Source organism: Phoxinus phoxinus, assembly GCF_949152265.1.
Source record: "Phoxinus phoxinus genome assembly, chromosome: 14".
In the NCBI taxonomy this organism is placed as follows: domain Eukaryota; kingdom Metazoa; phylum Chordata; class Actinopteri; order Cypriniformes; family Leuciscidae; genus Phoxinus; species Phoxinus phoxinus.
Window position 1 is genome coordinate 11,056,466 of NC_136889.1, and position 103,292 is coordinate 11,159,757.

A 103,292-nucleotide genomic window follows, 5' to 3' on the forward strand; every position below is an offset into this window, starting at 1 on the left:
TAAACCACCTGGGTCCTGAAACTGCAGCCGCAGCTATATCATCCAGCTCTGCAGGTGACGCTGTCACAAAAAAACTAAGGTCCTGAAACTGCAGCCCTGAAACTGCAGCCCTGAAACTGCAGTCCTGAAACTGCAGCCTCCGTTTGTGCAGGAACAGCCTACTGCATAAATGACGGAAAATTCCGTCAATGGCAGGGAAAGAGTTAACAATAACTTATAAACCTTGACAGCCTTACTGTGAGTGAGGTTGTTAATCGATAGCATTGCGTTATTTCAACTTAGTTTTAAAATAATCGTGTTTAACAGCGGAATTCGTGGAATATACTAATTTATATATATATATATATATATATATATTATAATATTTTCTGTACATAAAATTCCACCAATCAGAGAACAAGCAAAATGCACCAAAATATCTCTTTAGCTCCGCCCACTCCCGTGAAGCACTGTGAATGACGTAATCGAGTCTCCCTACTCTCTCAAACTATTTTAAATGTTTCAATATTTTCGTTTCATCATTTATATATAATTTATATTGGCTGAGAGTCTTTTCCAGCCGTGCGATATTCCCCCAGTATCAGCAGTGCTTCACCGTTTGTATCAAGTATCCGCTTATTGCGACGACTGTCATAGACATTTTATAAAAAAATAAAAAAAATCTTCATTAGTTTTAATTTGATTATGCTGTTCTCAATGCTTCATGAGATTGTAGTTATTTCCCTCACTAAAGCTGTTAAAGTACAGTTTTGTACCTTTATATTTTTGTCCGATTTTTAAATACTAGTTTGCTTCCAATCACAGTTTGTAACGTTATGATCCACCTCATAGCTGATTGGTTTGGTTCATGGCTTATAACGCTTTAACAAAAACTTTTTTGAAATTCCTATTGGAGAAATAAATGGAAAAAATACTTCCGGAACCAACGCCTCTGAAAAAGTGGGCGCTGTTGCACTCTATTTGCTTGGCACAACTCTCTGATTGGTGGAGAGTTCTCTCCAGAATTATGGGTATGCTAATGTATTTTTTCGCAAGGAATTCTGCTGTTGGAATGCGATTCTTTAAAAAAATTATGCGGTCATATATTTCAGCAAAAGCATTTATCATAGATTAACAACCTCTTAGCTCGAAAGTAGGTCTATCTTTAAAGGTTTATAAGTAAGTTATTGTTAAAAATTTTTTTTAAATATATATTTTTATTTACAGAACCCGGTTGTTGCACTCTACGAACTTGGAGCAGTTTTCATGAGTTTGGAGCATGCAAAATGTGCTACATGGGAAGACAGAGGGGGCATGAAGAGGCCAAAAGAAGACGAGTGTGGATATCGGTAAAGCTTTTTCGCGCCGGAGGAATCAAAGCAGTTGAAAACAGATGTCCAGCTTCTGATTGACAGATAAAATACCATGGTTACGCCAAGGCAGTTGAGCTGTAGAAAGAGGGGGGGTGTTTTAATCAATTGTTAAATCTGGTGCAAGTCTCTAGAACGGCTTGCATCTTTTACAGTCCCTTTAAAGGGAATGTTTACATTGCCTACCAAAAGTTTCACTTTAGTCCTTTAGGATCTTCAGCGAACTCTTCTGGTTGAGTGCTGGGACCTGCACACTCAACCATATCAGACCTCTCTAAACAAACAATTCACTGCATATCAAAGAAACGCAGCAATCTTCCGCATACATATTGTCCCTTGCATTTCGAGTCTCAAACTTTGCCTCAAGACACTGATCAGACTTGCATGAGGTGGCTGTTCATTATTGGACGTTTATGGATGCTGCCATGTTAAAGATAGCTGTTCTCCCCTGCCAATGTGTGTGAGGACCCCACATGCCTGAGGCTCCGGAGCCTGGCCCCTGACACCACACAGCATGAGCCAATATAAGCCAAGCTGCCAGTTCTCTCCATGCTAATGTAATAGTATTATTCCATATATACATATTACAGCCCATAAACTGAGCACACAAAAATTATTTGTATATGATCTAATTTGTGCATGTCTGTGAGGAGCCACATTTGTTGATTAGTTGGAAGTTTCAAGAGCTTAATTTTCATATCATCAGTAAATCTAAATAACAGTGGAGAAACAGTGGAGAATCGGCAAGTTAGGAGCTACTTTTAGCCTTAAGATGTTTTGTGGATATGACCCCTGATCTTTTGCATGTGCTTTGTTAAATATAGAGACGTTTTACTCAAGAGGCCTTCAAAGGAGCGAACAAAGATGAGCATAACCAATGTCCATCACATATTGATATTTGACATATTGATATACTCACAAAATGAGAGTTTTTTTCTTCTTCTTCACACTAACATTCGGTCATTACAACTTAATAACATGCCAAGCATAAAAATCATTTGTTATAGGGTAGCTGATCACCTTAAAAGTCCACAGATATTGCTGTTAGTTCGTAGTTCGTACAGCTGGTAACACTTTCTCTGACACGCAGATGCAATGAGACCTCTTTATTTGTTCATTTATGTGACGTTCGATATAAAGCCTATTAAATGCACCTTTAAATTTGACCCAAAAATGTAATTTAATTTGACTGCTTTTTCATTTCCTGTATTTTCCTGTATTTTTTTTCCCCTTTCCTTGAGACATGCTAATGGACGTTTAAAGAGGTCATTTGTAATGTGGACTCCGCAAACCAGTGCATTTTCTCCAGTCTCAAGGTAATTATTTGTTTGTATGCGTTAAGAAGTGTTAATTTTGTAATATTTATAGTATTTATTAATATTTTCATTTATTTTTTATTTTTATATGTTCAGTTTTCAGTTTAATTTCAGTTTGAGTTTTAATAGTTTTGTTATGTGCTTTTGTCATTTTTATTAGGTATTTTATATGACATACTGTATAGCTTTAACTTATTTTGATTCCAGTTTTTGTTTTAGTAATGTTAGTACTTTAACTTATTTAATTAGTTGCTTTCCAATGCAAGATTTATTTTATTTTATTTTTTAAAGATTTTCAATAGTAATTAGTAATGTTAGTTAACAATAACAACACTTGTTTTCAGAGGTTTGCACCTGTACTTGTTTGTTTGTAAGTAAAAAAATAAGTAAAAAAAGAAAAATGCAGGTTAACAAATTAGGGAAGTTAAGTTCAACACAATAATGATTTTTTTGAGAGTACAAAAAAAGTAAACCAAAAAAAGTGGGAATACGTTAAAACTCAAGGCTATTGTGTCAACTTTACTCAAGCTCATCATTAAACTGTACCAAAATATGAAACTATAATCCAAGTCTGGTAGACATGCTCTTATTTGGTCAATATTAAAATGCCAGCACAGAGTTCACTGTCAAGATGTTTATTCACTTCTCATGACATTACAATGATATTGCAGCACAGCTGCGTACTATATCTGCTCTTCTTTGGTATAGAAGGTTACTTGCTGCTTTTCTTCCACTTGTGCAGACCCAGCAATGGTGAATTTCAGATTGTGCCAGTTAATGTAATCACCAAGTTTGTATTTGGTCTTTGCCCCTATGTAGGTCTTAATCTGACGTGTGGTAAGGACTTGTTTGTGCACGTGCACATCTGATATAAAACCTGTGAAGACATTGGATTGCTGGAACCCTCCATCATATTGGGTCTGATACTGGCCGAGTGTTATGACAGGCGCTCCTTTAAAAGCTTCCTTAGGGCCCGCCAGCTTCCTAATGCTGGCTACTTCATTCACAAACACCTGTGCAAGACCACTGATGGCATCCCAGGTCGCACACACCGAGTTCCACTGATTTAAATTGAATGTCAACCCTTTGAATTGAACAGGGGTGTTATGAATAAACATCTGGTATTGTTTGAGGTCAGCTGACCAAGATAAAGTAAAGTCTTGAGGGAGGGATGGCGTGGCCAGAGAAAACAGAGATGGGATGCCGGTCGTTTGGTCAGAGTAGAATCTCAAACACACGGTGACTGCAGACATATCCATGGATTCATTCGGGTGGAGCTTCGCCCAGCTGCTGTTGGTCAGCTGTGGGAATGTGATGACCTTTTCCCTCAAACATTTTTGGTCTGTTTTCGGCTCTGTTGTTCATGTAATAAAATGTTTTGAAAACTTAATGCATTAAAAACTTTCAAACATCGTGAACCCACACTGGTTGACCCATGATACTACAGTAGTTGATTAAAGAGCAGATGTGCAAAGGCAAAAATGAGATGAAATAATGAAAGCAGTCTAAATTAATTCTCTTTCCCCAGAGGTATTCATTAGATGACCTCTGCATTTTAAAAACCGTATTGTTAGTATTACATTGCTAGTACTTACGGGATAACGCCAGACCACAACAGACAATAAAGAAAACGTATGAAGCGAGCCTCTGCATTGTCCTCTTGGGTCGAGTCAAGCACGAGAGAGGCAGCCTACCTGAGCTCTTCACTCGGCTCTTTTTATACTACACTACCGTAGAGAGGAGGACACAGCATGTTAGTGCTGATTCGGCAGTTTGGTCACAAGTGCAGATAAGGAGAGGGGCTGCACGATTTGGCCAAACAAACAACTACCTTGTGCAACACAGACTCACAATGCTCCTTACATAATTATGTTATTACCTCAAAACACCATGTTTTTCTTAGTTTTTTTTACCATAGTGCATGATTTGTAAGCATACTTTGGAGTTTCTTATCATGAAACCAACCAGTTCCATATACAGTATCTCACAAAAGTGAGTACACCCCTCACATTTTAGTAAATCTACTCAAGGGACAATACTATAGAAATGAAACTTGGATATATTTTAGAGTAGTCAGTGTGGTGGTAGCATCATGATCTGGGGCTGCATGAGTGCTGCTGGTACTGGGGAGCTGAGCTTCATTGAGGGAAACATGGATTCCAACATGTACTGTGACATTCTGAAGCAGAACATGAGCCGAACGGCATGATTACGACCCCAAACACACCGCCAAGATGACAACTGCCTTGCTGGGGAAGCTGAAGGTGATGGAGTGGCCAAGTATGTCTCTAGACCTGAAACTTATTGAGCACCTGTGGGGCGTCCTCAAGCGGAAGGTGGAGAAGCGCCATGTGTCTAACAGCCAGCAGCTCCATGATGTCATTATGGAGGAGTGGAAGAGGATCCCAGCAACAACCAGCTCTAGTGAATTCCATGCGCAGGAGGATTGAGGCAGTGCTAGAGAACAATAGTAATCACACAAAATATTGACACTTTGAACACAGTTTTGACATGTTCACTTAGGGTGTGTACTCACTTTTGTTGCTAGCTATTTTGACAATAACAGCTGTATGTTGAGTTATGTGAGGACAGTAAATATATAGGCTACTGCTATACAAGCAGCACATTACTCTAAAATATATCCAAGTTTAATTTCTATAGTATTGTCCCTTGAGAAGATATACTAAAATGTTTGCTGAAATGTGAGGGGTGTACTCACTTTTGTGAGATACTGTATGTTCGGTTTTAGCGAACTAAGCTTGCTTGATAGCTCAGCTGGTGCAGAATTGAAAAGAGCTCAAAGACAAGCGTTCAAACACTATCGGGTAGGTTTAGGGTTTAGTGTAGGTGTGTGTTATATTAAAATGGAGCATGCATTAAGCTTTTAGCGCCACTCACCGGACATTTCAATTCAGAACTGCGGTGATACCAAGGGAGTAATCCATCAGCCGGAAACTGAAGCTTCCCCGGGAGCCGCCATTGTAGCAGACCATCATCTGCTGTTAGCATTCCATTGACTCCCATTCATTTTGGCGTCACTTTGACAGCGAATAACTTTACATCTGAGGCGTTTAAAGACTTCATTTGTCCATTATTTATTTCTAAAGAAACATGACAATGTATAAAAGGCTCCATTACATTGTATCTTACATTATGGCCCCGTAGAAGCAGTTTTTGTAAAAATAGGCTAACGATTGCGTCATAACCACTCGACTCTCTGTCGCACAGTTGAGAAATTACCGTATAGACCGGCGGAGAAGCTCGCAAGCAATCGGGGGGACGTGGAGGCATAAAGTCCGATAAAGTCAAGGGAGAAGCCCATAGAGAGTGATAAAGTTGATCCTGCTGCTAGCTCATGGACAGCTAATACTCACGCTCTCCGTCTCTGCGAGATTCGGAAGGGAATGATTCAGATTTCTCTCGGCACAGCAACTAGAAGACTTACAACTGTCAGAAAGGTTGCTCACGTCACATCTACGCCGTCAAGCTCAGTTTGAGCCTGCAGTTCGCCCAGCCGTCAGCTTCTAATTTACTTCACTTTTCTCCGTTGAAACCTATGGGGTCGCTGTGTCCAGTTTATATACAGTCTATGGGTGATACCTATCAACTCCAACGTAATAAAACGGTGCCATATTCAAGTTCTTCTGTTCCGCAAAAACAAACAAACACGCTTTTAGTGCCACTCACTGGACATTTCACTTTGAAACTGTCGTGAAACGTGCACGACTCAGCGTATTTTCCATTTTGCCAAAAAAAAAAAAATGTTGCCACTTACGTTTTTTCTTATGAGCCTGGGCTGCAATTACGGTCTGGGATATGAACTAAAAATGGAGCCAATGGAGTTGCTTTTTAAGAGTGAAAACACTTGTATTCAGTCTTTATAAGAACCAACTAAGACCTCTTTCAGTAATCAAATTGAATAGAGTAAAAAAAGTAATAAATAAATTGTCTTTGTATTGTAATTATAAAAATGAGGATACATGTAGGCTAATACATGTAATAGCCAAACACAGTTGTTCTGTAAAATACAAACATGTATATTTTATCATTATACTAGTAACTTTATTTTACACTACAACAGTAAAGTTACAATACAAATATATGTATGTTTCAATGTCTGAAATTGTAAACCCTTGAGCTCTAGGGAGACCTTGCAGTCTTTGTGTGTATTTGACAACAGGTTTACAAAACTTTCTTGTCCCAAATCTGGTAAAATGCTGAATATTTCTGTCCACAAAACAAAACTGAAAATGATGCAAATGTAAAAATATAGTGACCTTGGAACATTGCGTTCTCAAATGTACATTATAAGTTTGCAGCATTCACTGTGAACCGAGTCACTCTGAAACCGCAACATAAGCTGAACGCATGTAAATGAACACAGTGCCGCGGTTCACTCAGAAACACAGCGCAACAGACTATTCATTGAATTAATTCAATCTCTGCGTTTTATCATATGGTTATTGCACAAAGCCACAATGGCTTTTTATTTTGATTTATTATGTAGCCCTCAAAGCAGCTTTCACTGACATATTGTTGTCTCCTTTTGTGAACAAAACTATTGCCTTGGCTATATTTAGGCTAAATTATTCGTTTACATCCTGCACATAAAAAACAAAACAAAAATGAAACACTCATCACAAGAAGAGACAACAACAAAGGTGAATGTGTCAACATTTTTAATCGTTTTCATAGAATACTTTTTACATTTTCACAAGCTAAGAAGAAATGTGACAGATTGTGGAGGAGTCTTGAATTTGCATTTTAAATGCTGTGGAGCAGTAAGATGTGAATATAGAGAAATATAGATTTTACAATGTGGGATTCTCACTTTCCTGCTCCCATCTGAAGCATACAGCAACTTTGTGTTGCGTTCAAAGCCAGAAACACCAGCCCACCGCAGAATGCCTGCGTAGAATCCATAATACCAATAGCCTTTATTGCATTTCCATCTCTCATGCTTGGTTTTTTAATGTTCATACTTTTAAAGTTCCTGTACTGCTTACCAGCAGAAAAGACAACATTACAATAAATAAACCCATAATGCAAAAAGATACAAAAATAAGAGTTTCTTTCCCTTTTTCTTTTTGGCTTACCATAAAACAATAGCATAGTGTTACAGTATAGTAAATAAATGCCTGTTTTACATTTCCTTCATTTGAGATACTACTGGACAGCAATAATAATAGATGTAAGTCTTCAATTTGTACCGTTATCTCTAAACAAAAATATATAGTGTATATATAGTTACTGAGAAAAACAATAAATCCTCATCCAATATGATAATACATTGTACAACCAGATCCCAATTCAAATATAGCAGGCTTTATAAACATAGTTCATGTTGAAGTATATATATGTTTGTGTGTTTATTTTAATGTAGCACTTAAAATGTTCTGTAAATAACATGAAGTACAACAATACATTATATATTTTTTTGTTCAAAATGCCACATGAACCAAAGCAGCATGTCATAGACTCTTTTAGCGTGTACCGCTGAGGTGGTTTAACTGCACATGCCTCATACTGACATAAAATTCTCACTGATTTGAAGAAATTATGGTGCAGGATCACTGATACTGACTCTTTCAGTAACTTTTGTATAGACATACAGTACAAAAAACTGGCTACAGTATATAATACATACATGACTAGTTTGCATGTTTAGTTTGGGCCGAAGTATGAAAATCCCTGTCAAAGCAACATCAGAAAGGCAATATACACTTGATAGATACGCGGATGGCGGTTGGTTTAGCCTGGTGAGTGGTCATGTGCAATTTACAGATACTTGTATATGCAATTCAAATAGAACCTTAGAAATAGAAGTAATCAATAGCTTTCTAGCCTAACTCCATGTTTTCGCTGTAAACTGTGGCATACAGTAGGAGTTATCAAACCCCAGTTCTATTGACATATCCATCCAGTCAACCTGTGACCTCATCCTCATGTTCAAACAAAGACAAACAAACAGCGTTACGCATTCACACGTGCAGCCACACACACAAATAGGCTCCTTCATGTCTTATCAGACAAGCTACTGTCCTTTTGGTCATTCAGTTAAGCTTGGGCTGGAAATTCTTGATATTTAAACTCCCCTCTAAACCCACCTTTCACTTTCTGTGACTAGATGTTTTGCAAATGTTTTTTTGTTGTTGATATGTTTGACCTACAGACGGGCCAATGATGCTATAGAAAAACTACAGAGGACAAGCACAATTTGTGAGAATCTAATTTTCAGCAAAACATCAACCAAAATAAAAGATAGACAGAAGACAATTTCTGTAATAAACAGTGACCACATCGCTATAGTGTCTTGTTCTCACTTTTGCTGTTTTTGTGTGTACCAGTGAGCAATGGATGGTGCACACTGCATCTTTAAGTACACATACGCACAGATAAGATTAATCTCTACTGCTGTGACAGGAGTCCTTGTGATTTCTGGCCCTCGAAACACCAGCGGTTGCGTAGACGGCACAACATCACATGGGAATGCTGCAATGAATCCGAGGCCCTCTTGCATTTCTTTCACGTTTCATCTTCCAACGCAAAATCAGGAGGGAAGAGACAGAAACTCGAGTACACCAAGACCACTTAGTTTCATTGCATCAACAACATCAACAAAAGCTCTTAAAAAACAGAACAGCGAGAGAAAGAGAGGATGGGATGGCCTAAGAGAGAGAAAGAGAGAGAGAACTGAGTACAACAGATTGACCAGGAACAGCGATCGACTTTGTACAAACTGTGACTGTCCGTGTTTTATGTTCTTGGGTGGCTACAACATCGCCGCGATGAAGATGCAGTGCAAAGAGGTAGCCAATAGGAGCAGCAGAGAGCTAAGGGCTGATAAAGACACCTGCCGAGTGGACGAATTCCTGGAGATGGCATTGGAGGAGCTGGGGTCATCGATCTGTGGGTCCTTGGAGGAACATAACAGTAAACATGTGAGAAAGCGGATAAGCAGTTATTCTTAACAGCCAAGAGGTAGTTAGATAAGTCACAAATGCAAATGCATTTTTCCATTATGATGTTTTACCTTGAACTCTTCTATCAGAAATTGTACGCATATGTGCTTGGCTTTTCAAGGCTTTTAATACACCGTAATGCGCCTGTCTTGAAACACTATACAAGCGTCCAACATAACAGCAAAAATAAAAAAATAGTGATCAAAAAACACTTCAAATTCTTTCAAAAATAAAAATGCCATTCTGTCTGAGTTATACCTAACATGGGTTCAGATGTCTAAGAGATTAAAAAGCTCTTTGATTCTGCAATGAAATTATTCGCTGAAAAGAGGTCCTCATTTTTAGGGGCTGGTTGGACCTGCCGTTGCAACACTAAATGTCATTCTAGCATATAATGTTGCTTTTATTATGTACAGTGACATTTAGTGAACTTTAAAAGGCAGAAGATAAGCAACGTTCACATTTTGCCATCGCCCACCGCAAAGATCATGTGCATACCGGGCGGGAAGGGCCCTCTAGTGCCGGGTCAAAGTTCAGCAGAACTGGGCTAATGTGACAGGAGATAATTACTGCTTTATCTTTGTTTTCATTCATTATTATTCACCCTTTCAATAGCACTTGACATATATCAGATGTATGTCTGGTTTGAGATGTGCATAAAAAGAAGCATAGGCTACTTACCACACATAACACATCTATTGTGTTGTTTGTCTTCTGCTTCTGAGCCTAGAAAGGAAAAATAAAGCTCTATTAAATACATCTGATCGAAATAAAATACCGGTAATAACATCTTGGACCAAGAAAATCCTTGCCAAACAACATTCCATGTTGTCTTATAATGCTCCAGAATGATCCACACCAGAAAATCATTAACAAAAAACTTATAGCTGCAATTTTATAGCTGTTAATTGCATTGTATTAGTATAGTAATGTGCTTTATTATGCTATTGTGATTCTGTCCTCAGATACAGTGTCAATAACCATAGACAAGTAAATGCGCATGCAAGTTGATATAAATACTAATCATAGCCGGTAGGTACTGCAAGGTTCTCATTTGAGGGCATTTCTCACAAACAATAATCCAATTTGAGCATTTTAAATGTAACCCCTCCAACAGCATACAATTAAGTATGGATTTCACATCCTTATGTGTGTGTTCTTGTTGAGCATAGGTATGTGTGTCTAAGGAAGTGAGAAGCGGTGGTGATATAGGAGAGCTGGTGACAGTATAATGAATGGATTCGTGTGTGTTGGCGGTTCGGTATCCTCCTGAAAGAAGCCGACTTGAATCTAAGCCAGAACCCAGCATGATAAAGCAATGCCTCGACCAGCATGAAACATTATAAACAACCGCGTTTACGGACCAGCAAAAAGAGGACTTGAGGTTTAATATTAATGATTAATTTCTCCCAGAGCGGTCCTAGCACCCTTAAAACATTTTCAAAATTGAAGAAATAAACCAACAAAAAACAAGTATAATTCTCAGGCAGAAAAAAAAGTTGGATAATTGTTCTCTGAACACATCAAGTGCTGTTTTAATTACACTGAAGCAAAAACGCTCCCGAAGTGCAAGATATGTCACTCTAATAGTCCAAAAAAGGAAGAAAATGAAAAATAGAACAAAACTCATGAAATTGGCCCTTAATCTCACTGAATCACTTGACAGCATACTAAGCAGAGAGTTTCTCACTTTAATTGTATATTTAGAACATGAGTTCACACTGAACCAAGAGATCTGTTTTGTACGGCTAAAGCAGAGCATTTAGTAACTTAGCAAATGTGTTCAATACTTGCATTTTGACACTTTTACACAAGACGAGGTGTTACCATATGTCTCTTTGTTTTGAGGGAGGTAATGCACATCTGGCTCTGTCATTTTACCCACACGAAAACACGCAAAGGCAAAAACCCTTTCTACCATATAACTAAAGGGGGACGCAAGCAGTACAGCTGGCTGTAAACATCTCAGTCCTGAACGAGAGTGAGAGAGACGCAGTTTGATTATGCAGCAAAGGCCACGTTAACATGGCATTTGCATGCTGGAGTCGTCTCGCTAGTTTTCCTGGAGGTCAGCTGAGTGTGCTGCGATCATTTGTAACTGACGAAGAAAGACTGACAGACATATCCCATGAGTCTGCACTCCCGGTATCTGTTCTTCTCCTCATTTTCACATTGACAGCTGCTCCCCCTCAGAGGACTACGTTTAGCAGCGAGGCTAATACAGAAACATGTAAACTCATTAACTTCACTTTCTCCTGCTGCTGTGCTGCTCTCTGTTGGAGTGTATGGGTGTGAGTGTGTGTTCGCCCTAATGTCTGTGATTATATATTTGCATTGTCTCTAATTAAAAGACAAATGCCGTATATGGCCAGCTCTGACAGTCATTGTAAATTGTATGTGTCCCATCTAAGCATTTTGCAGACCCTTTAACAGCGACTTGCATTGCATTTAATATATACATTTTAATCAGTTCATGCATTCCCTGGGAATCGTTCCTATGACCTTGGTGTTGTTAACATCAAGCTCTACTGTTTGAGCTACAGAAATGCTGAACTTATAAGATTATCAGTCAAAAGTCCAATTACGCAAATGTTGCTGACTTCAAACATCTAGTTCAAAACCCTCTTAAATTAGATTTTTTTTGTGAAAGTTATGTGGACTGTGAATATCATAACATTTCGTTTATAGCTGGCAAAGAGTCAACCATATGTTTTGTCATGTTTTAAACTTTAATTGAACCTATGTTGTCGACAATTTCTGCAATTAACCTTACATTTTTGCTGTTTAATGAATAATTTTGTGTTTCATTCATAGTTGTTTTACTCTTTACATTTTGCCGAGACATTTAGTTATATTGAATCATCCAAAATTGAGTTTTATCCAAATCGACTTACAAATGAGAATAGAATAATTTAAACCAACAAATGGCGTAAGTGCTGTGACAAGTCCTAGTTAGGCTAGCAAGGTATTTTTGTTAATAAATAGAAAAAATAGAATAGAAATGGAATGGAATAGAAAGTATTAATGGGCGATGTTTTATCGAAGAAGAGACATGATATAGCATCTAACTAACAATTAAAATGGGAAACTTTTTATGCATTTTGGCTGTTCATTTACACAGCGTTGTTTTTTGGGGCCTGAAAATGGAAACTTTTAAAAACGGTTTCAAAGTGCAATTGACTCCATGTAAATTATGAATTTGTGAAAACGATGATATAGTACGAGTTTAGTAAAGTTTAGTCAAGGCGCAGTGTTTCTTTATAAAGTGACATTGCCATCTATTTGCCCAGCATGCATAATACAGCGGTTTTAGTCGTTTTTGACAACATGCCCATTCATTGATAATAGCTTTTTTTGTAAGGAAGACTTTAAGGTTTTTACTTGAAAATTTACTTTAAAAAATAAACCTACCCCCAAATATTCAGTGGAGTAAGAAGTGACAAATCTGTCTCCCCTATAACGTAGTATAGCTCTCTCAAATCAAGCATACACAACTGAAATATTCCCTTCATAAAAGCATAATTTTCAAGATCACCAGAGGTATTTATTATCTGCTAGTCTTTTTTACAACCCTGCATTCCCTGGGGCACATACACCAAACCCCACAATACATACATGAAACTTGAAGATCTATGTCTGCAATAGTTGCACTGACCTGCAGGCTACCACAGAACTGGTAGAGGGAGTTATCAGCCGGGTTGAGATGGTTGATGTGTGTCGCCGGCTCTATGGCATTAGGTGATCTTTCTCGATCCCTGGCCCTCTGGGATGGTGTTGTTATAGAGGTGGTGGTTTGTACTGGGGGCATCGGCTGCCACACACTCACGTCTGTCCCATTTCCAAACGCCTGGATCGCATTGCCTACATACAAAGAGCAGAGTATTTACCTCAGATTAAAAGAGAGATATGAAATCTTCAATTATTAATTGGAGGGCCAAAAAAGAGATACACAGTATAAACACTGTGCATACTGTAGGTTATCCTCCTGTTTGCTGTCAAAGGCCCAACGTGATATTTTAGGAGATGTTTAATATAAAATCAGAGTGCCATGAGAGATGACTGTTTATTAGTGTTCAACTGTAAATCAAGGCCTAAATAAATACTGGAATTCATAAACATATTTATGTGCATGCTGTATATGCATGTAGCACAGGTTTCTCAAAATAAATACAAATAAATAAATACATATATATATATACATAGGCATAGATAATGAGAGTGATGGCATGAAAAATTACACTGTATACTGTATGTGACAGATGATGTTTCTATGTTTCTGATTTCATACATGAACGGCATCTGCATAATGACCATCAGCTTAATCTCTCTTTCTCTGAGATTTATAATCATTGACCTAACAGAAGGACCAGCAGTGTGTACCATTCAATATATGACAGACTGAGTGACTGGAAGGACAGTCTAATAGCCAACTACACTACTAAACCTGAGCTATTAGCATAGATATAATGTGTTGTTTGCCTTGACTGCCTGTGTCATAGACTGGAAATGACTTGTATTTGCTTAAACTCATGGCCAAATGGTTAAAGAGTCAGACTGGTAACCCGAAGGTTGCAGGTTCAATTCTCAATACTAGAAAGGCAAGGCACCTAACCCAGTCGCTCCCAGGTTGCCACAGCAGAAATGTCTGTACACTATTCCGGGTGTGTGTGTCCACGGTTTGCAGTGTCTGTGTTCACTACTCACTAATGTGTGTGCACTAACTTGGATGGGTTAAAGGCAGAGGACAAATTTACTTTTACTTCATTTTACCATGAAGTATGGTTACCATACTTCACGTCACTTTCAACCTTAAAGGATAACTCTCGCCAAAATTGAACCTAGGCTATTTTTTGTTAATCTACCCGAGTCAAACATTCATGTAAAAGCATACGGTAATTAGAATGTAAACTCTATTTTCGTTTTCTGTCAAAATGCCTTTTTTGAGTTGTTCTTTATCAGAAATGTCCGCCCTCTCTCATAGTGCTAAGTTTTTTCTGTCGCTACGCTACCTCTTAACGTTTCTTTTTCATCTCCTCCTCTAATTTTATCGTACTCAAATGTAAATAGTTTGAACAAACACATGATGAATTTGTTGTTTCTATTTTTAGATGCTTTTTTCTCCATCTCTCTAGGAAATACTGGAAAAGACCCACAAGGCTCCGAGCGCTTTGATCATTGTTTTGAGTCTATGAGCCCTGACACATTTTCTTCAGCAGATGAATCGTGTAGTTTCCTCTCATGTGTATGTCTCTCAATGAGTCATGTTCTTTGAATCCACTCTACACTCCACCAGCTGATGTCTGGAGACCTTTATATCCACAAGGTTTTATGTTTCAAAGAAAGGAAAATGTACAGCAATATCGGGCTACTGTTTTTTTTTCTGATTAAATAAAGACCAGCTTAAAATAAGCACATTTTTCACATTAACAATGTGAAAGTGTTTGTGTAAAATAGATAAATAATAATAATATATAGATATAGATATATATAACTTGTAATAATTATAAAGGTCCCTAAACATCAAAGCTGCATATTAGAATGTTTTCTGAAGGATCATGTGACGATGAAGACTGGAGTAATGGCTGCTGGATATTCAGTGTTTCCAATATAGGAATAAATTAAATTTTTTAAATATATGAATTTATTTAATTTCAAAATAGAACTGTACTTTTATATAAATGCACCCTTGGTAAATATAAGCTTATAAACTCATTTCATTAATTAAATTTTTTTTTTTAAATGTACTGACACCAAACTATATATACTGTACTGTTTATATACATTTATTTCTTACTTATTTTCATTAATTTATATAATAATAATTCTTTGTTTTAGTGTTTTTAAAACACTTAAATTAGATCTTTAATCTGAGATTTTCGGACCCCATGTGTCTTTTAGATTGGGCCAGTATGTTTTTGGGAAGGTCCAATGATGTACAACAGTTTGACTATTGCCAGTAAACTCAAAAAGCAATGGTATAAAGGTGAAGGTGAATATTAGAGGGAAAATAAACATTCCCAACTTAATCTTTTTTTAAATATTTGAACTATTGAATAATCTCAGTTTTACTCGAGCTATCTGTTCTGCTGAAGCTCAGCTGTGCTCCATCCTGTGCTGAGGACAGCGTGTTCCAAGGGCAGACAGACGCATAACGCTCAGGGGCGAGTGCAGGGTGTGAGGCCAAAGCGCTTCGTCATAGCTTCCTAAACACCCAGATACTGACGGCGCTGGGAACAAACCCCCAGAACTGTCAGGATGCCTTAACACTGAAATCCGGTAATGAGACACGAGAGAATGAGGTAATGAGAAGAAGAAGAAGAAGAGAGAGAGAGAGGGAAAGAAAGATAGAAAAATAAAGATGCAGTTTAACCCAGTTTAACCTCCTGAAGAGTCTCCTTCAACATCCCCTCAAAGCCCTCAGCACTAAAAGAAACAAACCAAATTAAGCTCAGACTGTTCACAGATACACTCTTCCTACAGTGAATCCACCCTGCCCTATGGGGGTACATGCCAAACAGTCTGATTTGAAGATCTGAACTATTTGCTGTTTTAATTGAAATGGTTTAGAGAAAGTTTTCCAATTCCTACATTTATCATTATTTTTAATCACTTTTTTGCCTTCACTGCTTCATTCAATGTAAATGGTCCTGATGTGAAACAGTTTGTTGTGCGCATTATTAAAAAGTTCAATACTCCTTGGAAATACACTTTTTTTGCCCACCATCCACAGTGGCTAAATGGTGAATTTTACTAGCTACAAACAGCCCTTTTTTAAATCAAATATATAAAATATATACTGTAAGTAAAAAACTACAACTTAAACAGCACAATTACTTTGCGATTATCAAATCACAAGGGCTGTGATTTTACCAAGTGAAGCTACGAAGAGCTATACAAGTGTGAGAACGCAGCTCTGTAATTTTAGTCAAATAATACAACAGTAATATTTCTTCTTTTTGTTTTTATTTTGTAATTTTATAATTTTTCATTTAGTAGTAGTTATAATAATAATAATTATTATTAATATGGTAACACTTTAGTTTAGGGTCCAATTCTCACTATTAACTAGTTGCTTATTAGCATGCATATTACAAGGATATTGGCTGTTTATTAGTACTTATAAAGCACATATTCTACATTGCTTAATCCTACCAAATACCTAAACTTAACTACCTTACTAACTATTAATAAGCAGTAATTAGGAGTTTAATTAAGGCAAAAGTCGTAGTTATTAGTTAGTTATTAGACTAACAAGAAACTTAGTTCAAGTGCTTTCTAAACTGATCCCTTCATGGATCTTTCAGTACTACAAGCCCTCCCTTAAAGCTTGCTCTTTGCTGTTTCCACTTTGTCTTTCACTCCATACTAAGAGTTTACGGGAACAAAAGGAAACACTTGGTGCAGTTAAGGAAGTGTAGCGAGCGAGAGACGTACAGGAGAAAGGGTAAAGAAAGAAGTGCATAAAAGGAAGATGGAAGGGCCTTTTTAGAGGCAGAAAACGGCCTGACAGCCTGACAGCTAAAAGCATTGAAAAACAACTACCTGGAGTCTGAAGAGATGGACAGAGCAAAGGGAGAATGAGACAAATGGATAGTTAGGAGAGAGATGGCATGGATGGACACACATAGTATAATGGAGAGAAAACAAGACAGAAAAACAACTAACAGAAGATATGAGGAGTGTTGTTTGAAGCTCAGATTGGCGTGCCTATTTTTCCCTATTAAATGCACAAAGTAGTTCCACGCAGGTCTTGACCGCATTACAGTTCCTTGTCACTTCACCAAATGATTTCAGTTATTTCAAAGGTCCTTACAGCCTACAACAGCAAATTAACCAAAAAACCATACAAAGACATTGACCAAGCAAATAAATATAGTAAAAAAATAGGATAAAAAGGAAAAACAATTTCCATGTTTTCCTCATGAAATTGCATTCCATTATCTATGAAAACCTTGCACTCTTCCACTCTCTCTCTCATAAATGCACACACATACAGTACAGACACACAGACGGAGACATTCACACACAGAAACTTCTTGTCAGCGCTGCCCTGCAATTTTATCAATAATATAGTTTTGCATCTGCAAAACTACATGACATTTCTCAGTATCGAGAAGTAACAAAGAACTTTGTTGAGACCAATCAAGCAATCTATCAATCTCTATCTGTCTGCATGTCAAGCCTCTGTTATCAGCTCTTAAATTATGTTTTGGAATTAGAAATGGAAGCTTGGGATGCGATGCTTAAGAAATTAGTCCTACACACAAGAGTTTTAAGGACAAAAACCTGACAAATGTCTTGAAATAAAACATCTGAAAAATGTCTTGAGTTGTGGTAAACGTTGTATAAGCGAATAGCCTAATTGCCTTCGGGACGTTAAACTATTATATATATATACGGTATACGGTATATATATATAATAACGCACACCCAAGGTGTTTTCACAGTATTTGCTTGCTCAAAGTCTAACATACTAGAGCTTACATATAAATGAAGCAGTCACTTTTTATTTGGCCTTACTCTCCTAAAGAGCCTGTCATTCAACTACAGTACTTTCACAGCTCAAGTATGAGACCATTAAATAAGCAATATTTTAATACTGTCTCTTATTTAAACTTCAGTTGGAAAAATGCAATTAGAGTGGGTAAGTTGCTCATTTACAGGTTCATTATTTTGTTTATGGGGTCTACTAGAATACGTTTACAAAATTTGATGTTCAACAAACTCAATATTTATAATTTAATTGTTGCAGCAACTGTTTTCACCCTCTGTCTGAACATTCTGTTTTAGTTTTGGTTTCTTTAAAACCTGCCTACCAAAAAATCCAGTCTGTGCTGATTGGTCAGCCGGCCCCAGTCTGTTGTGATTGGTCTAGCACTTAGAGAATGTGTTGGAAATGTAATAGCTCTTAATAACCGCCGAAGGTCCAGCTCCAGAGGCTTCCTGGGGCGCTGCAAACACTACTTTAACTATGCTATGGCGTCGGTTTTGCTGTCTCCAAAGTCCGATCAAGAAGAACAAGCTGATCAACATGAACCACCTTTGTAAGCAAGACTTGTGCAGGACATTTCACAGTGATAATTCTTTATTTTTATAACCTCTGACCTGCATGGTTCAGAGAGCACTCGTTAGAAAAATGGTGAGAACACAACAAAAAGTTGTGGTTGTATACTGCTGAGAAATAGTGTTAAAAATACATTTTAACTACCGGTACTGGGAAGAGCGAACAAAGGAAACACACTACTAATGCAACTGGCCTCCAGGCCTCCTCCCCTTTTTTGTGTATGCATTAGGCGGGAATTATTTAAATGAGGAATATTGTGACGTGTTATTGTGTTATTGTCACTTAAGACTACAATTGAGGCATTTTAGGTTGCTCAGAAACAGTGCTTACTGATATAGTTACTAATAAAGAGAATAACTTTTACTGTTTTCATTTAATTGGGCCCTAAACATTTTGAGCAAAACAAATTCAAAATGTTTAGATCTCATCAAAAGACTGAAAATGTAAAAAAGAGAGATCTACAAACTCATGTAAATCAGCGAGTGTGCCTCAGATTGTACTTTAGACAGAAGCAGGGAGAGTCTGGGCCAGAGCAGTAACTCACGCAGGCAAGTGTTGTCAGTGAAGAACTCTGTGAATCTGTCGCATTCCTCTTTGCTGTTGCCGCTGTTGCTGCAGTCGCAGAATGGAGACACGCTGATCTTGGGTGAACGCAGATAATTTGGGGTCATCACCGTACCTGGATAACAAAAGAATACATGTTCCAACGTTCTTTAGGAATATTGTATTTTAAAAATTAAAGCATCAGTTTCGAATTTTAAAGCTAAATATATGCTTGAAGTGTGCCTTGTCGTCTTAGATTAGCCGATATCTTGCTCTCACTGAGCTTTCTTAAAAAATAATAATTTTGGTGCAGTGTGCCTCATAAAAACTATACTGTGGGGATGTGACACTGTTAGCCCACAAAGTGAAACAGTCTCCCACTGGTAGAACAACAACATGAGCTAATCACAGATTAATAGCTGCACTGCTGTATTCCCGTGTGTCCAGCTGCTGTTTCTGTGGAGCGCTGCACACACGACATTGGGAAGACTTCCAGCACAAGCAAAACATAAAGAACTAGAGAACAAACACGCTTTCACATTGGCTTTCTCTATCTCAGTGGATTGTATGAAGAGAACTAGCAGTCACCCAGTATTAGTTAATGATCATATATCACGGTCTGTCTGAATACTCGATTCTGATTGGCTGGAAGGTGTGCAATAAAACGGTTTACTGCACAGGTAGTTCCAAGTCAGTTTAATCACTGTTCTATATTAATGCGCTACTTTCATTGAAGCACACACGTCACTCACACACACACACACAGAAACAGGAGAACAGAAATATGTTGTCAATGCTGCCCTCGAGACTTTTATTAATAAATTAACTTACTAAATCATTAATGAATCACTACATTATATTACTCAGCAAGGAGGAAGTAACATTGCTGTTTTTGAAGTAATTAAATCAAACATCAATGAAAGCTTTAGCTTGTCAAAGCGTGCAAATAACCATGGTATAAGCGGGATAATTCATGTCTAGTCATGTCTATTAAACGATTTGAATGCACTCCGCATGCAGGCTCCGCTTCACGTTGAGCGGTTATTTGCCTCCACGTTATGCATTAAAACGGTTTATAACATGGCTTGGTTAAATTCTAATGTAGAATGCGGTCTGTTATTTCTTGATAACAGACCTCTGCTATGTATAACACACCGTTGCCATGAAAAACAGAGCGTTGCCATGGACACGGTGTTCTTTAACGGAAGCAATACAATCGTTTTTAAATCAAGAAACTCCTTTTTAAATCAATATTTTGTGTCAAATTATTGATTTATTTGGTAGGTAGCCATGTAATAAGAGGGATATTGTATAGCGAGGCGGTTGTTATAGCAAATACAACCCATTCAGGCTGATTCAAGCTACCCATGGATTATCTCTTAAAAACATACCTCAAATAAAGTTATATACAGTATATATATATATATTTGCTATTTCATTAAAAATATATCTTTTTACGCTGTACAGCATGAAAGATACATTTATAAATGCATTGTTTCTCAGATGTTTTGTATGAACTTTTTTATCCAAGTTACAAGACAGACTCACCAATGAGACCAGAGTACGACAGCAAGCAGTCAGCGTAGTTCTCCTTCAGACAACCAGAGAGAGAGCGGGGCTCAGACTGACAGTTAGTGAAGAAATCAGCCAGACGAGACCTGAAACACCAAATACACACATATAGTAATGGTTACTTATCACCTTTTCTTGACATCTATTCTGGTACAATGAGTAGCCTACTAGCAACATTACTTTATAATTAAATACTGTTCATTATAAGTGAAATAAAACATATGTTGCCAAATCTGTTTGTAGAGCAAACAACACACACAGTTCTTGGCTGTTAAATGTGTTGGAAGACTCGCAGCAGCAGTCTGTCGTAGTGTTAAGGACGGAGAAGGAATGTGTAAATGAATGTGCTGTGCTGTGTGTCCTAAGGCACATGGTGTTGGAATAGTGTGGGATCTTTGCACAGCTACACAGAAGCTCTTGGTACAGCTAGGGGCTACACCTACTGTAGCATCAAAATGATCATGGGTACATAAACAGGATGGATATAAAGAGAAAGACAAATAATGAGAAAAAAAGCGAGCATGAGAATGGAGAATGTGAACTGTACAGACCCGGAGCACAAGTGCAAATATATTCCATTTATTTGTATAAGTGTCTGAGTGTGCCCCCAGAATGCCAAGCGGTGGCTCTTCTGATTGAGCAGGGTCATTAGCTGTCGCTCTCTCTGTGCCTAAAGACGTTTGCTTGGCAAAACTACATCCACGTTGTGCCAATGAATCCTTAACAAGCCACTTAGAGGACTCTGGGGTTGCTTCTTTCCTGCACAAACCAGATTTAAGGCTGCAGTTTTTATTGCTAGACTTCAATAATCACCTCGATTGTCCTCGCAATGTGCTCTCCTGCCTTACCTTAATAAACGCTTTATTTCCCAATAGATGCAGCTTAGCTGCTCATGGCCATTTCTGTCCCTAGTGGTGAATATGTGTTATTATAGATGGCATGTTGTGATCTTGCCTCTCAGATTCAGTGAGGCATTTCTTAGCACCTCTAAATAGCTCATTTTGCACTGCCATGTGTTAATGCACACAAGATAAGTGTTGTCGTGAAGTGTGGATGTATGGACTTTACTACTATACATGTAATGAAATGCTTATCTTTTCTGCAGTTTTGTAATGTAATAATATAATTAAGAAATATTATATACTATTATAACAATTTAAGTAAAAAGCAGGCTTTATTTTATATATATGTAGTTGTGTTCAGAATTAGTGTTCATCTTGGTAAATATGAGAAAACCTTTTGATCGATCATCCAAAAATTGACAAAAAAATCGAACCTTTCACTGAAGTAAAATGTTAATGATTTATTGTTTTATTAAAACTTCATTAACCTAACAATATTAAGAAAATGCTCAAGGGAATAACATTTTAAGTTGCCTTTTGTAAACCAGTTCAGACCTGCAGATGTAGTTGGTCTTGCATGATGCTTGCAGTGTCAGGCAGTTGGGCCTTTCCTTGTCCTCATATGAACAGGCTGGCACGATGGTCTGGCGTCTGCGCTCAGAGCAGGCCGACTGATCCCCTAGAGGACACGAGCAGAAGAGCATACCGTAGCTGTGCTTGGGCGGCACCTTGTCGAAGAACTGCCGCAGGGCCTTGTGGCACTTCCGTTTGTTGCAGACTTCAGCCGTCGAGACTCGGCTTGTGCAGGGGCTTATGTAAGCCGAACGGTATTTCTTACAGGTGTCGTTTAGATTGCAGGCCTTCGCTGCATTCAAGCAGTTGTTCTCCTTTGCTAGTGCGGGCTCACCTGCAAAGACAGAGAATACACAATATAACTAAAATGAATTGGTGAAGTGTGTTCCTATTGACTGTAGTGTACAGTATTTAACAGTGTTAATAACAGTCTGTCATATTTTAGTCATCTATACAGTTTTAGTCTATACTATCATAAGATTTTAGTCGACTAAATCTATAGTAAATATAATGGGCTTAGTTAAATTTGAATGAATCAATTAAGCATTTCTCTAAAATCTCTAAACTCATTATATACTCTTTTGAACATCCAATACAGACAGATTTAACTGCTTTGACATATAACATGTCTGTATCTTAAAATTAAATAAAAAACACTTCTCATAAAGAAACAAGAACATGTTCTTCTTTTCAATTAATGATATATGCATTCTTTATAACAAAATTGCATTGCATTCTTCAGTCTTCCAAGCAGACATACTTATTTACAGACATTAAAAATAAAGATTAAAGCTATTAAAGTTATTCAGTCAAGAGCATTAAGTGATTCTCTTTTTCTTTTGTTGTTTGATTATCATTAATGACAGACAGCAGCAGGTTTATTAGACTGCTGTCACTTTAAGGCGAATACACGAATCCAAAACACTGATTCACATCCAATATTCTCCCAACTATGTATACACATTTAAGACATAACCGAGTGTTTACATGAATACTCGCCAAAACTTATATTTTTGGCATAATTGTGTGTGTATTAGTCCATTCAAGCGCGAAAAGATGCGAAAGAGAATTCACTTCAGAACTCGTACTGTCTGAAATTCGGCATTCTGAATGACGGACTGAATTGAGCTCTCTTTCGCGTTGTCGCGCTTTTTCAGATTTATCCATATGTCTGCACTTTCTCACAGATGTTCACATTGAACGTTTTATGAGACATGCAGCAAGTGTATGCCAATTTATATCCCGCAGGGTAGATCAGCACGTTACAATAATTACGGTAATTGTGCTAATCAGAATCAATAGCCAATTAGACACTCTCTTTCTGTCAATTATTTTGCATGTCTTTTGAGGCGGGGTTTTGCAATGAGGGTGTGTGGTTGAAATGAGCATAATCAGCAGCTTACATCACCTTTAAATCTGTATAAATAAATAAATAACAACAAATATATGTAAACTTTTAAAAGTAAAAAATTGGATTCCATAAGAGAAATAAAAAAGCAGAAAGAACAGACAATGAAAAACAAAGAGTCTGATACTATCTACAGCTCTGAAACCCCTGCTCCACCAAAAAAAAAAAAAAAAAAAAAAATCTTTCATTTGAATACCCCACGGCACTGTCAGGCATGTGAATTAATCATCCCTATTTCTGCAGGTCTGCCAAAACACAGAGGCTGTTTATAAGGAACCTGTTTTTTGTTTTAGGCTGTTTTTTTATGTTAAATGAAACAGTGCTCGTCCCTTTGGATCCCTGCAGCCTAAACAAACAGTCATCTTGGCCGAACAGGGGAGTCATCAAAGCGGCCCGCACGGCTCTTCTCTCGCCTGTCAGCTGCGGCTAATTGCTGGCTTTCTAGCACATTCCACCATTAACTAACATTTCTGGAGACTTGCTGAGCTACAGCAGCAGTTTGGTTATAATGAGAGCCAATTAAAAACAAGAGATGGGTTGTATTAGAGTGAGGGTGTAGCATACATGTGCATGTGTGTGTAAGGCCTGTGCTAATAAGATGGTTGTCTTTAAGGGAGCCCAGGAGGAGGCTGTATCCACAGAGCCTCTAGCAGCAGGAGGTGATGTCATTTGCTTAAGTAAGTCGTGTTGGATCAGACCAAGGCTAAAAACAAGTGTATGAAATGGCTTAAGCCACTTTTCCACAATCTCCAACATTAACGTACAATATGATTGGCGCATTTCGCCCCCTAGTGGCAGTCGCACAGAAGTTTTTAAATCGGTTGTGAAGCAGCCGTTTACCTTCGCTTCTGTAAAATATATGAACGATGAATATATATATATATATATATATATATATATATATATATATATATATATATAACAAATACATCTGAAAGACACAGTAGGTTTTCTAGGGCTAATCAATGTAAATGATTATGTGCAAATTATGCACATTTTACAGAAATAATAATTAGTAATTCTCACCTCACGCTCATAGTTTTGATTATAATGCATCACATTGGGTCGCACGTGACCTAAAAATTCCCCATTCGCAAGAACTCCATGCATCTCCTGTATTACTCTCCATTCGAGATTAATGACATCCAGTCTGTATTTGTTGGACATGGCTTCAAATTGTGCACAATGCAAAGCAAAATGTAGTAATATTTTATCAAAACATATCCAAACTTCTGCCTCTGAAATGCCTTAAATTATGTCATAAATCCCCCTTTACCCTTTTAACCCCTTCCAATACCGGACTTCTTGTGGTATATAGCTTTTCATGATCTAATCAAGTCCTGTCTTTTTTCTTGTTGAATATCCTGCTTCATTCAGAAATTGTGTAAGTAAAATGGACTGGTAACAGTGTTTGCGGTACGCTTCTGATAATGATGCACATTAATAAGTAGATAATTTCGATCAGTGCTGAGTGAGTGATGACTGTCTCTATAACAAGTTAATTTCAAGTCTGTGCTGAAGTCAATAGCACATTCAAAATCATTAAAAATTTCGAGGTCAGCAAGACTTCATCAAAAAACCTTTAAATAAATATATTTTTTATAAAACAGTAGTGTATCTTTATGATATGCACTATGACCCCTTGACCCTCCATAGAACAATGTAAAACAACACCGCTCCACTCCATCTGTTAGCCGTCTGGACTGTAATTCAACACACACACACACACACACACACACACACACACACACACACACACACACACACACACACACACACACACACACACACACACACACACACACACACACACACACACACACACACACACACACACACACACACACACACACACACACACAAGCATTTAAAATGTACACACATTTAAAGTCCATCTGCCCAGACAACATCTGCCCATTCAAGCCCTTCAGCACAGAACAGTCTCTGTGTCTCTGGTTTGCTCTCTGAGAGTGGGTGCTTATCTTTGTGTGGAAGAAAAAGTGGAATGCAATCTCGCCTATTCATAAACAGTGTGATGTTCTCAGTCAGAGCATCAGACATGCACACACACTTTCACACAGACACTCAAAGCCAAAAAAAAAACCTCTCTGCCGAGTTACACTACTGTCAGATGTCATCATCAAAAAAAAAAATACATTCTGTGTGTGTGTGTGTGTGTGTGTGTGTGTGTGTGTGCGCGATGTGCCCTTCTGATCTGATGCCCTGAGGCTGACAAGAATAAAATACCTATTCTGTGGCTTGGCACAAAGAGCTTCAGGTTGAAACAATCCTCTACAGCTGTCTGCCTCTTTCACCTCTTGTATGAACCCTTAGTACCAAATGTCACACAGAAGAGACTGACCAAATCACACATGAACACACACAGACACACAATCCATATAACCAGTGTCTAACATTTACACTCGACAAGCACCACATAAAAGTAAAAAGGGGCTATGGCGGGTAAATAAAACATATTTACTTGCAGTTAGCTGGTAATTTTGTGAAGAATTGCTATATAATACAAGGTTTAAACCCAATTGTAATAGCAATTTACTTTTTTTTTTCTTTTTTTTTCTAAATATACTAAATCTGTATGAATTAGTAAAATTATGCTCAATACAAGCACTATTTAACCGGAGCGAATGAGACGTGTAAGTGAGAGGAGGCGGGTGTGTGTCAATTCACCATCGGAGAGAAGATAGCGAGAACGCACAGCTGATGTTTTTGCCTGTGCCACTGGACACAAAATGGACCAGCACGGAATCGGAAAGACGTAAGACTGACGGGCCGGTTACCGGTCCGGGCTGATTATGAGGAAAATCCTCCGATTCTGGTCCCTGGCCAGTCGATCGGTGCATCTCTAAATCACACACTCACCCCACACCTCACACACACTGGCCATCTTGCCTGGTAGTTAGAGCACGAACCGCCTTCCCTACTGTGTCTCATCTCTGATAAAGCCTAAAATTGATTAGTGTCTCCTATTTCCTTCCTCTTTTGGCTCTAATTTTCAATTTGCAGGAGAATCAGTCTGAATAATGACATTGAATGCTATTAGCAAACCTGAGTATTTACAGATCTGCTTCTTGTGTTTTATTTGGACCTCTGTTATCATCTGTTCTTTCCTTGAGCCAGCACAATAATGATCCAACTGTAGGTAAGTAAAGTTTTTTTTCTAGATTTGTATTTATTTACTGTATATTGATTTACATTAAATAATTAGCCTTAGTGCAGCAGAATGTGTGTTCTTTAGAAGGTGGAGCTCACATAATCTCACAGGTTTGTGTTCCTGTAGCAGCTAAATAACCTACAAAGTACATGTAAGGCACTAGCAACACCAAGGACATGGGTTCAGTTCTCAGATAGAAAGATTGGATGGATGGTTGGATGGCTGTTTGGAAGCTCCAAAATATAAATGAAAACAATGAACTTGTTTTGTGAGTGCGTAGCAATACAGAGAACATACACGTTCCAATTCAATAAAATGAGAGCAAAGGCACTGTAGTCACTCTTTTAATTCTCTCTCACGTCTCTGCTGTTATAACATACTTTCTCTCCAGGATCAGAAAACAGAGGCCTGATTAAATCCTAATAAAAGCCTCACCTGAGGGTTAATGGGAAACGTACAGTGAAACGAGGAGGGGAGGCCAGCACGCTCCTCTCATACTTTATCTGGAACTGAAATGTCACCAGCGATTAGCAGAGAGGTCGTGGATTTGATTAAAACACCACCGTGATTAGAACCTGATGTCCTCTTGAGTGTGTGCACTGTGTATGTGTGTGTGTGTAAGTCTCTCGCTATAACGTTTTATGTGCCTTTCAGGTGATTGTTTCTATAATTGTCTCTTCATTTGCTTTCTCTGCAGTCCAGTGACTGAAAACAAAGACATTTTAATGAGACTAAAAGGATGGGAAACATTAACAAATACTTCGAATGACACGGCTGGTGTGTGTCCAGGTTTTCTCTCCCTGTGTTCATACAGATGTAGATTCCTCACTGGAGATATTTTATAATATAAGGTAAGGACTGTGATTGATAATGTGTTGTAATTAGTTAGCTATATAGGGGCTCTGCCAAAGCCCTGTGCAGTCCTTATGAACACCTTATGAACAAAATAAATAAAAAAAGCATATAATAACATAAATACAAATGAAACATTGTGCAATAAAAGCTACAAGTAACAGGTAATTTTGTTGATGGCTTGGTTTCTATTCGTAGTGTTGTGTTTAGTAGCCTCACCCACAACAAAATATCATTGGTCCAAAATCCTAATCCCAATAACTGTATTAAACATTAAAAATATTCTCACCACTGGTACTCAGTACAAGAGCTTTTTCCTTGTTTACCATCAGTGAACCAGAGAAGCCACATGGTTGGAAAGAAAACCTTGTCTTTCGGTTCTTTGTAGTGCTTAATAAACTCTCTGTTTCTGCAAACAATCCTCCAGTGTAATAACGGCAAATGAAACAGTAGCCGTCCTATAACTCAAGACCTCTGTAATTGATCCCTGAAGCCCTTGTTCTGTCTCTCCTCACTCTTTCGGTCAAGGTGGCATGCTCTCGGAGAAGGACATTCCTTATATTTAGATATAAGATATTTCTTCAGGGTGCATTCGGCAGTGATTGGTTAAATCCTAGGGTAATGGTGGGTTTGGTAAGGCAACCGGTGTTGACAAGATTATGTTGGTTTAGAAAACATGATACTTAGTATTAGTAACAGTTTGAGTAATTCTGAGTAAACTAGCAATTGATGCCTTGGCTGTGTGATTAGCCTGAAGGACTTATGAGCAGTACCCATTTTATTTTTAATATGTCAGATATCTCCACTCCCACCAAAATGGGAGGTTGTTTGAGAAGTTAACATCCCTCACACACATACACACTCCCTCCAGCTTTAGCATCACCATCCTGTTAGAACTCTCGAATGATGAGGATTTATGGCCCAGACTGCCTGCTCGATCCTGGCCCTGTACACAAACATGATCTGTGAGGCATTAATATGCACAGCCCCCCCCAGCCTGTCACAGAGATATACTGTTCTAGCCCCAGAGTACCGGCACACTAAGAGACCTCCATTTCAGGGGAAGTTATACTAGTGAGAATCATTAGACTTGCTGCTGTATTTGCATGGATGCAAGAGATAGTAGAGCTGTGATCTATTTCCCATGATTGGACGTGATGAAATAGAGCATGCAAACAGAATGTTGCTGAATCATAGTCCAAACTTTGGCCATGTACAAATAAGAAAATACTGTTCTTGTTTGAAAAACAATATAGAGAAAGTGATGCAATTTTCATTCATTGTTTAAACAGGATTCTTTTTTTTTTTTTTTTTTTTTTTAAACAGGAACAGAATTTGTGGTCAATATAGTAAGTCCAAAAAGTGTGGGGCTGGTTAGTACTTTTTAATAAAAACAGTAATATTTTGAAATATTATTACAATTTCTATTTTAATATATTTTAAAATGTCATTTATTCCAGTGATAGAAAAGCGAAATTTTCACCAGCCATTACTCCAGTCTTCAGTGTCACATGATCCTTCAGAAATCAATCTGGGGTGCGTTTCCCGTACAACTATATAGCTCACTGCTTAACTACCATAGTACGATGCATCGTTGGAGAAATCAACTAGCTAGTCACGACTGTTTCCCGAAACCGTATGTCGCAAAGTATCGTTCAACCACGTTGGTTTATGACGTCTCACACGTGGTGGACTAATAACTTATTTTAATTAATCTGTTTGAGATCGAATTAACGCTAGATTTTGTCATATAAGTTACAGACATGGCATCTGAAGACCATTTCAAATTTTTCTCAGTTATTTTGCTTTATTACCACACTCAATATTTGGCTCGTTCTTACATAGTTGAGCACGTTCGCACATGCGCAGTCTTTAAAAACGGTGCTTTAAATCTCTTGACAAACTAGAAGACGTAAATTACATTTGTATGTATTCGAAATAAAAAACACGGGTTGTACTGAAGGTCCGCTTGCTTATTTTGCTAAAGATAAGGATTTATTCAGTCTACATTTCATGTAAACTAGAAACTATGCTTCTAATCACAGCTCGATGGTTTCGGGAAACACCAAATCGTTGAACTATGCTAATAATGATGGAACTTGCGACCATAGTTGGCTAACGATGCTTTCGGGAAACGCACCCCTAGGATGATTTTGTGCTCAAGAAATATTTGGTATTATCAATGTTGCAAACACTTGTGCAGCTTTTCTCTTTCTTAACCAATCGTACACAATATGTAAAAGTAAATAATACACTCTCTGATGTTAAATCTATTAGTATTGGTGTGCCTCAAGGTTGCGTATGTTCGCCCTTTCTGTTTACTCTTTATACAAATGACTGTTTTAGTATAAATAAGAACAACTATATTATTAAATACTCTGATGACACAGTGATATTGAGTCTCCTAGAGAAAGATCTAGATATATTAGCGTATCAGTCTGAAATTGAGAATTTTGTGCGGTGGTGCAATGTAAATCATCTTATCGTAAATGTATCAAAAACGAAGGAAATGATAATAGATCCAAAAAGATTAGGTGATTATAGCCCAGTTATCATCTATGATAATATAGTTGAGCAGGTGGATACCTATAAGTATCTAGGTGTGATCATTGATCGTTCATTTACTTGGAAAGCCCACATTGATTATCTTTGTTCAAAATTCCAACAACGACTGTATTTTTTAAGAAGACTTAGGCTGATTGGTGTAAATCAGAGAATTATGCAATTATTTTATTACGCTGTTTTAGGTAGTCTTTTGAATTATGGGATGCAAACTTGGTATGGCAATCTTACGGTCCAATTAAAATCACAGCTTGCTCGTCTTGTGAAAATTGCAATGAAAGTTATGGGTGTTAAGGGAGTACTCATCACTTCAATCAATTTACGAATCACTGATTTTAAAAAATGCACAGAAAATAGTGAGTGATTCAAGCCATGTTTTATTTTCAATGTATCAGATTCTACCATCAGGAAGACGGTATAGAGTCCCATTATGTAAGAGCAACCGTTACAAAAAGTCTTTTATCCCTGTATCTATTAATATGTTAAATAGCAAGATGTAGTAATGTAGTTTGGTAATGCTCATATAGATTTTAGCTTTTTATTTATTGGTTTGTGTGTGCATATGTTGTATGTATGTATTTTTGTATAAATGCAGCTTTGAGTCCAAGACAAATTTCCTGAAAAAGGACAATAAAGTATACAAACAAACAAACAAACAAACAAACAAACAAACAAACAAAAAGTTTAATTTAGAAATATATTAAAACCAAAAATATACCTAAACACTTTTTAACATATATGGATTTTCATGTTTTTTTTTATTGGTTTCATACATTAAATGTGACCATATATTGTATTTGTGATTATATTGCAATATTTCCTATCAAATTGTTATGACTTCAACTTAAAGGTCCCACAATGGCATCAGAAAGAGAGTGAGGACCATCTACAGTACAGCACAATGAAGCAGGGCATGCAGTTTGAAGGGGCTTAGCTGCAGGTCTTGATGAACATGGCCAAAAACAACATTATTACTATGTTAGTTTGGGCAGCTTGTGATATACAAGTTTTTCAGGTCCAAACCCAATGTTTTCATGACTGTAAATAATTTTCCATTTCATTTGATCAACTCACCAAAGTGAGACAGAATGGTGAAAATTCGGTGAAAGTGCATCTATTGCCAGAGGCTTAAAGTGTAGTATATAAACCTCCACAGTGCAATCAGGCTAAAGCAGCAGTGCTTGGCTCTGATTGGCCAGTACTTGTTGCATCCAAACTGGCAGCACTGATAGAGGCCATCTGCTCTGAAACTCAGAGGGCTGTGCGGCTTACCAAGCACCCTTAAAATGACAGCTAAAACTACTATTGAGACTTGTGAAGCATCAGACAGCTCTAGTCCTATGACATCTGACAGACGTCACAGTCATCACTGCACTCTTTATCACTGCCTACTGACTATATGAGTCAAAGGTCACGCTGAAGTGAAGAGACATCGCATCAGAGCCTGTCAGGCAGCTCTACTCGAGAAGGAACGATGTGGGAGGGAAAATACTAAAACGGCAGTCACGTTCAAAAGGCGCCCACTGACTCAACTGCTCATAAAGGACCGGAAAAGTGAGAGATCGCTCTGAGCTAATGCGGAAACCCACTGGGAGTGGAGTATCAGTGTGGCTATCTAAACTGGCAGTCATCTGCGTCTGCTGCACTTCTAAATCATACAAGTACTGTGATATTTCTCTCTTCTCACATTCACAAACAAAAATACAGAGAGCTGTTTAGCAGACCCAGGGGCTTTTGTAATGAGAGAGCAAAATGTGGCTGTGAGATGTTTTTAACATTTAACGGCATTTTTTAACGTGCATTCTCACATCATCTCACTTAAGTGTTATTGCTGTATGAACTCAGTTTAAACAACTTTTCAAAAGAAAGTGTGCTTTCTATTAGCGATGGGTCAGCATGGCGGATCCACAAATTAATAGTTTTTCTAGTCGTTGTTTTAGATTTAAATTAGCCACTGCATCGGTTCTCGTTCTGTTTTTTTCAATGTCTCACACATTGAATTTTGTGTTAGGAGGAAGCTGTGTCAAGTTAAAAAAGTAAAAGTCGCAATGAACAGAGGTAGTTTCTTCCATATTGATAGTTCTAAGTTAAACAGATTATCAAAAAAGAAAAAAAATGTAGGGCATGAACTTGGTTCAACCCAACGGTTGTTGATTGGATGGAGGCAGATCTGAATGAAAGTGTGGTAGATTTTCCCCCTACGCACCTGACTTAGTTGCTTTGACACCTGAAAATATTATACTCAAGTTGAGTTACCTCTGAACGCGCGAGTTGATACAATCTAACCCCGCCTAAGAGTCTCACAAAGAGTCGAACGAAGTCTCGCCCCCTATAGAACACTATCACTTGGGAATAAGATCTCTAGTGTTCCTAACGCGATCCACACTATCACTTGGTAGTAAGGTCTCTAGTGTTTCAATAAATAACTTGCTCCACTAGCTTACTTCCTGCGCAGGAATAATAGACAAACAGACTTCAACAAATGTCCTCTAAATGCTTTAATCACGGCCGGGAGTTCTCGACATTTCCTCAGAGAACTTCCCCCAAGAAGAAGCATTAAGCATGGCCGGAGGATCTCAGACAAATTCCATTGAGAATCCCACCAGTAAAACACAAATACAACAGTTTTATAAGGAGGTATGGCAAAAATGACACGAAACATTACTTAATTTGATTGTTCTTTATAGACAAGCCCTCTTTTTACTAGGTAACCAAACTCTGTTTTTGGTTTTGAGTTTAGACATCTGTCTAGTTTCATTTCCCATATTTGTTACACACACACGCACACACACTCAAAGTCACAAGTTTTCCCTTGGTTTCGAACAGAACATTTTGTTCAAATGTTAGGATGTTAAATGTTAGATGGTAAAACATGGTTAGTTTAATATTCAGTTTAACATTTCCAGGACAAAAGCTTGCGGCGAAGGTAAAGAGGGGCGGAGTTTGAGCAGTGAGAGGATCAAAATGATTGGAGAAGTTCTGCATACATCACCTAAAGTTTCACCAGAAGATCAAGTTTGGACATTTTGATTAAAAATTACGAGGTCAAATATAAAAATAAGGTAAGTATTGAAGAATCATTTACAAAAAAACTTCTTTTTTTTTTCATTCCGACTTTAAAAGCACATCTTAGGACCTCAAGGATTTGGTTATTCAGATGCAGACCATCTAGCTGCTCATTAACGCACACATTTTTCCTATGTGTGGTGGACCATAAATCAGCCCAATTATCCAGAGCTAAGACGTCAACTAGTACTTCAGACAACCCACTGACTAGTTGATTATGAAAATATGTAGTTCTATGCATCCCTATTTTCTATTTATAAGGCCAAAATCTCATTTTCGCAAATGAAACAAAATGAAAAAGTTATGAATATCCATATTATATAAGTTGACAGTTATACATTCTATATTTAAATCAGCGTCCCACCACTTTAAATAACTATATGAGACACTTGTAGTTGGGTACGCTCTGTGTTCAGCGGTGCAAAAGTCATCAGAGAATGTAATCTCGCTTGTTCTCTCCCCAGCTTTTAAGAGTCCCTGGTCTATTATTATCTCAGTGATATGATATTTTCCTTTGCCATCCTTGTCATTACTCAGAATGTCAGCTGCCAATCATAGGAGCCATGCAGAGGAAATGAACAGTCTGTTCTAAACGCTGAAAACTACAGCTTTCATTCAGTTTGAGAGGTTACGACAGGGATTCATGCATCTAAAGGGATTTTCAGACACCTGAAAAAAAGAACTCTCAAAGCAGGAATCATTTGATATCGAAACTTACAAGAGATGGTTGAATATAAAAACTAAAAACATCAACATAAAATACCTCAAATTTATTTCAGAGACAAAGTTAAGAAAAGTATTTGAGCTGAATTGTTCTAGAAGACAGACACGAGAGCTTAAAGATAACCAAGTGATTAACATAATGTGACATAATAGCAAACGTTTAATCTACACAGTTGGTGGTTACAGTTGAAAAGTTTACATTTAGCAGAAAAAACAACATTGTCTCCAGTCTATCAACCTTTATAATTGGGCTGTAGTGTTGCTGAATTCACAAAGCATTGCAGACTCACAGGTTTGATTGATGATGCTCATTTTCTAAGCGCTGTCTTCGACACTTAAAGTGCATATGACCTAGTTCTGTTGGCTATACGTTTTTAATTTAACATCCACAGTGCCAAAGTATGCCCTGAAGATGGATGACTACTGCACTCCCAATTCTGGCAAGCAAAGTTGAGGATCACACAGCAAAAACAGTCAGGTTTGGTAGAGATGTGGGCAAAGAGAAACAGAAAGACATATAGAGCGACACAGAGGCTGGTAGACTAACTGTCATACTGTAACATAAACGTAATTATTGGCTTATCATATTGGAAATCCTGAAATTTCAGTATAATCAAGAAAGAAAGAAAGAAAGAAAGAAAGAAAGAAAGAAAGAAAGAAAGAAAGAAAGAAAGAAAGAAAGAAAGAAAGAAAGAAAGAAAGAAAGAAAGAAAGAAAGAAAGAAGGCACACTTCACTGCTCTCATATCTAATTGGAGGAAATATAGGGTCTCTGGAGAATCTGTCTCTCTGCCCTCAAAGAAACAGCAATGATGCAAAGATATTTTTTCACATCAAACACACCAACATGTTACTCTCCTGCATTTTGTTCCCTCTTTGAACGCTAAAAACTGCTGGTGTTTCATTCACTGTCACTGTTGCTGGAGTTTGGATATTTGGCATCCTACTTAAAAAACTAAAGTATAACAGAAATGGATGGGGGGAGAGAACTGAAAACAATGCAGATACGCACAACATCCTGATTTTATTTATTCCCAAATTGCTCGCTTACACCAGTTGGGAGGTAAAGGAACAAGCCAATGAGGTCATTATTACCTAATGAGATTACCTAATGACTTCACAGGGGTTCCAGAGCCAATAACTGCCAGATAACTTCCCCTGTAATTATTTGGAAACACCAGTGTGTGCTTCCTCGACATTAAGCCAACATTTTAATCACATTGTCTGAGTGCTTCATAGAGCACAGCAAGGCTGGTTTGTTGAAAACACTCTTTGATTAGCTGGATTAGTGATGTTCATGATTTAAGCCACAAAACCATCACCATGCACCAATACCACAGTTTTTTTTTTTTTTTTTTTCGTAAAATACTAGAAACTTTAATCTAGGGTGCGCATATGATCATGCAAATTTGTAATCCAAGCATAATCAGATTTTTTTAATTGTGATTGGCTGATGAAAGTTTAATTCAATTAATGCCTAACAATCATAGAAGCAACAAAGGAAACATTTTAGAAAGTGAGCCTATATAATTTAAATATTATATAATTGAACAGTAAATTGAATTCTGCTAAACAGTATAATTGAATTTGAATCAGACTGAACACACAGATTTACCTTGCTTCCCTTTTTTTTAAGTTCATATAGTGGCACATTCAAATGAATGTATAGATGCACGAGCGCTTCCCATAAAATCCGTTCCATCATCTTCATGAATGCATGGCACATAATTAATGGAGCTGCATGGGAAGTGAGAGGATGTATACTCTGAAACAGTCGCTCGTCTGGGTTTGTCAGGCCTCTGGCGGCATACTTTACTGTGGTCAGACCAGATATGCTTTATGACCTCTCATTAATACCCATTACTATGGAGGTCAGTCAGGACATGCTGGTGGGTTATCTACAGGACTATAAACCACAGCACAATGAGAATGACTGCATCCATCACTCATACAGCTCAGACTATGATAGAGAGAGATGAAGAGATGGCGAGGCGGCTAGAGCAGGAAAAAAAGAAAGAAACAGAAGACATTCATAATAAACGAAGGGGTGAATCAATAGCTGGGGAAGATGTGATGATGAAATCTTTCAGTGTGAGTGTTAGTGATGAAACCCAGACAGACATGAATAAAGAATTAACAGTCTGAGGAAAAACTGAATCGCAGTAGGCCTAGTCCTTATACCCATGCATCAATAGATGAGGAAATTAACAGTTTTACAACATTAAGTGCTGTAAAAAGCCAAACAAGGTTCTAACACTTAATGACCAATGAATTTGCATGACTTTTCCATGACCTTCCACATTCTGTTTTTTTGTTGGAGGTGTGATTTGGCTTTTTGAGCCTGCGAGCCCACTTTAACATCTATAATTATTATCTATTAGCTTGTATCATGTGCTGTCCAATGAATCACACAGGATGGATCACACAATAACAGTACAAAAGAGCAATATCTATCCAATGAAATATGACCTTTCATGTTATACATTTCTGATTTAAAACATGTTTATATTCCATGGTATACATGTTCAAAAGTTTGGGATTTTTAAGATTTGTTTTTAAAAGAAGCCCCTTTTAAAATGTTTATTAATTTATGAAAAACATAGTATTAAGAGTAATATTGTGATATATTATTACAATTAAAATAACTGCAATTTCAGCAGCCATTAGTCCGGTCTTCAGTGTCACATGATCATCAGAAATCATTCTAATGTGCTTATTTGCTGCTCAAGAAACATTATAACATTCTTATTATTATCAATGTTGAAAACATCATATTTTTGTGGAAACTGTGAGACATTTCATTCCACAATTTTTGAGGAATAGAAAGTTTAAAGGAGCATTATTATTATTTGTAAGTAATATAATTCTTTCTCAACATTATAAATGTCTGTATAAAACGTTTGATCAATTTAATGCATCCTTGATGAATAAAAGTATAAATTGCTTTTGAATGGTAGTGAATTGAGTTTTTCCATAAACCCTGTACAAACCCTGTACTAAATCATGGTCGCAAATCTCTTATGAGAGACCATAAATACAGAATAAAAGCAGCAATAAAAGCCAATGAGATCCAACTATCCAGCACAAAACTGACTGCACTGCTCTGATTTTGGATGAAAGGAAACAGTTGTTCTCAAAGGTGGAAGCATATGGCAGGGATCACTGCACATAGCTCAGATTGAATGAGGGTGCCCTTTGCTTTTGCCTGCTACTTCAAGAAAAAGCTAAATGGACCCTTAAGGAGTTAGAGAACTAAAACACAATGTCCTGCAAAGTTCTGTTGAAGAGCCGGTGGCTATTGCATCACTTATCAGCCAGCCCAGACGAAATCTAAAGACTTTTTAAAGCATTTCCTCAGCTGCATATTTGGGTGAAATGGATTTAAACACTGTAAAATGTGTTAAATGAAGCTGAGATTACCACATCCCGGTTAAGCATAATCAAATAAACCAAAATATTGCATGCACATTTTGTGGAAATCTGCACATGCAAATCAGTTCCTTGTTTTCTATCAATTTATACTGTATCAGCGAGGTAGCGAGTTTTTAGTGTGGCTCCTTTATAATCAAAAGAAACCATTATTTTCCCTCAGGAAAAAAGCACTGTCGTTTGTCCTTTGATAGTGAAGAGGGTGGAGATCAGACGTTTTAGTAAGAGTTATGAGTTTAGTATGAGCTTGTAGACAGGACGAACTTCAGTCTAAAGGAAACTGGATGACAGGAGATTAAAGTCACAGTCTGGACTCTCTGTAGCATTACAAGACAAGTGCCAGGTCTTTGATTTGTACTTAAAGTTAAGTGCCTGTATGCTGTGATGTATATTTAAAGACCAGTGCAGTACTTAGCAGTAGAAAGGGACATTTTTAAAAAGGGGGGAAGTTTATAAAGGGTAAAATTAGGGGGCTTGAGTCTTGTTTTGTGTCGGGTGAAAGTGTACGCTGGTGATTTTGCATTAGTGCTGAGCCCTGACCCACTGTAATGGACTGAATGATGGAAGAAACGTCTAGTTCAGCAATCGCTTTGAGCCAGAACACGAGGAATTGACTCGTATGCCGATCAATAGTCTGGTAGCACGCCGCTAAATGAACAGGACACATTCAAAGATTTGTGTTCATCAAAGAACAAGTCGATTTTTTGTACTTCATGTAATAACTCTACTCTGGATGGAGAGCAGAATTATTAAGCACAACTTAACATGTCACCCAACTTCCCTTCCAACCGACTGAAAAGGCCAACGCAATGCAATATGAGCCACTGGCAGAGCTTCCAGCAATAATTGATTCCAGAGCGCCATTGATGACTTGGAACATGGGCGCTCATCTCATCTCCTCAGGGGTTTGACGTCCTGTGGGGTTTTATTCCAGCTGTGTTCTACTACACACTTATTTGACTAATTAGTTTTTAACTGTGGATGGATATTAATAATGACAGCAAGGGCTGCGTAAAATCGTAACTTGAGCATGTACAATAGATATGAACATTAAACATGCCAACTTTCACAATTCATAATGTAATCTGGGGATTTCAAGGGGGGCCACAAGAAAAAGTTACAGGGTCTGCGGAAAACAAGATAATTTTTTAGGGCTGTCAAAGTTAACCATATATATAACATTCAATTAGGTTGGAATTTGGTTTTAGTTTTGGTTATATATATATATATATATATATATATATATACCGGTTATATATAACCAAAACTAAAACCAAATTCCAACTACAAGAGATTTGACTAACAATATAAGTGGACCTCAGGGGGTAAAAATAAAAATAAGTAATGTGTTACATGATTTTAGAATGTATGACATCCCTTTAATAGTATGTGAGTTATGATCGAAATACCCATGACAGCTGGCTGTTGGTCTGTACGTTATTGGGAGAAAAGTGAGTGCAAGGTACGGACTTCACTGGAGCTGCCTACACAACAGGTCTTTAACAGTTTCTCTGAGATGTGTGTTTGCATGTATTTGTCTAGAATCCTGCCCAGGTCTATGCTAGGCAATGTCAGGCTATAATCTTTTCTGGCTCCAGTGTCTGTAATTAATGGCTCTATTCTGGTGTGTGGAATGACGAGGAAACACCCTGGTAAGCATCAATGTGATGCTCTGAGTTTAAATTAGCTCCAGAGTGAAGCGCTCAGCCATTACATGAGGCCAAAGGTCATACAAACTCTCCCCCTATGTGCTCCACCTCTCTATTTCTCAGTCTTGATATAAGCTGTGTCAGAGAACATCTCAATATTTCCTTGTGCTCTTAATTGGGAGAATTAAGACCTGAAAATCTTCTGGTGCACTTGCAAAATCCATTTGGCAGGCTGTAGCTCTGCCGTTGTTATTTTAAAACCCATAATGTATCTTCAAGCTTAATCAATCCTCTCTACTTGTTTAAAAGTATTTAAATTTGCATGATTCTGGATTTGTGTTTAAAGGTTCTATTATGAAATAGGCGATAAGGGAGAAATAGTCTTTCTTGATTAGTGCTTAGGCAGGTGTGTGAGGACAATATGCACATACCCCGCAGAAAACCAGAGACCACCTGCTTTCGTTTAGATCCCATAAGCCCAATCTGTGCCTCTCTGACATTTTAAGAACATATTGAATTGAACAACCCCCTTCTAATCTCCTATAGAGTTTCTATGGCACTTTCTTTTTCCAATGTCTTTTCCTCCTCTCTGGGATTGTGAAGATTGGAGTGGTATCAGACAGCGCTTTTGTTGAAAGCTTTTTGGTTAGCAGATGCAGTGTGCTGAGCTGTTGCTGCTGACACTGTGCAGATGCATAAAGTGTTTGAAATGTGGAGTATTGTGATGGAGCAGTCACAGGCCCGGGAAGAAATGTGTCTTTCTGCACCACACTACTCCTGACACGGTGTCTGGAAAGAAGAGGAAACCTGCAAGTTTTTTTAACAGGTCAAAAAGCCCAAGGAAGCAATCATCCATCGAAACCAGTGACCTGTAGATGATGGAAAGGGTGGCCAGATGCAGGGAAGTGAAGTGTTATCTAAATGTTATACATTCCTTACGCTGATAAGCTGGAGTGGTTTAAGTCATGGTTGTAAAGATATAGATTAGATGACAACATTGTCAAACACGTTCATTAGTTCAAAATCTGAAGTGTAAAAGTGATTGCATATACATCTGTTCAAAAGTTTAGGGCCAGTAAGAGTTGAAAGAAATGAATTTGCATCAATTTCAAGGTTCAAGAGGTTATGTATCATAGAAAAGCCCACATTTAGATTCGACCCTAATGTGGTATGTCTAGAAAACTAATTAGATTAAAAGAGTAGCCTTCTTTAATGTGTGTATAGTGTCTTTCCTGTCAGTTAATTTGCTCTCACAATGAAGCCAATTTGATGTTATGAAAGATCCCTACAGAGGGACTGGACACATATGACCTGCACATAGCATTGTGGGATATCTGCCCTGAGTAATCAGGATAAACTTACAGCTTTGCGCTTTAATGAGGCAAAAATGGAAACAAATGGAGTGTGTGCTCCCATTACTCTTCAGTGTGTCCAGGGAGACAGAGGGAAAAAGAACAGAAGAGAGGTAAAAAGAGCAAGAGAGACTGCACTTAAATGAATTAAACATCTCTTAATCTGTTTGTGTTCCACCTGAGCTCAGATACATCAGCTCCAAATAAAAAAACTGATGGTTAGGAGAAAGTATAATGGGGGAACAAAGAAGAGACATAGATCACATGAACACTAAACTTGAGGGTAAAAATGAGATGTGATAAATGTGATAATTGTCTTCATGTGGAACACCACAATATGCCAGAATAAGTGAGATTTCTCAAATGTAAACAAATCTAGATAGCAGAGCATCACAGGGTTTGTGTAGTCAGAACCCAGTGTTAACAATACCATAAATACACACAAAACAAAACCAGAGCAAAAAAACAACAACCAACAAGTACAAGCATATTATTTACACATTATCTCCTCTGACAAAACAGTGAATTAATTTAGACTTTCCTATAAACATAACGACACAAAAAGTGTTATTACTGTTTTCACAGCATTGATTAACAAAGGATGTTATGTCTTGAAGTTTCTTTGCAGTTACAGTATGTGGAGATATTGCTTCCTGTACAAGGTGACTGAATGCACATGAATAAACTGAGCTTTTTCAAAATTATTTGGAAATACTGTGGAACACAAACGCAGAGGAAGAGAAAACAAGTGGTCAATATGATTTGTGTACTATAAGTCTTCACACTTTTTGATCAATGCATTTTCATGACTTTTCCATGACAGTTTGAATAGTTTGTAATCAATGAAAGATGTTAATCATTTTTATTTATAGTAATTTAGTAATGCATCACTGATATATGAACCCTGTCAACCTGTCTTTGAAAAGAACTCAAACGCTATCATGTGACTTCAGTAGACTTGGAATAAAGCTCACTGGTAATATTGTTGATGTTTATGATGCTGTTAATGATGCTTTAGCATGTAACTGTAGGAAAAAGTGCAATCAGTACATTAGCAAAATTTCCCCCTTTAAGTCTAAGAGTTCTGTTATCCGCTGTCGGCTACTGCCGTGAGTTACTTGTGATTGGAAAATGTGGAAGTGGAGCCGTGACCTAACTTAATTGGTATTAGCTACAATAGGCTATAGCTTAAGATTTATTACGCTTGGATTACTTTGTTTTTGCTTTGTGGAATAAATGTTCAACTTTGTTTACAGATTTGCTGACTGCGTTTGGATGACAAGAAGCTGGAACTCTGCCGCTGTTGTTAATGCATCTGTGAGAACATTTACGTCCTGTTAGCAGGGGCTTAGAAAAGTGGGTTGTGTCATTACATATCTATACTGCTGTTTCTGTAGCAAGCAAAAGCCAGGGGATTTTTTCTCTAAATCACAAACACACATACAGTACACGTGTGCACACAGAAATGATTCACTCCATGAACACAGTGATGGGGGTTTTGGGGGAGAGTTGCATAATGTCCAAGGATTTATGAGAATGTGCAGCATTTTGTTGCCATAGTAACTTGCAATAAAAGGTATTCTAAAATGCCCTATTCATTTTGAAAATTCACCAAACATCTCCAAGGCAAGTGATTATAATACATTATACATCTAATCTCTTTTTCCCCCTCACAAAACCATATTTGAAAATGCATTACATGAGTCAACCCACACATTATTAAAATATATCACAGCAAAACCTTTGCTGGGAAAACTATGATGCCTCAATATGGTGTCTGTCTGTTGGAAAGAGGTCATAGTAATGTAATCAACTTTAAGTCTCTATAGGAAATCTATAAGTTGCATGCAGGGTTCAATTGTAATTTATTTCTAAATACAATCTCAGATAATAATCTCAACTAGTTTGAACATTTGAAACTGTTTGTCAACTTTATAGCTGTAAATCCATTCCATCTGTCTGTCCAGTCCTGTTTATTAGTGTAAATGCATGGATAAACTGACATATTAAGTCAAATCCATATATACTATTCACCCATTTAATTCCTCACCAAAATCTGCGCATGCTATTAATCTGATTTGTGAACAGTGGAGAGAATGAGAAAATGTATTCTACATTATCTCACAAAGTACACAATATAGTGTATTTAAAAAGCTGGATTAACTTTCACCACTGTTCATTATTTATTTATATAATCAGTTTTCTCCTCACTACATAAATGCATGCAGTCCAAAAACATCTTTCTTTTTTGCATGTGAATCCATGTAATTATCATAATAAAACGCCAATCTGAATAATTCTGTTTCATGGTTTAAAAACAGGAAATACGACTTGTTTTCCAGAACCTGATTTCATTATCATTCTCAGTCCAGCCAAATCTATAACAATGGCACTGTTTCAAGAAAACACATTCATTGTCATTTTTATTTGTTTAATATGATAGGCAGAGAGAGAAAGACAATAAATGAGTTCGCTGTTAACTGCTCCTGATGTGCACAATGACTGAATGTGCATAAACATTAAAAGGAGGCACACATTAATTAAGCATGCAAAATCCACAGATAATGGGACGCTTTCATTGGCCTACAAAACTAATGAAGAGTCAGTGCATTGCTGTGTTTGAACCTGATGTCAGATTTCCTTTCATTTACTCGTCCTCTGTTATTTTAACTTGACGCTTTTCTAGGAAAACAGACTTCATTATTTACCGTTCAGCCACACTGAAGTACCGACACTCGTACAGTTCAAGTATAGGATAATGTACAGCCAGACAGTCATTAAGACAAGCCCAGACAGGGTGACCAGGACATTGACTTGAATCTTGAATAAATAAATGCATGGAAATGAAATATTAATTTGTATGGAAGATTGTTTCCGCCACGGAATAATAAATGTAAAAGATAATGTTTATAAAGTCCAATTCTGAGTCTTACCAACTTATGGCCTCCTTTGCAGAATAATTTTCATATAAACGACAGACAGATAGATAAATAGATAGATGGATATATATATATATATATATATATATATATATATATATAGATAGATAGATAGATAGATAGATAGATAACAGGGCACACGTAAGATTTGGTCTGGTTATAAAAGATTTGAGTTTAGGATGAGTGGGTCTGGGAACACATAATTAATCCCTTATGTACCCCCTTCCCCCCCACAAAGTACCATCACTCTCAGCTCTAAAGTCCCCACAGTTTTTCTAATAACAGAGTCTGTTTCTGCTCTGCGAGAGACAACATTATTCCCTTAAGTGTATGACAGGCATTCAGGGGATAGTTCACCCAAAAAAAAAAGTGCTGTTAATTTACCCTCAGGCCATCCAAGATTTTTTTCTTCAGTAGAAGAGTAAAGACGTTTTTTAGCTGAAACCGTGGTCCTTGGAGTTTCATATAATAAAAGTCAATGGCTACCATCACTTTGAAAGTAAAAAAAAAAAAAAAAAAAAAAACACAGGCAAAACTACATTAATACCGGTGTCTCCTGACAATACATTCAGGTCTTGTGAAGCAAAACGATCGGTCTGTGCAAGAAACTGAACATCCTTTACAACATTATTACCTGTAATCCAAAGCCTCAGGAAACAGTCCAGAGTGTCTTCCCAAGCCCGAGCTTCCTGACACATTATAATGAAGTATGAGCAGGAGCTCAAACGTTGGGAATCTGTTAAAAGTCAATCTTCCCAATTGAGAACGTGCAAACGAACTTAATCTTAATTTTTTATATAGGTTGCGGTATCCAGGATAAGCACAAGTAAGGACCATTTTGATGAACAACACAACACACACATCTTCCCTCTGTTGTAAACAAACAGTTTCAGCTCATGTGTGAGTTTTCTCCGGCACTGATGTCATACTGCGACAGGAAGCTCACGCTCTAGACTGCCGTGAACACACCCAGGACCGTTTACCGAAGCTGTGGATTACAGGAAATAATGTTGTAAAAAAAATTCAGTTTCTTGCACAGACTGATCTTTTTGATTCATAAATCCACAGTGTATTGTCAGGAGCCACAGGTATCAATTTGGATTTGCCTGTATGTGTTTTTTTACTCTCAAAGTGACGGTAGCCATTGACTTTCATTATATGAATCACCAAGAAACACGATTTCAACTAAAAATCTTCTTTACAGTTCTACTAAAGAGAAAAAAAACCCCTACATCTTGCATGGCCTGAGGGTGAGTAAATTAAAAGCAATTTTTATTTTTGGGTGAACTATCCCTTTAAATTTATTTATGTTTACTGTGATACAAATAATAAAGTTTAATGTTTTCCACAGACAGCACTTCAGATAACAGTTGCCTATCGGCAATAAATCATTGAAAAAAAATTCACCTAAAAATAAAAATTCTGTCATTACTTACTCAACCACATGATGTTCAAATCCATGATGTTTTTTCAACATTCTTTTCCATTAGACCATTCATTGTGACCTTTTTTGTCAAGTCATTTTACTGACATTTTTTGTGAAGCTCAAAAAAACAAAACATTTTTGAATTGTTCAGTCCATTTTCTGAACCAAATCAGCTTGTTCACTAAAAATAACTGTTTTAAAAGAACAATTCATTAACCGATCCAGTTCTCGAGTTCAACTCATTGACTCTGTAACCCATTTGCTAATTCTCAAGTTAAACGCTCACTCAAGGGGACATATTATCAGTAAATAAATTACTTACATTTACATGTATGGCTATATAGAGATCATGGAATATAGTTGTCAGGACTCTGGTTTGATCTTCAGCCTTTCTGCTGTTTGTCTTGTGTCTTGATTGTCAGTTTACCTCACTCTACCATCACAGCTGAATCCCATTCTAATTAGTGCTCTCACTCTTCATTACTCACACACCTGTTTCTCATTTCTGCACTGATTTTCTCCACTACTTATGCTTCTCTCTTTCTTTGGTTCTGTCAGTGTGTCTTGGTTTCTGTCCGTTTCACCACTGTCCCCTTGCCTGAAAGTCTTGTTTTGGTTGCTGCTAAACCTTGTCTGATTATTTTACCCTGTTTTGTTGTTTATTTGCCTAGTTCTAGTGATGGGCAGATCGAGGCTTCGTGAAGCAATGAAACAGTTGAACCAAATGGTCCATATTGTTTCGAGGCTTCGAATCAATCCGACACCCGTCTCCACGGTGACACCTAGTGGTCACTTGCAGGTGTTGATCTGAAACAACCTTGACGAGCCATTAAAATTATTATTTTTTTATTTTTATTATTGTACTTTTCTAATATGTGAATCTTGTAACATATAGGCTCATCACTGTGCATAATGTTATTTTGGTCCTGCAAAATGAATATTAATAAAATAAATCAAGCCACAACGTCTCACTTTTTTAGATATTTTTATTCAAAAATATTAATTTCTCTGCTGTGGAAGGACTAGCCTACTTCTTTTTTTACAGATAATTTCTCCAGCCTTTGAAAAAATCCTCTCACAAGGGACACTTGTTGCTGGAATGCAAAGATATTTTTTAGCCAGGACATACAAATGAGGAAAGATTACTGCTCTCTCTTTCCAGTAAGTTAGTGGATCATGAGTTCTGGGCAAATACGCATCGTTGATGTATTTTTTATTTTTTTTTCACTTCCACTGTGGCATCAGCTGTAGCATTGTCTATCATCTGGGTTTGATGGATACGAGTATCAAAAAGTTCCCATAAACTGTCCTGTGTTTCTACTGGTGTTGATGTTGATGATGTTGATGGGTCTGATGTTGACATTTCTATCCCTATCTTTAATCTATCTATGTATCTATCTATCTATCTATCTATCTATCTATCTATCTATCTATCTATTAATCTAGCTGTCTATATATTTATATATATGTATAATGTGTCACTATACTCTGTGTCTCTAGCCTATCAGTCAATGTGTTGTGTAAATTTAAATGTAAGCCTAAATATAACTAAACAAATCGCACTATAAATGACGTTATATCACCAAAAATCGGCTATCTCAATATCAAACTCCTCTCACAAAAACCCACGAGGTCAATATGCGTTGATTTCACTTATATAGCCTACAGATGTGCGATCGTGTGGTCTGTTTCCGACCGTGACAATCAAACGCTGATTCGGCGGATCACACCTGATGAAACACTCGTGAAACACTTCGAGGCTTCATTTGGCCATAGTCACGTGACATGGGTGTTTTGAATCACGCTTCGGATCAGTGTTTCGAAACATCTGCGTTTCGGGATCTCGCAAAGCTTCGGAACGACTGTTTCGCGTCAGCCATCCCTACCTAGTTCCTGTTTCCTGTCTTGACTCAGCTTGCTCTCCTGGTTTTTGACCCCCTGCCTGTCCTGGACTATTGCCTTGGCTTTTCCTTAAAGTTTGGTTCGCTACTGGCTTTGACCCCAGCCTGTCCATTGGATTTCGACTCTGCCTCGCCCTCTTACTTGGTGGCTCGGCTACCAATTATTTTGTATTTTGTTTTGTTTCGCTTCAATCTTTTTGACAATAAATTCCATTCTCAATTGATCTGCTCTTGGGTCCCTGTTGTCTCTGCACCTCCCTAACAGTACACACTGACCAGGATGGATCCAGCAGACCAATCTCAGCTACGTTCGGCTGTGGAGGCCCAGGGTGCGCTACTGGGACAGCATCAGGGGGAGCTGGCGGTCACTCATCGAACCATGGACTCGCTAGTCAACCAGGTCACTGAACTTACAGAGACTATTCGCAGAATGCAGACCGATCGCAACCCTGTGTCACCGGTCATCGAACGCCCCCTTGTCACTCCCGAACCACGCATCAACAACCCTCCCATTTATTCCGGTGAGCCCACAATGTGTCGTGCGTTCATGATTCAGTGTGAAGTGATTTTTTCTCTGCAACCCCTCACTTATGCCTCAGACACTGCCAGAGTGGCGTTCGTCATCTCCCTTCTTGCTGGCCGGGCCCGGGAATGGGCCACTTCTGTCTGGGCTGCAGAGGCAGAGTGCTGTGAGGACTTCTCAAGCTTCAAAGCAGAATTTGTCAAGATATTCGACCGCTCAGCGCTCGGTAAGGAGGCGTCGCGGCTGTTGGCAGCACTACGTCAGGGGAGGCGCTCCGTGGCGGACTTTGCCATCGAGTTCCGCACCCTCGCAGCTTCAAGTTCATGGAATGAAGCCGCACTGGTAGCCAGGTTTACGGAGGCACTGGAGGATGACATAAAGGATGAGGTATATGCCCACGAACTTCCTGAACACCTGGATGAACTTGTTGGCCTGGCCATCCGCTTAGACAACCGTCGGGATCTTCGTAGGAGAGCTCGGGTTCCTCCATCCTCGTCATTAGTCGACCTCGCACCTTCCTTCTCCATGTCTGCTGCTCTAGACCACCCATCCCCTCCGGAAGCTATGCAGTTGGGCAGGTACCGTTTGTCGGCAGAGGAGAAACAGAAAAGTCTGTCCAAGGGGCAATGTCTCTACTGTGGTCGACCCGGACATTTTGCTTCTTCCTGCCCGGCAAAAGCCAACGCTCGCCAGTAAACGTGGGGATACTGGCGAGCGCTACTTCCACCACCCCACCCACTGGTTCCCGCTCCATGCTTCCAGTCTCAGTCATTCATAAAGGTGCTGTCCACCAACTCTCTGCCCTCATTGATTCGGGAGCCGAAGGAAATTTTATTGATTTTTCTTGGGCCTCGAAAAGAGGCATTTCTTTTCAGTCTCTCTCTCCTATCCTTACTGCTCTCGCCTTAGATGGCAGGGAACTGACCACTATTTCTCAGACCTCTGTTCCTTTAGAGCTTATCACCTCTGGCAATCACAGAGAAGAAATAGTGTTTTTTGTTTGTCACTCACCCCTCACTCCTGTGATCCTTGGTCACCCCTGGTTAACCACTCACAATCCTCACATAAACTGGTCTGAGAGCACTATCTTATCATGGAGTCCACATTGCCATGCCCATTGTCTTGTGTCTGCCTTGTCTCCTGTCTCCTCTGTTTCTGTGTTGCAGGAGGAGCCGATTGATCTCTCCAGAGTTCCTGAGGTCTACCACGATTTGAGGGCGGTCTTCAGCCACTCCCGGGCCGCATCTCTTCCTCCGCACCGTCCCTATGATTGTGCCATCAACCTTCTTCCTGGCACTTCTCCGCCTAAGGGACGGTTGTTCTCCTTGTCCGCCCCCGAACGGGCGGCCATGGAGAAATATCTATCAGAGTCTCTGGCGGCGGAAATTATTCGTCCTTCTTCCTCTCCAGCGGGGGCGGGGTTCTTCTTCGTGAAGAAGAAGGATGGTTCCTTGCGCCCCTGCATTGATTATCGGGGGTTGAACGACATCACTGTTAAAAACAGGTACCCTCTGCCATTGATGTCGTCGGCCTTCGAGATCCTGCAGGGGGCAAGGTACTTCACGAAGCTGGACCTCCGCAACGCATACCATTTGGTTCGGATCAGGGAGGGGGACGAGTGGAAGACGGCTTTTAACACCCACACGGGGCACTTTGAGTACCGGGTTCTTCCCTTCGGTTTGACTAACGCCCCAGCCGTCTTCCAGGCGCTCGTCAACGACGTGCTGAGAGACATGATCAACAAGTTTGTCTTTGTGTATCTGGATGACATCTTGATCTTTTCTCGTTCACTCCAGGTACACATTCAGCACGTCAGACGGGTGCTGCAGCGCCTGCTGGAGAACCAACTGTTTGCTAAGGCGGAGAAGTGTTCCTTCCACAACCAGTCGGTTCCGTTCTTGGGACACATCGTCTCGGTGGAGGGGATTCGCGTGGATCCTTCTAAGGTAAGAGCCGTCTCTGACTGGCCCACACCTGGCAACCGAAAATCACTACAGAGTTTTATTGGGTTTGCTAATTTCTACCGGCGGTTTATCCGTAATTTTGGCCAGGTGGCGGCTCCTCTGACTGCATTAACCTCCACAAAGACACCGTTTTGCTGGTCCTCGTCTGCTCAGGCGGCCTTTGAACTCAAAAAGAGGTTTTCATCCGCACCTATATTAATTACTCCAGACCCTACCCGGCAGTTCGTTGTGGAGGTTGATGCGTCAGAGATAGGTGTCGGAGCGGTTCTTTCCCAGCGATCTTCCCTTGACAACAAATTGCACCCTTGTGCATACTTCTCTCACCGATTGTCTCCCACAGAACGGAACTACGACATCGGCAATCGTGAGCTGTTGGCAGTGCGGCTGGCTTTGGGGGAGTGGCGCCACTGGTTGGAGGGTGCGGCGGAGCCTTTTCTGGTTTGGACCGATCACCGGAACTTGGAGTATATCCAAACCGCCAAACGGTTGAATTCCAGACATGCTCGCTGGGCACTTTTCTTCGGTCGCTTTAATTTTACTCTGTCTTACCGGCCGGGTTCCAAAAATGTCAAGCCTGACGCGCTCTCTCGCCAGTTTCCTGTCCCAGAGGACGCAACCCCGCCAGACACCATTCTTCCTCCAGGTCGTGTGGTGGGTTCCGTCACCTGGGACATCGAGAGACGCGTCAGGCAGGCCCAGTCGGGGGCAGAGGTACCAGAGAGGGTCCCGGCGGGTCTGCTGTTCGTTCCGGAGTCGGTTCGGCCGGGGGTTCTGGAGTGGGGCCACTCGTCTAAGCTGGTCTGCCACCCAGGAGTGAGGAGAACATTGGCTTCCATCCGCCAGCGTTTCTGGTGGCCGGGCATGGGGGGGGATGTCCGTGGTTTTGTAGTAGCTTGCTCGGTCTGTGCTCAAAACAAGTCCTCTAATTCTGTTCCCGCTGGTTTGCTTCAACCTCTCCCCGTTCCATCCCGTCCCTGGTCCCACATTGCACTGGACTTTGTGTCAGGGTTACCGGAGTCCAGTGGCAATACGGTTGTCCTTACCGTAGTGGATCGCTTTTCCAAGGCGGTCCACTTCATTCCCCTTCCTAAACTCCCCTCGGCTAAAGAGACCGCCCAGAAGGTCGTTGACCACGTCTTTCGGATCCATGGTCTTCCGGAGGACGTGGTCTCCGACCGGGGGCCCCAGTTCGTCTCCCACTTCTGGAGGGAGTTCTGTCGACAGATTGGCGCTACTGCTAGTTTGTCGTCAGGATTCCATCCACAAACCAACGGCCAGACCGAGCGGGCGAACCAGGATCTCGGGAGGGCTCTCCGCTGTCTGGCCTCTCATAACCCTTCTTCCTGGTGCCAACAGCTTACGTGGGTTGAGTATGCTCACAATACCTTGCCGGTGTCGTCTACTGGGCTATCCCCGTTTTCTTGCTGTCTTGGGTATCAACCTCCTCTGTTTCCTTCACAGGGTTCCGAAGCTGCGGTTCCCTCAGTTCAGGCATTTATTAACCGATGCCTGCGGACCTGGAGGAGGGCCAGGGAAGCACTTCTAAGAACTAGGGACCGCACCAAGAGATTGGCGGACCGCCGTCGGGCTGAGGCACCCCGGTATGTTTGCGGACAAAAGGTGTGGCTCTCCACCAAGGACCTGCCTCTTAAGGTGCCATCCAAGAAGTTGGCACCGCGGTTCATTGGGCCATACCCCATTGTTAAGGTGATCAGCCCGGTGGTGGTTCGGCTTCGGCTCCCGCATCCCCTTCGTCGAGTGCACCCGGTGTTTCATGTGTCTTGTGTCAAACCTTTTATTCGTTCCCTCTCTTCGTCTCCACCTATTCCTTCAAAACCCCCCCCTCCCCCCCCCCCTTAATGGTTGAGGGTGCCCCCGCCTTCACTGTTAGGAGGATTCTGGATTCCAGGCGTCGGGGAAGAGGATACCAGTACCTGGTCGATTGGGAAGGGTACGGTCCGGAGGAAAGATGTTGGGTCCCTACCCGGGACATTCTGGACCGTTCTCTTATTGAGGAATACCATCGATCTGCTCCTCGTCCTGGGAAGCCTGGTGGCGTTCCTGGGGCGGGGGGTACTGTCAGGACTCTGGTTTGATCTTCAGCCTTTCTGCTGTTTGTCTTGTGTCTTGATTGTCAGTTTACCTCACTCTACCATCACAGCTGAATCCCATTCTAATTAGTGCTCTCACTCTCATTACTCACACACCTGTTTCTCATTTCTGCACTGATTTTCTCCACTACTTATGCTTCTCTCTTTCTTTGGTTCTCTGTCAGTGTGTCTTGGTTTCTGTCCGTTTCACCACTGTCCCCTTGCCTGAAAGTCTTGTTTTGATTGCTGCTAAACCTTGTCTGATTATTTAACCCTGTTTTGTTGTTTATTTGCCTAGTTCCTGTTCCCTGTCTTGACTCAGCTTGCTCTCCTGGTTTTTGACCCCCTGCCTGTCCTGGACTATTGCCTTGGCTTTTCCTTAAAGTTTGGTTCGCTACTGGCTTTGACCCCAGCCTGTCCATTGGATTTCGACTCTGCCTCGCCCTCTTACTTGGTGGCTCGGCTACCAATTATTTTGTATTTTGTTTTGTTTCGCTTCAATCTTTTTGACAATAAATTCCATTCTCAATTGATCTGCTCTTGGGTCCCTGTTGTCTCTGCACCTCCCTAACAATAGTACACAAATAAAGTGGACTTATTGAAAGTAATTTTGTCTTTTTATTTTTGGAGCCGAACAGCCATCATTGTATGGGAAAACATGTAAGATTATTATTTGAAATGTTAATTTTTTGTTCCATAGAAAAATAAAATCATACACGTTTGAAGCAACACGAGAGTGAGTAAATGATGGCAGGATTTTAATTTGTGTGCGTGAACTATCTTGTTATTAAGTAAAAAATAAAAGCTTGCACATCCTAGCAGGGTTTTTCCCCTCCCTTTATAATACTATAGTTCTAAGGCCTGTTTCTCTAGGCAAAACAATGTCCTCATATGACGCTTAAGGTTTACAATACATGTCATTCAACTAGAATGATTCAGAACAGCTGTGGATTATTTACCAAATAACCTTGCGGACCACAAGTATAAACAAGCCCTGACTCACTGCCCCAGAGTGGGTCTTCGAAATTAAATTTGGTTGATGCCACTGTGAACTGGATATGGAACAATACAGATTGTTTTATTTAAAAGCCAAAAACAACCGTCGATTGACCTTGATGTGCCAATCTAGTCTTATACTGTCAATCACATTGCGGGCTGCCCTTCAATGAAGCATTCAGCCTCACTTGCCAATTTTCAACAACCCAAAAAAGACAGTAGCCCTCTGGGTGTTTACGGTCTAGCCTCAGAGCCTAGGATAATAGAGAGGCTAATTGGGGAAGAAGTTCATCTACGGACTGCTAAAATAGTGGTGAGGGGAGAAAATTTAGAAACAAAAATGAAAAGAAAAGACCACAGTGGATGGGAAGAGACAGTAGAAACAAAAAGGACTAGACCTATGTGCACAGAGGGGATTAAAAGAGAACATGAGAAACGTGAATGAGTAAGTACTGTATGTAAAAAATAATGACAATCATGTATCATAGACGATATATGCATGTGTGAGAGTGAATGTGTGCAACTCAGTCTTTCTGTTAAGCTGATAACGGCATTACCGCGTGCATTTTAAATTCATAGTGCTTAATGTTACGAGACCTCTTAATCCGCAGAAAATCAATGCCTAATAACCTATGAAAATGTACATTTGCTCTTTTACTATTGCCAGAGGCCCAGTCACACACCCCGGGGGGCCTTTTTTCAATTCCCCCGCATTAGCAGTAAAAACCATAAACCACCATTAACGACGGAGGATTTGTGTAAAGCAGTGAGGGGCTGGTCTGTGCTCATGCCATTTGGGACAGAGATCAGCTCCAGGAATGATGTGTGCGTGATAGAGACAGAGAGGGAACGTCTCGCACAGGTCTCATGGATATTAAAAATCAAGATGAGAGGAGCTGGAAGAAAGTGGGTTTACCATGTGAACGGAAAGAAGACAAAAATAATGTTAAAGGGTTAGTTTGTCCATTTAAGACATGAGGTTGTATGCAATCCTTACCAGCACTATAGTGCATACACACAGACCCACTCGGTGGTCACCTCCCTGGTCAGAGTTCTGGCCGCTGGAAGTTTTTCAAGAAAGTAGTCCTGGTTAGTTTCCGGGGCCACAAAACTGTGCGTTTTTACGTTCATTTTTTTTTTGCGTTTCAAAGCTTGATTAATTTACATCACAAAAAACACGGCGTACAAAATTCATACCTCAGTTTTAATCGGCACTATTTTCTTTCCATTTCTATCAATCCGCGCTGCTGTCAACGTCAACAGTGCGCACGTTCCGATCAGCTGTTGATAGCGCGACTCGCTGACAACATGTCTGACTGATTTTAGCACAATGTCAGACGGAACAGATGATGATGAAAATAATTTTAGCACAACGCCAAAGGGATCCCTTTATGAACCGGAGTATACCGATGCCGAACTTCACTCAATTGTGTGTGTGTTCAATCAAATAGTTTTCTCAGCAAATTGTACCTATATCCCTATATACTGTTTTTATATTAGACTTCTTTTCACGTGATTTCCACTGGAGTCTAAATATCAGCTTGTTTACCGTACAGTTTAGACATGGGATCATAAAGTTAGTAGCCTAGGCCATATAGAGCTTACCTGTGTTGGTAGCCTACAGCAAAACTCTTTAAGATTGTTTTTTTTCCTTTTCCTCCTTGGTCTTCGCTGAAGTGAGCACAGCACACACGAAAATCCTTGATTCGGGATATTTTTGCTCCCGCAGAGTAGCCGATGGCAAACAGCCAAAGCTGTCTCGTAGCTAACGTTATATCCGAAACAGGAAAACGATGGAATCTGAACGGTGATCCCGGCACATTCTTGTGGTCACAACCTGGGAATTTACAAGTTCGCACCATTGTTAATTTTCTACTTTTTACGTCGTTGTCATTCGATTGTGTAAACACATGGAACAGCTGATCCGAACGTGCGCACTGTTGACGTTGACAGCAGCGCGGATTGATAGAAATGGAAAGAAAATAGTGCCGATTAAAACTGAGGTATGAATTTTGTACGGCGTGTTTTTTGTGATGTAAATTAATCAAGCTTTGAAACGCAAAAACAATTTTCACGTAAAAACGCACAGTTTTGTGGCCCCGGAAACTAACTAGGACTACTTTCTTGAAAAACTTCCAGCGGCCAGAACTCTGACCAGGGAGGTGACCACCGAGTGGGTCTGTGTGTATGCACTATAGTGCTGGTAAGGATTGCATACAACCTCATGTCTTAAATGGGCGAACTAACCCTTTAATGTTATAATGTCACCTTTACATTAATATGATAAACAAATAAAAATACGTAGCCTATATCATGGTATGAAGTTGATAACAGTGGCATGCTCTATAATGGCAAGAAAAAAAGTACTGTGACACTTTCTAGTCATCAAATGTAGAACAGGTTCATAATGTAAAGAATCACAATTGTTGGTTAAATTAAGTGATGTTAATTCTTGCAGATGACACCTTGATATTTTAAATAGGCTAATATAAATTTAGTTTGACTTAAAGTTGTGATGTAACAGCGATATTGCTGATTGAATGGAGGCAGATCTATATTTGGCTCGATCCATTTGTCCTCGGAAGTGGGAAACCTAGTACCCAGTAGGAACTTTTCACTGGAATGCCCCCTCAAGTTGGAGTTGCGACTGGGAAACTCAGGGGAAGCAAACTACCCCGACTTCAGAATCTAATATGGCTTCTCAGCGCATCAACCGTAGTGAAACAGTGGTAATATATTGTTTATTAGGTTTAGCACTTCTGTATGACTGTGTCTCAATAAATTTAGTGGTTCACATTACTATCCAACCTATATTTGTGGAAATGATACTTCGGGATTATCTGTGCACAATACAGCTTTTTTTATGCGTTTGTATTCCGAAAGAGTAAGTACAACAACGGTTTGCCTGGACAAGTCCATCTTAGTTTTCTGACCCGTTTACTGAAGTGCGGTCAACTCAGGTGAGACGTCAGTCCCAGCTATAACATCCATCTTTCCAGGTAAAAGGAATGCAGCATAAGCTGGCAGTGGATTGTATGAAAGGAGTGAGGTTTAAACTCACTAAATAATTGGAGAAGTCAGGCAAACGTACCAGAGTGAAGTCTGTCGTTTCACCGGTCGTTCAAGTTGACATTTTGATAACAAAAAAAAAAACACAATACGATCTATAACATGCATTTACAAAATAGATGACATTTTAAAGTGCCCCTATTAGGCTTTTTCGGATATTACCCTTCATGTAGAGTGCAATGTAGATGTTTGTGAATGTAAAAGGTTTAAAAAGTTTGAAAGATCAAAGTGCACGATAAATAGGGTTATTGTCTACCAAAAGACAGAACTGATTCTTAACTGCCTGAAACGAGGCATCAGAAATTCCAGTCTTGCATCCTAAACAAAGGTTTGTAAGAAATGTGCATAATGCCAGCCTATGGTCTTCATTGGCCGTCTATACAAACAATGTCTACAATATCTGTAGTTGTAGCTGAGACCTGAAAGAGTTTGGTTCGAGTTGTTGACAAATCGAAAAGAAGCAGTTTTCCGCGCTGCAATAGCAAATCCACTCTGCATGCAATTCCAAACAATGAAGACGCGACTTGCATTTATATGGTAAAACCGCCGCCTTCGCTGTTTGTATCGCTGTGAAAACAATTGCTAAAGAAGCCTCTAGAGCTGAAATTCAGATATGGTAATGCACACTTCGTTTCTGACATACACTGTAAGCACTAGACCAATCACAACTAGGGGTGGGAATCACAGGGTACCTCACGATCTGATACATAGCTCACACAATACCGATAATATCACGATACAGCAATACTGAGATAATCGATATAATCAAGATAATCCTGGGAACATCTCATTGTTAACCAGCTTCCTTAAAATAAATCTGGAAATAGTGTTGTCAAAGGTAGAGACTTTTAATTTATACGAATATATGAATTCGCTGATAGATGCCTGCTTTTCCAAACGCTCCCGTGTGCATCTGTGTAAGCGCTCGGTGAAGAGCGTCAAAGATGTACAACATGTTTGTCCCATCAATGGTATAAAAGCCTAAGTGCGTCCAGACTTTGAACTTAAACGTGGCTGCATGGGGCATCTATTATTTTTCTCACACTGCTGTCGCCATCCCGTTCAATACCCTTTTTTCTTAGGCTTAACTTATGTTCATGTTTCCCTCATTCATGTGTTGAGCACCACCTCGAGGAGCCATGAAGTAGCGATGATTGGAGCAGGGAAATCTTTTTAGATCACCATATTTTTTAATTAAAATATAAATATTTGGCACCAGCATATCGATTCTCGTATCGCACGGAGAAGGGCAACGATATATCGCCCTATTAAAATTTTTGTCCCACCCCTAATCACAACAGACTGGGCCATCTGACCAATAAAATCATAGTATGCTTTCGGGAAGGAGGGTTTTAGAGAGACAGAATCCTTGATCGAACCGTTTCAGACACGCACTGTGAGAAAAGAGGTGATGCTGCAATGTACAGTATATTATGAAAAATGTAAGTGTTTTTTGATCATGGATGCATGTAAATCTATTGCAGGAGACCTCCAAAACAATATTAGGAACCTTTAAAATATTGTCCCAACGTGTTTTAGGAGATTCTCTAAATACCATGTTTTTAGGACCACAGTATGTTTGGTCTGCCTGTGTCTGTTGAGGATTTTTAAATTACATTTTGAGTGCTGGCTTGTTTGTTGGTATGCTTGCATGACCGTAAATGTGTTTTTGAAAAAGCCTGTGTGTATGAGCTTGTGTAATTGTGTTGTCTCCGACTGTCAGCTCCACTAAGCCCCAAACCCCCCTATACCCACCCCCCAGCACACGGCTGACCTGTTTCCATATAAACAAAGGATGCTGGAGGCACAATGCTGAACGGCGGGGCTAAAGCTTAGGCATCCTGAGGATGGACGCCTCCGAGGCTTAGGGTCCCTCATCTCCCAGCGACAGAGCTACCAGACCCAGCCGGCCATCCTCCCTGCCACCCGACTATAATTACCCGGCAGAAATGCATGTACGTGCTCACCGCCTGCAGGGCTGATCTCCAGCTGCCGTGATATTAACTCCATCAGGTCTTGTGCTGAAAAGAGCTTTATCCCTCAGCTCTCAGGAGAAGCTCGGCACAGCCATCCCTTAATAACATACATAACTTCTCTCAAGCACAACTTCTTCTCCATGTCCCTGACAACTGAAATACCGCTCATGAGAGGAGAAAGAAATCGATGTCCTTATCTTCTGCTGCCTGTGTATAAAGCATGGAGAGGTTATTAAGAATGTGTGGGAGGAGAATATAGGAAAGAAAGAGATGGAAACTATTAATGCACTGCAAAATTTTCTCAGTATTTTGTCAGTGTTTTCGTATTAATTTTCAAGAAAAATATAAACATCCTTTAAACAAGATAAATTTACTTGACAAACAAAAAATGGTTAAGATATTGATTGTTCTTGTTCTTAGCATTTTTCCAGTTTTAAGCTCAATACTTTTACCAAATTGTTAGAGTTTGACTGCTTGAGTGGAGCTGATGAGGGTAAATGATGGCAGATGGGGATGATTGTGAAGTGTGTGCAGGTGTGAGCCAGAAGGGATTATGGGAAATGTAGTGCGGAGGTGACCGATGATGGTGAAGTGACTGGACTGGTGACTGAAGAGGTGACGACTGGTGAATGAGGATTCCAATAGTATTTTTGTCACATTTCAACTTAAAAAATATTTTAAATGTAAAATATAAAAAACGTATAAACTTTTGTAACTAGTTTACTTACAACTAGTTGTAAGTAACTCACTCAAAATAATGATACCACGGCAAAAATATATTCAGGTACATCATCATTGAAGAAAAAAAAGACACCAAGACCTTAATGTCACCAAGACCTACAAGCATAACATCTTTAAATGATTAATGAATGAGCCGTCATATAATGATGTGGCTATGAAGACTCCTGTTTCTGGTTAACAACATGCTATTAATCTTTCCCCCTGCTGAGCAGATATCACAAGGTTATTAGCCGAGTGCCCTTTCATGGACAACCCCCAAAAAGGTGTTGCAGATGCACATTAACAGTTATGACAGCCAATAGTCGGTTCATCGGGGCACATTTAACACCATACAACATTACCTGAACATATCTACTTAAAGCATTGTATCACTACCAAACAACATATGCAAATAATATGGAAATTAATTCAAAGGCATAACTCCACCAACATGGTATATGTGGGTGTATGAAATGAACATGCTGAAGTGTAAATATATCTGTTTGTCTGGGGATGCGCCACAGTATCCACACATGCAATTACTCTTTTTTTTATTGTGTGTGGTTCAGGTATACCCTATATTATGGGTACAAAGTGAAAAATGTTGCCACAAAGATGGCAATATCCAAAATACGTTTCCTTGTGGGGACATTTTTAGTTTTCTGTGATGTGTAGGGTTAGGGGAAAATATACGGTTTGTACAATATAAAAGTCATTATGTCTATGAATTGTGATTGTGTGTGTGTGTGTGTGTGTGTGTGTGGGCATCAAAAGTCTATAATTCTGCATCTGTTGCTTGTGTAAAGCTCTCATTAAAGCTATGCCCATTGGGAGATCAATCTTTGTTGCCCTATTGATCGGCATCTAGATGCAAGGCGGCTGAATGGCAGTGAGGGATTTCTGTGACTTACAATCCTTATGATGTGCAAAGTGTGAGTGCATGTTTCAGAGGGAAAACAGAACTGCAGGACAGAATGCAAACTGATCGGATGAAACGTTACTCTGAACAGCTTACACACCAGCGCTTTAGTGGAATTATTCGACAGGCTAAACAAACAGCCACAGTTTAAGTCATTCTCTCAACAACTCATCTCCTTCTAATTTCAAACAACAAACCTCTCAGCAGACCCATGGTTATCAGTCCCTACAGACTTAACGTCCACCTCAAAACTGATTTCTCTCGCTATCTCACAGCTGCTTAGAGGCTCTCAACATTCATCTCACCACCTAATTCTGCAAGGAAAAGAGACCCAGATGACATTTTCCCACCAGTTAGCCACCATGCCCTCGCAATAGTCCTGAATTGTTCCTTCAAATAAGCACAAGGATTGTGATGTTGCTGAGGTAAATGTCTCATAGAGTGGAATACTCAAGTGTGTTCAGCTGCAGCAACATACAAAACAGGCGGACATAAAAAAGGTATTAGAAATGCACAAAAACAACCAGACTATACACATTTAACATTTGTAGTAAGAATATTTTAAGAATCTTTTATGGTCATTAAGGCTGGATTAATTTGATCAAAAATTAATTGAATTATAATTACAATTTAAAATGTAAATGATTAAATTATGTATATTACAGTGGACGGACTGTGGCTGATACATGGGCACACTGACATTACAATTGCATTCATTCACAATCCAATTTTAGATAATTCAGGAAACCGATTTCAATATTTGTATAAAGTAGTTCATTATACTATTTTCTAGTCATGGCACGACATTTGTGATGGTACAGTGAGTGTTGTGCATCAGCCTGAGAGTGTTTTTTTTTCTGTGTGAGTTAAGCCAACAGCAGATGGTGAATGGACACATGACCCACCATCCTCATTCAACCAGCACTGGTTCAGAAGGAAGAACAGGTGCGTCGTCTGATACAGTCCCCCCTGAAACCTGAACTCGTACTTTCATTCCCCCTCTCACATTCACATGGCCTGTCTGCTGCTATGCTTCACGGCAGACTTTTCCAATTAGTCTCACCCGTGTAACCCTGGTGTCACATGAGACGGCATATGGGCCATTGTACTTATAAAACTCAATCTGAAATGAGACACTGCACTGAATCAAATCCCAGTTGTGGCAAAATCATTTAAGCCCTGAATAGATGGAAAAATGACACGGACATAGATGAACATGAGAATGCGTCAATCAATTAGTGACCAATTCCTAAAGTAATTCCATTTTTTAATCAGCCCTACAAACAATTATGACCTATGCAAGAGTGAATTCTGTTTACTGCTTAATACACTAAGCTGTAAGCTGTACTGTACCAACTAACTCAGGGCAGGAGGGACTAAATTTCGCTAAGTGGAAAACCACACACACACACACACACACACACACACACACACACACACACACACACACACACACACACACACACACACACACACACACACACACACACACACACACACACACACACACACACACACACACACACACACACACACACACACACACACACACACACACACACAAAGTGTTGAAAAGTTTGGGGTCAGGAAGGTTATTTTACTTTTTTCAAAATCTGTAACACTTTATTTCTATGTGTAGGCTATATGTATAGTATTGACTGAAATTATGCATAATTACATGCAACTAACCCTAAACCAAGCTCGAACCTATAGTAAATACATGTAGTTAATTCATACTCGGTACTTAAATGTATAATTATCTACTAAATCTACTATTCTAATATAAAATACTTGCATTAGGCAATGATGCATTCAATTCAATTAAAAACAATGACAGTAAGGACATTAAGAATGTTGCAAAAAAATATTTCAAATAAATGTACATAAATGTATAACATTACATTACTGTAATAATAATAAGAAATGTGTCTTGAACACTAAATGAGCATATTAGAATGATTTCTGAAGGATTATGTAAAACTGAAGACTGGAGGAATGATGCTGGAGGAAAACTCAGCTTTTACATCGCAGGAATAACATTTTAAAATAAATTAAAATAGAAAAAAAGCCATGTAGTAATATTTTATATTTTACATACAGTTTTTACTCTATTTTTTATCAAATAAATGCTGTCCTAGTCTGCATAAGAGTCTTCTTTCAAATAAATAAAATCACACAACCCCAAACTGATTATTTATCACAGCGGTAGTATGCCATTTTTTCTCAACTATACAAATTGTCTATGCATTCAAAATTCAGACAATGACAAAAATAAATAAATAAATAATTTGTGTTTCTATGGTGCTTTTTTTTTTTTACAACCCACATTAGGCCATAAAACAGCTTAAAACTTCCGCACCTTAAAGGTGCATAGCCCAAGATTCTGAGTTTTTGCAGAACTATGCCACCTCTGGCGGCAAGCGAAACTGCAGCCAGAAATGTGCATGCACTAGACAAAAGTTTTCTTTTTTTATCTTACGTGGAGTTTGCGTTGGTGTTTGAAATGAACTAAGCAGGTCTCTTACAATCCATCTTCTACGGAGAATGCCGGCGAATACACAAACCTGCCAGACATAGCTATGTGAGCGTGCCGTGAACGCGCATGACATCACGCCCAGTCTAAAATTCCGGCCCGAATCCCTCTTATTTATTTTACTTTACAGGATTATAGAGACAATCTCAGTGGTCAGAGAAGGGCTCATTCAGCCCATCAGGCAATTGTTTAAGCATGTATGGGTTAGAAAACGGGTATTTTTTAACATGAAAAGTTGCTTAATGCACCTTTAAGTGTCAAATTATGATTAGGATTTTTAATCATGTTAGTATTAGTAATAGTATTATAAAAGTTTATATCATATTAGCTAGGACATCTAACCTGTTACACATGCACACTTTCAGTTTCCAAAAACTTTCACAGAAATCACCATACAAAACACAATAGAACATCCACAGAGATGTTCTCATAAAAGGGAAGTGAGGGGTAAAATCAGTAATAACAACTGAGTTATTAAGCCACCAGGCTGGCATTTCCAATTATGGATATTAAACTGTGCTTCTGCTGCACTTAACCTGCTGGGGCATTTCTAAGTCATCACTACTATTTCAGACCCGCTTTCTCCTGTGCACTCCGTTCTTTGTATGTAAATCTGAAACTCAAGCACAGAGTCGGGTGCGTCTCTCTCATAAGCAGCCCAGTAAATCCCTCCTCATCACACTGTGGGGATTTGGCCTGTAATACAGCTGCCGTGACTCTCCTACCATGAGGAGGGAAGGAGAATTAAAGGAGGAACCCAAGCAAAACCAGGCTTTCAAGTTTGTTCTTTCCTTCACTCTCTTCTCCAGTCTCGTTGATGGGTCAACAGTGACTTTCAGGTGGTCGAAAGAAGGGTGAGTGGACGCAGGTATGGGGCCGTTGTGTCAGTGCTACAGTACAAGCCTAAAGCTGCTGCCTGGGGCAATCATTTCCCACAGGGATCCGTTTGAGGAGGCAGCTTTAGGAGCCACAATGCACAGAGCACCAATGTGCATTCTATCTATCCGAATTTGTACTGTATGAGAGATACATACAGCAAAGCATAGTGCTGTATGCTGAAGAATCAACTGATTCTGGTAGATTTTGAAGTATGGATGCGTGCACACACTACCGACCCATTGTGCTTTGGATGAGGATTCGGCCCAGAACTACAAACATGGCAGATAGTTGTGAGACCAGTGGTTAAGCAGAGACTCCCTGAAAGGGGTTTAAGTGATTAATAATCCATATGTAACCTGATGAAAAATATACATTTGTTTATATTATCTGTGTCATATTTCATCTGTAACAACATTGTAAATAATGAGATGAGTTGTCTTTTCCAAAGTTATTGTTAACTAAAACTATTCAATTGGTTTTCGTTAACTGAAATAAAGCTGGAAATAAAATAAAATGTAATTATTAGATGAAAAACTAGAAAATTAGAAATACTAACTGAAAAAGTTGAAGTTGAAACTAATACTAAAAACAGAGCAATTCCAAGAGGGTCTAAACATTACTAAAACTAAAACGAAAGTGAACTGAAAATATTAAAGCGGATTCAAAATATCAATAAATACTACAAAAGTATATAACTAATACTAAATAAACACTTTTTTCTACTCTATATGTAGTTGTTGAGTAGAGTAAATGAAATGAAATGTGGAGTGTGCATATGAGAATGATAACTGACAGGATCACAGGCCAGTTTACAGTGCCATGATGCACGTAACTATGCGACAAAACGGTGCGTGGTTTCAAGATGGAATTGTACGCATGATGTGGGAGTATCCCAAAGCTTGCCTACCCTTCTGCTACAAAAGTATGTACTTCATCTTCACAAAAATAGAGCAAAGTATAAGTAGGCAAATTGGGATGTAGCAATACTTAAAGGGGTGGTTCAGGATTTTGGACATCGGACCTCATTTTCAAGTTAGCCTGGTTGTTATTCATCAGTGGAGACAGTTTTCAAAAAATTTCATCCAGTCCTTCCAGTTGCATAGTTCGCCGATGCTAGGCTAGCGCGAGTCAACGGTATAAGCTAGCCTGCCATTAAAAACAGTTTTACCCACTCCAAAGTACACCAAAAGCAAATAAATTATAACGGCAGACTGTCGATGTAAATGTCTGTTGAGAGAATAATGTTAGAAATCAAACTACCCTTTCATTGCATTGCAATAGTTACACTTTGTTCCCTGTATTTATTAGCACAGTCTACAGCAGCGGCGGAGTGATATTAAGTTACCTAGGCAACCGAGAGAGTCTCCACATGACGCAAGTGTATTTACCTGCCGCTGACACTCATCACTACAGAAGCAGAGTATATTTCACTAAGAAATCAACATAGGACTATGGCCACGTTTGAAAGCCATGCCAATGTTTCAGACTTTGGAGACGAGGAATGTGTTTTATTCAACGAACCGTACATGTATGAGCCGGAATACACAGACGAAGAACTAATCGAGATAGATACTAAAAGGGCAGAAATTGAACTGTAACGTTATCTCCACTAACGCTGTCATTGTCATTCTATAAGTTATGAGAAGGGACTAGCTTAATAGATAGCTATAGTAGCCTAACAAAAGTTATTACCTGTTCATCTGCTGTTGGTGCATATGGAAAGACGGCTGGAACTGCACTCCTTGTCAGTGACTTATGAACGTTTCGATTATGGGGTTTTTCAAAGTCGTCTGGTCTAAAATAATCACTACAAATTCGCAACTTTAATAGTCTCTGCCGGTGTCTCGTTGTCCAAGCCAGCAGAAAGAAGCCACAGTTGGTTCCTTTCTGGATCTCTCAATGGAAATTTGTGGAAACTTTTTGCATGACCATCTATTTGGTTTATTTTTACAATTTCGAAATGCACAACGAATCACCATGTTGCCAATTCCTTAGTTTATAATCGAATGTTTTTCAATATCGTTGTTCAAGGCTACTAACGTTACTAGCTAGCTAGACGTCCCGTCTGTAGTGCGCGCGCTTCTGTTCTGTGTTTACTTTTCGGCGCAGTACTACTAACCGGAGCAAAGTAAAATTCCGCCGCTGCTGAGAAACTAGTTCCTGTAAATGTAATGCGATCATTGAGATGTAAGAGTACCGGACCGGTACTTTGATTTCTAACATTATTCTCTCAATAGACATTTACATCGACAGTCTGGCGTTATAATTTATTTGCTTTTGGTGTACTTTGGAGTGGGTAAAACTGCCTTTAATGGCAAGCTAGCACAGATACCGTTGACTCGCGCTAGCCTAGCATCGGCAAACTATGCAACTGGAAGGACTGGATGATTTTTTTTTAAAACTGTCTCCACTGATGAATAACAACCAGGCTAACTTGAAAATGAGGTCCGATGTCCAAAATCCTGAACCACCCCTTTAAAGTGACAGTTAACCAAAAAAAGGAGAAAAAAAGTCTGTTATACAGTATATCCTGTCACCACAATTGAACGCCACTGAATTTCTTTTCTTTTTTTTTCAGGGGACTATTCCTTTAAGCCTAACATTGCCTAACACCTGCCGCGTCTCAGATATACTTCACTCACATAAATTCACACACTGCAGGCTTTCTATATATATGCTTATGGTGAAGAAACACACAACCACATGTACTGTATAGATGCACCCCAGACAGGTCCTATTACTGCCCACTTCCTCTATACATACTCTATCACTTTCCCTTGTTCTTTCGCTACCCCTCTCATGCGCCTGACTTCTCAGGTTTCAGTGAATCAGACCTGGTGAATAATGTATAAGGTACAAGCTGTGAAAACCTGGACAGCACTGTAGGCAGCAGGCAGTGACTAAATGAAAGTTTAGAGCATACAGACAGACGGTATTCTGTGCCGTATCCACCAACAGACACCGGTATCTTCATCAGCTCTGCTTTGCTTAAAGGGGCCTGTCATAAAATAAAATAAAAACATTTAAATAGTGAAATGGATTGCTCAGTGCCTGTTTGTAGAAATGATGCCATTAAGGGCAGCAGAACACCACTGAAGGAAACTGCTGAGGGAAAAATTGTGCTTTACAAATTGGCAGACATTTTCTTGTGCTGAAAGTCAAGAAGATTGGCCAAATTACAAGTTAGCAGGCTGGGATAAAAGAAAAAGAAAAAAATGGTACAACTTTATGATTTATTTCACATTAGCACAATGCGGAGGTTGGCATGAGCTGTCGAAAAGCTGTCCGAGAGGTATGCCACAAAACATTGCTTTCTGTAAGGTTTAGTCAGTGGTTGGAGATTTGATTCATCCTACTAGTGACTTAATTTATTTTAATCCGTTCGCTAAAAAGATTAGTAGAAATTTGTTCAGTGCAGGTTACATTATTTATGCCAGTAGGTGATGGCGAAGTCTTTGTGAGTAAATCTTTAACTCAAACGATTTGTTTAAAAAGTCGACCTTCTTACTAAACTATGTTAAAATATTCGATCATTCAGTTTGTTCACAAATGAGATTTGTGCAGCTTGTTCAGACTCATATTGTCTGTGTCCAAAATCGCAATTCTTTTTTTAAGGTGTGTGAAATTATAGTGGACATTACCATGTGCACACATTCCGTCTAATAAGGCGTTGCACTATCGAGTGTACAACCGATGTACACTCAACAGCTGGTTACTAGGGAATACCCATGCACTGTGAGCATTATGCCGAATGAATAGACCATTTGGGAGCATACGTCACAGTTCCATCACTGGAGTTGAGGAAAATGGGCAAAATCCATGGAATAAGATAAAAAAAAAAGTCTTGTGCCTTTGGATGTCAGAATCAGAAAACAAAAAAGATTGTCTCCATTTTTAGAGAATACAGTTGTTGAATACGCCCTTTGATGCTAAATTCAGACATTTATGGTAAGCCACAGACTTGACTGATGAAACCTGCAATGATTAGTCTACAATTAAAGTATGGATATGAAACATACATAATATTCACATGTGCAGTTCATAGGGGATATCATTTATTAGCCATAATTAGCAATAATATTTAAACATGTAACATTTAACATAGATAACAATCAAACGTAAAATTTTTCTAACAAATATGACTTCTTTCTCACAATTGCGAGTTTATATCTCCTAATTCAGACTTTATAACTTTTTTATAACAAAGTTTATATCACAATTCTGATGGGGTAAAAAGAAAATCTGAATAGTTAGATATAAACTTGGAACTGCATGGGAGAAAAAAAAAACTGAATTGTGGGAAATAAACTCGAAATTCACATGTTTTTATTATTTTATTCTGTGGCTTCCATAGACTGCTACTGCAGAACTGTCATTTTCTGCCACCAGCTCCACCCACAAAAATGTCATCGCTGTTTGACTCCCAAATAGACTATTCTCATGTCTCACTAGAAGTGCCCTTCCAGTGCACTCAGTGTCTAAAGTAGCTCACTCGTTTTCATTCACTTGTTCAAGTGGACTTTATTAGTGGAGTAAAGTAGGGAATAGTGAATGAGGGTATAGGATGTGATTCCAGATACAACTATCGATTCATTATGTGAAGAGGGCGTATTCATTCAATAAGTCCAATCAATGAAATGCTTCTTCACAGTTCGCACTCAAAGGCTACTGGTTTGTGCTTTAGTCAGTCTTTGAAGGCAGTGAAGCAGTTGAGTGCATCGAGATACGGAGATACTTGAATGAGTGAAGTGTATGCAAGTGAAAGAGAATAATCAGTTTAGTTAAAGTCCCCCTGTGGTGAAAATCAAGTTTTTAATTGTTTATATGTCTATGTGGGTTTTTTAATATACTACTTTAAGACAAACCATGTACAAATTCAGAAGTCAACACCATTGCTAAGTACTATTTTCTCTTTAAAACTGCAGTGAACCAAAGAAAGTCGCAAAAACACGGTTTGAAATCGCTGGTGTTTCTGATGTCACAAACTACCTTGTAACCAATCACGTCAACGTGTGATCATCAATGAGTGGATCTCTGAGCTGGTGTGAGTGAGTGGAGACGGGGCTAATTTGCATATTCATATAACCTGAGGCAAGGGTGTAGATGAGGCAAGGGTGTAGTTTTACATTCAAGCTATTTTAAGGCATGCATTTTTTTAAACTTGCCGTAACGAACTCAACACGAGAGATTTTCTTCACATAGTGTGAGTTGCAGTAGGTCATGTTATACCACACCCTTTTGATTGACAGGATATAATCAATCAGGCACTGTTCATCGGCTGTTTTTAAACAATCGGCCGATGTCTGATAGTGAAAATAATTGCTTTTCTCTTCCAAAACCGATTGTTGGCCGATACATTGGTGCATCTTTCAAGGAAAAAGTGTTTAAATATGTAATTTTGGCGATCAAAGGGATAAGTTTTAAGGGAAAAACGTATTGACTACAGGGGGACTTTAAAAGATTTGTTTTTAAAACAGCACAAAATTACATCATATCGGCTTCCCTACACCAATGTATGAAAAAGCAATCAATATCTGTGTAGTAGAATCATAAGTAATTAAATATGAGCAAAATGTAACAATTTTTCTGTGACAACCTCCCTATGAACTATCCAGACAATGCTCATTTTAAGAGTAATGGCTTTTATTCAGATCCACAATCCTGTCGGGCCAACACAGTCAGAAAATACATTTTATCTCTGTCTGTTGTGATAACAGACAACAAGCATCTAGAAAAAAGAGAGTAATACTAGGCTGGTAAATTCTTGGCTAAAACCTGGCACTTTGTAACGAGCGGCGGTGAGACTGCTCTCTAAAGCTCACGCCATACTTCCATTACCCCTCGTCTATTGCCCTGTAGGCCAGCTGCCATGCCAGCTTGGATCCAGTTAATGCTCTAAAACTGGAAAATAATTTCAAGGTCTCCGGGAATAGCCAGCGCTTTCCGACCTTTTTATATTTATTTATTTTATCCAGAGTCACCTGTCGAGTGGCTGTGATTATGTATGCATGACTGGGCCTGGCCCATGCAAATCCTCCAGGCTCTTTCGCAGAGGGCTCGCTGACCTGCTTCCTGCTTTCATCCCGCCTCTAAATACTGATCGCAAACGGCCAGGAACTAAATCAACAGCACATGAAAGGCGCCGAGCGTGGAGGAGAGGGGCCACATGGCTAAACAATCCCCTCCCCAGTCCGTTGTAAACAGCTTGGAATGTTCACGCAGAGCTGAGCACATTCACCAATGCCTCAACAGCACTGTCTGTTATGCAAATGAGCTGGATTTAATTTCTATTCCAGTGTTCTCAATAAAATTATTAATATTACCCAGCCCGGTCTGTGTGTTTACTTGGCCCATGTCTGGAGGCTCTGAATGCTAATATATTTGGCTATACATTTAAAATATTGATATACAGTGTAGCACACTTAAAAAAAACTACAGTGAGGATCATACAGCTGTCTGAGGAAATATATTTTAAAAGATGGGAATAAAATATCGATAGTGCTGATAAATACTTCAAACTACGATTTCAAAACCAACCAGTCGGTGGGTTGCCTCAACTACTAGTCGGCTAATTGGTCTTAAAGTGCAATTTTTTTCTCCTTATTAATTTTTTGTTTTTACCCATAAAGCAATACATAATATAAAAAAAAATATTTACAATTAATTATTTTATTAAAATGTTTAAATAAAATCATGAAAATAAATTTTACATTGAGCCTCATGGGTCCAAAAATGACATCACCTGATCAGCCAAATGTTATTTTCTTTACTTCGATAATTCTACCATTCAGACAATTTCATTAACAGAATAAATAAATCATGACAATGACATTGATTACTGAACTATTTTTTAACTTGACACCATACAAATGCAAGATGCTCAGAAAACATTTCACGACGCACTGGCCAATGACAATCGTTGACGTGTATGGCTGTTTCAGTGTTTAAAAAAAAAAAAAAAAGGATATAATAATGCCTCTGAGAGGGTTTTATCATGCAAACAACTGAAGCACATCATGCTCGTGCATTAAATATCATAATTTTGTATCCCCCCAAAAAAGAAGACCTCATTAATTTCTGTTCAATGACTCATGGGTTAGTCGACTCCATGTTAAATATGAAATAGATCATCTCACATATTTCCATGTCTGTGCCCTGACAATTACAATGCAGAAAAGATCTGAGAGGAAAACTTGATATACGTGTGTATGTGTGTGTGTGTGTATATTCCTGTATGCAACCATGTTTCTCTGAGGTGTTCCCTGTTGCATACGGCATACTAATTTAAGTCTTCCATTCATATTCATTGTACAGAAAACTGCTATTCCAGAAAAAAATCTGAATAATGCCTCCATATTCAACTTCTCTTGTTCTCAAGTTCTGTTGGTTTAACATCAAACCCATGACTTCCCATTTACATATTTTCAGTTTTATAACCTTTTGAGTTCAGAGCATGCCAATAACATACCATTGCGGCACTCAGAAAGCAGCATCTGAGGCCCAGGGAATGAGCGCCACTTGTTCAGCAGTACAAGAGGGAAATTGTCTCCCTCTGCAGCACACACAATATTGCAGGTGCTTAAATTATTCATCATGTACGAACGCTGGGGTCTAACTCAGAGCCAAAACTCCAGCCTCTTAATCTGTACTTTATATTCCATTTTATATTTTACAGCTTTGTTTACTCCGAAAGGGAGATACAGAGCTTTTCTTTCCTAAGACGTCTAGCTATGTTCTTACTGTTGACAACAAAGAAAACAGTTTTGTGTAATTTTCATATATCACTATATAACATTTTCCGTCAATTGCCTTCACCTTGCTGGCAAACAGGCTTAAAAATTGCACACATTTCTATTTTTAGTAATTGTGATACAAACGAACGCCAAATGAATGTGCTTAACCCAGTGCTTGCACAACTACCGGTACTCATTTTTAATAGTTAACTAGTCATCTAGAAAACTAGCTGACTAGTTGATTGTTTACTTTATGCAAATTATTCACCATATGCCATTTAGCTTTCTTCGCTGTTTCTGGCAAGCTTTGCTGATGGAGAGGGTTTGAGTGAAGATGAAGAATGTCAGTGCAAAAGCTCATATTTTCATTGTTTGCATTAAAAATGAAAAGTCATACATAGCAAAAAAAGTAATGTTCCTCTTGCATTATAGTTTCTGTCAACATTTAGGCAACGTTTGACTTGGTTCAAGGCAGTTCACAAACATTTTGTCTTGTATTTGAACATACCCCAAATGAAGGCCATCTAACCTATGGCATGTTTTATGACAGACAAAAATTGTGGTTTAATTTAAATTCAACTTTATGTTAAAGTGCTAAATTTACTGGTGCAGAAACCCATTTACCCATTTTCTATTGAACCTTAGATATTATTACCGTATGTGACTTGCAGAGGACAGAGAGACTAAACAACCAAGCAAGCACTTGTAAGTCTGAATAGCTATTCATATTTACATTAAGGGTATTTAGACTCTTATCCAGAGTGAATTACAAAAGTGCTTTAGTGCTAAATATTGCAACACTGTGATAAACAGATGGCTTGATATGACAGATAAAGTTCATAAATACCCCATTGCGCCCTTTCCTTGGTATATCTGTTTGTTGTCAATGATCAGGTACAAGAGCTCATATTATTTGCAAGACCTTTAGAAATTGAAGTGGCTCCTTTTGCAAATAGGTATTGGTTCCTTGTGCGTACATACAAAAAAGGTCTCAGTTCAACAGAACTATTGTAAGGGAATAACTTTTCTTTTAATCCGTTCCTCTTCTATTCCCTCAGCTACCTAGAGCAAAATGAGAACACGACCCCTACTGACATTACAAACCAACGTCACAATATAGTCATCGTGGCACACAATGAAGAATGTTAACTTTATTAATGGCATGCACACTTATCCACTTACTCCAGTCTTTTTCAGCGTATTTATAAGTGACGTATTTACCCAGAATTGCCCAGTTCGGGTGTGCCCTTCTGTTTCTACTGGGGTCTTGAGGCTCAAGTGGTCTTGACCTGCCCTGGGACCCTCGCCCTGGGGCCACGGTGATAGGACTGCTCCAGGGACCGCCACCAGTCCCTCCCTCTGCAAAAAGACTAGTACTCAGTAACTTCCAAAGTTATTTAAAAAGACGCCAACTAAGATTAGGAAGTCCATATTGCGGGCTGTATTAATTGGTTCTGTTTAACAAAATAAGAATAAACTAGTCTTTTTAACAGATCTTCAGATGCTACTGTGAAACAGATGATCTTGTTAATTAAATCATTTTTGCTATCATACTAATGAAAGTAATTTTTGCATTCGAAGTCACTCAATCACATTGCAGAGCAATTAACAGCACATCTGAAACAGACAATGCTCAGCTAAACACAAAGACGAAGATCTGTACATTGGGGAGGCGAGGACAAAAACAAGATTAAAACCATGTAATACAAAGCTGGAAAGAGCACAAAAAGATCTGACAACCAGGAACACTCAACAAACAGAACAAGGGAGCTAGTCAGACCCAAAAACTGGGTATAAAAAAAGATGCATTCAAAAGCAAATAAAAGGAGATGACAAGGTTAACACAGAGGGAATCAGCATAAAGCAGAGGTGAGACAAAAGAGAATTATGGGAGTATAGTTCTAAACAAAACAAGAAGTTGAAACCCAGCATCTGAATGTGTACTTCTCTACTTGAGAATATAGTATGTCAAATCAAAAGTAGTATGTCAAATGAGAATTATGTCCAAATAAGCAGTGTTTATGAAATATTAAGAGAAAAAGATGGAAACTTTACTATTCCATGAGGCCATGGGAGAAGAGTAAGAGTAGTCATATTCATAAATAGCACAGAACAGTGTAATGTGGCTGAAATTGTACAGTAGGTCACATGCCAATGCCAACATGGTGGATGTAGTATACTTGGAAAAAATACATTTATTTCTAAGGTAGTATGTAACTTCATTTTATTCAAGCCAAAAATAGTAAGATCACTGAATCAACCTAAATACTGTACATTAGGTTACACACGAACAAAAATGAATTGAAATCTTACTGATCCCAAATTTTTGAAAGGTAGTGTATAATTGGTAGAAAAAGCATCTTAAGGTAACAACTGAAAGTTTTTACAGATTGTATAATTAATACTACACACACTAGTACACACATGCATAAAGCGCACTTTATTAGCAGTCAAGTATTGCAGTATATATACTGACAGGGAACAAATTTGGATGCAGTGCGATATATTGTACAGCGCAATACAGACAGTAACAGAAAGTCCATGAAACTCTTGGACACAAATTCAAGGTCCTTTGAGATGTGATAAAGACCCCTTGCAAAGTAGTTACATGAGAAATGCAAAAACGATTATATATTACAAATATAAAAAAACCCTAAAAAAACACGAATATTTTTAAAAAAAGTATCCAATTTATTTTCTAAGAATAACTATTTAACAGAGAGAATATATTTACTCAGCAGTCTATGCAATATTGTGACTTGGATTGATGGATTAATGATGTCGCTGTGTCCGTAGGAGGCCTTTGTACTTGACTTTATATTTCTAGCATAAAAAGGAGTGAAATGAAAACACAACAGAGGATTTGAGTGAGGGGGGTTGATCATTTTGGAACACAGCCAGGAACAGCTGGATACCAGGGCAGCTGTTTTTTTCGTTAATTATTTCATTTATTTATTTATTTTATTCAATTTTTTTGTAGGTCCTGAATATTTGTGGAGAGCAGCTGTGATTAGATGAACAGAGAGAATAAAACAGAGGGATGCTCTGAGAGGAAGTGCGATGCGTCTAGACTGGTCCAATTGTAGGTCATGAAGCGAAGGCATGATTAGAAGAGTAGGATGCACGCTGAGATGAAAATCATGTATTAATGTGTCTTTTCCCTGGCTTTCAACATTCATTCATTTGCAACCTTCCTTTCTATCTCTTGTTCTTTCAAGCCCCGCCAGCCTCTCTTTTCCCCTCCCACCAAGCTTTCGCTAAATCCTCGGTGAACCAGAGGTCTTGGTGAGATTGTGTGAGCCGATTCCTCATTATATTGAAAGGCTTTGAACTCTGAGCAACAGACAACATTTGCCAGAGATTTCCAGACAAAGCCAACATTTCTCAACTGGACAAAACCACCAACAATGGGGTGCAAAAGTCTGAGATCATTAGTGAATTGCTTCTAATTTGCTATTTTTTTCTAATTTAATGTAGTTTTATTAAGTAGAAACTGCATTTATCAGAAAAGCAATTTGAGTTAAAGTGTAAACCTGAGGCCGGTTGCATAAACTGCAGTAATTTTTTAAGTCATTTACATAAAAACATTGATTGGTCTAATACCGAATTGATACCGAAAAGTAAGACTGATTATCCCTAACTAACTGTTGGGTTGGTCACACTAGTTCCCTTTCAGTCGTTCACATTAGACCTAGTTGACATCGACTGAATGGCGTGATCCCATTCAGTTGACGCCAACTACGTCTCCGTTCCCTCCTTCAGGGAACAAGAGTTACATATGTAACCGAGACGTTCTCTTTCAGTCGTTCACGTTCGACGTAGTCGACGTCGACTACATCTCCATTTCCTCCTTTAGGGACCGAGGGTTACATACGTAACCGAGACGTTCTTAAGACATGTCTGCTCATCTGAACAAAAGATCACATGATCAAGGTCACATTTACTTATTTGATTAGTTACCCATAAATTTAAAAAAGTTATTTTATATTTTTTCATATATTTTTTTTTATTGAAAACCAATAAAAGATTGTTTAAAAGTTTTTAAATCCCTGATTTTACCTAGAAACACAAATATTATTTCTTTTTTATTATTCAAATATTATACATATCTATGCTACAAGAAAGAAGAAATGAACATTTAGGGGAACAATATAATATATTAATCTAATAAACCATAAAATAAAATGAATATAACAGAATATATAAAAATTATTTCAGTTTCCACGTAGTCATATATAGAAGCCGCTTATAAATCCTTGTAGAGTGATTAACAGGATTAGTTTCTCGAAATCCTGTCATGCTACTAAAAGTCCATTTATTATTGTCTCCTGGGAGCATCCCTCCCAACTGTTAAAAAACAGAGTAATTATGTGGTTGCCCCATCTACCTGCTTCCTGACTGGCACTTGTTGCCTTGGTAATTGTGTAAATTTTGCATGCATCTGTGGTGACTGGCCGAGGCTGGAGCTGGCACAGACATCGCCCCTACTGATTCCAGCTGTCAGCAGTGTCTATTAACAATGATGAATCACTCCCCCACTTCTCAATCCAATCATAGAGACCACAGCAGGCCTTAGATCTGGTCACCTCTGACTAAATGATTTTTGGACAGCGTGGGGCGGCACGCCAGAGCACCCGGTCGACGCTTTGTGTTAGATTATGCTATTAGCCTGCAGGCTTCTGAGCTTTACATCCTCCAGCCTACCCTTGTAACTGTGGTACTCAAACAACAAAGCAAGACACACAACCAAACATGTAGAGCTCTCCGTTTTATGTAGCTCTTTGTATTTATACTGTCATGCACAGGCAAGACACAGCAACTTCATATGTTTTCAGAACCAAATTATACCCTGGTTTTGGCTATGAGGAAAACAATCTATCAAAATTCAATCCAATAACTTTTTTGCCATTTATTTTTATTTTTTTGCCAGTTTCAGCGTTGGTGCAATTACTGCATTTTGTCTTTGTAGAACAATATAGACATGTATGCCAATTCACCCATAGACTGTATATTATTATTAACTAAACCAAATAAAAATTAAATTAAAAATATAATAATATGATTTATAAGCTTTTTTTCTTATTGGGACCAAGAAATGACCCCACAACGACAAGGATTTTATATATCACCATCTTTGTGGGGAAATTTAGTCCCCATAACATAGGGGTCCCCCGCCCCACCCACCCCCACCCAACACACACTTAAAATAACATTCAAAGAAAAACATTTACAATTAAGTGAAATTAGTTTCTCATGCTGTTATCAGCTAGAGTGTTTGATTTCCCTACACTGAGCCTCAGAGGAGTGCAAAACAACAGCATGAATAAATGAGAGCGAACAGTGGAAGCCATAACACTAAAAAGTTCAACAAACTGCAAATCTGCAAAAACTTGGTAGCACAGCTGTATATGCTGCCACAGCCATTACATTTGCTAAAACAGACACACAGTATCGGATATTGCTTTTGCTTTTGCATGACTTTTGAAAGTCTAAAATAAACATGGGAAGCATTTAATTGCAACTGAATAAATACTGCATGAACAGTTGTTCCACCACCATTCTGCATCATGAAGTAGATATGCTATCATCTCTTTGGTCTCACTTTACATTGGTGTGGTCCTGCAAGTTAGAAGTCACGGTCAATGGGTATCAATCACTTTCCTTAGCTCTCCCCCTAGGCCATGAGAATGTTTGACCTCCAGAAAGCCGAAAGACAGATGGTGGACTGGATGTGATTGGGTTATGTGATGAGCTCTATGCCACATCAAATCTAGTTGACATCATGCTGTACAGTCAGTCTGTTAACATTTCCCTCAAGAGCTCCTCAGTCCTCCATCAAAGCCCTAAATGTACTGTGCACATCTCTACACTTCATCATTGGCATTTAGCCAATAACAAGTAGTGTTGACAGGGGTGAGCTGATATCTTAAAGGGGAACACTGTTAAAAGAGATCAGTGGCTCTCAACTAGATTTTGGAGATCAGTGGCTCTCTACTTTTGTTTTGTTTTTTACCCAGATTGTACACTGGACATCATCTTGTGACCCCCATATATATATATGCATATATATGCAGACTATGGAACTACTGCATTTCACCCAGATAGCAAAAAACATCCACACGGCTTCTATTTGCCTCCGGCCCTAAGCTGTCGGCTATAGGTGCGTCCCGCTGGCGGGGATACAACGTTTGCCGCCGAATACGTCACTCGCATTTCTAGCGAGATGCCGCCGGCAAATCGCCGGCGGTCCGACTGCTTCATTTTCTCTGGCGGTTGCCTCTGTCTAATGGACTGCGGCCGGCTGGCGGCAAGCCGCTTTAAAATACTCTTAAAATAGTTTTGACATGAATAGACTCAATGAAAAAGCTAAATTCTTCTTCTTAAGTTCTTCATGCTTTAAGTTTAAAAAGTTTAAAGTAAAAAAAAAAACTTTATTTTTTTCCAATCTTAATGTTTTATTTTTGTTTTACCTTATCAGTATTAATTAGCAATTGTGATCTGTACAAATGTTTAAGAAATTGTAAAAGTCCCTGTAGAGATTATTACAAAAAAATATTAATAAAATCTAAACACATTATGTCATTGATAAAACATAGAATGAATGCGCAGTGTTTTTTTTTTTTTGTGTGTGTGTGTGTGTGTGTTCAGAATTATTTTGGGCGGGGCTTATAAGACGGTGGCGCTATAACAAACACATTCGCGTCAATTCATCACTCTACTCGAGTAGTACAGTTCTACTCGATCGCAAAACAAAGTCATCGACGTCGACTACCATCATTTAGGTAAGTACATGTTTCCTTTGTGTTTAACGCAACTGTTTTTAGTTTATATATTTAAAATCTGTACGTTAGTCATCTCAGTTCTTGCCGAACAAGTCAACGTTAGCCATGTTTACGCAAAGTTGCTAGGTACGTTACGTTACAGTGGCGGCGGCTAATATGGGCGCCAAAATTGCAGATAATAAATGTGTACTTAACTTTAAATACAAACATATAATATAAAAATCAAATAATTTACTCATAAAATATGCTGGCTGGTTGTAATTTGGCGAAAGTTTCGAAAGCCGTTGGCGGCCATTTTTTTTAGATGTTTATTGAGCTTTAGCATTAACGTTAGCTATAATCGAGAGAGTCAACGCACGTATTTGCTCTGTAACGTTAGAACAGAAACAGCTGTCGTTGTACTCTGGTCCACCAGACCCTCCGGAGGGTTTCAGAGATTTCCCCATCTGGAACTGCTCCTGGATAAAGGCCGCGTTCAGCGGTAGGCCGTATAAAAAGCCTCGGCCTAAAATAATACTTATTTTGTTAACCCTTGCCAGAGCGTGAGCTTTAAATAATAAGATTAAATTTGAACTATCTTGAAAAAATATACATCATTAGAAAGATATAATACGCAGGTTTCAGTATTTGACCATTATTTTATTCTGAGAAACAGAAACTTATAGTTACAGTTATGTATTATTTTTTTACAGGAATTATGGAATAAAAAAACCTAGACCTCAGTTGCACATAAATTAGCTGTTATTTTTACGATTTTATTCTAAATAGGAATTTTTACTGAAATGTTGTTTTTAGTTTTCAGTCATAGACAGTTTCAACCGTGAAAAACTTTAGAAATTATGGATTATAACAATGTGAATAGCCTGTCGTTAGTCACTCTAATGCACACAAAAGAATAGCATATCTATGAGCCATAAACCAGAATGGAGAAGTGCAAATGTCTGCATTGAGAGACTGAGACTAAATGGGGCAGTTTGACCCATTCAGTCTCTTAATGCACACATTTACACATCTCAAATCTGGTTTATTGCTATCTATAATCACCAACGACTGGCTATTCACTGTTATAATCCCTCATTTCTTTCACAGTTCTTCAACTTCACAGTTGAAACTGTATCTAGCACTGAAAACTAAAAACAAAACATTTCAGTAAACATTCCTATTTACAATAAAATCATAAAAATAACAGCTAATATATGTGACAGGTGCACCTGAGGCTAGGTAACGTTAGCATGCTAGCTAGCCACTATACACAAATTTATGAGATTAAAACCATGTGTTTGCAAAATTACTTTATAACGCAAGTCGAGTGTTTTATATAAACTTTTGTGATCTGGTTTGGCTTTGGATAAAACAATTAGAGAGAAAATATATTATTTTCTAGTATTATGCTCAAGGATAAATTATATCGATTGCCTTTACATTATGAATATAATCTCATTATAATGATACCTGAACATAGTTTGAAGAACACACATACATCGTTACAATCATGTTTATTGAGTCATAAAACATCTTTATCTGAATGTAACAATGTTTTTTTTAACGCTATTGTGATTTGTAATTCTGTGAACTTCTGTACATTTTATGTTTGAGGACAATTCTGTGTTCACTTAAATCACTACACACTGTTTAACACTCACTGTTCCACATTTGGCTGATCATTTTTTTTCCCACGTATATTCCTAACATTAACAATGTGGTTTTGTTCACATTTTCTTGCAGATACCTTGACCAGAGCATAACCGGTTATCTTCACCCAAGAGACCTACTGTTGGACAATCTTTTTGGCTTTAAAGGTAAATGCATGGTTAGTCACAATGTCTGATGAAGAGGAGTCTAGTCTTCCAGATGCACCAGCTGTTCTGAGCTTTGAAAAAATCATAACGAGTAATGGTAACGAGTTTTCCGTGCTGCCCGATGCTCCAGAAGCTTCATTCATTCTAGAAAACCAGGAAAACGTTCAACCATCTGTAGACTTCAGAGCTGGTATGTACAATGTATTGCTGTGATGCTTAATTTGTGATCATGCCACTAAACTATACCCTTTGTTTGATTTTCACATTTTTGTTTCCTATTTCTCAGAACAAGGTTTCTCACCAGTAGTCCAGTCTCCACTTCTCAGAGCCAACAGTTTGAGTACAAGTAAGTGATGTTATTTGTGACATTGTTTTGTCTTAAACTATTGCTTCTATTTAAGATGAGGAATCCTTTTATGCATAATCTGTTTTTCATTAGGGCACTTGACTGCCCTGGATGAAAGGTGTCTAGGTGTGTTGTACAATACAGTAAATATATGCAATAACTTCTAACATATTATTATGTCAATTTATCAATAGGAGAAAGTCATCACTCAGTGATTGGCCCTTGGACTCCCCTGAAATAACGTGTACAGAATCAAGTTTTCAGCTATGAAGGTATATTCTAGACCTATATCTCTTAATATAGTGATTATATAATTATGTTAGTCGTAAATTTGACTGACTAAACCCTGCAGAATCCCTTTTCTTTTGTTATGTAGATGTCCAGAGATTCAAGACTGAGAACCAAGCCCTGAGGGAGGAGAACCAAGCCCGGAGAGAAAGCAATGCACGAGCAGGTGAGAACATGGCACTCTTTCTTAAAGTTTACATATTTGTGTGTAGTGTAGGTTCCAAATTACCATTTGCCTATCTTTTTCTAGCTTCAGATGACAGCAACTCGCTTCAAGAGCAGGTGAAGCAAGTTGGGACAATGTTGAAGACGTTTGCTCGCACTGGGCAATCAGGTACGACTTGCAAACAACACCTGTGTTTGTTAGATTAATTCCCACTGGGGCCACCTATACATGTAGTAGACCAAGATATAAATGTCATAGTTTTGTAGTTGAGGGACCAGGACTGACTACTATGTTCTTTTATTCTGGGAATCAGGAACGATTTGTAAGTGTGCTGCTATTGTTTATAATGCTGTAGGTTAATCTAAAGTCAAATTAAGATTGTACACTGCCTATTCTACAGTCTGAATTCAAAGCCTGTCACATTTTATATTTATGTATGAGAAATGTAATTTGGGGCACTTTTTTTGGATTTTCAGCTACGTTTTTTGGCTATCAAATGTGGGAAGGACCTAAAGTCAACAGTGTGGAGAATGCTTCAGAGTGTCTTCTCTAATCGCCTTTCCGTTGATACAACTTGGACTGGTGTTGGGGAAAAAGCATGTTTTAGAGACCTGTTCCTGAAGACCATTGTTCAAAGTAAGTTAGATATTCTTTAGATATTTTTAGATAGATGTGTATGTGATGTGTATTCAAATGGAATGACAGATCTGTATTTTCTACAGGGGCCATACGGAAGAACCCGGCAACCCAGGATGCCACTGATGAGGCGGTCCAGGTTAATGTTATGCGTTACCTGAAAGGAGCATCTGACCGTGAAGGTGGAAAAAGGCGCCGCACAGCTGAGAGGGACCCACAGCCGACCCCTTAAACCTAGGCTGACTACTGACACCCCAGCATCACTGACAACTGGAACACTCACTACCCTGCAGTCTGTAACAGACTACACTCGACCAATCCACTTTTTTATAAAAAAAACTTTTTTTTTTGTCTGGTCGATATACTTGGTAGTATTTTTCTTAATGTTTTTTTGTGATTTTATTGTTTGTGTAATATGTGTTAAATTGTGAATTAAAAGCACTCTTATACAGGCGCACAAGGAATCACTGAAGATATGCTAATTTGTGTTGCCTATATTGGTGGTTGGGAAAAACCACAGAACCTGTAGTCAGACTTGAAACAATTATAATTACTTACTGTCCTGCAATTGTTAACTCACTACGCCACGCATATCGAACTACTCCAGACATTCACAGTGTAAATCTTGTGCCCCAGATCAGCAATGCCATTATAATTGTCTATTCTACCCCAGAGCCTTACTCAATTATTGCCACTTATCCTATTGTTAAGAATTGCTTGAAAATGTGATGTTATACCTGAATTTATTTGGTATCTTGCGCATTATTTGGTACCATATATCTTCATTACTTGCTATAATGTTTACTGGTAATTCTTTTCATCCCATAACTGACCTCTTGATAATATTAAAAAAATATTTTAAGTGATATAATTTGCTTATAAGGCTGTTTTTAAACAATATATAATTGGAAACTTGCATGTTCTTTAGTGTGTACATTATGTATATATGTATCTTTTTTGTTATATTTCATTGAGCTGACATTTTGTTTCAATGACTATTACTGTACTTTAAAATGTGGAATTAAAACGTCAAATGGAAATTTATCTGGTTTGATCAATCATTATTCTTGATAAACTGCATGCTATAAATATTTTATATATATATATATATATAATAGCGTTTGCCTCCGGCGGGCCGCGAAAAAGCTGCCTTTGTTATAACTGCGGCGAAACGGCGGTTGACCTGCTGGCCGTCAGCGATACGAAGGCGGTAGGAAGGCGTGTTTGCGTGTTTGCGATTACGCCATACTGTCGCTTCTACTACCGCTGGAGAACCGCCGGTGGCCCGCCGACTCATTGCTATCTGGGCACTTGAGTTTTAAAATGTCCTATACTATACTGTAATTGTATACCTGAGCATTAGCAACAGACAGATATTCCTCTGATCCATCTAAACGGAAGGAATAGGAGGAATAGGAGAGAACCAAAGAAATCGATGGTTTCTTGTACTCACAGCTTCAGGTTTCTATTTTAACATGGCCTGCTATTGATTAGCTTTCATATCTGAAGTCTCCCTGAGCTGCAGCTCGCTCAGGAGGATAGAAGAGATTTTAGCAGAACAAAACCCACAAAATGGAGAGAGGGGAGCTGGGAAACGATAGAAACTGATGCTTCCTTGGCCTGCTTGATCTGCACTAACAGTTCCTGCTTAAGCACAGTTAGCGTACAGTTGCCAACATGAAAGGCTTTTGTATTGCGTGATGGACTTTCCCAGAACAGCACCGCAGCGCACAGAGCTTTTATAATGGGGAATAGAGGCTGACTTCGAAGGGTGAATCATTTAAGGAGCGCTTGCCAAGTGCTGTGCTCCCACTCCCGCTGAAATGAAAGGAGTTCCGGTGCTTTGTGTCAAGAGAGGCATCAAATACCTGTGCAGTGGAGAGCAATGCTGGGAAAGCAGTGTGTGGAAACAGCAGAACTGTAAGTGGCATGTGAATGTCAACACTAAATACTTGCTAATTAAAAACCCAGAGTACAACATTACTGATATGGTACTATAATCTTACACAAATTATATCCATGTTCTGCTGTCATGGTGAGTTAACGGTGACCAGCGTACTCCGTGAAACAAAGTGTTCTCGGTCTGGAACTGATTAACCGAGTGCTGCTGCAACTCTAGCTAGGTGTCGACAGCTTCACAGCATCATGTCAGTATAGGGATTTTCAGAAGTGTTACACGGCTAGCCTGGAAGGTCATACAACTCACACTGCACAAAGTTGACAACAAAAGGAAAGGGAATTCTATAACCTTCTGCAGACCCCAAAAATAAAATAAAATAAAACACGACCTTGACTAGCCAATAAACATACTAAACATCGAACATAACATAATGTAGAGATGATGACAAACTCATACAAACTTATTTGTATTCTGAAATGTGTTAGCCATTCAGAACTGAATGGGAATATTTTCAATTCCTGAATTTGAACTGAGAATTGAGCCGCACACAGGATGCATAATTATTCAACGAGAATGACCATCACACCGCGGATTGACGCTCTCTCTCTCTTTTCATTCAAATGCAGCTGGTGCCATCGTGCTCTTCAGTTATTGACTGTTTTTACTGTAAAGTGAAACCAGAGGATGTCAGTATTAAAGTCAGCAAGAAACGGATGTTACAATAGTCTTTTCTTCCCTGTTGTGATGTATATCTGAGAAAAACAGCTTCTTGACCGAACAAAAAATGATCAGAGTAGAAAAGGTTTAAACCACCCCTTACAATCTGAATGAAATTTTAATTGAATTTGGCAAATTCATTCCGATTGACGTGGTTATACAGTATGTAGCACAGTCGGAATAGGAAAGTCACTAGTCCGATTACAATCGGATTATTAGGGTTCATGTATACGCAGCTTGTGAGAGAAGAGATGTCGCTGCAAGAGGGATGGGGAAGTTATTTTAATTAAAGATTACACATGAATTTAAAATAATAATAATCATGTGCACGGATAAATGATTCATAATAAATACAACAATATTCCATAAAAAATGGTCAATTTTCATTTATGGTGACTTAAATGCCTTCTGTACATTATGCATTTGAACTTGTTCGTTCGTCTAGGCTCAAAGCTGCTTGCTAGGAACTGTTTTTCTTCGCAGAAGCTTTGTGTTTAATGAGCTAATAAAATATTTCAACTCAAATCAATATTTCATGTCTAATTGTTTACTTACATGGCAAGTAACTGTGTAATAAGCTTATTACATGGCTACATTAACTGGATTGATGTACATTATCCCTTACATAAACTAAACAAGCATAGTTAGTCAAAACAAAGAGTTTAGAGTCAGACAGACAGAAGAATAGACATATAGATAGACAGACAGAAGAATAGAGATAGATAGATAGATAGATAGACAGACAGACAGACAGACAGATTTCACCCTGAGAGCTATATGTCTCCACAATGACAGACAAACTGTTGTTATAACAAAAAGAGCACTCCAGAGAGTCCAAGAAACAACACATTTATACGGCAACTCATCCTTATTCATAGTCGAGCCGTGCTTTCCGAAATTGTTTGATGTCCTGTTCTTTTTCTCATGGGTACCCCATCATTTAGGCAATTTCATCCCAGACAACTCAAGCAGCATAGCTGGCTATTACACTTTGCGTTACATCTTCCCCCTACATCCAACAAACCTAGTCCCATTTGTTTTACAGGGCCACTGAACACTAAATGGCAATTGCCTGATATTGCCAAGGACTTTATCAACAAACTCCAAATTTTACACCATGCATCTCTCCATGACAATAACAGCTTTTGTTTTCCAACCTTGTGCATTTTTATTTTCCCCTGACAAGGTTGAATTACTACTGCTGAGGCCAGGTTCAGATATTCTGCAACAGAACACTGTAGAACAGATACTGCTGAGATACAGAACGAAAGTGTTTCAGCATAGGAGAGTAAAGGGTGCTCTGAGTGTTCAGGCGCTTCGTTTCTCTCTGTTCTCCTCCTGCATAAAGCCTAATGATGTGGAGGTAATGCAAAGTCAACTCAGATCAGAGGACGAGAGAGTGCCAAATAAGTGTGAATAAACTAGCTGTGAAAAGTGGTGGTTTCCTCGCTCCTTTAAGCATACTGCCTGCTACTAACTAATTCTCTGTTTACATCCAGTTTCGTTTTATAGTGAGAAAATCCCACCCAATTAGGTGTAATTTTTGTAAGCTTTTGTATCATCACACCTATAACCAGCTACTGCTTTTGAAAAGACCAGCATACACTAAGATGCATTTTGTATGGCAGTGTTCTGGTGTTTCCACCAGGCTTCTTAAAGAAATAGTCTGTCCAAAAATTTTTTAATTCCGAGGTAACCAAATAGTTTTGGTTTCAATTGACTTCCATTGTATTTTTAGCTTAAACATTGGAAATCAATGGGAACCAAAACTGATTGGTTACCAACACTCTTCAAATCATCCTCTTCAATGTTCCATAAAAAGAAAAAGAAAGTCACAAATGTTTGGAAAGACGCAAGGGTGAGCAAATTATAACATTTTTAGGTGAACTATCCCTTTTAAATAGCCTAACTGGCAAAAGTTGGAAAAAGAAAAACCTGGAACACCTCAGGAAACATTCAGGCCAGGCGAAACGGATCTCTCAAACAGTTTACATTTCCCTGTCCTCACCTATTTGTTGACATTTCAGGCCATTCTGAAGCAAGACTTCTGCACTCAATCCATCTGCAGCAGCTCTGCTATAGAAAATGTAGAAACTTTGACCCCTGGATTACCCTGTCTTTGTATTTGTTTTATTGGCACTGTGACTGAGGCATACGAGGGCACTTCAGGCAAATAAGGGCCAATAGTCCCAAGAGAGAGGAAGCCCTGCAGCATTCAATAAGTCATTTAATCGAGTGGAGAGCAGACATCAATACAGGTAAAACGCAGCAGGATACTCAGCAGGAAAACGGACATGGGAGAGGTAGTTTTCATGAGAACTCGGTATGTTTCACATAGAGAACACACAACCATGCTCCACACCCCAATAGAGCACAGCTGTGTTTTATAAAGGCAGACCGTTTCATGAACAAAGTTTTTGTGACCCCTGGCTGTGTTTCAGCGTTTGTTTTGCTCTCAGTGTTGTCACGAAGAATATATTTTCCCACGTTAAAGTGTGGGATTTCAAAAACATGATAATTCAAAAAGTTCTGTGGGGACTGTCCTGCAAAGTTTTTCTCCAACCCCATTTAATCACGTTTACTAGAATGTGATTCTAGCATAATTACTATAAACTTCCAGGCAGGTGTGTTGAGGCAAGTTGGAGTTAAACTTTGCAGAACTAGCCTAGCTCTCCAGGACTGAGTTTGGACACCCTTGATCTAAATTGACATACATTAATTATGCAACACTGTTTGTTAGCAGATCTAACAAATCTACATTCTCACATCCTAAACTATAATTGTAAAGTATTAATCATTATTTAGGTATTATGTAGTATAATTTAGATTCAATAGTCCTCTACGTTCGTTCGGTTACTGACTAGACAAATTAAAGATGCAGTTAATGGTTCTGTAAGGGGCAGAAATTATAAATACATCATAAGCATAACTATATTGTGGAGACATTTCCTTTATTGTTTACCATATCTCCACTACATTTAAAAACAAACATATGTAAATATTTTAACTAAATTAGCCCAGACCAATGAAACACGCTAATTAAATTAAAACTAAAAATTATTTTGAATCTTTTGGCTGTTGAAAAGAAAGTGCTGAAAATAAAACTGACCTACTACTTCCAGACACCCAGAATGTAGTCTGCCTTGTCTCAGTGTATATGTCATAAATCCCCATGTAGGTGGGGAACCGATTCCCCGCTTGGCCTGTTTCTAGCCATGGAACTCAGCCGTCAATCAATGTAAAAAGCTTTCCAATAGGGAATAAGGAGCACCCTCAAATTTAGAGCAAATCTGCCGTGAGTCTGAGGGAAGTAGCAATCTACATGTTATTTTAATTACTGTGGTGTTTACCACCTTATTCCTGTTCCCTGAGGGAACCGGAAACGAAATTCGCTTTCGTTATTTTGACTGACATGACTTACCAGTGACATTGAATTTGGAAGGTTGAAGTTTTCTCAGTTTTTTTCTCTTCCTTTTACAACAAATCAAAACAAATGCTTTAATATTAGTTAATTAAATTAAGTGTTCTCTTCATCCACACTCTCTTATGTAGAGGAAATCAATTGCTTCAGAAAACTCAAACTTTCCTTCTGCCTTCATCTGGTGCTCTTAAACCTTTGCAGTCACCATCTGTTGTGCACACCTTTGGCAGTGCATCTCTGCTCTTTTTATTAGGGCCCTTTCCATGGTGAAGTAGGGAACAACATTGCCACCTAGAGGACGATCCAAGTCAGCATCCAGCATCTCAGGCCAGATTCACACAACCCCTGCTACCCTCACGAACATTTTTTCCTAAGTAACCCGAGGCACATATAAAACGAAATTTCATTGCAACCCCTCCCCCAAATAAAACACATTCAACTGCTACTACTGTCACATCAGCAGCACCTCACATAGGCTGCATCCCCGAACCGAGCGATTTCCATTTCCCATAGAGTTCGGTGAAGTGTACAGCATTTATAATGGTTCATTGAGCACTAACCATGAACATTCAGAACTATATCTCCCCATGCAAGATCCAGAGGATCAGAGACTGGAAGATAGCATGCATCCACAAGGGCATAGAGAGGAAAAAGAGGGAGGAAAACAAGTAGGACATGAGATACCAATCCCACTGGTTGATCTATAGAATCTCAAAGTCTTATTTTTTCTTCTTCTCAAACAGCATCTTTATTAAATGAGCACAACCTACCTGCATAGATGGGGGCCAGTCGAAATATATCTGAAAGCCGGCTGTTCATAGGCTCATATGGAGAATCCTCAAGTAAATCATTCCCTGCAATATTAACAAATGAAATGTGATTAAATACCAATAATGACATGCTATATGAATGATTAAATCTGTTTATCTTAACTGCACTCTTATTATTATTAAACAACAAAGCTGCAAACTGTCCTTTATGTTTGTTAGTATTTGGGTCATTGATTCATGGGACTGGTTTACATTTCTGGAGCCAGTTTCTGGTTGATTAGCTACACTGGTCAGTTGAACTGAAAAAGCTCCCTCCAGCACACACACACACACACACACACACGCACGCACGCACACGCACGCACGCACACGCACACACGCACCATAAAGCATCAGACGACCTCACACTCCATAGACTTTAATGGAAACACTTCAGAGAGGCATTTGAAAACTTTACATTAACCCTATCTGATAACAGAATCTAGAAAAGCAACTCCTTGGCTTGGTATTATTGCTTGCTAAGTATTAAAATAAAGAGAATGTCTTAAAGAATGTGTGTAACTTCAAACTTCAATCTGAACCTTGGTCACAGCTATGATGAATGATTATTAGTGCACGAGGTCCACGCACCCTGTAAATGCTGATAGATCCCCCAGTAGACGCGCAGGCAGTTCTTTTCTTTCTTCATGGCTCTTTTACAGCGGCAGTTATACAAAGGGCTCTGCTTTAAAGCGTCCAAGGCAAGCCGACATTCATCCTTCGCCTCCAATCCAGTCACCATACTGAAGTTGGTCTCCCTCCCCGCCACGCACTGCCTCATAGTTCGATACTTTGTGCTGCATCCCGGCTCCTTCAAACACAGCTCGTTCGCCTTCACACAGTCCAGCCGGTTTGAACTAGTAAAGTAAGACTCCTCGGCAGATAACAGCACATCTATGGAGGACGACAATACAAAAAAAAAAATCATATCACGAACAGGATCCCGTTTTATTTAAAATGCCCTAAGAACTACTCAGACTTTTACAAGCGAAACAAGAACTGTTACTTACTAATTAACAATTCATATTTAATTTGTATAAATATTACATTTATTGTTGTCACATTAAACATTTGCTAATATTGTTTAAGAATATAAAGGGAATGGGATGTAATAAACTTTAGGTGCTTTAGAGATTAAAATATTAACACAAGAAGATTTAAGAAGACTTAAGTGGAAGTATGACAGAGCCGATTCTCAATAGCTAAAATTTGCCCCAGTTATGAGACAATTGTAACATCCTAATTGCATGGGCTAGAATATAGTTATATATTTGACGGGATCAAAAAGAGCACAGTGTAAAACAATTATGTTTTATGGTCTTATGATGATATTTGAGTTTTAAACTTAAATACAATAGCTACCGCACGTCTATGTACCAGTAGGCTAGCCTATATATAATTGACCAAACACTGAATATGTAAAACCGCACTCTAACTCACCCAGCAGTGGTAAAATTATGTAAATCGCGGAGATGATCATTGCGCTTTTTATCCGTGGGTAAGTTGGTTCAAACACGCTATATATAGTTTTGACGATGAAAATTAATCCTTCTCATTCAGGTCCATTGAAACATCGTTGGTCCAATATACATCCAGAGTAGGCTACATAAGAAAAAAATGCTCCGTAACCTGGTCCAAAACTGTCAGTAACCTATATTTAACGATTTCTAGGATTAAGATGCATACACGATGTAACAAACAAACAGAGTCGCAAGGTAGCAAAATAAAACTCCAGCTCTCAGGATATGCTCGTGCGACTGAGCGCGCGACAGCACTGTGGCATTCGGTTGCGCTGTAACCCAAACCAAAAACCACACGCGACTCACTGCACGCTCAGCGTTTCTGCGTAAAACACGGCAACAGGACAAAGACGTCTCGTTTTGCCACTCCACAACTTATGTTTACTGCTCTGTTACTATATAACAGTTATGATACAATGCACGTTTCTTTCTTTTCACGTCAATTATTGAGTGTCTTCAGTAGCCTCATGCTGCAAGATGCTTTTTTCCCTTGTCAATTGGTGATCTGAGTGGGTCATGTCTTAGAAATTGCATAGCAGACGTTGAAATCGCTTTTGTTTGCCTTACTTACAGATGTTAGTTGGACAATCTGGTCTGAATAGAATTGGGAAGATTATAGCCTACATAACCAGTGAAATCAAGCAAATGATTTATGAGTATTAAACTGTCAGTGAGTGTATCAAAGTCTATCTCGGTTCGTGTAAATAGCTACTTATCTAAGGGAACATGCCATAACATTTGTAAAAAGTTTTTGTTGTAGGTCAATCTATAACAGAATGACAATATATTTAAGTTATGATATGGCTTTCCTTGCCGGATAAACATACTTCACAAAGTTTTGTTGCGATCTGGTTCACGGTGAAAGACTGGTGGAGGTCGCCATCTGTTGGTACGTATATGCATATAGCTGACTACAAGACCTCTGGTTCTCAGCCTTTGTAACTTTGGATCCTCCATTGTCAAAGTCAATATTAGATGGTCATCCAAACAGGCTATGATTTTTATCCAATTTTTGTACTTCTGCTGAAAGAACAAAGGTGTCTGTTTTCAAACCTTTTATTAACACAGACAAACCAGTGTTAGCTGACTCCAACTAAAGCTAAAGCTAAACCCCTTTTATTTTCAGTATTTAAAATAAATGTTAAGTAAAATAAAAATATATATTTTTTAAAATTAGAAAAAATACAAAAATATCAAAACATAAAAAAATAAATATAAAAAAACGAATTCAAAATAAAAATAACAAAACACATAATACAATAAATTACAGGACGAATGTCAATACGTTGAAGTGATAATGATTACGTTTTATTTATTTATTTGTTAACTGTAGAAATTCACCAGATGCAGAATTGGTCATTGTGGAAATTCTTTTTAAGAACACCCTACAACTCAGTTCAACTACCGTAACCTACTGCAGTTGAACATGAGTAACTGTCTCTGAAGAGTAAAAAAACACACAGAATTTGGCAATTTAATTTTTTTTGTTCACAATGATTAAAGTCACCAAGCTGTTAGTGGCTAGGAGGTATTCCTACTTTTTTTATTTTTTATTATTATATATATTTTGTGTGTGTGTGTTTTAATGGATTTATTATTTGAATTGTTAAATTACTTAGATATAATTGGTTTACATAACTTTAAGACGTCACTCCAGACTGGATTCTGAATAAGAATTCTACTTATTCTGTCTTGCTTTTTACAATTTAATGGCTTTATAGTTAACTTGGTTAAACACAGATCAATTTCTCTTCACGAATGAGATTAATTTTTACTTACGAAAAATCAAAACCATTTGACGTTTATCCTATATACGTTTGTCTGTCGTTCAATGGGGATCAATCATTTTGACCAAATCTATTGACAACTGTTCAATCAACAGGCATGCTTCTTGTCTAATTTAAATGCCTTTTTTTCAATTAACTAGGTTTCTACAGGCCGTGACAAGCAGGGTATTTGTACCAGGCCTGGCTTTGGCTCTAAGATTTAAGGTGGCTCAGACTCAGACAGTTGAGTTGGTGGGTGTTGGTTTGATTCTTGAAGAAAAAGTCTGAAAAACATAAACGTCAATCAATATGGACTATTCATTTTGCAAATGAATGTCAAAATGATATAGTCGTGGTCATATAAACTAGAACACTTTAATGTGCTGTGTGGCACCAGATCAAAACCATCCTTTCCAGCAGTGTCTGGGAAGATGTAGAAAGTAAAGAATGACATGACAAACACTGCAGGACCAAATGGCGCCAAATTAAACTTATCGATTGCTGACTGTGCTTATAAACGCCAAACAATACGGAGACTGGCAGTTTAAATTGCACTTCAAAGTATGCCGGTGACGAATGAAACTGTTAGTTGAGGAGGCCAAACGACTGAGCTATCCAATGGGCTGACACATTTCTCACATGGTGCATCTACACAGTGCTGCCACACGTACAATACTTATCGTATTTGTACAATAACTTTGACCTCTGTACGATGTAAATAAATAAAAATCCCATAATGTTCTACGATAATTTCTGAATTTTGTGACAATTCAAATGATGGTTGTTGTAATCATAGGACTTCTATACTCATTTATCTAGCAGTGGATTCTACATCTATCGCCATGATTGTGAGGAGAACTTGAACGTGGAGTTACACATGTCTTCCATCTCATCTCACATTACGTCTTCTCGGCCAATCATCATGGAGAATGACTCTCTCTCATGAGCACAAGTTAACGTTCCTTTTGTATATTGTATACAAAGTTGTATATCATAACCATGTCATCTCTGTATGTTTTGCAAGAACAGAAAAAAAATTATGTTCCTGCCGTGGCACTTAGGTCAGTTGTTTCCAAGCTGAGGTTGATAGTTTAGCAATAAAGTAATTTGCAGGTTGTGTCAACAAGTTGTTGGTCAAGTTAAATAGCTGTTTTCTGTACATTTGACTCGATAATTTTGACCTTCTAGTACCATACTTGTACATTTGTAATATGGCAACACTGTACATCTCTGCCAGTGTATCATCGGTTTGTAAGGCTACTGCAAGGCTATATGTTGTTAGACAGCCACTGCCTGGAAGTTGATGCCATTGTTTGTATCCACTCTACATGTTCTCAATGGGGTAATGACAGTGCAACTTCTGAAAAGTTTGAACTGAAACAATAATGAGAATAAAGTCACCTGATTCCAGGAAGTACGAAGAACAGATTCCTCATTTTGCCATCTTCACTCAGGAAAGGCAGCACAGAAACTGCATGTAACATATATGAAAAGATGGATTTAAACAAACTGTTTAATGCTGCACACAAAAATTATGCTACTAGAAATATATATAAAAAAATGTATATATAGGGGCTATGAATAAAAACAGATACAGATTTATATCTAAGTTATTTTTCTCACTTTAGACAACACTTTCTCAACATTTAGACATTTAACGTTAATTCAAATAAAACGCCAACAATAAAAACTGGCTAGGTTAGCTGATTAGGCTAACTTAAAAGTCCATAGAAATCATAGAAAGTTCGCATCTACTGCTACAGGCAGTTGAAGATCTGTTTTCCTGTAGGCCCTAATTCAAAAGAAGAAAAAAGAAAAGAAAAAAAGTAACGCATTTAATTACTGTAAAATATGCTCCAATCATCTTTGTTTTATTTACAACTTTAAAAAAAGGTCTTGTTTGGCCTAGTTTTGGACAACATGAGGATGAATAAATAATGACAGAAATCTAATTTTCAGGTGAACTATTCCTTTAACATGCCTTCTTTAATTTACCTTTACTATTTCTGAACTACCATAAGAATATTTTCTTGAATCAGTATCAGTAAAGCGGACTAGAAGGGAAAACACAGAATCACTTACGTCTTTAGCGCGCGCGCGTTTGCGAATGCGCAGTAACAGGTGGCATGATTGCGCATGCGCAAATCGCATGAATACGAAACGCCTTTCCCCCCGAAACAAATTATCAACCGAGCTGTCCTCGTCATTTGACTGCTACTAAGCTAAGTTAGCCAGTTTCCTTCGTTTTGGTATTTGGTATTTAATCATTAAAAAATGAGCCTAGAATCTCTCTTCGAGCAAATTTTATTGACAGAGCAGCAGGTTTCGGAAAATATCAAGCAGCTTCATGAAGGTAACGCTGGGCAACATGGGCAGGTTAACGGTTAATTTATTGAGATGAGCTCGCGAGTTTTTTGTTGAAAATTCAACACAACAATATTTTTAAGTTATTTTACATTTAATGTTAAAGTATTGTGTTAAAAATACGTTCGTAGAGTAAGAAAAAGTTTATAATGTTTGTTTCTTTGCTCATTCAGTTAAAGCTGCCATCAAGAGTGTACAGGACAAAATAAACTCCTCATGTGAAAAATTGGAGAAAGCACATCACGAACTGGACGATAAGGTTTGGACAATTATTACCCAGTGTTTAAAAAACACACAAACACACACAATGGAAGATTAGAAAAGATAAATGTCCCAGTCCCATGTCATTTCTTTCTTAAAGTGTTATCTGTAACTTATAACGTTAGGCCTAAGTTACATCTGATAGAAATATTGCTACACAGCACAGAATGTCCACTGTCACTCACTTAAAGTTTATCTGTGCAGAAAGCTGATATGCAGTATTAATATCCTTTGGCGCTGTGAAAAGACATTCGGTTTCATGATTAAAACACTTCATCTAATGGACAGGATACATTAAAATGGAGTGGATCAATTCAAAGCGGCACTGCAAAATCAATCTCGTTTCTTTCAGATTACATTAGTATTATTGTTGAAAAACCTTTAAAAATACAATTATCCTTGCAAACATATGGCACACCGTTTGTTTGATACCAATGTCAGACATAGTAAGTCAATGAGCAATTGAATCATTTGATTAAAGAGGTCACTCTTTTCATGAATTCTGAGGTCAATACAGAATCAATTGGATTCTGAATGCAGATTACTTCAGATGTCACCCATTCACATGAACTGATCATCACGTAGTACATTTTAAAATGTATATTTAACATTTTCACCGTTTTTAAATTCATCCGTTCTGCATTGTGGAAAGTTTAGAACATTTTATGCCTTGAATGACCTCAGTGATCCACCTGAGGTAGTGAATGTCATGAAAGACGTGTCTAATTTTCTGCGTAATATTATGTTTGGTCAGACCAACGTGTGCCGTGTAATTACAAAGCATAATTTGCTTGCATTCTTTGAAGCCAGGTAGAGAGTAATTACCTGAAGGATCCTTGATGTCTTTCACAGTTGACTGAGCTGTTAAAAGGAGAGAAGCAGGGACTTGAATTCAAAAGGCAATGCTATGTCAATTACAGAATGACCTACAAATACAATGACATAAGCCTACCTTAACAAACAGCATTGAAGCCACTGATCCGTCAGATGAGCAACATTCTGTGCTGCCGGCCTGCCGCAATGTCTTTGTACAGCCAGTTATAAAACTTCACTGTTGTGAATTCAAAGTTGATTTGAGGGACACTTTTCGGGACCATTTGAATAAGACACTGGTCAAATTCATGATTAATTTGTGACCACAGGCTCAGCTCCTGTCTGAAAACAAACTGCAGCTTGTTTTGATGACAAAGCGACAAGATCATCTGGGAAGGAAGAGAGAGGAACTCCTGGAACTGCAGAGAGACCTCAAAGAAACCCTGGTACATACTTTCACATTGAAGAATATTTATATTCCGTCTTTTTGGAAAGGCTATTGTCTCTTCATTACACACCCCATTAAAACACAACAAAGTTAAGCCTGAAACAATATTATTACTATGAAGCTTGTTACCATCATGTGGACTGTTAAAGAAAGACGTCATTGGCCATTGAAGATTTCAGAGCCATGCATTATCCGTCATGTAATACAATGTACATGCTGAAGTTCTTTTGTACTCTTTTTGTAATACAAGTATTTCCATTGTTTTAAAATTCAGAACAGACTGAAAAGAGAATTTCGTGAAGAAAGAGAGAAATTCCTGAAGGAGATGATAACTTTCAACAATGAATTCAACCTAATCAGCAACAGAAATGCTGTTTTTCACACCCAAACCCGCTCTAAGATCCAGAGTCTGGAGTTGGAAGCTGAAACTCTACACAGAGGTGAGTGTTTTATTGTTGAAAATCAGACAAAGGTATGTCATTCACTGCTCATCAATGCATTACAAACTAAAGTCCAATCCAACCTAAATTAATCCAATAATGGTAATATTTTAATGTTTTTAAAAATCTCTCATTTGATAAAAAACACAGTTTTTATTGTGAAATATTATAATTAAAACAATTGCATTATATATATATATATATATATATATATATATATATATATATAATATTAGTTTAAAATGTAATTTATCATTCTAATGGACCTTTTTCACGGACAATGATGCTGCGTTTCCACAGTTATCAACATGGCAAATCTAGTAAAGTTTTTAATATTTTAATTTGAAAAATAAATAATACACATTTATAAAGCTATAGCCTTGTGTTATATTATCTTGGCAGTAAATTATAAAACCAACAAAATACAAATTAACCCTCCTGCGAGGGTGTTTCTGATACATTGGCAATGATGGCAAATTTGACATCTTTCTCTTCTGAATGTTGTAATAAATCTCTCTATATTTTTCCCTCTTTGGAAAGTCATGGAAACACTAATGCAGATTTTTTTGCTTTTAGAGCAAATGCAAATAGATAAATTATATTTCCTGTCATCTCCCATTCACCGCCATAGATGTTTACCCAACTATAAAGACTTTGGCTTCTGAGAACCCTGGAAATCTGAAAAGGGTCCAAATGTTGATTTGGTGTTCAAGAAACATTTCTCATTGCAAAAGTGCTGCTTAATATTTTTGCGCTATTAGGCTAGTGATAACGTTTTTTAGGAGTCTTTGATGAATAGGAAGTTTAAAGTGCCCCTATTATGGCACTTGAAAGGTCCCTATTTTTGTTTTGGGAGTCCCCAACTACAGGTTTACATGCATGCAAGGACAAAAAAAAACACTTTAATTGTCTTATAATATGCATTTATTTTTTACCTTATTTGCTCATCGACTCCCAAAGATTCGCTCAACGATTCATTTTTCCAAGCCCCTCCTTTGCGTGATGCTAATCTGCGGTGATTGGTCAGATGACCCAGTCAGTTGTGATTGATATACTGCGTGCAGAGCTTGTCGGAAACGGAACGCCCATCACCATTACTGCATAGGACTGGGAGGAAATTTGATTCTTAAATGCATCGTGATGCAGACGTGCAAATGTCAAAAATCGATTTTCTAAATGTTTTTTTTTTCTCTAATAACACAATATTGATGGAATGCAAAAGGCAGAACTCTGAAGCGCGGACGTGGAGTTCCCGGACAGTCTGTGGCGTGCACATAACAGAGACGTGTGATGGTCACGTGATGGTCTCTTCGTTAAAAGCTAACGTATGGAAAATTGGCAATTTCAATGTGACCTATTTTGTATTTTTTGTATGAGAGCTGCTTTTCTGTATTGTTTAGTTTTCAATGCTGTAAATCGATCTGTTATACATGCGTTATACGTAGGTTTACTGTACTGCCCTCCACAGTCACAGTGTGTATCAGTGCAATGCCAGTCACAAAAAGTTACATTTTGACTGTGCTCTCTGCAGATGTTCATTTTCTTTTTTTGTATAAGCTGTTTTTGATATTGATATACAGCAAAAATTTTAAGTCATAACTCTTTATTATTTAGTTGTGTATAAGAGCGGCTTTGTATGTTACTAATTATTCAGAATATGCGTATCTACCTTGCGAATATGCGAATCATGAGGTGCCTAGAGATTCCCACCCCTATTACTGGATTATGGCTTGTCAAGTGTTGAAAAAGTCCGACAAGGAAACGAGTTGCTGATGAACCAGAAAGTCAATCGCAAACACGACTGGAGCAGGACCTTTCTCCATGGTAAGTGTCAATGTAGTTTATAGCACTTCAGGCCGATTAAACATGCGTAATCGGAGTAAGAATGTCTGATAAGTGACGTGCTGTAATCTGATTATTCTTGCTGTCTGTCGCCATTTGTTAGTTCAGTGTAACGCGTCACAGACTAATTAATTGCCGAATTTAATTAGGTGCATGTGTGGGAACTGTATCAAAATACCAAGCGAGGCTGAAAATCTTTGCTTTAAGGAAGTACGACAGGTTGCGTATTGTTTCTGCAATACTATATGTAATGACCCATCCTTCAATAACAACCGGCTTGCGACTCCACCGTTGAATGCATTTAGGTTGAAAAAGCAGTCGTCAGTAAAATGACGGGAACACAGCACAAGGTTCGGGTTATAGTGCTGTGGTATCGTTGTAAAGATAACTTTTAACCACTGATTCTTCACATGCTCATCCTAGGGCAGTGAAAAAAACAAAAAAACAAGATGTGTGTGCTCACATCGAGCACAGCGTCTTCTCGACAGTTTTCACAGGAATCAGCTGCAGTGTTTGAGGGGTTCAAGTTTTCCCTGGTTTCTGCGTGCGCAGTAAGTGGGCGGGCAATATACTAATGTTTAGTCTTGACGTCACAACGAAACGGCTTAGGATTCGTTTGAAAAATGATTCAGTAAATTGACTCAGAGTCGACTCTTACTTTTAAGAGACAATAACTTTATATACAGTGCACTTTCAGATTTAAAACTTTGCAGGATGTTTTCATTAGAGCTATGCTACACACTACATGAAAGGTCATTTTCAAAAATCCATAATAGAGGCACTTTAAAAGAATAGTATTCTTTTGAAATAGAATTTTTTTGTAACATTATAAACGTTTTTAGTACACTTTTGATCGATTTATTGTGTCCTTGCTGAATTAAAGCATTCATTTCTATCAATCTTCCAAAAAATCTTGCTAACCCCTATCTTTTGAACTGTAGTGTACCTCATGCCAAAGAGTCCATGGTCTCTGAAGCAAATTGTATTGGTCTGTGCTGGTTTTATTTTCTTAAGCATTTGATTTTTTTTTTTTTTTTGATAAAGTCAAACTTGACATTGTTTTAGTCAAAATGGCTATTAAGAATCATATATAGGTTATCATTACCTAAACATTTTTATTTTGTATTTTAACTAACTTCTGAAAACATGATTTACACTGTTAATTCACTAACCATCAAATAATTCACCACACGAGATTTAGCTAATTATTTGAGCCAAAATTAGTGTTAATGAGCACTGAATGACTCAGGCTTTTGTCGACATGCTGTAGGCATGAAGTACACTAATTATACAAAGATACAGAAAGTATCTTTGAAGAAGTTTGTCTGTTGAAGAAAGTCTGTTTGTTGTAGTTTGATTGCTTGCCAACAGGTTACTTGAGTTATCACCTTTGCTGTTCCTCAGAGGTGGACTTGCTGAAGCAAAAGAACACTTTGCTGAGTTCCATGGAGGCAGAGAAGAGATCACTAGAAGCTGAACTCCAGGATATAAAATCACAGCGTACAGGTGAAACAAGGCTCTGCTCCCTTTCAAACTTTCTCTGACATAGTTTAAAAAGTATCCATGTGTCAAAAAGGCCTCACCCCCTAGTTTTCTGTTCTTCTGCAGATATAGAGAGGGATCTGAAAGAAGCAGTGGCTTTGACAGAGATTTTGAAGACAGAGAGGCTTACGGTCCGTCAGAAACCTTCAACGGACAGCACCTGTATCAGGCAAGAAAGTTAAGACCTATCACAATGTTAGTGTGTCTTCATCTACCCAGGGAAACATGATTTATGAGGAGCGTGAGCAAAGAATGCTGAATATCCCTTCATCCATCTTTCCATCGTCCTCCTCCTGTCACTTCACCATGTGTAAATAATGCAGCATTAGATCCATCCTATTAATTAGGTCTTTGATATGTTGCTTACTATGTCCGGTCCAGAGTTAGATAAACACAACCCCTTCAGATCAACGCCCCACTAGGAAGTGATGATGGAAAGGGGATCGATAGCTGTCCTGTCTCAGGAAGAAAGCTCCTCCACTGGGGTGTGTAAATCATATGTAGGGAGTAGTGTGGAGCAAATCTTCCTCGTTAATAGAAAAGACTGTATAAGCCCTCAGGATGTGCTGAGGACGAGTCTTTTGGGACAGCGCTGCTAAGCTCAGGATATGTTCATTCCTCTCCTATGTAGTCATGAATCACTCTTAAACACATGCCCCCATCGTGCAGAGGGCAGTTTTTCCCTTTTATTGATCATCTGACATTGAACACGTCAGTTGAAATTAACAGTGTCTATTTAAGTGGAAGTTATGAGAAAGACTCTATCAGCATTCCAAACTTTACTACATGGCAGGGTTGAAGTGATTTATTTTTGCACATGTAAAGATGTTTCAGGTTTCATGTGTTTTATCAGGCACTTTGGGTTAATTCAAGACTTTCTTAAACCTCAGAGATGGTTTCCATATTATTTAGTGAGCGTATATTCACATTCCTCATTCATTATAATGTTTTGGGATGCAAGTTACACCAAACCATTATAATAAAATTTTCTTGTTCATATAGTGAAATTATTTACCTATTGTTCTAAACTGTGTTCGTAAATCCTTAAATCCCTTTGAAAAGTGTGCATTAATTATTTATTTTTTTAATGTTGATTCGGCTTAACTGGTTACATCCTGGAAACCCATTCAACTGGAACAAAAAACATTGCATTTCAAAGAGATTTACTTCTTTTTCCAAAGCAAAATTTTGTCTAATGTAATAATGTCATTATATGAAAAATCAAACATATTCAGTTCTAATTAGTAAGTGATTTATACTATACAGACCGGATTTGTGGATTTCCAAGGCTGTTGTGTTCACATACAGTGTGGAGATTCTTTTCCCTTAAAGGTGCTGTAAGCGATGACTTGTAAACGCTGTTGATATTTGAAATCACCAAAACAAACACGGCCTTACCCAAGGATCACACCCCTATCTTGATGCCTCCGTCCCCACATTCACATACACGCTATGCAGCGACTATGGATGGATCTGCTGTGCCTGTCACCCGAGGGTATGATGTCATCAATAAGGAAAATGATAACCCCTGATCATGAAAAATTATTAAAATAAAAGCTCCCTACATAACATGATAGTCCAAGTAACTAATATATTACAAATGTGACAAGATTAAGGGGTTATAGCGGTCACTAATAGAGGAACCAAAAGAAAAAACATATATTAGGAGCATGTTATCTCACTTTTCCGGACACACTTTAGGAGCCGATGCTTGAAACGGGCGGTGGAGGAGGTTTATAATAATAATGCAAATTAACAAACAAGTGAAGATGACACATGAGTATATTCAAGAAAAAGACTGCATGCCTTAGTTCTGTGAAACACAGCAAAACTAATGTTACTCGCGTATCGAGAAGAAATAAAACAACCTCAGCGTTAGTTTTCAGGCCTGCCTGCTCCTTAAGATCTCGGCAGCGCTGGAAAGCTCTGATATTAACGCGAGTCTTACCTCTTGCCTGATCATAACCCTTCTTTTAAAAGGTGTATTCCCCTGGCCTTTTTTTTGTTTTGTTTTTGGCCATCTCTCTCTTTCTATAGTAGTTCTGCTAATGTCTGTCTTGTGCACTGAGCTCTCTCCTCCCCATCATGAGTGTATACGCCCCTTACTGCTGATTGGCTAAAAGTGTGTTTTGGTGCTTGGTAGGCTTGCTACGATAGTCGGTGTTACCGGTGTTACATGGTGTTCTAGTCACAACACTGGTTTCATCACTTGCCCACCACGGCACCGATTTTTTTTTTTTTACGCAATTGACTAGTGTTGTATGATCACGCTCTTATTGATGTGAATGCTTTTAAACAGTTCAAGCGCGACAAGACTAAAGAGACTGTGCTATAAGTCCTGCCTATTACACAAACACACACAACCCACAGAAAAGACGCGTGTCAGTCGCCTATCAAGTTCTCTTTCGGTCTTGAACAAACCAACACACACAAATTATGCCAAAATGTTTGTTTTGTCGAGTGTCCTCATAAGAGCAGTCTTAAATGATTTAAATAAAGTCTAAAATAGAGATATGTGAGAAAATGGGACGCGTGTCAGATCGCGTCTCTGTCAGCAGCGGCTGGTCTTAAAGTGTCATTAATGTTAATCAAAGAACAAAGAAAGGTTAGAGAGTGAGTTACTCACTCAGACCCAGCGCCAGGAGGATTATTATACCAGTAGCCTAATAATCATGAATGCACTCCGCTATCTTTTAACACATCTCCGGCGAACGGCTTCTTCACGCAAAAGAAAAACTCATCCTGAAGCGCAGTGAAATTCAGCGCCATATGTGGCGTTTCCTGATGGATTGAGGCTGTTCGTTAACTTCATATTATAAGTTCATATATGCAATTCACACGAGCTCTAAGCGCATGCGAGAATGCTGCGCGTAGTCAAACTTTATTAATGAAATAGAAAATCAGAGGCAATCATTTCTGTAATGTTTTTGTTTTGTTTTTACCGGTTAGCCGGTCACACGGCTTTCGGAGTTTTCAGTTACGTGACTGGTGCAGAGACCTGAGTGTTATTTACATATTTTTTATTTATTTAGTTTTATTCTTTTTTTTTTTTTTTTTTACATCGCTCCTCCCGCCCGATGAAACCGATATTACCGGTGTTGTCACAAGTCGATTAACCGGTGGGAGAATATTATCACTGTCACATCTCTAGTGCTTGGTTCAAACCACTTTTCAAAAGCATTTTTCAAAAATCCCTTACTGCACCTTAAAGTTGCTTACCATTCATGTAATTATATTCTTAGGTGCTTATTCAAGGCAAGCATTTGTTTCGGTAACAAACAGCAACATTACACACTAACTAAAGTTAGAAAAGTGAAATCATAATCAACCACCACTTTAATTCACAACTACGTTTTTTCCATGGTTCTGCAGTTTCAGCAGCAGCTCTTTTGAATATCGGTGTTGAAAACACAATTTCACATCTTTCATTAGGCCTTAGTGCATTCAAGAGCATTTTTTCTGTTCTTTTAATACAGTATTAACTTGCTTGTAGGTTTGAACAAGATTAAAGATTATTACATTAAACTAATTTTTAAATTAAATGAAAGATTTGAAGATTACAAAGACATTAAAATAACTAGTGTCATTTTAAGATTGTATTATTTCGCTTTGGGCATCATGATCGGCTCTTCCTGCATGAATGTGTCTGTCTGTGTGTGCCATTTAGACTCAAGAAAGAGCTGGAGTCATATAAAGAAGAAGAGCTTGAGCTTCTGCGACAGACCCTCAGCTCTGAGATTCACTCCCTGCAACTGGTAACTATGTACTTTCCAAACACAATGATAGAAAAAATGGTCTTTCTCATTGACGCTGCTAATGCAATCTCCTTCCTTATATACCCAAAGCTAAGGCACCAAGGAAGCATTTTAAGCGCTTTAATCTGAAAAAATTACTGTTTCTTTCTTTTTCTTTTTTTTCTTTGCAGAAGTTAGCAAAGAAGGGCAATTTGTGTTGATGCTGGGGACTTCAGTCAGACTTCAACGTATGCTTGAAAAACCCTGTTTTGTAGGCTGATACTGTATCTGTCATTTTGATTGTCGTTTTTATAGTGACCGTTTTGTTTGGCCTGGGAATTATTTAATTTTGTTGGACACAGACTTCTTATACAGTGTAACCAACTTTGTAACAACTTTAGATGATGTGATCTGTAGTTCTGATCTTGCTTATTGCTTATCTGTACTGTTAGAAAAGCTTGAATAAATCCAATGTGTTGAACTATACTAGCTCTTTCTAAAGTAGAAATTTTATTTTTCTATCGATACCTGTCTTAATCTCAGGCACAGATTATGTGATTCTGTGTCACAGTATGTATTCACATACAAGTACTTTAATTGCTGACAACACTGGCATCTAGTGGTCATATTTCAACAATACAGCCAAACAGAGAACATTAGAATGCTTTTTAATATCCATGTTTGAAAATAAAAGGGTTGCGTACAGACTGAATTGGATTCATGTTAATCCTAAAAATACTAGGCTGCTTGTTTGTTAAGAAATGCTTTAATACGCATTTTGGACAGATGGAAATGGACTGAAAAAAATCACACTATTATGTTGCAACATGCAGCATTTACGTATGGAATAAACAGGGGCAGATTCATTGGCCTTAGGCTATGATTGGTTAAGTTGGATGACTGGTGCACATCTACCATTAAGCTGACCTGTCTGATTCTCGTCTCCTCCTTAGACCCCAATTGGCAGATTATTTCAGCCTTGGAAATTAAATTGTCTGAAACCCCCTTAGTAATAGGCTGCTTTATTTTCCCATTGTCTGAGGGTGATTCATTGTATACTGTAAAATTGCTTAGAAAAACATGACTAATGTCTGAAGATTTTTTAAGACTCCCCAGCCCAACAATTAGAGCTAGAAAAAGAGCTAGAAAAAACAGCCTGAGCCAGTTTGCTCCTTATGTTTTACCTTTGTCATCTACTGTGGTATTTCCATACTGAACCTTGAGTACATTAATTGTTAAATTATAAGTTATGAAATGATTGTGGTTCATTTGATTTGAGCACATTATTCACAACATATTTATTAATGTTTCTTCATCACACCTCTAGGTTCTAATTATAGAACTTTTTTTATAATTTAAATGTTATATTTTCTAGTTTACATTTTACTAATGTTTTTGCACTTCCATGAATCATGCTTTCATTCTATGCCCCCAAAAAACTGGTTTCTTTCAATTTTATACCCAGCACAAAGCCAGTCCTGAACACTTCTTGTTCTAGCCGCAGAGAAGGCTGAAAGACTGATTGTGTGATGCCTGCCGTTTTCAGCTCTGACTGGAAGATTTTTGTTATAATCCCCAGTAGTTGTTCATCGCTCTT

At 38.4% G+C, this 103,292-nt stretch overlaps 3 protein-coding genes and 1 long non-coding RNA gene across 13 annotated transcripts; 2 read left to right on the top strand and 2 right to left on the bottom strand.

The window, feature by feature from the left end:
• Positions 1–3,296: 3,296 nt before the first annotated feature.
• Positions 3,297–4,399, bottom strand: apcs (amyloid P component, serum). The gene is made up of 2 exons (XM_079635345.1): positions 4,261–4,399; positions 3,297–4,019 (listed from the first exon to the last, which is right to left on the bottom strand). Exons 1-2 carry the CDS (start codon positions 4,316–4,318, stop codon positions 3,349–3,351), a joined length of 729 nt encoding a protein of 242 aa, XP_079491471.1. The 5' UTR covers positions 4,319–4,399; the 3' UTR covers positions 3,297–3,348.
• A 2,929-nt stretch (positions 4,400–7,328) lies between these two features.
• On the bottom strand, positions 7,329–92,453 carry gfra1a (gdnf family receptor alpha 1a). 6 transcript variants are annotated; one of them, XM_079636185.1, is made up of 11 exons: positions 92,334–92,380; positions 91,653–91,722; positions 87,557–87,859; positions 86,927–87,010; positions 71,323–71,460; positions 22,204–22,555; positions 20,783–20,892; positions 19,236–19,370; positions 13,283–13,488; positions 10,309–10,353; positions 7,329–9,581 (listed from the first exon to the last, which is right to left on the bottom strand). In XM_079636185.1, exons 3-11 carry the CDS (start codon positions 87,744–87,746, stop codon positions 9,438–9,440), a joined length of 1,404 nt encoding a protein of 467 aa, XP_079492311.1. In that variant the 5' UTR covers positions 87,747–87,859; positions 91,653–91,722; positions 92,334–92,380; the 3' UTR covers positions 7,329–9,437. The 6 variants fall into 6 exon arrangements, with proteins under 6 accessions (XP_079492311.1, XP_079492312.1, XP_079492313.1 ...); XM_079636186.1 differs by lacking the exon at positions 92,334–92,380 and adding an exon at positions 91,875–91,893; XM_079636187.1 differs by lacking the exon at positions 71,323–71,460 and having other exon boundaries at positions 92,334–92,453.
• Positions 76,770–81,161, top strand: LOC307010992. Of its 2 annotated transcripts, XR_013800320.1 has the most exons (8): positions 76,770–76,883; positions 78,609–78,872; positions 78,969–79,028; positions 79,223–79,300; positions 79,405–79,482; positions 79,567–79,650; positions 79,959–80,118; positions 80,205–81,161. It is a non-coding gene; the product is annotated as an uncharacterized lncRNA (long non-coding RNA). The 2 variants fall into 2 exon arrangements; XR_013800321.1 differs by lacking the exons at positions 76,770–76,883; positions 78,609–78,872 and having other exon boundaries at positions 78,897–79,028.
• Positions 92,341–102,404, top strand: LOC307010991 (coiled-coil domain-containing protein 172-like). 4 transcript variants are annotated; one of them, XM_079636192.1, is made up of 8 exons: positions 92,341–92,604; positions 92,789–92,874; positions 94,019–94,135; positions 94,412–94,577; positions 97,824–97,925; positions 98,028–98,130; positions 101,629–101,716; positions 101,887–102,403. In XM_079636192.1, the coding sequence occupies exons 1-8, from the start codon at positions 92,526–92,528 to the stop codon at positions 101,914–101,916; spliced, it is 771 nt and encodes a 256-aa protein (XP_079492318.1). In that variant the 5' UTR covers positions 92,341–92,525; the 3' UTR covers positions 101,917–102,403. The 4 variants fall into 4 exon arrangements, with proteins under 4 accessions (XP_079492318.1, XP_079492316.1, XP_079492315.1 ...); XM_079636190.1 differs by having other exon boundaries at positions 92,403–92,604; positions 97,791–97,925; positions 101,887–102,404; XM_079636189.1 differs by having other exon boundaries at positions 92,411–92,604; positions 97,791–97,925; positions 98,010–98,130; positions 101,887–102,185.
• Positions 102,405–103,292: the final 888 nt, after the last annotated feature.

Excerpts from the sequence above, each read along its gene's own strand:
- apcs (XM_079635345.1), bottom strand. The coding sequence starts at position 4,318 with ATGCAGAGGCTCGCTTCATACGTTTTCTTTATTGTCTGTTGTGGTCTG. Across the intron at positions 4,020-4,260 it reads TTGTGGTCTGGCGTTATCCC|AGCCGAAAACAGACCAAAAA; the intron begins GTAAGTACTAGC and ends CATGAACAACAG.
- gfra1a (XM_079636183.1), bottom strand. The coding sequence starts at position 88,445 with ATGATCATCTCCGCGATTTACATAATTTTACCACTGCTGG. Across the intron at positions 87,011-87,556 it reads GATCTATCAGCATTTACAGG|GGAATGATTTACTTGAGGAT; the intron begins GTGCGTGGACCT and ends TTAATATTGCAG. Across the intron at positions 19,371-20,782 it reads GTCGTACTCTGGTCTCATTG|GTACGGTGATGACCCCAAAT; the intron begins GTGAGTCTGTCT and ends TTTGTTATCCAG.
- LOC307010991 (XM_079636189.1), top strand. The coding sequence starts at position 92,526 with ATGAGCCTAGAATCTCTCTTCGAGCAAATTTTATTGACAGAGCAGCAG. Across the intron at positions 98,131-101,628 it reads ACGGACAGCACCTGTATCAG|ACTCAAGAAAGAGCTGGAGT; the intron begins GCAAGAAAGTTA and ends TGTGCCATTTAG. Across the intron at positions 101,717-101,886 it reads AGATTCACTCCCTGCAACTG|AAGTTAGCAAAGAAGGGCAA; the intron begins GTAACTATGTAC and ends TTTTCTTTGCAG.